Here is a 133,686-nt window from a genome sequence, read left to right on the forward strand (position 1 = left end):
ATTAGCCACTCTTGCAACAATTTATCAGAATTGCCTTCCATCAGCACGTTTGACTCCTGCCCGGAGGTAGGGGTGTCACATCCCAGTTGATGCAGAGAACATCCACCCAAGAGCATCTGCCTTCCACCATAACACAGAGTGGGTTGGCATGGCTTGAATTCCACTTGTCACCAGAGGCTAGCATGTAGCTGTCATTGAAGAGTTCGCTGCTGGGGTAACATGCCTCGCCATGGCTGTTGCAACTGGGCCACAGGCAATGGGGCTGTGTCCTCAGCAAATTTGAATGACTGAACCACCGAGTGAGCAGAATTCTATGTGAGCTAGATGATGGACACCTGTACCACCTGAGACAAAGGAAATAACTGCCAAACTACCCAATCCAATACATGACACTAGGTCTCGCTATTAAAACTTGATTTGATTCCAGACTAATGTCGCTAAATTCAGTGTGCACTAGTTTTGTTATTTCTATGACTTTTCATTAGTAGATTCATAAATGTGCATTTATAGTTGTTACTAATGTTGTTGCAATATTTTTTTTTTGTATTTAGGGTAGTGTAATTCATTTATTTATCTTAGAGGTCCAGTTAACCCTGAAATATGGTCCTAGTTCCCACTGTCAATTGCTACATACCTGCAGAGCAGCAAGTTATGTATTTAGATTTTTCTATATTTTATTAGTAGCTTTATGTCTCAAAATCCATGCATGATTTTGTGTTTAAGAGGTGTAATCTCGCATGTTGTAACTTTAAAGTGTAAATTCAGACAGTGTGTAGCACCTTTGTTATTAATTTGTTTGTTTTGAAGAGCCAGCAACTGTTAATTTCACTCAGTCAGGTTCCATCTGTCACCTGCTACACTCCTGTAGAGCATTAAGTTAAGTACATAGCTTTTTCTGTGTTTTCTTGGTATTCCTGCTATGGATATGATGTGTACATGCTGTGTGCAGCTGCAGGAGGAACTAGCCACAGTATGTGAACATCTGAAGCCACATTTGGCTACAGTCAATCATTTTCAATCTGCTTCCTTAGGGTGTAGCAGTAGCCAAGAATCTTCCACATCACATGGGACACCTCAGGTATCATTTGTTTCATCCATGGACTCTGATTCCAAGGAACCTTGCAGTTGGCCTGGCACAGGGTGTCTGTCCTGACTGCACAGAGAATGGTGGGTAATAACACATTCACGCTGGTCCTACAGCAGGGTTCAAGCAGGTACATGGAGGGAGGGCTTTTCTAGCTATCAGGAGCTCCACTGTAAGGCATGTTTGGAGCCTCATAGAGAAATAGCATTTAGGGCCTGAAAGAAAGACAATGTGCACTCAGTACGTCTGCCAGAAGGCTTCATCTGAAAAGGTGAAGATGGCCTCACCTGCAGCTATTGAACTTGCAGGATGCAGTCATCTGCAATTTGTGGCTCACATTGGCACTAGTGATGCCAATTGATTTAGTCTGAGGCTATCCTCAGTTCATATGGGTGGTTGGTGGAAGTGGTGAAGGCTGCTGGCCTCACACGTGGGATGCAAACAGAGCTCACAAGTTGCAGCATTGTTTCCAGGGGTGATTAGGTTCCTTTGGTTTGGTTCTGAGTAGAGTGTCCCAAACAAAGGCTTCATCGACTCTGTGATGGTCTTGATGGCAGATTTATGGAACTGTGTTATTGATGGAGGAGTGCACTGCACGGAGTTGTGAGTACTTGTAGGGTGCGCATAGGGTGTTTTTTTTTAGAATGCTACACAGCAGTTTGTTGCAGATAACGAAATCAGACCATGTTCAAAGTAAAGATACTTCAACTGTCAAAATTTTAACAGTCAATTGTTAAAGTATTTAAAAGTATTTATAACAAAGTTCATGAATTTTGTTGCCCTCCATATAATTTATCATGCTCAAATTATTCTTGGGACAGAGATCTGACTGAAACCCAAATCAGAAAGCTCTGAAATATTCAGTAAGTCATGGAACATATATCAGAAATACTGATTAGATGCCATAGGAGGGGCAGTGTTCAATGCAGTTAACAAAAATGTTGTCTCTAACGAGGTCAATTTTGAGTGTGACTGTGAAGTTATATAGACATGTATAACAGGTATGGCTGAAATCAGGTTAACTGTGGACTGTTTTTACAGGCCCCTTGATTCAGCGGTAACAGTTTTAGAGTTATTCAATGGAAATCTATGCTCACTAGTGCAGTAATACCTAGATCATGCAATCTTCATTGGAGGCAACTTTAATCTACCGACTATAGACTGGGACATGTATGGATTCACATGGGATATGGACAAGCTGTCTTGCAAAGTACTTTTGAATCCTTTTTTCAAAGACTGTCTTTGGAAGCTAGTTCAACAGCCCACACACGATGAAAATATTTTAGACCTTGTGGCTACAAACAGGCCTGACCTTATTGATGTTGTCAGTACAGAGACAGGGATTATTGATCATGATGTCATGGTAGAGATGATGGTTATTAAAGTCACAAATCAATCAAGAAGGCTAGAAGAGTATTTTTGCTAGAAAGTGCAGATAAGCAGTTGCTAGCATCTAACATAGACAATGAATGTACACCATTTAGCTTCAGGATGATGGAAGTAGAGGAATTATGGACAAATTTAAATGGATTGTAAATCACACTCTGGAGAAGTATGTGCCAATTAAGTGGGTTAAGGGCAGAAAAGACCCTCCACAGTTTAATAAATAAATTTGGAAACAGCTGTGGAAGCAGAGACTGTTGCACTCTTGCTTCAAAAGAGAATGCGCAAATGATGACAGGCAACCGCAACAGTTGGTTGAGATTCATGCATCTGTAAAAAGACTGAAGCATGCAACAGCTACCAATGTGCTACCTTAGCAAAGGATCTAGCTGAGAATCCAAGAAAATTCTGTTCCTACATAAATTTGCTAAGTGGGTCAAAGACTTCTACCCAGTCTCCTATCGACCAATCTGGTGTGACAGTAGAAGATAGCAAAAGGAAAGCTGAAGTTTTAAATTTTGCATTTGAGAAATCATTCATGCTGGAGGATCATTATTTGACCATTGTACAGATTCCTGTATGGAGGGCATAGTAATAGGCATCCCTGATGTAGAGAATCAACTAAAGGAGTTAAAAAGAAACAAGTCACCATATGCAGATGGACTCCCAATTTGGTTTTACAGAGAGTACTCTACAGCATTTCCTCCTTACTTAACTTGCATTTATTGTGAATTTCTTGCCTAGTACACTACAGCATTTCCTCCTTACTTAGCTTGCATTTGTTGTGAATTTCTTGCCTTATGCAAAGTCCTGGGCAACTGAAAAAAAACCACAGATGGGTCATGTATGTAAGAAGGGTAAAAGAACTGACCCACAAACCTATAGACCAATATCCTTAACATTGGTTTGCTGCAGAATTCTGGAACATATTATCAGTCTGAATATAAAAAGTACCATAAGACAGAAAAGCTTCTGTCCACGAATCAGCATGGTTTTAGAAATTATGGCTCATGCAAAACTCATCATGCTATTTCCTCACATAAAACCCTGCAAACTATGAATGAAGAGCAACAGACAGACTCCAAATTCCTAGATTTCTGAAAAGTGTTTGACATAGTGTCCCACTGCAGACTGTTAATGAAGGTACAATCATACAGATAGAGTCCCAGATATGTGAGTAGCTCAAAGACTTCTTAAGTAATAATAGGACACAGTATGTTGTCCTCAACAGTGAGTGTTCATTAGAAATAAGGGTATCATGAGGAGTGCCCCAGGAAAGTGTGATAGGACTGCTACTGTTCAATATATACACAAATGACCTGTTGGGCAGGGTGAGCAGCAATCAGCAGCTCTTTGCTGATGATGTTGTGATGTATGGGAAGGTGTCACCGATAGTGACTGTAGGAGGTTACAAAATTTCTAGTCGGTGTGGTGAATGGCAGCTTGCTCTAAATGTAGAAAAATGTAAGTTAACCACATTATGAAAGGATAGTTGCTACTCACCATATAGCGGAGATGCTGAGTCAGAGATAGACACAACAAAAAGACTGCCAGAAAGTGCGCTTTTGGCCAACAGGCCTTCACTGGAAATAGATAACATACTCTCACTCTCTCTCTCTCTCTCTCTCCCTCTCTCTCTCTCTCTCTCTCTCATTTAATGCATATGAGTAGGAAAAACAATCCCACAATGCTCAAACGCAGCATTAGCAGTGTGCTCCTTCTCACTGTCAGGTTGATTAAATTTATAGGCATAACACTGCAAAGCATTACAAAATGGAATGAGCATATAAGCGTTGTAGTGGGGAAGGTGAATGGTTGGCCTCAGTTTACTGGGAGAGTCTTAAGAAAATGTGGTTCATCTGTAAAGGAGACAGCATATAGAACACTAGCAACCAATTTTTGAGCACTGTTTAAGTGTTTGGGATCTCCACCAGGTTGGATTAAATGAAGACATCAAAGCAATTCAGAGGCATGCTACGTCTACATCTACTACACTTATATGAACACTAAATAAGCCACTTTCTGCTACTTGCGCACTGCTGCTAGATTTTTTTACTGGTAGGTTTGCTCAACATGCATGTATTACGGACATGTTGCAGGAACTCAAATGGAAATCCCTGAAGGGAAGGCAACATTATTTTCAAGGAACATTATTGAGAAAACTTGGTGTTTGAAGCTGACTGCAGAACGATTCTACTGCCCCCAGTGCACACTTCGTGTAAGTACCACTAACATAAGGTAAGGGAAATTAGGGCTCACATGGAGGCATACACACACTCATTTTTCCCTCACTCTATTTCCAAGTGGAACAGGAAGGGAAATGGCTAGTAGTGGTACAATGCACCCTCCTGCATACACCATATGGTGACTTGGGGACTATGTATGGAGATGTAAATATGGATATAATTAACACAGCCACTGGGGTCAAATGGTCCAAAAGTAGTGTCAAAGTTCTTTTCAAGTGCTGTAAAATATGTTTGAGATATTCCAAAATTGAAAACATATGATTGAAAATGTCTTCCATCCCTTATAAATAAATTTATTAATAATTATGTAAAATATTGGTATATACTTATAACCCATATTTCATTAGTAATAAAGAGTAACTTTCTTTATTTCAGTTTTAGATATGAATGTTATTGTGTTACTAATGTAAGGTATTTTTTTCATGTAGGTGGGGCATTCAGTAAATAGTGCAACACATTTTTTCTCAGGTAATTATGGTTGAAAAAGAATGCAGAATTTGTTGTGAGGCATTTTGGAACATTCTTGCGTCAGCCCCTGTAGTTTCATGAAGTAGTAATTGGTGGTGGCACTATACATAGCATTCAAAATGGCATCTGTAATAGATGTGCATTCCAAGCAGAGAGCTGTCACTGAATTTCTTTTGGTGGAAAACCAGAAGATTGCAGATATTCATATGCACTTACAGAATGTCTATGGAGACCTGGTAATGACCAAAAGCACAGTGAATCATTAGGTGAGGCATCTGTCATTTTCGCAACAAGGTTGCGCAATGCTGTCTAATTTGCTGCGCTTCAGCCTGCCACACACAGCTGTGACTCCTGTGATGTTGGAACATGTATACAATCTCATTTGAGATGATTAATGGATCACAATCAAACATCTCACTGCTCAACTGGACATTGGAGTTTGATGTCCTCCCTCGCGGTGCAACAATCAACCCTGAAGTGTATTATGCTACCCCCAGTAAACTGAAGAAACTACTTCATCTTGTTCACCACCACAAAAATGTAAACAAACATCTCCTTCTCCATGACAATGCAATGCTTCACACAAGTCTTCACACCCAAGAGGAGCTCACAAAACTTCATTGAACTGTTCTTCCTCATCCACTCTACAGTGCAGATCTCTCACCATCCAACTTCCATCTGTTGGGCCCAATGATGGATGTATTCTGTGGGAAGCAGTACATGGAAGATGGGGACATTATTGATGTAGCAAGATGTTGGCTCTGATGTCAACCAGTAGCATGGTACCATGCTACCATAGGTGCAGCGAAGCACAGATTAGATGTGCATTGAAGAAAAGAAATGATATAGCACATACAGGCCCTCCCAGTATGGTGGTGTAAGTCTTTCATACTGAATGCATATTAAATTGATAAATAGGGTTTGTAGCTAAAAGAGTGGAGAATAATACAGTGTGTTGGGATCCTGAATAAAACCAACCTGCTTTCAGAAAAAAATATTACATTACTTATTGAGCACCCCTCACATATGAAAGCTGAGTATTGGTATAAGCATTGACACTGACAAGAGTGCCTGGACAATAGGATCACAGTTTGGACAATTGGAGAGTGTGGCATGGACTTCAAAGGAAGTTTGTGGTACCTAAATCCAGCAAGGCAGTGAGTTAAATATTATGAGAAAACTTTTCTTTTGTGAAATAAAGTTTACTAAAAGGGGCATGTCTGCTCAAGTGATTTTTTGTACGTGCATAAATATGTATGTTTATAAATTTGTACAAAATTTGCATCTGTTTTGTGAAGATGATGACCAGTGACAGTTCCAGTTGTATATTAATTTGTAATTTCAAATATTTTGATTTCTCTGAAACTTTTTAATGTTATACTATTTATAAAAATGATATTTATGGCTATTACTCTAGCACTGAATTATCCAGTCATCTATTTCACAGTACCTGATTGTATAATTCAGTGTGGTGTGATATAATACAGCAGGGTGGAAACATCCCATATCATATGATTACACTCCTGTGAACAATTAATTTCTTCTCTTTCTCATATTTCAACTTTCATCTAGTTATCTACTTATATAGTATGTGCCTGAATCTTTCAAAACAGTAATAGGGTTGTGCTTAGTGTAGATTTATTACTCAGATTATAGTTTTCAATATGCATATCACAGTACTGCATTTAGTTTTGCTGGAAACCATGCTAGTTAAAAAGAACTGAGAATTGAAATTATTACTATATTGGGTAATGCTAATTAGGACTGAGCTAATAGGCAGTCTCAGAAATATTCACACTACTCATTAGAAAGACCAGCACACAAACTTCGTAGCAATGTGTTTCAATTTTCCTGAAGCTCATTAACTTAACAGATAATTAATATTGAAGTCCTTACATATCCAAAATTTAAAATTTCTATTGGAGATTTGCTCATTGTACTTGTTAAATTCCAGCTTCTACTCTATACTTTTGTTCCTCTAATTTTTCTGGAACAAATGACAACCTTTGCTAATTAATTAAGCCATTAATTAAGAACTTGCATACTTTATATAATTTTCAGTATTGCAACTGTTCTTGTAAATGGATTATTCCCAACATAGGTATACAAAATGGTCCCATAATCTTTTGATTTTTACTAACCCACCATATATTTTGTAAATCAAATTACTGTTGTGACGTATAACTCAACTAAATTAGGAAAATGTGACCTAGCATGTAGACTTCCCTGGAATATACTGCTGATGAAACCTTCTTGAGGTTCCCCTGGGTGGCTGCATTGAAATTCTGAGATGTTTCAATGAGTGTCATTTTTATCATCTTCTGGTGAAGCGTTGAGATATACCTGAGTGGCAGCCATTCCCCCTCTCCCCTACCCACAGGTGCAGGATTTTGCAACCTGTGGTGGGATGGCAAGGAAAATTTGAGAGGCTGATAGGAGCTAACAGGAAGACCCTGCATTTCAGTGATACCAGAACAATTGTCAACATGACAAAGAAAGAACTGGATGCCACAACAACTTGTGCCCTCTCCAAGGGGCTGAACTTCACTCCTGTTCCAAACACAATACATTATTAGTGGTTTTGAAGAAGCAATCTGTGGTCTGATCAATGAAAAGGTAGAGGACATTAGGCAGGAAACATGCAGGATCAATAATAAATCCTGACTTCTGAAACAAAATATAACAGAGCAGAATGGAGAGCACTGAGATTGCTAAAAGAAGATGAAAACACGGTACCAGTTGACAAAGGAAGTGTGACAGGAAGCTGAAGAAGGACTCAACACAGACTTGAATCAGCTCTATCCAAAGGCTTCAGCAGCTCCACATTTGTATGATCTGCCTAAAATTCATAAAGGAGCTGTACTACTGCATCCTATAGGGAACACCACTAACGCACCCACATATGGAGTGGTCAAGTATCTAGCCTCACCTATGAAACAAAAAGTGGAGTACTGTCATCATCATGTAAAGAACTCAGCTGAATTAATGGCCTTCCTTAAAGAGGTGTGGCTGCAGGAAGACAATCTGTCTGTGAGCTTCAATGTAACACCTCTTTTCACATAAGTATGATTTCAAAATCCTTGGTACTCCTGGCAGATGATTTTAAGCCTCAAATGATGAAGCTGTTTGAACATGTACTCACCACAATCCACTTCAGATGTAGTGGGGAGTTCTATGAACAAGTTGATGGAGTAGCCATGGGATGATCACTTGCACCTGGGATTGCCAGTATCTATATGGGGCACTTTGAGGAGATGGCACAAAAAACTGCACAGCTCAAATGTAAACACTTCTTCCATTGTGTGAATGACACCTTTGTTGTGTGGGATCATGGCAGAGAAGGCCTGACTGAGGCCTTTGACTACCTGAAAAGTATCCATCAAAATATATACTTCACCCATCATGACTAGGGCCTCCTGTTGGGTAGACCATTCGCCGTGTGCAAATACAGTACCCTAGGACATAGCATCTACAGATAGAACAGTCATGCAAATCTTTATCTTCATGCAATGAGCTGTCATCATCCAGCACAGTGGTACACTGTTTTAAAGCCTCTAGTAGAGAGGGCACATGTCATTTGTGACAAAGGCAGCCTTGCAGCCGTGCTGCAAGACCTTCAAAATGTGTTTCATCAAAATAGGTGCAGCAAAGCACAGATTAGATGTGCATTGAAGAAAAGAAATGATATAGCTATCTGCAAAGAAAAGGCAGAAAAAGAGGAAGACAAACTCACCTTTATGCCCTCTATTCAGTCTCCTTCAGCCAAAATTGTGAGAATCCTAAAATAATAATAAATAAATAATCAAGGCCATCTTTCGACCACTACATAAAATAAAAGATATTCTTGGCTCAGTAAAGGACAAACTACAATGGCAAATACCCAGTATGTATAACATCCCTTGCTAGTGTGTTTGCCAGTACACTGGACAAATGCATCACTGCTTCTCGCAATGTTGCATGAAACATGTTAGATGTGTGCATCTGTGCCATGAAGATAAATCAGCAGTGGCAGAACACAGCCTCAGTGAGGGACATATGTTCAAATCAGAGAAAACAAAAATATTGTGCTTAGCTAGTGGCTTTTGGGAGAACATAATTAATGAATCAATTGAGATAAGACTCCATGACAGCCTGGTTAACAGGGACGAGGGCAACCAGCTGAGTTCAGTGCGGAACCCTGCACTAGCAGCTATACACTAAAAACACTCCCAGCAGTTGACACTTCATGAGTGGGGCCAGAATGAATGCACCAAGAGTCAAACGGGGGTCTGCAGGCCCCACTATAGGTTACTGAACCCTGCACCTGGGGGATGAGGTGGGAAGATATGGCTGCCACTCAGGTATATATGTGGGGCATCCACACAATCTTGACACTTCAGCAGAAGATGATGAGAGTGACACCCATTGAAACATTGAAGAATTTCAACGCAGCCACCAGAATGGAAGTCCATCTGAACTAACAGTTTTTCAATAGAATACGTAATTTCCAGCTTACTAAAATGTTCATAATCAGTCATCATATGTACAATCCCACCCCAGAATCTTCAGTGTGGGCTCGGAAATCTTAGCGGAAACATCATGAAGAAAGTTTCTGTAGTAAATGCTGCACTTTGCCAACATTATGATAACATCTACGTAACAAGTCTGTTTAAGATTCCAGTAAAAAGTACATATCTGTCACCAGCATTCACATGCTCAATGTGTCCATGTGGCTTACTTAATATATCAGATCCAGCTAATGAATGGTATTAAAATTTATGAAATTTTCCTTGGAGCAAATGTATGAATAATTTGGATCTGGCAATGTATTATGTCAACATGGCCACTCATTTATGTGTGTAACTGATAAAATGAAATAGTGTGTCTATCACCTACATAAATGTAAACTACAATTTTAAGGTGTTTTTTCTGCTAGAATTCAGTTGCAACTGTGTACTGTGAATATTATGTCACTGCCATAGTGAAAAGTAATAAGGTGACAGTGCTTGCCTGTGTAAACCATTTTTATGTGAGTGCTGGAATTGGTCATCTTATTGCCTATAGTGATAATAAATTTAGGAAAAGCCATATTAATTGAAATTTGTGTGGTGTGCATTACTGGAATATTTCCCATGATACCAGTTCTACAGTGGATTGTCACCAATGAAGAGTGAAATGAGATATCAGGATGACAGTAGATTTGTTTAATTAACTTCTTTATTTAAGCCCTCAGTCGTACTACATCAACAACAGCTTGATGGAGGTGTCCAGTCGCCTCTCATGTGAAACAATAGACACCCAACATTGCTGACAGCGCAAAGAGCAGGGCCGAGTGTGGCATCACTCAAATGCCACTGTCAGAAACACCTCCATCTATGAACGTGATGACAGCACAGTCGACAATACTGCAGGAGTGGCCATGGCCTCCTTCCAGTGAGCAGGTAGCTCTCTGCTCTAGCAGCATGACTCAGGGCAGGCTGCCCTGTTGCATGGTAGAACAGAGGAGCCTGTACTGCATTCCTGTATGTTTCTCTGGGTGTCACAGGCTTGTGGTGTAGGCAGTGATAGTGAGATGAGAATTTTTATTTTTTTTATTTATTTACACGTCAAGTTTCATAGGACCAAATTGAGGAGCAAATCTCCAAAGTCATGGAATGTGTCAGTAAATGAAATTACAACATAAAAGTAATAACAAATAAAAATAAAATGTTTATGAATCTGAAAAAAGTCAATCCATAAGTTTAAGTAAACACAATCAACAATACAATAAGAATCAGCTTATTTTTTCAAGGAACTCCTTGAAAATTTTTTAGTACACAAATGACTCAGTACTTATACACTCCAAACTATGTTCATTTAGGACTTAAGGGATCTACTCTAAACACTTCCGTGGTGGCAAGTGAGGAAGAGTTCTGTCCTTCTGTTAGGATATTGCAGCATTGGCTGTTGCTATACCACGCCTAGCTGGCTCTGCTTTGCCACGCTTGTCTCCTGTGTTTTCCTTCGCAACGTATAACACACTTGCCTGCCTATGGCTGGCTCTATTGCAACTCCCTCCCACTCTGGCATAATTTTTGACTAAGTATGGTTGATATGCTACAACAGCAATTCACTGACCTTCTTTCAATGAGATACCAAATGCAGAATAACAGTTTATAGTTCAGTATAACCTCGCACACTCACACATGAGGTAAAATGTGACGGATATTAAACAACCCAGTACTTGCACTTCTTACTATGATTTTGTCTTTGTCTTCCAATAATACTGGATATGTTGGCAGATGCCACTATGAAATGGACATCTTGACAAATGGTTGACAAATGGAATACTGTACATACTTATATCTAGGTGTGAATACACACATAAGAGGGTGTACAAAAAGTCTGTGCAAAGTCCGAGAGATGGCACCACCAACACGTATCGAGGTCATGTTTAGTTAGTAACATCTCTGGAAAGAACGCACACCAAGTTTCAGCTATATTGGTGTATTTTTTTGTGTTTGGCATTCGTGTGAATCAAGCAAGTTGAGTGATTGTCAAAAAATGGGTGAAAAAGAATTTCATGTGGCGATTAAACATTACTTTATGAAAGGCAAAACACCTCATGAGACTAAAGAGAAGCTTGATAAACATTACAGTGACTCTGCACCTTCAATTAGAACAGTTTATAAGTGGTTTCAAAATTTTTGGAGTGGCCATATGGGCACAAGTGATGCTGAATGTTCCGGATGCCCTGTGGAGGTTACGACTCCAGAAATTATCAATAAAATCCATGATATGGTGATGGATGACAGAAGAGTTAAGGTGCGTGAGATTGCTAGCACTGTGGGCATCTCGAATGAATGGGTACATAATATTTTGCGTAAACATTTGGACATGAGAAAGCTTTCCGCAAGATGGGTTCCACGATTTCTCATGCTTGACCAAAAACAGAATCGTGTGAAGTGTTGCAAGGATGGTTTGCAGCTGTTCAGGAAGAATCTGCAGGACTTTAAGCATCATTTCGTCATTGTGGATGAAACATGGATACATTACTATGCTCCAGAGACCAAATAACAATCTAAACAATGGGTTACCAAGGGAGAGTCTGCACCAAAAAAGGCGAAGACCATTCCTTCTGTCTTTTGGGATTCACAAGGGATAATAAAAAAAAATGGTTCAAATGGCTCTGAGCACTATGGGACTCAACTGCTGAGGTCATAAGTCCCCTAGAACTTAGAACTACTTAAACCTAACTAACCTAAGGACAACACACACATTCATGCCCGAGGCAGGATTCAAACCTGCGACCGTAGCGGTCGCGCGGTTCCAGACTGTAGCGCCAGAACCGCTCGGCCACCAGCGCCCGGCAAGGGATAATCCTCATCGACTGTCTGGAAAATGGTAAAACTATTACAGGTGCATATTATTCATCGTTATTGGACCATCTGAAAACTGAGCTGCAAGAAAAACGCCAGCGATTGGACCACAAAAAAGTCCTTTTCCATCACGCCAATGCACCAGCACACACTTCAGCAGTTGTGGTCGCTAAATTAATGGAAATAGGATTCCAACTCGTTTCAATCCTCCCTATTCTCCAGACTTGGCTCCCTCAGACTACTATTTGTTCCCCAGTTTGAAGAAATGGGTGGCAGGACAAAGATTTTATTCAAACGAGGAGGTGGTTGCAGCAACTAATAGCTATTTTGCAGAGTTGGACAGTTCCTATTATTCGGAAGGGATCAACAAATTAAAACAGTGTTGGATGATGTGTATAAGTCTAAAATGAGACTATGTTGAAAAATAAAAAAGGTTTACCCCAAACATGTAAGTAGTTTTTACTTTTGCACGGACTTTTCAAACGCCCCTCATATGTGTGTGAAGCAAGTGCAGGTACACAGGTGTAGATACAGATGTTCATGTGACTCCCTGCAGCAAGTTTGTATGGACTGCTGACTACTGTTATTACTCACTTAATCCTGACACAATTGTTATCACGATATTGAAATATTGCTGGAGATTTCCTGTCTTATTTTGATATCTTTTGTTCTTCCATTTATATTACACAATTTTTACCTCACACATGATAATTACCTGTGAAGCTTACTTACTTTCTTGCAGGTCAATAAAAATATCATTTTTATGGACATATTACCTACATTTTTACAAGCTGCTATTCATTTATATGTTTTTTGGCTATACATATGACGCTTATAGTAATAGTATGGTTTTGGTACATAAGTGTTACTTTCAGGTATCTAACTTCAAACTCGATGCATTCAGACTGTATCTGTGATTTATCACATTAAAGTAAAGGTGCAGGTTTCTGTAGCTTATCACTGACTGTGTTCATTATGTTCCTTTTGCATTTAATTTTATCCATGTTCATAATGTTGACATCTTTACAAGGACAAGAACAATTCTCTTATCTTGGGTCAGAACTGGAGTTGGTATTAATGAACTGTTTTTATATTATGTATGTTCATGTTATGCAATAACACAAGGTCAATGTCAACTGATTTGGAGAACACTTGTCTTTATATAGCTTTTAAAATTAGTCATGTTGTGCATATTCTTTAAAGGGATAAACTGAAACACGGTGCAGTTACACTTTTTGGACAGTGGATCATAGGAAAGAAATATGGTCAGAGCTGGTGAAGATCTGTAAATGGTGGGAGACTGGATTTGAACTGCTCTTCAGGATGATCCATGTGAAGGACATCTGACACCTACGACCACATATGAGGACTTCATGAAAGACCCCAATATGATACTGCGCAATTAGCAACTAAAAGCGTGTGAAGCAGCTGCTATAACAGGCATATTAGAGAAAAGAGTGGCTACATTTTCTAAAATACTGAGAAAACCTAATACAAAAATTAATTTCTGAGAAATGTCTGGTCCATTTTAAAATGAATTTTGATTGTGTGTGCCAGTTTTTGTGGTCAAAGTGTTGCAAATCCATTACTTTTTACCACAAATGATACATTTCACAGAATAATGTAATAAGTGAAAAATATCACACAAGCCTTCTGGACCAACCAAAAAGAGAGAGAGAACACCCACAGAAGAGGCAGCCCCAGTTGTAAAAGGGAAAAACTGTGGTGTCACCGCCAGACACCACACTTGCTAGGTGGTAGCCTTTAAATCGGCCGTGGTCCATTAGTATACATCGGACCCATGTGTCGCCACTATCAGTGATTGCAGACCGAGCGCTGCCACAGGGCAGGTCTAGAGAGACTTCCTAGCACTCGCCCCAGTTGTACAACCGACTTTGCTAGCGATGGTTCACTGACAAAATACGCTCTCATTTGCCGATACGATAGTTAGCATAGCCTTCAGCTACATCATTTGCTACAACCTAGCAAGGCACCATTACCAGTTACTATTGATACTGTGAATCATGTACTGCCAAGAGCGACATTCACCATTAATGGATTAAAGTTAAGTATTCCATCAACTACATCCGTTTTTTCTAAATTCTAATTTCCTTGTCCTGTTCCAGACCTCACGCCAGCCTGCGTGAGCTAAAACGCGTGCCTTTCGGCTTCCTCTAGTAACACGGTGTTGGCTCTCCTGCCAATCCACAACATTGGCGATGAGGCAATACCGCGTTCTTAACTATACTGCCTGATTTACTTGTGTAATGGCTTCGCCACCATCTCCAGATGTACTGTCCGAATTTTATTGCTTACAGAATCAGCAGACGCAGGCATTACTGGATGCCCTTGGACAGCTCATCCAGGGTCAACGTGCAATGCAAAACGACATGGCAGCCGCCGCTCCACCGCTAACGCGGCCACAACAAGCAGTTGCACCAACTTTTCGTCATTTTGATGCTGCACTGGAAAGCTGGACGGAGTGGTCACGCCAATTTGGATTCCATCTCGCCGCCTACAGAATTCAAGGTAACGAGTGGCAGCCATTTTTGTTGTCTTCGGTCGGCGTACAAACGTACCGTGTGATAGTCAAATTATTTCCCCGACCCGACATAGCAACTCTGTCCTACGAAGAAATTTTGTCTGCATTAGATGCATATTTCAAAGAATCAGTCAATGTAGTTGCGAAAAGGTATACCTTCTTTCGTACAAAACATATGGCAGGTCAGACTAATCAGACTAATCGGGAGTGGGTTGCAACCTTGCAAGGCCTTACTAGGGATTGTGCTTTTGAGTGTCAATGTGGACTCCCTTATTCTGATACTATGGTACGTGATGCAATTGCACAGAACGTTTCTGATGTTCGTATAAGGGAACAGATTTTGAAACTAGTCAATCCCTCCCTTCAACAAGTGATGGACATATTGGATCGGCAGGACACACTTGACTTTGCTCAGGACTCATTTGAAACTTCGCCACCCGTGTGTCAGGTTAACCGGCCCGCCGGGCGAGCTGCACGGAACAGTAAACAGTCCCCGTGCCCGGCTGTGCTGCTGCCGCCAGGCTCTCAGCCACATGTACCGCGCCGGCAAGCAAATGCAGTGCTAAAATCACGCCCGCGGTGTGCTACTAGACATTCGTGTGACAATTGCCCGCCACGCCAAGCTATTTGCTTTTACTGTAATAAAAAAGGACATGTTCAAAGTGTTTGCCAGAACAAGCTCAGATCAGAAACTCAAAATCATTCCAGGCCCTTTGCTTCGCGCCAGAATTGGAATCGAACCAAGGATACTCAGGCTCGCGAAACTTCGCCCATGGAAATTCATATAGTCCATTCCACTCCGCCAAGTGCCACTCTCTCTAACAGTGACTGTGTTCGTCCCACACATAGTGTGCGTCGACATCGCAAGTGATTTTGTACCAGTGTCAGTTCACGTTGCACGAGACAGTCGCTCTTGTCATCAGCAGGGCAAAAAACTTTTTGTGGACTTGGACATTAACGGCAAAGTGATACCATTCCAGCTCGATACTGGGGCTGCAGTTTCACTGATCAATCAAGACACTTACAAACTGCTGGGCACACCTCCATTGCGTGCCGCAACTGTTAAGTTAATTAGCTATTCAGGTCAAGAGATCCCTGTGTTAGGACAGTGCAGCCTTCTTGCAACATACAAGGGACAAACAAAATTTGTGTCATTTTACGTCCTTCATTCTTCTTCTGCAGTGAACTTGTTTGGTTTCGATTTATTTCAGTTGTTTAACTTGTCTATAGTAAATCAGGTCCTATCAGTGAACCAGACTGTGCCTTCAGACAGTGTTTCTCATCTATGTGAAGAATTTGCAGACATTTTTGCACCGGGCCTCGGTTGTGCTAAGAACTATAAAGCACATTTGGAACTGAAAGTAAACGCGCAACCGAAATTTTTCAGAGCGTGCAATGTTCCTCATGCATTGCGTTATGAGGTCGCAAATACATTACACAATTTGGAATCACAAGGTGTAATTGAATGTGTGCAGGCTTCTCTCTGGGCATCACCCTTAGTAATTTTGCCAAAACCTTCGGGAAAATTGTGACTTTGTGTGGACTTCAAGGCAACAGTGAATCCACAACTAGTGATTGCAACTTTTCCTTAACCCCACCCGGAAGATCTTTTTGACAAACTGTGCTCGGGTAAATATTTTTCGAAGTTGGACCTAGCAGGTGCGTACTTGCAAATACCGGTGGACGAAGAATCCCAGCGCGTTTTGGTGGTTAACATGCATCTTGGTTTGTATCGATTCAAACGACTGCCATTCGGGTGTGCATCCACCCCTGCATTGTTTCAGCAATATCTACAAACTGTTTGTGTGTCAGTCCTTACTGCAGCAAACTATCTGAACGATATTGTGATCTCCGGAAAGACGGAAGAAGAACATTTAGCCAATCTCAGAACATTATTTCAGGTCTTGCAACAAAATGGTCTTCGCTTGCGGAAGGACAAATGTGTGTTTTTTGCTCGTGACTTGCCCTACCTGGGATATGTACTTAATGCCCAAGGCATACATCCCAGTCCCAAGCACCTCCGTCCCATACAAGACTTGCCTTCGCCACAGAATTTGAAGCAGCTACAGAGTGTGCTGGGAAAAATTAACTATTACCACAGATATGTGCTGCATGCCTCTTCCATTTCAGCTCCACTTCATCGCTTACACCGTAAAGGTGTTCCGTTTGTCTGGATGACGGCATGCGAACGCGCCTTTCGCCAGTTGAAATCGGCGTTGCTTTCCAATACTTGCCTTACGCCATTCAATCCCCAGAAGCCCCTTTTGTTGATGGTGGATGCATTGGATTTCGGGATTGGTGCTGTGCTTGCGCACAAAGATGGATCGCACGATCACCCTATTGCCTTTGTGTCCAAATTGCTTTCGTCTGCGCAAAAAAATTATTCACAGATTGAGAAAGAAGCACTGGCTCTCGTATTTGGTGTTACGAAGTTTCATGATTTCTTGTATGGTCGTCACTTTACCATCATCACGGACCACAAACCTCTGACATTGCTTTTTCATCCAACCAAGCCTGTACCTCCATGTACAGTGCAGAAATTCATTCGCTGGTCTATTTTCCTCTCGCAGTACCACTACGATATCTTGTATCGGTCCACTGCTAAGCACGGAAACGCCGATGTGTTGTCCCATTTGCCTGTTGCTGAGGATAGAGCATTCGATTCCTCCAAACTTGCTTGCATGTTCATTGATTCGGAAACCGATGACGTGGTCGAATCGTTTCTGATTGATTTTCGTCGTGTAGCTACAGCCACAGCTTGGTTCACTGACAAAATACGCTCTCATTTGCCGAGACGATAGTTAGTATAGCCTTCAGCTACGTCATTTGCTACGACCTAGCAAGGCACCATTACCAGTTACTATTGATACTGTGAATCGTGTACCGTCAAGAGCGACGTTCACCATTAATGGATTAAAGTTAAGTACTCCACAACTACGTCGGTTTTTTCTAAATTCTAATTTCCTTGTCCTGTTCCAGACCTCACGCCAGCCTGCGTGAGCTAAAACGCGTGCCTTTCGGCTTCCTCTAGTAACACGGTGTTGGCTCTCCTGCCAATCCACAACAAAAACTTTCACCAGATAATGCATCTACAGAAAAATGTGCTTGTATCAAAGCAGAAAAAAAAAACATTTTAAATATAAGTTGTTAAGACGTCCACTCCCCATACACCCTCTACCTTCAGGCTAGAAAATGTTTTGAATTCTAAGAGAGGGTCATGACAGTTGTAGACCGGTAATTTGCAAATCATCTAGCATTGAGTGGCTGTGTGAAAGAGGCACCCATCCCAACTGACAGTTTCAAATCTGTTGCACACTCACATATCCTGCCTCCATCTGTGATTAGTTTACAGAAAATAATGCTTACATGTTTCTCCACTAGGACGAAAGAGAAATTGGTTTTGTAGCATACAGTCCAAATGTTCCTGCATAAGAGTGGATGAAGGGCTCAACCCAATCTAATTGAGAGCACATATCTATACTGTTGCAACAGAAAAATCTAATTTCTGCTATTTTGGTAGAAGCAGCAAATTGAAGGAAAAAAGGTAAGGGTTTAAGGTCCCATCATTGATGAAGTCATTAGAAAAGAAATAAAAGCTGAGGTTAGAGAAAGAAATCAGTTGTGCACTTGCAAATGATGCACCCAGACTTTCACCTTTTGTGATTTAAGGAAATGATGGAAAATCTAAATCTGGATGGCCAGATGTTTAATTTGTTGGGTTGACTCATGGTATCATAGACATTGGCAATGCACTGTCACTTTAAAGCCCATACATTAAATACAAAATTGATCCTCAATGCCTTGTGAGTAAGAAATCAAGTTAGTGAACAGTATATAAACAACACTATCGAGTAAAGTGTGCAGGGACCAAATGGAGGCATGACAAGACTGCCAGGCCCCAGTGCTGGGAGGTGCTGGGGCAGGAAGGTGAGAGGAGGGGGTGGGAAGGAGAGCAGAAAAGGAGAAGAGCAGGGAAGGGGGAAGGCAGGTGGGTGTGTTGGAAGAGGGCGACAAACAATGTGGGTGAGGCAGTATGAACAGGGATGAGATGACAGGGCAGAGGGGCAGAAACTGTCGGGTGGAGGGTGTGTGGACAGTAGGTTAAAGTAGGTTGATGCCAGGATGATTTTGGGAGTGGAGAATGTGGAATGTGTTGTAAGGATAACTCCCATCTGCACAGTTCAAAAAAGCTAGTGGTGGAGGGGAGAATAAAGATGGCCTGGGTTGTGAAGCAGCCATTGAACTCTAGCATGGTATGCTCAGCAGCACGTTGTGTGGCCGAGTGCTCTAATTTGCTCGTTGTTACAGCTTGGCAGTGGCCATTCATCGTGGTGGACAGCTGTTTGGTAGACATAACAATATAAAAAGCTGTTCAGTGATTGCAACAGAGGTGGTATATGACATGACTGCTTTCACCTGTGACAGGACTGAAATAGCAAGTGCTGGGTGGGTGGAGTGGGCAGGTCTTGCACCTGGGTCTTCAACAGGAATGTCATCCTGACTCAAGAGGGTTGGCATTGGGAGTGGCATGAGGATGAACTAGGATGTTGTGAAGCTTGCGTAGGCAACAGAACACCACTTTAAGAAGGGTGGGAAGGATTATTGGAAGAATTCCCTCACTTCAGGACATGATGATAGATAATCAAAGCCCTGACAAAGGATGTGGTTAAATCATTCCAGTTTGGGGTGGTATTGGGTGACAGATGGGGCAGTCTTTTGTAGATGGCCCTTGGGGATGGTGGGAAGATTAGAGATGTGTGGGAAAATGGCATGGAAGAACTGTTTGCAGAATATGTCTGGGGGTAGTACCTGTCTGTGAAGGCCTTGGTGGGGCCTCCAGCATACTGGGAAAGGGAGTTCTTGTCACTGCAGATACATAGTCCCTGGATGATCAGGATGTATAGGAGGGATTATTTTGTGTGGAAGGGATGAAAGCTGTCAAAGATGCAGGTACTGTTGGAGTTTGTTGGATTTAATGTGGACGGAGGTGAGCATGGAGCCATCAGAGAGGAGGAGGCCAGTGCCCAGGAGGGTGGCATGCTGGGTTCAGGGGACAAGGTGAAGTGGCTAGGAAAGGTGTTGAGCTTGTGAAGGCATGAGGATAGGCTCTCTTGACCATGAGGCCAGATAATGAAGATGATATCAATGAACCTGAACAAGAGTAGGCGTTTGGCATCTTTGGAGGCTACGAAGGTCTCCTTTATGCGGCCTGTAGAGGGTTGGTATGGAATGGTGCCCTGGAGGTGCCCATAGCTGTGCTGCAGACTTGTTTGTATACCTTCCATTCAAAGGCGAAGTAGTTGTGTGTTAGTATAATGTTAGTACAGTGCACGAAGAATGGAGTATTGGGTTTGGGGTCTAAAGGAGGTTCGGAAAGGTAGTGTTCAATAGCAGTAAGATCATGGACATGATGGATGTTGGTGTATAGGAAATGGTGTCAACAGCGACAAGTAAGTACCCAGGAAGTAGAGCAGTAGCAATGGCAGAGAATCATTGAAGGATGTAGTTGGTATCTTTGACATGGGATGCTAGATTTCGGGCATTTGGTTGGAGGTGTTTGTCAATAAGGGCCAAAATTCTTTCAGTGGGGCCACAATAACCAGTTACAATTGGGCATACAGGATTTTTGGGTTTGTGGATATTGCTGAGCGTACAGAATATGAGTGTGTGGGGTGTCATGAGAGTGAGGAGGAAAATGAATTCAGAGGAGAGTTTCTGGGAAGTATCTAAGGCTGTGTTCGGCTATCCTTTCTTCTTCTGAAAGGTTGGTGTTTTTAGGAATGGGCCTTGGGGAGGATGGTGAGACCAAGTTGAAGGTAAAAAATTCCTGGAAGATGATCAGGGGATGGTTAGGTAGGAGGGACAGGATCACAGTTGGACGGTGGCATGAACTAGGAGAGGCAGTGTTCAGTGTTGGTATTAGGCTGGCTTTGGACAGAGTGGTTGGTGGCAAAGAAGTGTTTCCATTCCATTGCAGTGATTGGGAGAAGGAAACTAGGTTTTTGCCAAAAAAAACTGGTTAAATTAGAGTGTCACTGTTGACACCTCTTCCCCATACAAGAACATCCATCATGCAGATGGCCTTGTCACCATTCAATAATACCTTTCCCAACATCCTTCAAACTCCAATCCCACTACATCATTCCTCATACACTTTACAAGCTTTATCCTATTACATAGCTACTTCTCCTTTCAATGGGAGGTACACAGAAAAATCTCGAGCATAGCCATGGGAACACACATGGCCCCTTGCTATACCAACCTGTTTATGGACAATTTAGATGAGACCTTCCTAGCCTCCCAAAACATCAAATCCCTAGTCTTGTTCAGGTTCAGTGATGATACTTCATTATCTGGGCTCAGGACAAGACACTCCATCCTTATTCTTTCACAACCTCAGCACCTTCATTCCCATCTGCTTCACCTTGTCCTCCTCAACCCAGTGTACGGCCTTCCTGAACATTGACCTGCTGCTCTCTCATGGCTCCTGCACACCTCTGTCCACAATAAACCCACCAACCACCACATACAGCCTGCCAACCCGGAGGCAGTGTATCTGCATTTACAATAATTCCTTTGCCCAGTATGCTCAAAGTCTTACCAAGGCCTTCACAGACAGGCACTATCCTCCACACATAGTCTGCAAACAGATCTCCTGTGCCATTTGATGACATACCCCCCAATCCTCCCATTACCCCAAAAACCAGTTACAAAGGAATGCCTTCTTTACCATCTAGTATGACCTTGGACTGGAACAACTGGACCACAGTCTTCATCATGGCTTTGATAACCTATCATCATGTCCTGAAATAGTGGACATCCTACTCAAGATCTTTCCAACCCTCTGAAAATGGTGTACTGTAACCCACCCAAACTCCACAACATCCTACTCCATCCCTATGCCATTCCCAATGCTAACCCCTTGCCACAGGGATCATATCCCTGTGGAAGACCCACGTGCAAGACCTGTCCAATCCACCTACCCAGCACTTCCTATTCCAATCCTGTAAAAGGCTTATCCTAACCCATCAGAGGCTGGGATATCTGAGAAAGCAGCTATGCTGTCTACCAGCTTGAATTGCAAACATTGCACAGCTTTGTATGTTGGTATGGCTACCAACCAGCTGTCCACCAGCCTAACAGTCATTGCCAAAGTGTGGCTGAGAGCAAAGTGGACCACCCTACCACACAACATGATGCTGAGCATACCATGCTAGAATTCAGTGGGTTCTTCACAACCCAGGCCATCTGGGTCTTCCCCTCCACCACCAGATTTTCTGAACTGCGCTCCCAAAATTATCCCTCCCTCAACCTACAGTAACCTACTGTTCCCACATCCTCCACCCAAAAGTTTCTGTCCTCTGCCTACACAGCCGCCCATCTTTCCCCTTCCTTGCTCTTCTTCTTTTACACTCCTCATCCTCCCGACCTCCCTGCCCACCTCCCTGCTTCATAGCCTCACAATATTCCACCTAGCAATCTTGTCATGCCTGCATCTAGTCCCTGCATGCTTCATCCAATAGCATTGTTCTCTCACCCACCTGCACCCTGCTATCCTTTCCTCTTCCCCCGGCCCCTGCTTTCTTTCAACATGACAGTTTCATTCCAGTCTGAGCTGCCAGAGATGGCAGTCATGTGTGAATGAGGTGTACTTACTTGTGTGAATGAATATGTGTGTGTGTGTGTGTGTGTGTGTGTGTGTGTGTGTGTGTTCCATTCTAAAGAAGGCTGGCTGAAAGCTAAATGTGTTACAGTCTCTTTGTTGTGCCTGTCCGAAATTCAATGTGTCATCATTACGGTGAGTACCAATCAATCATTTCCTTGTATTGTTGATATTCCAATGTAGAGTTTCCATTGTTTGATTTTGCCTTATGGCTTTGCTTCCACCCCACAACCATGTGATGTTTTCCTTTGTTACTATCCTCTTAAGCATTACTTTTGTCAGTGTCTGTTCTTTCTCTTCTTTCTTGTCTTTTTTCTTATCTTTCAAGGCCACACATGCTCTGCCTTCTGGGCCTCACTGTGCCAACTACCTCGTTTGTGCACAACTCGCTGCTACATGACTGTTCAAATTGTGGGTGCAGCATCTCATGCCCAAATTCTTCCAACCCATAATTATAATTATTCCTGAGTTTTATAATCCTAGTGAGTCAGTCACAGTGGATGAAGAACTTGTGACCTTCCATGGGCGATTTCCATTCAGGCTACATATTCCAACAAAACCAGGAAAATATGGAATAGAGGTGAACCTGTTATGTGATTCAGATATGAAATACTGCTTCGCTGCAGATCCCTACGCTGGAAAGCATGCTAATGAGAAGGACCATAACAGTGGCCCTGAAATAGTTAGAAGATTGAATGAAATGTCTGACTTGAAACAATCTGGAAGAAATGTTAACATTGACAGAAAGTTCACTACCGTTCCGCTCGCATCTGATCTTTTGGAAGAGAAAATAACTACAGTTGGTACTAATCGAAGTGACAAATGCCATGTTCCTACAGAACTCCGTCCTGTTCTCTAAAAAAAGCTACACCAGGAACAATCCAATTTGCCTTTAGTGATGATGTCACTTTAGTCAGTTACGTACATAAGAAAGGAAAGGTCATCATAGTATTGTCATCCCAACACCATGATATGAATGTGACGGAACAGAAGCCAGACATCATCCTATTCTACAATTGTACAAAGTCAGAAGTGGATACATTCGATAAGTGTGTAAGAATGTACAGCTGCCGTCGAGCAATGCGTCGATGGCCAACGGTGGTGTTTTTCAACTTGATTGACATTGCAGCATACAATTCATATGTTGTATTTCAGGATACACACAAGGAATGGACAAAAAATTACCTGACAAAGAGTTCTGGAAGAAAGAAGTACCTGAAAGATCTTGCTCGTGAACTTTGTGACCTCAACATGAAAAGACGCACTCAAAATGCTGTGGGCCTACACTCAAAATACACTACAGCATTATCAACTTTTGGGTATGAGTGTAATCAAAATCTAGGTGCTGTGAGCAGAGGAAACAACGTTACGGAGCCGCGACGGAAAGTAACACGTGCAGCTGTGCATAACTGCCAAAGAAATGACGCAGTTGCTTATGCACCAGAAGCAAAGACCGTAAGATGAAATCTTGCACTTCTTGCAGGAAGTATATCTACTCTGCACGCACCAAGAAAGAAGAAGTAGTTCGTATTGTTAAGTGTTCTGAATGTGAATCTAAGTAATCCTTGTAACTGTGAAATTAATAGAAATAAATGTAAAAAAACTATTTACTTTTTACTAAAAATGTCCCAGAAACCCTTTCCCAGTAATAATAATCAACATTTTAATCTTCTAATCTGCCAAAATTATGGAAATACATAAGTAATATGATTTATCCTAGATAGAGAATGTGTGGGGTCCCATTGGCGTTCGCCAGTGCAACATACAGCACTGGTATGCAACTGTTAAGTAAAGGTGATTTTAGTTCTCACTGCAGTGCTGAGAGTTCTACCTCACCTGCTCCTCCTAGCTTTCTACCTTCAGCCTACCTTTCAGTTTTCAGGAGCAGACCCATGCACTGCCTTCCAGGCAGGAAACAAAAAGTGGCGACGAGGATTCCCCTTTCCTTTCCTATCATTTCCTTTTTTGCTCGGTACTGCTTTAGCTTTTTTATGATATACCCGTGTGACTGTGTGAGTGTATGACTACTTCCCCCAGTCGCTATAAGACTTTAATTTGTGTAAACCATGGCTTCGCCACAGGAACAGGCTTCGCTGTCCGATCTTGTTCGTTTTCAGGCTCAGTAAATGACTCAGCTGCTTGCTGCCATAAATGGACTGATCACACTACAAACTGCAGCTACTTCGACGCCTCCGATGCCACCGCCTGTACCGACAGGGCTGCCATTTTGTGCCTTCAATCCTGACGTTGAACTCTGGCCAGAATACATCGCCCAGCTCGAGGCACACTTCGCAGCATACAACATACCAGGTACAGAGCACCTTGCTTTTTTCATTGCCAACGTGGGTGTGATGTCATACCGTGAGCTAGTAAAACTGTTTTCCCACCACCCGCCCAGAAACTAAAACTTACGACGAAGTGATTGACGCTTTGAACTCCCACTTCAATGTAAATGTTGTAGCTGCACGCTAAAAATTCTTTCGCCTCCGGCATGCCCCTACTCAGTCGAATAAATCTTGGTTAGCGGACCTTCAGGGACTAACTTCTGATTGTGACTTTAATTGCTCATGTGGACGCTCATATGTGGATATAGTGATTAGACACGCTATTGCACAGAATGTGGCGGATCACCGCATCCGTGAGCAAATCCTCAAATTTAAAAACCCGTCTTTGCAGGAAGTTGTGGACTTGCTGGACAGACAAGATACATTAGACATGGCTACTTCCGCATTCGACGTGACCCTGGGTGTGTGTAGTGTTAGCGTGTCACAACACATACCCTCCTGTCCGGTCCCAGCACGGCCAGCCACACTGCACTGCTCGCACGCATGTAAACACGTTTCATGCCTGGCTCCTACTCAGGAACTGAAATCATGTTTTCGTGCCCACCCACGGGACAGTTGCCCATCCTGTCAAGCACAGTGTTATTTTTGTAATAAGGAAGGACACGTGCAAGCTGTGTGCAGTAACAGAAACTCTAATGCACAACTTGTCTCCCATTCACGTGACTCACTTGGGCGTCACCACAATGGCAACCGCCATGATCATGATTCACATCATCCTATGGACGTTAATGCCATTTATTAAAAGCCTTCTGCTTCACGTACTTCGACAGCTCGTCATGTGAATCATGTTTTGCCACACACTTCCTCTTGCATTCAGCGCAAAGCAAGGAAACTTTTTGTGACTTTGAACATTTGTGGACGTTCTGTTCGCCTGCAGCTGGACACTGGCGCATCAGTTTCTTTACTGAACAAATAAACGTATGACTTGCTTGGTTCGCCCCCGCTTCGTCATTCGCATTCCATGCTGACTGCTTTTACTGGACAGGAAATCTCAGTGCTCAGCGTGTTTAGTTTGCAAGCCACGTATGGTGCAATGACCCATACAGTGTCTTTCCATGTGCTCCACTCTAGTGATGCTTCGAACACTTTTGGCATGGACGCATTTGAACTTTTTGGCGTCGCAGTTCAGGACAATGTACCTTGCATCAACGCTAGTGACCATGCAGACAGTGTTGCCACACTATGCGATGATTTTGCTGAACTCTTTTCTGATGGCCTTGGTTGCGCCACAGACTTTGCAGCACATGTTGTAGTAGTTAAAGACAATGCCATGCCTATTTTCCGGCGCACACACCCGGTATCACACGCACTGCGTGACGCCGTAGCTACTGAACTTACGCATTTGCTAGACAGTGGTGTCATTGAACCTGTTTCTGCTTCGCCATGGGTTTCACCTATAGTGTGTGTGAAGAAACCAAACGGTCGTCTACTTATTTGTGCTGACTTTAAGTCTACAGTAAATCCCCAGACAGTGGTAGCTACGTTTCCCTTACCACGTCCTGAAGACATTTTTTATAAGCTAGGTGTGGGCAAATTCTTTTCCAGGATTGAATTGCGGAACGCATACTTGCGGATTTCACTCGACGAACATCCACAGCGCTATTTTGTGATCAACACCCACCTTGGCTTGTTCAAATTTCGCCGCCTTCCGTCCAGTTGTACTTCGGCTCCTGCTATTTTTCAGTCTTACTTGCAGCTGTTGTGTGCCACTGTACCTGGTTGTTCCAATTATCTGGACGATATAGTTGTATCAGGTCGCACCCCTGATGAAGATTTGCAGAATTTTCATGCCTTATTTACTGTACTTTTGCAGGCAGAACTAAAGTGTAACAGAGACAAGTGCAAATTTTTTCAAACTGAAATTCATTATTTAGGACGTATGAATAATGGACAGGGTATCCACCCCTCGTCGTCTCATCTCAGTGCAATCAGAGACTTGCCAGCGCCCAGGAAATTGAAAGAACTTCAGTCTGTGTTGGGAACCAAATGCAGCGCAGATTGCAGCGCCTTTGCATCGCCTTCGGCGTAAGAACGTTCCTTTTGTTTGGTCTTCGGAATGTGACGCTGCTTTCCACAAGCTCAAATTTGCTTTGTTGAGTGATCGCTGTTTGATTCCTTTCAGTCCACCAAACCAGTTGTTTTGGCTGTTGATGCATCTTCTCATGGCATCAGAGCAGTTCTCTCGCACCACATTAATTCTGTCGATCGCCCAATCGCTTTTGTATCTATGTTGCTCAATTCTACCCAGCAAAACTATTCTCAAATCGAGAAAGAAGCTTTAGCTATTGTCTATGGAGTGACTAAGTTTCATGATTTTTTGTATGGTCGTAAGTTCTATTTGGTCACTGACCATAAGCCTTTGACATCGTTGTTCCACCCGTCAAAGCCAGTTCTGGCCCGTACTGCACAAAATTTGCAATCTTGTTTTGGTCTACGGCCCAGTATGGCAATGCTGATGCTTTGTCTCGCCTGCTTATCGGTCCTGACGAAGTGTTTGATTCTTCCGAACTGTCCTGCATGTTTATTGATTCATAAGATAAGGAATTAGCTGATGGTTTTCCAGTGGATTTTCGTCGCATTGCTTCCGCGACAGCCGCCGATGCTTCTTTGCAGATTCTTTTGCAGTACATTCGTACTCAATGGCCTCCATCTGCTATGCAGATTCGAGATCCACCTGTTCAAAGTTACTCTGCACAACGTCACATCTTGTCTGTACACCACGGTGTTATTGTTGCGCACTGACAATGAGCAGTCTCGTGTGGTTGTACCTCGTTCATTGGAGTCAGAGATGCTTGATTTACCGCATGCTGGTCATTGGGGTATAGTGCGGACAAAGCAATTAGCACGTCGTCACTGCACTTGAGTAGGCATTGATAAACAAACTGAGAATTTGTTGCTAATTGTCGCTCTGGCACGGAGCATCAATCTGCTCCCTGCCAGTGCTTCTTTGTGTGGCCAACTCCTACTGCGCCTTGGCAGCGCGTTCAGATTGATTTTGCGGGTCCATTCTGGGACACCTGCTGGTAGATAGTTATTGATGCGTACAGCAACTTTCCTTTTGTTGTACCTATGTCTTCTACTACATCTGCCACTATTATTTCGGCTTTGACGTCTATTTTTTGCATTGAGGGCCTTCCTGAAGTTATTGTCTTCGACAATGGCCCCCAATTCGTGTCCTCAGAGTTTGAAGCATTCTGTGCTGCTAATGGCAATTGCCATCTGACCTCTGCCGTGTTCCACCCCCAGTCGAATAGCGAGGCTGAACGCTTTGTGTGTATGTTTAAGTCACAGATGAGCAAGTTGCGCGCTACGGCTCTCATGAGCACGCGCTCTGGACTTTCCTTGCTTCCTATCTCTCTCAGCTGTGCGGCACCCATTCCCCAGCGGAACTGCTTCATGGCTGCACCCTTCGGTCACTCCTGCAGCTGTTGCACCCGCCACCGCGCACTCCCACTGTTTCACCACGTTCTGACTTGGCGCCGCATGATTTGGTGTTCTGTTGCGTTTTCTCTCACAGGCAGTGCTGGGAGGAGGGGTGCATTCTTCGCCAGCTTGGCCGCACTTCATTTGTCATTTCTGGTCCCTCCGGCACTGTCAAGTGACACTGGAACCAGATCCGTTTGTGCCGTCCTCGGTTTTCTGCCGCTGGTTGTTTTGCGGCAGAATTGGAGGCTTCGTGGCTTCCGCCGCCTCAGCCCACAACTCCAGCGATGCCGCCTCCGCTGCTCGCGCCTCCACCAAGGGAGCGCCTGCCGTCGTCGTTGCCGCAGCCGGTCCGGTCACCTGCACCAGACGGGCGCCTCTCGCTGCCTCCATTGCCCCACCTCCGGCCGCCACTGCCGCCACCATGTTCCTCCACAGTGCCAGAACCGATGGATGCTGAGGCTGCCATCATGCCGCCACCACCACCACCATGTTCCTCCGTGGTGCCAGAACTGATGGATGCTGAGGCTGCTGCCATACCGCTGCCACCCATGGAGGTCGTTGCTCCGCCTCATCCGAGCATACCCAGTGGCGGTGCGCAGCCCGGGCAGGTTTTCCATGGGGCGTTTCCTTCGCCCCCTCGCAAGCAATTAAGGGTCGCAGATGGATAGCATGCCCCAGCAGTTCTGCTGTCCATCCATTCAGCTGCATTGCCCCTGGGTCCCTCCACCTGCCATCGGAAGCCATACTCAATGATGGTGCATCGTTTCAGGGGGAGGGATATGGTATTGATAGCTATGATGCCACAGCATAGGTGAAAGTTCTTAAGTTGGCAGTACGACAGACATCAACGACAGTGCCCTCCAGCTCCGCTACAGTTTCAGCCCATTTGATTCTGAGGAGACGACCTAGCAACATTGTTTCTAGTTCACAGTGAGCAAACCACTACTTGTACGCAAAGTTAAGTAAAGGTGATTTTAGTTCTCACTGCAGTGCCGAGAGTTCTACCTCACCTGCTTCTCCTAGCTTCCTACCTTCAGTGTACCTTTCAGTTTTCAGAAGGAGACCCACGCGCCACCTTCCAGGTGGGATACAAAACTCATCCTCCCATATTTTCACATTTTATTTTCCACAGCTACCCATGCTCCATGAACTTGTGAACCTCAACCTAACCAATCCCCCTTCCCCCAACATAGTGTATTTTTGCATATTTTACATATTTGTTCTTATTTTTACGTATTTGTGCGTGTTTTTGCATGTCTTTATGCACCTTTACGGGTCTTTTCTGCTGCACAGCTCCCTCTCACCTCCCCCCACCTCCTAACATCTTCATTTTCCCATTTTATTTCCCCAATGTCATCCCTGCCACAATGGATCCTGCACCATCTTTCCACATCAGTTCAGAAAAATATCCCTTTGCCTGGCTAAAACCGAGTCCCACATCCTATACCTTATATGCTGCCTAAACCATGGAATTTCCCTCCTCCCCCCCCCCCCCAACTGCCTAATCGTAGAAATTCCTTTCTCTGGATCCCACCCCTCCTTTCACAATGACCTTCACCTCTTCAGATTCTCCCAGTACCTGGCCATCACAAACGTGATATTGCAGAAATGCCTCTCCATAGCACAAGTACCCTAGAACTACCTCTGCTCCCTCCCCAAGATACTACCACTGTTCAGTCCCTACTGTATACTAGAACTGAGTCCCTTGCTTTCCAGCATATGGAGGAGCATTCCAGACACTACCTCCATAAGTTATCCAAGTGCTTACATCCAACTGCTGCATCAGGCACCACTGCCCAACCCCTATCCTACCCAGTCTTCCTCCTCGTCAAGCCCTCGTTCTCAGAGCATGGCCACCTGACTTTTCAACTTGATGCATCCCCAAAAACTCCCTACCAACACTCCGCTACATTCAGAGCCACAACATTGTCGTAAACTTTTCCACTAAAGCCCTCAGTCCCACAAAGTTCTAGTGATATGAAAATTCCTCACATTCAGCTGTACACTCAAATTTAACCATGTTGGTTTTGTCAAAGACCTACTCTCCTTCTCCCAATCCCTACAATTGCAACACTTCTTTGCCATCAATTCCTCCAACAAAAGCCAACCTAATCCCAAATCTGAACACTGCCTCTCCCTGTTCATACCACCATTCAACCATGATCCTCCTTCCCCCAAACCCTTATGACCTAATGAGTCCCTGGTCACCTTCATAGAATTCCTTACCTCCAACTTGGTTTCACCATCCTTCCCCAGGTCCCTTCCTAAGATCACCAACCTTTCAGCAGAAGAAAGGACAGCCCTATGCAACCTAAAAACAAATCCTGTCATAATCATGCTATCTGCAGACAAAGGTTCCATCACTATCATTATGAATCACAGTGACTACCTGGCGGAAAGCCTCTGTCAGTTTTCTGACTCCTCTACCTGTAAATTCCGCCAGAGTGATCCCATTCCAGAAATCCAACATATCCTCCAATCCCTGCTTAAAGCCTTAGTCACTTCAAGGAACCACTGTCCAGAATGCATTTCCATCCTAGCCCCTATGACAACCCACAGAGCCACCTTCTGCTTGCTCCCCAATTTCCCAAAACCCAACCCCATTCTGGCTGGTTATTGTGCCCCCACTGAGAGAATTTCAGGCCTCTTTGACTAACACCTAACACATATTGTCCAAAACTTAGCCACCCATCTCAAAGATACCAACCACTTCCTACACTCTCTCTCCACCATCCCCACCTCTTTACCTCCTGGACACATACTCATCACTGTTGACACCACATCCCTATACAGCAACATCCCTCATGCCCATGGTCTTGCCACTATCGAACACCACCTACCCCAACAACCTTTATATTCAAAACACACTACATCATTCCTCATACACCATACTAACTATACACTAACACAAAACTACTTCTCCTTTGAATGAAAGGTATACAAACAAATCCACAGCACAGCCATGGGCACCCATGCTGCAGCGTTCTACGCCAACCTGTTTATGGGTTTTGTAGAGGAGACCTACCTAACCTCCTAAAATGCCGAGCACCTGCTCTGATTCAGGTTCATTGATGAAATCTTCATTATCTGGACTCAGGGCCAAGACACTGCAGCTTCATGCCTTCACAACCTCAACACCTTCTCCCCCAACACTTCACTTGATCCTCATCAATCCAGTGTGCCACATTTATGGACATTTACCTCCTACTCTCTGATGGCTGATCCACACCTCTGTCCACATTAAGCCCACCAACCACCAACAGTATCTGCATTTTCACATCTCTCATCCCTTCCACACCAAAAAATCCATTCCATAGAGCCTGGCCACCTAGGGATAGTCATCTGCAGTGACAGGAACGTCATTGCCCAGTATGCCAAAGGCCTCACAAAGGCCTTCACAGGCAGGCACTATCCCCCACACATAGTCTGCAAACAGATCACGTCTCGCTCGAACAGTCCACGGGTATACTGCTGGTTCATAGTGTCCAACGGGCACAATATTTCGGCGATCAGACATGTCGCCATCGTCAGGTGCGCTGACGAACTGAGCTCCTGAGGACGGGCAGCTGATTTAAATCCCCACCCCCCACAGGCAGCTCCTTCACCATCCGCACCCGTGCGCCAGTGGTCACGAAGACATGGGCTTCGGGATCTGTCATAGCGTCGATGTGCTTGCTACATCTGCCCTGGTCACCAGTTCGTACTTCTTGCTGAGAGTCTTCTTAATTATATTCAGTGCCAGGTCCCAAGCGTTGCTTAGATTGTAGCCACAATCTCGATTGATAAGATCTTCCCTGGTGCGAATTTCGATAACCTCCCTTATAACGCTGTCCCAATATTTAGAGGTCTGATCCAGGATCTTGGTACGCTCATAATCCATCTCGTGTTTCTCGGACAAACAGTGCTCTGCTACCGCCGACTTATTTGGATATTTCAGTCGAGTGTGCCTTTGATGTTCTCAGCAACGATCTTCGATGGTGCGTACTGTTTGTCCGATATAAGTCTTCCCACACTCACAGGGAATCTGATATATGCCAGCCTTCCTCAAACTGAGGTCATCTTTCACACTTCCCAGTAAAGCTCGTGTTTTATTGGGCAGGCAAAAGATGGTTTTGACTCGGTGTTTCTTTAATATACGGCTGAGTTTCCCCGATAGTGCGCCATTGTACTGAATAAAGGCAGTGGCTACCTCTTCTTTTGTGACTTCATCCATCTCCACAGGTTGTGCTATGGTGGTGGGATGGAGAGTGCATCTAATCTGCCATTCCGAGTACCCATTTCTTTGGAACATGGTCTTGAGGTGTTCCAATTCCTGGGGCAGATTGTCTGTGCCTGAGATGCTGCGCACTCTGTGTACTAATGTTTTTAGTACTCCATTCCTCTGAGAAGGGTGGTGGCAGCTGTCTGCATGCAGGTACAGGTCAGTGTGAGTTTTCTTCCTGTACACACCATGGCTCAGGGTACCATCAGCTCTTCTCTTGACCATGACATCCAAAATTGTAATCTTCCTTCTTCTTCAGTCTCCATAGTGAATTTGATGTTTGGATGTACGGAGATTAGGTGTGTAAGGAAATCCAGGAGCTTGTCCCTACCATGGGGCCAGATGACAAACGTGTCATCGACATAACGGAAGAAACAAGTAGGTTTCCAATTGGATGACGCGAAGGCTTACTCCTCAAAGTACTCCATGTACAAATTCGCGACCACCGGTGAGAGTGGGCTGCCCATTGCGGCTCCATCCGTTTGCTCATAGTATTCCCCATTAAATAGAAAATACGTTGAGGTCAAGACATGCCTAAAGAGTTTGGTGGTCTTCTCGTCAAATTTCTGCCCAATAAGCTCGACTGACTCTCATAGAGGCACCCTGGTGAATAGTGAAACCATGTCGAAGCTCACTGGGATATCAGTGTCTTTCAGTCTGAAGTTGTCGAGACGTCCTCCCAGTTCTGGGGGGCATATGTGCAAGTTAACTTATCCAACACTTATACCAGACAACACACTGTGGATTATGTGGTCAAGTAAATTGCCTGCATACATCCAAGTTTTTCTTGTGAGGGCAATATGGGAGAGAAGAGGTTGCACACAACTGATCAGATTTTTGCAGTCTCACAATAGCACCATTACCATGACGGTGGCAGCAACATCTTACAGAAACAGTGGACATTAAGCTCCCTGATGTGGCATTGAGTGGCTGAAGAGAGTCAAATGTGTACAGATGGACACGGCAGTATCACTGCAGATTAACGACATGTCAGTCACTGGGTCCCAGTCATTAGCTGTTCTCGGACAGACCAGCTCACAGCCAATGGGCATTAGAGATCTAAGTACAGCCAAGAGTGGGCACAATGGTGCTGGTTCCATGCACATTTTGGGAGTTGCACTCACAAATGCTCTGCACCTTCCTTCCACCAAAACTCCATATCCAACACATTCACAGAGTGCCTACATCCAAAATGAGTGAGCCAAACTAGCTTTGCTCATATCTCCCAGAACAATCACAGGTCATACAGCATGTTCTTGATGAAATTGGAATCAGTATTTCCTCATTGACACAAGCTTGGAGGTAAACCATTCCTGAAGACAGCAACATCACCACAAATTTCAGAATCTCTCCTACAGCTACGAGATGCCAATGATACACCAATCTAACTGTACAGCACAACCATTACCACAGTGGATCTGGGTTTATGTACACCCTTTACTTGGAAATTCCCAACTGCTGAGGTCAATGAGCCATTGTTCCATGCAGCTTTTTAGTGGCATTTTCACCTTTTCCCAAACCTGGCAGATGGCAAACATTGCCAAGACAACAGCAGTGCCATGCATTGTAGGCAAGCCAGCCATGCATTCACACCCAGATGCAGAAGTTTCTGGTGCTACAGTGGAAAAATATTTACAGGATGTTTACCATACTTGAAAGCAAACCTGGCGTATACGAACAATAACTATGAAGACAGTAAGGCAAAATGTACAACCTTCCTTGAAGAAAACCGAGTTTTACACACTACATTGACTGAGACAGAAAACAAATTGGAAGATGCTAAGCAACAATGTTACAAATGAAGACAAACATGATGTGCCCCACAAAACTACAACCAGTTCCAATCCACCACATCCAGGCAATTTTTCTGAATGTGGAAAGCTACAGCATTTGATGAATGACTTTAGCGGCTTCTTGACGGGGAATGCGAAACAAGAGTGCAAGGATGCTATTTGACACATTCAGGGATGTATAAATCAGCTGAAGTTACCAGCAGATGGCATGGGAGAGGACAAACATTGCAGTTTCTCACAACATTCCCCGCATGAACTCTGATGGATAGCCTCCGAGCCAATGCACAACAGTGACAATGATGTCAATATAACAATCCCTTCTACCGGTGTTCCTAGTGATCTGTCTTTCATGACCCATTCTCCAGAAATGAAAGCTATCAGAGGCAAAACCATGCATAAAAGCAATACTTCACTGGAATCTCTGGTCTTTCATAAGGCTTGAAACTGGTACAAATGAACTAAATGCAGCATTGCCAAAGTTTAGCTTTGGCAAGCAGACATGCACCGCCTTCCCACCCCCACCAGATAAGTTTCAACATAAATCCACTTCACAGAGAATGTCGACATTACAGTGCCTCTCTCACAACAGAATAATGCCAATCAGGCCCCTTCCTGTCAGTAAAGCTGGTTCCTTAGGGTCCTTCCCTATCTGAGTGAGTACCTGTGGGAGCACAGGTATCACCACATGTGCAAACACTCTGGCCATGTGGGCATGTATTAACCTTACAGTGGCTAGTCTTCTTTGGTGTGATGTTTCGCCTTTGCTATTTAAGAATGACATAGACGGTTCTTTGTATCTGACTTGGTACATGTCTGCCTGACTGTCCAGGCTATTTGTAACAAAGCACCACTGTTTTATTCTCTCATCCGTGAGTGTTATTCTGGATACTCAAGTGCGCGCTGTGTCCATAAATTCTTTACTCTCATCAACATTAGTTATTTTTTCTATTAACTTAATGCTAATATCAAAATTGTGACCCTTTGTCTCATCACTACTATTTCCAGAGTTTCTACTTTCACTGAATATTTATCAAGTTTACCTAACCTTCTCTTAAAACAATGACAGAGTATACACTGACACTTTCTCCATTGCTTTGGATATAGTTGTTTAAATATCACAATGTTCCCCAAAAGAAATTATTACAAGACACTTTTCCCAAACTCTTCCAAATCTTATAAGAAAACCTTTCATTTTTCGTCATTGTAACATCAGTTGGAACATGCAAGGCAATACTGACCCTATGACTTATCTTGGAAGACAACTATGTGATCTAAAGTATCTGGACACACCCAAAAACATATGTTTTTCATATTAGGTGCATTTTGCTGCCACCTACTGCCAGGTTCTCCATATCAGCGACCTCAGTAGTCATTAGACACTGTGAGAGAGCAGAATGGGGTGCTCCGCAGAACTCATGGACTTTGAATGTGGTCAGGTGATTGGGTGTCACTTGCGTCATACATCTTTACGCAAGATTTCCACACTCCTAAACATCCCTAGGTCCACTATTTCCAATGTTATAGTGAAAAGGAAATGGGAAGGGACACATACAGCACAAAAGCATACAGGCTGACCTCATCTGTTGACTGACAGAGACCGCCAACTGTTGAAGAGGGTCATAATGTGTAATAGGCAGACATCTATCTAAACCATGACACACAAATTCCAAACTGCATCAGGATCTACTGCAAGTACTATGACAGTTAGGCAGGAGGTGAGAAAACTTGGATTTCATGGTCGAGCAGCTGCTCATAAGCCACACATCACGTAGGTAAATGCCAAATGACACCTCGCTTGGTGTAAGGTGCATAAACATAGGATGATTGAGCAGTGAAAAAACGTTGTGTGGAGTGACGAATCATGGTACACAATGTGGTGATCTGATGGTAGGGTGTGAGTATGGTGAATGCCCTGTGAACATCATCTGCCAGCGTGTGTAGTGCCAACAGTAAAATTCGGAGGTGGTGGTGTTACGGTGTAATTGTGTTTTTCATGGAGGAGGCTTGTACCCTTTATTGTTTTGCAAGGCACTATCACAGCATGGGCCTACATTGATATTTTAAGCACCTTCTTGCTTCCTACTGTTGAAGAGCAATTTGGGGATGGCGACTGCATCCTTCAACACGACCGAGCACCTGTTCATAATGCACAGCCTGTGATGGAGTGGTTACATGACAATAACATCCCAGTAGTGGACTGGTCTGCACAGAGTTCTGACCCGAATCGTATAGAACACCTTTGGGATGTTTTGGAATGCCGACTTCATGCTAGGCCTCACTGACCGACATCAATACCTCTCCTTGGTGCAGCACTCTGTGAAGAATGGGCTGCCATTCCCCAAGAAACCTTCCAGCACCTGATTAAACATATGCCTGTGAGAATGGAAGCTGTCATCAAGGCTAAGGGCGGGCCAACACCATATGGAATTCCAGCATTACTGATAGCGGGTGCCATGAACTTGTAAGTCATGTTCAGCCAGGTGTCCAGAAACTTCTGATCACACAGTGTAGATTAAAGAAAGTCAAACCCATGTTTCTAGCATTTGTAGACTTAGAGAAAGCTTTTGACAACACTGCCTGGACTACTCTCTTTCAAATTCTGAAAGTGGCAGGGGTCAAATACAAGGAGTGAAAGGTTATTTACAATTTGTACAGATATCAGACAGCAATTATAAGAGTCAAGGGGCATGAAAAGTGTGGTGTCACCGCCAGACACCACACTTGCTAGGTGGTAGCTTTAAATCGGCCGCGGTCCATTAGTACATGTCGGATCCGCGTGTCGCCACTGTCAGTGATCGCAGACGGAGCGCCACCACACGGCAGGTCTCGAGAGACGGACTAGCACTCGCCCCAGTTGTACGGACGACTTTGCTAGCGACTACACTGATGAAGCCTCGCTCCTTTGCCGAGCAGATAGAATAGCCTTCAGCTAAGTCCATGGCTACGACCTAGCAAGGCGCCATTAGCCTTACATAGCAATTGATACTTATCGTATAAAGCATGTCTCATCAAGAACGATGTATACAACAAGGATGGATTAAGGTTAAGTATTCCAAAAGCTACGTACTTTTCTTTATAGCATTCATTACGTATCCTGTTTCAGACCTCACGCCATCCTTCGTGTGTTTATAGCGTGCATTGCGGTCCCCTCAAATCACACTGTGTCGGCACTTCTGTCGACACATCAAAAAGGAAGCAATGGTTGTGAAGGGAGTGAGACAGGTTTGCAGCCTATCGCCAGTTTTATTCAGTCTGTATATTGTTGACCAAGTAGTAAAGGAAACAGAAGAAAAATTTGGAGTAGGAATTAATATCCATGGAGAAGAAATAAAAACTTTGAGGTTTGCTGATGACATTGCAATTCTGGCAGAGACAGCAACGGGCCTGGAAGAGCAGTTGAACGGAATGAACAGTATCTTGAAAGGAGGATATAAGATGAACATCAACAAAAGCAAAACAAGGATAATGGAATGTAGTCGAATTTGATGCTGAGGGAATTAAATTAGGAAATGAGACACTTAAAGTAGCAGATGAGTTTTGCTATTTGGGGAGCAAATTCACTGATGACAATTGAAGTAGAAAGGATATAAAATGTAGACTGGCAATGGCAAGGAAAGTTTCTCTGAAGAAGAGAAAACTGTTAACATCAAGTATAGATTTAAGTGTCAGGAAGTCTTTTCTGAAAGTACGAGGGCAGTTCAATAAGTAATGCAACACATTTTTTTTCTGAAACAGGGGTTGTTTTATTCAGCATTGAAATACACCAGGTTATTCCCCAATCTTTTAGCTACACAACACTATTTTTCAACGTAATCTCCATTCAATGCTACGGCCTTACGCCACCTTGAAATGAGGGCCTGTATGCCTGCACGGTGCCATTCCACTGGTCGATGTCGGAGCCAACATCGTACTGCATCAATAACTTCTTCATCATCCGCGTAGTGCCTCCCACGGATTGCGTCCTTCATTGGGCCAAACATATGGAAATCCGACGGTGCGAGATCGGGGCTGTAGGGTGCATGAGGAAGAACAGTCCACTGAAGTTTTGTGAGCTCCTCTCGGGTGCGAAGACTTGTGTGAGGTCTTGCGTTGTCATGAAGAAGGAGAAGTTCGTTCAGATTTTTGTGCCTACGGACACGCTGAAGTCGTTTCTTCAATTTCTGAAGAGTAGCACAATACACTTCAGAGTTGATCGTTTGACCATGGGGAAGGACATCGAACAGAATAACCCCTTCAGCGTCCCAGAAGACTGTAACCATGACTTTACCGGCTGAGGGTATGGCTTTAAACTTTTTCTTGGTAGGGGAGTGGGTGTGGCGCCACTCCATTGATTGCCGTTTTGTTTCAGGTTCGAAGTGATGAACCCATGTTTCATCGCGTGTAACAATCTTTGACAAGAAATTGTCACCCTCAGCCACATGACGAGCAAGCAATTCCGCACAGATGGTTCTCCTTTGCTCTTTATGGTGTTCGGTTAGACAACGAGGGACCCAGCGGGAACAAACCTTTGAATATCCCAACTGGTGAATAATTGTGACAGCACTACCAACAGAGATGTCAAGTTGAGCACTGAGTTGTTTGATGGTGATCCGTCGATCATCTCGAACGAGTGTGTTCGCACGCTCCGCCATTGCAGGAGTCACAGCTGTGCACGGCCGGCCCACACGCGGGAGATCAGACAGTCTTGCTTGACCTTGCGGCAATGATGACACACGCTTTGCCTAACGTCTCACCGTGCTTTTGTCCACTGCCAGATCACCGTAGACATTCTGCAAGCGCCTATGAATATCTGAGATGCCCTGGTTTTCCGCCAAAAGAAACTCGATCACTGCCCGTTGTTTGCAACGCACATCCGTTACAGACGCCATTTTAACAGCTCCGTACAGCGCTGCCACCTGTCGGAAGTCAATGAAACTGTACGAGACGAAGCAGGAATGTTTGAAAATATTCCACAAGAAATTTCCGGTTTTTTCAACCAAAATTGGCCGAGAAAAAAAAATGTGTTGCATTACTTATTGAACTGCCCTCGTACTTGTATGGAGTGTAGCCATGGATGGAAGTGAAACATGAACGATAAATAGTTTAGACAAGAAGAGAATAGAAGCTTTTGAAATGTGGTGCTACAGAAGGATGCTGAAGATTAGACGGGTAGACCACATAACTAATAAGGAGGTACTGAATAAGATTAGGGAGAAAAGGAATTTGTGGCACAACTTGACTAGAGGGAGGGGTTGGTTTGTAGGACATGGAGTGAGGCATCAAGAGATCACTAATTTAGTACTGGAGGAAAGTGTGGAGGGTAAAAATCATTGAGCAGATTCAGAAGGATATAGGTTGCAGTAGTTACTCAGAGATGAAGAAGCTTGCACAGGATAGAGTAGCATGGAGAGCTGCATCAGACTAGTCTCTGGACTGAAGACCACAACAAAAATATCATCATTTCCCAGATATTGTGAATTTTGCTCAGTAGCTACAGAATCTTCTGATCTATGAGCAGACTTTGGCATTTGTAACATGATAAGACTTCAGATAAACGACAGCTTCTTCATAACACCCATAGCATCTAACAACTTTACTATATCTGTGACTTCACTCTTTTCCATTCCCTAACAAAACTTCAACATTTAAACCAACATAATAACCTACTTTTCATCATCTCCATTTCAGTTCATCAGCTTCTCCACATCTTTATTTAAATTGTTATCCTTCAGAAAAACATCACATAGTCTGTTGGCTATCATGCACTCATCCTTCTGCTCATGCACTTCTGTTTCTCCAACTCCTTCAAATATGTTATTCGTTCCCAATTTCTCATACATTTTTTTCCTCTGGTTCATCCCTTATTCCTGACTGATCAGCATTTGTAATCCCCTTTCTCCAAACAAAATTCCTCAACTTTAGTTTCTTTACTTTTTTGACTTTAGAAATTATTCTTCCAAACCCATCATCAAAGACAATTTTATTTATCTGAGGCACTTCATTCCAGTCCGAACAGTAATTTAAGCATTTATCGCGACAAGTGATTCCTACATTAAATCCATCATATACTGTCACACTGTGGACTGCCAATGGAGTGGTCCTTAGTTTAATAGTTATGGTCATTGGATCTTTAAACCCAAATAATTCCTTCCGTTCTCCTTTTCTTTTTTTCTCTTTTTAAAAAAAAATATTAGTTACCATTCCCCAAATTTTGTCTCACAAAGTCAAGATTTTGTCTACCTGTGCTATCAAGTGGCCTATCCTATTTGTCGATATATTGAAAAAATCTCTCAGTGGAATCATCTGGTCCGTATACTAAAATCCACAATATTCTTTCAGCTAATTTCCTCTTCAGCACACCAGTCTATGTTAACTCATGTACAATATAATGGAAGGAAACATTCCACGTGGGAAAAATTATATATAAAAACAAAGATGAGGTGACTTACCGAACAAAAGCGCTGGCAGGTCGATAGACACACAAACAAACACAAACATACACACAAAATTCAAGCTTTCGCAACAAACTGTTGCCTCATCAGGAAAGAGGGAAGGAGAGGGGAAGACGAAAGGAAGTGGGTTTTAAGGGAGAGAGTAAGGAGTCATTCCAATCCCGGGAGCGGAAAGACTTACCTTAGGGGGAAAAAAGGACAGGTATACACTCGCACACACGCACATATCCATCCACACATACAGACCATGTGTGGATGGATATGTGCGTGGACAACCATCTTGTCCTTAGGCATCTGACACTTTGCTGTCCAGTGGGCTTGTAGTTCATGGTGATTCTAGGCAGATGATCTTGATGTATTCTTTCTAAATCCTTACACCTGCTGACTTTATATTTTTTAATTTTGCATCGAAAATCTGTAGCTCTTGTCATATTTCTGTGTTTTGTATTTTGTCCATCAGTATGCAGCCTCTGACTGCCTTGAGAAATTATATCATTATTATTATTATTATTATTATTATCATCATCATCATCACTACTGCTACTACTACTACTACTACTACTACTACTACTTCTGTTGTTGCTTCTGTTGTTATTTCCACTATGCTCTGGCAATTTTGGCCTATAACATAGAGCCTTATTGTAAAAGAGCGTGGAAATACGTACTTTTCTTGTATCATTCCTGATGGTGTTTTTTTTAATTCTTGGTTTAATTAATCATGTTTTGTAGAAAAAAACATACAACACAATTGTAGAAAATAATTAACTTCATATCCAGGGCTCATTTCATCAAAATAAATTACACACAATATAGTTTCTCAATCATTAATATTAATATTGTGATTAATTTACACGGAAATAAAACTCCAACTGTGGAGTTGGAATCCTTAACAAACAAATAGGTGTTTCTTGCTAAATTTATATCCGTAGAAATTCCTCATTTTCTCTTCTTCAAAAACATCTTACTTTTTCCAGGAATGACTTATTTCAGAAATTATTCATAATCAAAGTTTCTGTGTTCCAAAACATTTGATTCTTAAGTACTGGTAATGGCTATTTCTGAAATTCAATACCATAATTTTATAGCCCAAATTTTTCTGATTCTGGAAATGCCAACATTAACCAGGAGAACTTATAAGTTTGCCAGTTATTCAATTTAGAACATTTCACTTTTGGCCAATTTTGGCTGGCCATGAGAATCCCCGTGGAAGTCGAAAGTGTTTTCTCAACTTAGTTCTAATGATTTTTGTAATTTTCCTGTTATCCAAACCATAGTTAACAGATTTACTCCTTTGCTCATTATGATTTCATGTCCACTAATTGTGCTCTCTTTTACATTAATATTAAAAACATAACAACAATAGAGTTGGATTTTTATTTCAGGTGAGGAGGATAATGCTACGAGGAGTCCATATTTCGTATCCATTCCTGTGTCACTATTAAACTCAGTCTTTAGTTAGTCTCCAGGAAGTTAACAACTTGTAGCCATTGTAATGTTGCTAATCAGTGAGTCTGCATTAAGTAGCCCACTTAACAACATTTCTCTGCCGTTATCAGCCAAAATGCTCAATTATGTTGTGATTCAGTCTTCAGTTGGTCATCAATTTTCACGTGTCATATGACTTATGAATAGGAAGGTAGGGCAGAGGGTGTGTTACTGTGAACAGTTCAGTGACCAGGTTGTTCTAATCAGAATCGACAGCAGACCAACACTGACAACGATAGTTCAGGTATACATGCCGACGTCACAAGCTGAAGATGAACAGATAGAGAAAGTGTATGAGGATATTGAAAGGGTAATGAAGTATGTAAAGGGGGACGAAAATCTAATAGTCATGGGCGACTGAAATGCAGTTGTAGGGGAAGGAGTAGAAGAAAAGGTTACAGGAGAATATGGGCTTGGGACAAGGAATGAAAGAGGAGAAAGACTAATTGAGTTCTGTAACAAGTTTCAGCTAGTAATAGCGAATACCCTGTTCAAGGATCACAAGAGGAGGAGGTATACTTGGAAAAGGCCGGGAGATACGGGAAGATTTCAATCAGATTACATCATGGTCAGACAGAGATTCCAAAATCAGATACTGGATTGTAAGGCGTACCCAGGAGCAGATATAGACTCAGATCACAATATAGTAGTGATGAAGAGTAGGCTGAAGTTCAAGACATTAGTCAGGAAGAATCAATACGAAAAGAAGTGGGATACGGAAGTACTAAGGAATGACGACATACGTTTGAAGTTCTCTAACGCTATAGATACAGCAATAAGGAATAGCGCAGTAGGCAGTACAGTTGATGAGGAATGGACATCTCTAAAAAGGGCCATCACAGAAGATGGGAAGGAAAACATAGGTACAAAAAAGGTAGCTCCAAAGAAACCATGGGTAACAGAAGAAATACTTCAGTTGATTGATGAAAGGAGGAAGTACAAACATGTTCTGGGAAAATCAGGAATATAGAAATACAAGTCGCTGAGGAATGAAACAAATAGGAAGTGCAGGGTAGCTAAGATGAAATGGCTGCAGGAAAAATGTGAAGACATCGAAAAAGATATGATTGTCAGAAGGACAGACTCAGCATACAGGAAAGTCAAAACAACCTTTGGTGACATTAAAAGCAACGGTGGTAACATTAAGAGTGCAACGGGAATTCCACTGTTAAATGCAGAGGAGAGAGCAGATAGGTGGAAAGAATACATTGAAAGCCTCTATGAGGGTGAAGATTTGTCTGATGTGATAGAAGAAGAAACAGGAGTCGATTTAGAAGAGATAGGGGATGCAGTATTAGAATCGGAATTTAAAAGAGCTTTGGAGGACTTACGGTCAAATAAGGCAGAAGGGATAGATAACATTCCATCAGAATTTCTAAAATCATTGGGGGAAGTGGCAACAAAACGACTATTCACGTTGGTGTGTAGAATATATGAGTCTGGCGATATACCATCTGACTTTCAGAAAAGCATCATCCACACAGTTCCGAAGATGGCAAGAGCTGACAAGTGCGAGAATTATTGCACAATCAGCTTAACAGCTCATGCATCGAAGCTGCTTTCAAGAATAATATACAGAAGACTAGAAAAGAAAATTGAGAATGCGCTAGGTGACGATCAGTTTGGCTTTAGGAAAAGTAAAGGGACAAGAGAGGCAATTCTGACGTTACGGCTAATAATGGAAGCAAGGCTAAAGAAAAATCAAGACACTTTCATAGGATTTGTTGACCTGGAAAAAGCGTTCGACAATATAAAATGGTGCAAGCTGTTCGAGATTCTGAAAAAAGTAGGGGTAAGCTATAGGGAGAGACGGGTCATATACAATATGTACAACAACCAAGAGGGAATAATAAGAGTGGACGATCAAGAACGAAGTGCTCGTATTAAGAAGGGTGTAAGACAAGGCTGTAGCCTTTCGCCCCTACTCTTCAATCTGTACATTGAGGAAGCAATGATGGAAATAAAAGAAAGGTTCAGGAGTGGAATTAAAATACAAGGTGAAAGGATATCAATGATAGTCCTTAATTTGAGGAAGAAATTTCTGAGGATGTATGTCTGGAGTACAGCATTGTATGGTAGTGAAACATGGACTGTGGGAAAACCAGAACAGAAGAGAATCAAAGCATTTGAGATGTGGTGCTATAAACTAATGTTGAAAATTAGGTGGACTGATAAGGTAAGGAATGAGGAGGTTCTACGCAGAATCGGAGAGGAAAGGAATATGTGGAAAACACTGATAAGGAGAAGGGACAAGATGATAGGACATCTGCTAAGAGATGAGGGAACGACTTCCATGGTACTAGAGGGAGCTGTAGAGGGCAAAAACTGTAGAGGAAGACAGAGATTAGAATACGTCAAGCAAATAATTGAGGACGTAGGTTGCAAGTGCTACTCTGAGATGAAGAGGTTAGCACAGGAAAGGAATTCGTGGCGGGCCGCATCAAACCAGTCAGTAGACTAAAGACAAAAAAAAAAAAAAAAGACTTATTTTGCGAACATTTATTATGTGTATTTTACCAAAATTTGTGAAGAAAATGTTCAATAAATATTTTGCCACTGTCGAGATGTGAAGTGTAGATACTGACCTGTGATATGTGAAATATATAAATCCAGAGAGAAAAGCTGATCATCGTATTATTTCTCCTATTAATATATGTGAAAAGAGTTGAAGTTAACCACTACAGTATTGTGTCCATCATTTCATAACGTAGTCACTCAACCAAATTGTTACAGGAAGAGTTATCAAGAAAAGCAGCTACCAACAGCAGAACATCCGTATCAGTAATTTCACTCTATTCATCTTTTCAACAAAATTCTGGAACTCCTCCACATATTCAGAAGGAATGTGAATAATTTCACACTGCAATGACTCTTAAAGTCGTCTTTTTAAGATAGACATTGATGAAAGCATCCCCAGTGGTCTGTCTGAATAGTTCAGTTTATTTCATTCCCTGACATAAAATTCACTTGTATAACCCATCCTGTTTAAGAAGTCATTTTACGGTCTGAATTGCTACACTTGCCCCAGCAGTTACTTAAAAATGTAGATTCAGAGGTCTTTTATCAGTTAATTACTCAGCATGCATATTAGCCCACGATTGAGCTCCCCCTTATTGCTGTCTCTTCACAAATTTTACGTTACCGACATCACTCATGCCAGTTATAAAATTACACAGGCCAACTAAGACTTTTTATTTAACTTTTTTTACTTTGCTAGCTAAGTTGAATCCAAATCTAGCCTTAGTTTTTTTTGTATCACCCATAGTTTTCGAGCAATATGCTTTTTATTATAGAGTATAAAAATCCTATACGGTGAACGGGGAAATTAATGAAATGTTTTGTTACAACATAAGCATGGTTTGTATTTACAGTAAGGTACTTAAAACAATAATATGCGTTAATATAGGTTTCACTTGTCAGCTGGAATTGGTTTGTATTTTCTTTCTCTTTTTTCTTTGAAGCTTCTTGTGTAGCGTGTGGCGGTTCCACCTGCTTTTATTTCATTTTTTCATTTGTCGACGTACTGCTTTGCTACACTGGCTGAAAAATTGGTTGTGGATTCCAACACACACTACTGTAAATCATGTAGCAAACAGGTGCAAAGTTGCATTTCACAGTACATTAATTTTCACTTTGCACAACCCCCAATATTACACAGTTATATGGCCAGTGCACTATTATGTAACCTTTGATAAGCCTCATTAATAGTTAACAGGCGAAACTCCACATACTGCTACAATAGTTTACTGTTGAACATCTATGAGCAGTAAAAACATAATCACGAAGTTCACAGTTCTTGAAGAATAATCAGGTACGTATGGAGCAGACACTGTCACTGTTTTAACACATGACCTAATTGAAACTTCCTGGCAGATTAAAACTGTGTGCCAGACTGAGACTCGAACTCGGGACCTTTGCCTTTTTCGGGCAGGTGCTCTACCAACTGAGCTACCCAAGCACGACTCATGCTCCGTCCTCACAGGTTTACTTCTGCCAGTACCTCATCTCCTACCTTCCAAACTTTACAGAAGCTCTCCTGCGAACCTTGCAGAACTAGCACTCCTGAAAGAAAGGATATTGCAGAGACATGGCTTAGCCACAGCCTGGGGGATATTTCTACAATGAAATTTTCACTCTACAGCGGAGAGTGCGCTGATATGAAACTTCCTGGCAGATTAAAACTGTGTGCTGGACCGAGACTCGAACTCGGGACCTTTGCCTTTCGCAGGCAAGTGCTCTACCAACTGAGCTACCCAAGCATCAAACATCAATTTTCTAATGTGAGGTCCAACAAAGACGCCTTCTTTTAGTTTAGCTGCTGAAAGGTGTGGAAACGTTTGGCAGAGATACTAAGAACATGGTCCATCTTTAGGCAAAGCCTTTACAAACTGTTTCATTGGGCCTAACTTTATATGTAGAGTTGGTAGGAGTACATTTTTTGAATCTACAGGGTTTTTGTGTAGTATGTTCTTCTTGCCATGTTTTAAAGACTCCCTCACAGGCCAGTTATTTCTGCACCAGTGTTGATCCTTAGCCCTACTGTCCCATTCACACAAGAAACATGGAAATTACTCTGTCCACAGGAGCGACAGATCAAACAGACCTGGTGGAGGGACAGCCATTCTGGTCAAAAATAAGTTAGTGCATCGAGGAATCACCTCATCTCACAGCCATGGAAGCAACAGCCATAGAAACTCAACTTTATAACAGAACCATCACACTGGTAGCAGCAAACAACCCAACATCTGGGAGGAGTATGCGCATACAAGACCTCCAGCAACTACGGCAACTAAGCGAATACGTTCTGACCTGTGCAAGTGAAATGTCAAACATAGGTCCTGGAACTGCAATGCCACTAACACCAATGGCAGAACTCTGAGGAAATTCCTTGACAACAACCAAAACATGGCAACCATAGTGCCAGATGGACCCATCCACTACCACTATGACTCGAAATGATGCCCAGACATCATGGACATATTCTCGGCTAAAAATCTTGCCTTGTTCATAACAACCAAAGTGGTTAATGGTTTGGACTCTGACTACAGCCCAGTAATCCTAGAAATTAATGGAAACCTGGCAAACTTCCATAACAATAGAACAATCAAGGACATCCAGACTAACTGGATCAAATATAATAATCTGGTTGCAAGTAACACGCCAGAAACACTACCATTGTGCACCAGGAAACAAATAAATTAGGCCATAGAGGAGTTCACAAAAATCATCACAGAGAGCAAAATTCATCACAATCATCACACACACCACCAGTCGAGACACACTACCACCGCATATTTGCAATCTAATAAATGAGAAAAGAAGAATCCGAAAGAGGTGGCAAACTACCGAGAGCCTGCAGACCACAGAAAAGCTGAAATACTGGCCAGAAAATTAAAAAGAGCACTCCAACAACACAGCAGTTAACTGTGGGAAGAAACTCTGGAAGCTGCGGTAAATGATGATGAAAAGTTCTGGAGGCTAATTAAATCCAGGAAGATGGACAAAACATCCATACAGCCACCCCACGGGGAAAGAGGAATTGTATATGACCCCAAGGACTGAGCAGAAGCACTAGCAGACTCACTAGAGCAACAGTTTTGTGCTCCTGAATCAGTACAGCAAGACATTGATGACCACGAAGAAATGGTGCTAAGACAAGTCAACAAGATGGAATTCAGCACAGTACATGCAGACAGAATATGCCGCCACATCCAAAACATACACTCCAAAAAGGCTGCCAGACCAGACAACATCAAACCGCAGGTGTGGTTAAATTTAGTGGAGCTAAACTTCTTACTGTTGTTATTTATAGATCCCCAGACTCCGATTTCACAACATTTTTGCTAAAGCTAGAGGAGGTTCTTGGTTCACTTTATAGGAAATACAAAAAGTTAGTTATATGTGGTGACTTCAATATTAATTGTATAAGTGATTGTGCAAGGAAAAGGATGCTGGTAGACCTCCTTAATTCATATAATCTTATGCAAACCGTATTCTTTCCAGCGAGAGTGCAAGGGAACAGTAGAACAACCATAGACAATATTTTTGTTCATTCGTCATTATTAGAAGGGCATTCTGTTAGCAAAAAGGTGAATGGCCTTTCAGATCATAATGCACAAATTTTAAGTCTAAAAGATTTTTGTGCTGCAACACATGTTAAATATAGTTACCAACTTTTTAGGAAAGCTGATCCAGTTGCTATACAGACTTTTGTAAACCTTATCAAGGAACAAGAGTGGCAAGATGTTTATAGTGCTGATACAGTAGACGATAAATATAACGCTTTCCTCAAGACTTTTCTCGTGCTCTTTGAAAGTTGCTTTCCGTTAGAACGTTCAAAACAGGGTACTAGCACAAACAGGCAGCCTGGGTGGCTGACTAAAGGGATAAGAATATCTTGTAGAACAAAGTGGCAATTATATCAAAACGTTAGAAACAGTCAAAATCTAAATGCAGCAGCCCATTACAAACAGTATTGTAAGGTGCTTAAAAAAGTTATTAGGAAGGCAAAAAGTATGTGGTATGCAGATAGAATAGCTAAGTCTCAGGATAAAATTAAAACCATATGGTCAGTCGTAAAGGAAGTGGCTGGTCTGCAGAGACAGGTCGAGAATATAGAATCAGTGCGTAGTGGGGATGTCCGTGTTACTGATAAGTCGCATATATGTACAGTACTTAATAATCACTTTCTGAATATAGCAGGTGAACTAAATAGAAACCTAGTCCCAACAGGGAATCACATAGCGCTCTTAGAAAAAAGTGTTCCGAGACTGTTACCTGAAATGCTCCTCCATGATACTGACAAGAGGGAGATTGAGTTAATAATTAAATCACTAAAGACCAAGAACTTTCATGGATATGACGGGGTATCTAGCAGAATACTGAAGTATTGTTCCACGTATGTTAGCTCAGTACTTAGCCATATCTGTAACTTTTCCTTTAGGAGTGGTCGGTTTCCTGACCGATTAAAGTACTCGGTAGTGAAGCCACTTTATAAAAAGGGAGACAGGGATAATGTTGACAATTATAGACCTATTTCTATGCCATCGGTGTTTGCTAAAGTTATCGAGAGGGTTGTATATACAAGGTTACTGCAGCATTTAAATTCACATAATTTGCTGTCAAATGTACAGTTTGGTTTTAGAAATGGCTTAACAACTGAAAATGCTATAGTCTCCTTTCTCTGTGAGGTTTTGGACGGATTAAATAAAAGGTTGCGAACGTTAGGTGTTTTCGTTGATTTAACGAAGGCTTTTGACTGTGTTGACCACAAAATATTACTGCAGAAGTTGGAACATTATGGAGTAAGGGGAGTAGCTTACAATTGGTTCGCCTCCTACTTTAAGAACAGAAAGCAGAAGGTAATCCTCCGCAATATTGAGAGTGGTAATGATGTTCAGTCCCAATGGGGCACTGTTAAATGGGGCGTTCCCCAAGGGTCGGTGCTGGGGCCACTGCTGTTTCTTATTTATGTAAATGATATGCCTTCTAGTATTACAGGTGATTCAAAAATATTTCTGTTTGCTGATGACACCACCTTGGTAGTGAAGGATCTTGTGTGTAATATTGAAACATTATCAAATAATGTAGTTCATGATATAAGTTCGTGGCTTGTGGAAAATAATTTGATGCTAAATCACAGTAAGACTCAGTTTTTACAGTTTCTAACCCATAATTCAACAAGAACTGACATTTTAATCAGACAGAATGGGCATGTTATAAGCGAGACGGAACAGTTCAAGTTCCTAGGCGTACATATAGATAGTAAGCTGTTGTGGAAAGCCCATGTTCAGGATCTTGTTCAGAAACTAAATGCCGCTTTATTTACCATTAGAACAGTATCTGAAATAAGTGACATTTCAACACGAAAAGTAGTATACTTCGCATATTTTCATACGCTTATGTCATATGGTATTATTTTTTGGGGTAATTCTTCTGATTCAAAAAAGGTATTTTTGGCTCAAAAACGGGCTGTTCGAGCTATGTATGGTGTAAGTTCGAAAACCTCTTGTCGACCCCTATTCAATAGTCTGGGAATTTTGACATTGCCCTCACAGTATGTATTTTCTTTAATGTCGTTTGTTGTTAGCAATATTAGCTTATTCCCAAGAGTTAGCAGCTTTCACTCAGTTAATACTAGGCAGAAATCAAATCTGCATGTGGAATGCACTTCCTTGACTCTTGTGCAGAAAGGAGTGCAGTATTCTGCTGCATCCATTTTCAATAAGCTACCACAAGAACTCAAAAATCTTAGCAGTAGCCCAAACACTTTTAAGTCTAAACTGAAGAGATTCCTCATGGCTCACTCCTTCTATTCTGTCGAGGAGCTCCTGGAAGAGCTAAAAAATTAAGCAAATTCCAGTGTTACATTCTTGATTTTCTTTATTTAAACTAACGACTTGTCGCCTGAATATGTTTCTAATATTTCATTTTATGACTCGTTCCATGACCATGGAGACTTCTCCTAAATGTGGTCCCACGGAACAATAAATAAATAAATAAAAAAATTACTACACCATCTCCCACCAACAGCAATCAACCATCTGATGAACATTTACAATGCCTGTTTGAAACTTAATTATTTTCCCACATCTTGGAAACAACCCAAGATCATAATGCTGCTAAAGCCAAACAAGGACTTGCTCTTCCCACAAAACAACAGGCCTATATTGTTGCTCAGTTTCCCGGGAAAAATCTTAGAAAAACTCATCCAGTCAGAATTGAAACAGTTCTTAAAGGACAATAACATCACAATACCAGAACAATTTGGATTCAGGGAAGAGCAGATCACAAGATTAACAGAACAAATATGCCAAGCCAGTACTATATGCCACAGCACAGGAGCAGTCCTACTTGACATCAAAAAAGCTTTCAACAGAGTATGGCACCAGGGCCTCATACTAAAACTTCACAACTATAACTGCCCAGGCCACATCCTCCAATTGATTGCTTCATTCTTCAGAAACAGAACATTCTACATCTACATTCCGGGTGCTGACAGCAATGTTAGATCAATAGAGTCTGGAGTACACAAGGCTTGGTGCTGGGACCCCTTCTCTATTCCACATACACTAACAACATCCCCCAATAGGTTGGAGGACATTACCACTGTTCGCAGATGATACTGCAGTATAACACAGCAGTTCAAATCTACAACACATCGCTCGGAAACTACAGCAACACTTAGAGGAAATAGAACATTGGGCAAACCTCTGGAAAATTACAAACAACAAAGAGAAGACACAGGCTATACTCTTCACCAACAAAAGAATTCCACCCGAACTAAGCATCACATTTGGAGAAAATACCCTTCCATTGACACACTCTGTGAAATATCTAGGAATCAGGCTAGATAAAAAGCTCACCTTCAAAGGCCATATCGCTGACATATGCAATAAAGCCTCAGGAATGATATTCAGACTTTATCCCCTCTTCAAAGAGAACAGGATAAATATCAGATCTAAGTAGAAAATATTCAAAACCATCAACCAACCTGCAATCACATATGGCTCGGAAATTTGGTCCATGGTTGCGGACACCAACATCAAACATGTCCAAAGAGTGCAAAACAGATTCTTCAGAATCGCTACTGGTGCTAGTCGGTACCAACCCCACAGAGACATTTTCACAACAAACAACATCCTCAAAATCCCTGACATTATCAAAACAAAATCCATAAAGTTTTCCTTCAAACATCCAATTCCAAACACTACCTCACCAAAATTTAGGCCAAAATCCACCTAACCCCAGAAGCAAATTTCCCATAATGACAACAACTAGAACCTACCACATTCCTTAAAGCCAACACCAAACCTACACATACATCACAACTCTAAAACAACATCATCAACTAAACACTTATAATTAAGATCCATCAATCCCATCATTTTGCTACCATCATCATGAGCCAGAAGGCGGGGACCAAAACTGATCCAATCCTTTGCATACAGGGGTAACCAAGCCATCAGACCACCTCCTGGTCTTTTGTGCTCGAAATTCTTCTGAGTGGCTGGTCCTCAATGTGTTGAATGAGAGTCAAACATTCTGTGATTTAAGAAATTCATTGCACATTCTCACATGTAACAGAATTCATCTTGCTCAAAAGGAAATTTACTTTGAAAGTAATGCTTTTCAAAGCATCATTCACAATATTTTCCCGCGACCTGTTAGAAATAGGTTCGTTTCAGCAGTCACCAGAGAGCGCCAGAAAACGGGCATTACTGTGTGTGGACAGCTACAATGACGTAGCCTGTACGTTTTTAATGAGATCTTACATGACGTCATAAAAGAAATAGAACGTCAGAGGATGCTGGAGCAACAGAATTTCGTAAACCATGCTAAAATGAATAATTCAGCTTAAAGTGCACATTCATATGTCCAGATTGACAGTGAAGTAGGCCCAACCTGATGTTAAGCTTTTCATTGTGGTTTTTCTTCGAGTATCAGTACTGTATTATCTCGTATTTGGTTCTTTACTATGGCATAATGCAATAAGAGCTAGAAGGTGAAAATGTGCACTTGAAATTCAGTGAACGGTTAAAACTAGCCAATAGTGTGGAATGAAACATTTCATTTCTAAGAAATTGATTGCCTCTGCGGAAAAGATTAAGAAAAGCCATCTTTATTTAGCAAACCAACAAAAATAACTTCATTGTTCTACGGTGCTATTAATGCTTGACTGCCAAGAAAGTGGAAAGAAAATAAAATCAGAAAAACTGACACTAATAACATATTTTAGCCTTCCATAATTATGTGAATGTATTTTAATCCATTTGACAGCTCCCAGCCACAGCATCCTGTTTTCTTTTTGTTTGACGTGAGAACTGTAAACAAGGAGGAAACAGCAAATTCGCTAATGTAAACACGGCTCACGTGGAGACTAACCCCCTCCCTACTACAACCCAGACTGCTCTGTGAATGCACAAATATGGCTGCTTTGGCGCACCAGAAAACGTTTTCTGGGTAGCATCTGGCTACTTGTTACTACTGCTGATACAACTGACAGCCACACTTCAAGTAGCCGGAAGCAGAAAAAGGTACTGCCCATATGTAACTCAACTGTGCATGCATGTGAGCCCATTGGCAACTGCTCAAACGAATTTAATGTAAACAGTTATGACACCACACTCATCGGCAGCAGTTTATTTTTATGAAGTATTCCATAGTCTTCGGTCTAAAGCCTTTGACACACTTTGCTGTTTATCAGTTCTTACCAGCCAAAATTATAAAAATGTAACTGAAGACTAAATCAATGAAAAATTCCCAGAATTCTAAAAAATTCCCGAGTTTTTCCTGAATTTCCCAGTTGTCCCTGAGTGTATACACCCTGAATGATCACCAGTCAGCAAAAGATCAAAGATCATGTGTGTCATAGAGCTTGCCCTTAAATACTTTCTCTGATGTCACACACTACTCAATCCACGCAAGGTACTTAATGACCACCATTCATATACCTATAAAGTTAATTGCACATACATGTGAGATACTAACTAGACTACTGTTGAAATTATCATTGAAAAAAATAACAGAATATTAAACAAGTTATAAACACAATTCAAGGGCATACCTAAATCCGGTTTTATAATACAACTAGAAATAACATAAAATTATAAATACATATGCCCAGTTGGGAGAACGAGTGTCGTCCTGCTCTTTAGTTGGACTGTCTTTTACTTTCATGTGTTACTCATTACAATCTGCACTCATCGACTAGGAAAATATGATAAGGAACTAAGAAACACACGCTGCCTTTATAGTACTGGGGAGGATTTATAGTGTTGGCAACTTCGCAAGTAAACTTTTAATAAACAAGTCTGTAATTCTTTATATACATGCATGATGTGCGATGTAGCTTCTTGTGGTGTTTACTGATGTTATTAGCTTTCATTCCACTCTTCATGATCAGTTTGCTCCAGTGGTTCAGTTGTTATTAATTTTATAAGCTATTGTAACTAAATCAGTTATAATTTTCTTAATACTTATCGTAGAATCATGCTTGAAATTGCAATGAGCTACTCACATAGCCACAATTTTTCTGGTGTACTTAGTTTTGCTGTACCATGTATGTAGGGTTTCAACATAGTTTCATTGAAAATATAATATTCATTTTTTCATTTTGTCCACATTTGCTACCACTGAGTCATCTCCATCTTTCAGCCAAGTACACATGCTCGAGCCTTGGGAAAAAAAACCAACAACTGGTGCCTAGCCATGAGCCCACCTGCACTCCACACAGTTGGTTAGCCACCAAGAGCTGTCAAAGCACTCACCACTGCCTCTCACTGCTTGAGCCAGCTTCTCATAATGTCACAGTGTCTCAAACTGTGTGATCTCATTCTGTGGTAGAAGCAACAGTATAGCTGATTTACCAAGTGTTAAAGCCTATGTAAATTGGGATATTGATAGTGGAAACAAATCTCAGAAAACAAAAAGGACATCAATGAATGGAACATTTTGAAATATTAAATTTTGCACAATACCAGAAAGGACTACAGTGGAACTTCATTTTCCTGTCCTTCTGTAACCCAGATCTCTGGTTCATCAAGATGAACTATGGTCCCATGGGACACTAGGGTGACACATGCCAACTCTTACAAAGCCTTGATTATATGGACAAGGAAAGTCGATTAGGGTGGAGATGACACTTCAAAGTTGTCCTCTAATGACTATTTTGTAACAGCCATTGATCGCAGCAATATTTATTTTGTTCCATTAGATCATTATCTCCATCTTTTCGCATCTTTTGCAATCCAGAAAAGAAGTGCCTTTGTCTACCTATCATTTATCACACCCAGCTTGATTTCATTTTCGTGTGTGTTATAACTGTGTGTTCCACCAGTCTGTTCTTTGACACTTTTTTTTCCCTCCTAATAATTCCCAAAACGCATATCTCCAATGCTCACCAATTAACCTTCAAGTTGAGAATTATTTTCTCATTTGAAAGCCCTCAGTGTTGCAAGTCACTATTAAGACACAGTAAACTGTAAGCTAGCTACTGATCGGTAGACCCAGGAGGCGGCTACTGTAACCATGGCCCAAATGTTGGTTTCTCCAGTACAGTTTTTTTTACATTATAACATAGTGTGATACTCATGGAACTCTTCTGTCAGCTGACTCTGGCCATGGAAGCCTACACACAATTAAATTATTTAGTTTATTTAATGCTCTTCAGGCCATTTTTAATCTGCTTATTTGTTCTACTACCAATCCAGTTACTAAGATATCAACTGGTTCTATAACTTCAGTGTCAATTTGTAATATTTCCCCTTTGATACATCGTTGGTATAGGAGTTTAAAGTTATAATTGGTTTAAAGGTGTATTTTCAAGCTTGCTCTGTTAAGCATTTTCATTTGTTGTTGAAGCTTATCCACACACACACACACACACACACACACACACACACACACACACACACACACACAAGTCCAAATGGTGATTCGGATATGTTGCATTAACACCAGTTCTGTCTTTGTATTTTTATTCCCACTTTAATAATCTGAAACCTATTTCTAAGATGGTTGAGAAGAGTATTGGTGATACGTGATCTCCTTTCATGACTACTCTTAATTTTTAATTTCTCACTATCGTGATGAAGTCTAATGGGAACTGCACCACTGAGGTATATTTTCTTTAATACACAAACATAATTTGAATCAAAGCCTTGTTTTTGAAGAGTCATCTGTACAGATTTTGTTGAAGCTGAGTCAAAGTTTTTTTTCAAAATTTATGAATCCCAGACAAAATAGTAATCCATACTCACTATTCTGTTCTTCAATTTTGTTAAATCTCAATTGGCCCACTGTGTTGTAGCCTCTTCTAAGGTCAGTTTGCTCATTTGCTTCATGACAGTTTTAGTGAATACAGTAATAGTTTTAGTGAATATCATGTACATGTTGGATAAAAAGTCAATAGGTTTAGAGACTTTTGTTATATCTACTGTAATAATTTTCCTTCACAAAAAAGGCAAGGTCACATTTTCGAAGAATAGTCTTCTTTCACAAAAACTCTGTAAGTAATTTTTCAAATTTTCTTTGTATCACTTTACCTCCAGCTGTAATCATCTCCATCAGATCACTATCACGTCCAAGTTTCCTTCCATTCTTTATACCTCAAATGGCCTTTTACACCTCATCTAGCATTACTTCCAATGCCTTTGTCTTACATTATCAACTATCTGTATGGCTTATTCATGTTTGGCACTAACAAACAGTTATTTAAATCTTGCCAAGTTTTTACAGTTTTCTGTCAGTTGCACGTTACTATGCCATATTGAGTAGTTTAAGGTGGTCTCTGCTCTACACAGCTTTTTGTTTTGTTTTCTCTACAGTCTTACTGGTTTCTTGTCTTTCTCTTATAAAATTCTCATTGCCTCCTCTTAACAGTTGGTCTTGAGCTAATAACATGGATAGAAGTGTTGTAAAATATTTATGTAGAAACGAGTATAAATAATAGTGGCTTTTAAAAAGTTCTTATGTAGTTATCTGTGAATAAAAAAAGGTTCTGACAGTTCTCAGACTGCAGTGTTGCCAGTCTAATGTGCTCTTTCACTGCCATTCTTTTTAGATATGTCATTCATTTAAAGAATGTACAGGGCGGAACCTAACACCAAACTTTTCGTTACTCCTGCCTCAGTTTTACTTGGCTGGAGCAAATATTATTTACTACAGAAAAGTGCCACTTTGAAAGGAAGGAATCAATAACCCAGATTGTTTGCTCAGGACACCCAAACTGATCTAATCTGAGGATGAAGCCACCATACTAGACATGATCAAAAGCTATTTCAATGTCTCTAAACATTGCTGCTGTAGTTTCTTTCCTTGCCCTTGTCTTACAAGGTATACTCAACCAAGCTTAAGAATTGTTAGATTGTCAAGTGCTCGTTGCAGAGCACAAACTGCTTGGACATCAGGAAGTTGTTGTCTGTGAGAAATTTTCAGAGGGTGGTAAGGACTACTACCTGTTGAATATTGTTGAGGTCTATTAGAAGGGAGACAATTTTCCAGGAGGGGTACGTTTTTGTTAAGAGTTGGGATGCCACAAAATAATAAAAATCACATTTCCATTTTTAAGTCTATAAAATAAGTTTGAATTTTCTACTCAAAATGGCATAAAATTTGTTAAATTCTAATTGTAAATATTTTTACTTCATTTTTCAAAATTTTGTGTGTGCTCAGTAAAGTTACCCCACTTGTGATGCGTTTGTATTCATTTCTGAAAATGTTAGATATAGAAAGGTGGAGATTTCTCTCTTCAGTTGTAGAAACTTTGATCTTTCAGTAGGTATCATTATCATACCAACCAGCAGTGTTTACAGTTGCTTTTGATCTGCAAGTTTGCATTTCAAGTCTAGTGTTTCGTTTGCACCTTAATCACTGTACCTGGAAATGAAAAGTGTCATTCAACAACAGCATATGAACTCTAGTGCCTAATAATGTATTTGTTGGGATAAAAACTGAAAAGGGGAGTCAGTGATCACATTATTTCACTTCATAATGGTCATCTGAGTAGATTAAAGGTCATAGAAAGGCTTGACATTGTTCGTGTTGTAAAAACTGTCAAAGGGCTTCAGCTTCTGGATAAATTGTGTGTACACAAGGCTCAGTGTGCAGCTGAATTTACTGCAAAGAAAGCAAGGACAGCAAGAAGAAGAAATCTTCTAGGTGAAGAAGAACCATAAGATGACTCTGATTACTCTGTTGGACACTTTTGACAAAATAAGAGATACTAGTGAATTTTTATAATAAATTACTTTAATCGCATTCTCTAGCATTTGATATTTTCAGTGTTATATGTACCTTTATCTCAGAAATCATTAAACCAATGACATTGAAATTTTAAGAAATGCTATAAAATTGTTAAAAGGTGCCACTGAATATACTCATGAGAATAACTGAATTATTTTCTGAATCAAGAACACACATGTGAAATTTTTCTCAATTAAAAATGGCTTAAGGGTAAAAATTTCATAAATATCATATCACCAAGAAAGAAATATTGATTCTACTTCAGTGAGCTAATAATACATGCTGAAATCAGCAGTCAAATTCCAATGTTCTAGGTATAACAGTTATAGAGAAAAAAGTACAGAAAGATAGCAAATTTAACATCACGAGATAAGGTATTCCAACTCCCCTTGGGAAGCGTGATATCTTTGGCAATTTTCCACACCAAGAGGGAGTAGGGTTTTCTTTCCCAGACCTGGTGGGTGGGGGGATTGGGGGTGGGGGTGGGGGGTGGGGGGTGGGGGGTGGGGGGAGGAGGAGCATTAACAGCTGAAGATGTGGCCTTTGAATATGACAAACATTTATAGGATGAAGGTTTGCAGTAGATAAGTTGACAACACAGTTTTGTGTTTTGGTTGTGGTTTGCATGGGATGTTAGGAGCGAGTTTTGAGGGTTGTGGCAAATGGAAAAGGTCAGCAACATAATGTCTGCGAGCTATGAGGGATTGAAGGATGTTCACTGCGGATGTAATAAATGCTTGTTGGCTGAATGAGGGGTGTGAATGTGGTCAGGGTTCGGGAATTTGTGATGACCTTGGCACTCAATTATTACATGCGATTCAGAGAAGAGAAGAGTATCGCCCGAACCTCCTCTGATTGTTTCCGATGCAATGAGGCAGGGTGATAGTGGGAGGAGCTCAAAATCTCCGCAGAATGGCAGCCCAAGGTGTTGGAGATAGCAATAGATTCCACTATGACATTGTCTGCTATTCTCAGGCCACAAATTGGGGAATGGATCTTGGTCCCACAGAATCATCAGAGGTTGGCTCACACAACGGAAGATGAAGTGGAACTGTTAAAAGAACTAGCGAATGAAATCCAACTAGCTTTTTTGCTATCCCAAAGAACATGATGAAGCACCTGGTAATCACAACTGTGGAAATGTTGTTCATCGAAGGTTGCCAGGGAAGAGAGTAAAGCCTCCAGTTCGCCTTACTAAGCTGCCATTTGGGTGTGCATGGAGGTGGGGTAGGAGTCAGCAAATGGATAGCACACAGGAAATAGTCACTCGAATGTGTGTCAGAGAGAGTGGACCACTTGAGATGATGGGCAAGTTGGGCAGTGCAGAAGGAGAGGTCCAAATGGGAATAGGTGTGTGGAGTCTGAAAAGAATGTGTCTGCTCCTGTGTTAAGGCAGAAGAAGAAGTGAAGTTGATTAAGAAGGTCAGCCAAGAGTGTGCTTCTCTGACAGGTTCTGGGAGATCCCTGAAGGGGATGGTGTTCATTAAAGTCTCCAAGCAGCAGAAAGGAGTGAGGTAGCTGCCCAGTAAGCTGGAGGAAGTCTGCGGGAAAAGGTCAAGTAAGGAACAAAGAGGCGAACTGCAACTGCTTGAATGTGCATAGTCAGGGAGATGGGTTGACTATGAACGTCATCCCGTATGAGCAATGCGACTTCCCCCATGAGACGGAATGTCGACCTCGGGGGGAATGTCAAAAAGAACCGGGAACAAATGCAAGAGTTAAAAGCAGTTGTGAGGATGCAATTTTGTTTCCTGAAGCAGAGAACAATTGGTCGCTGTAATTCTAAGAGCAGGCATAAATCCTCTTGTTGGATCGAAGGAAGTGAATGTGCCATTGGCGGAGAGCCATGATGATGAAAAAATGAAGGAGTGTCACCTCAGTGGCTGCCAAGTGCCAGCCTTCAAGGACTCGTTGCGACGTGGCACATAGGAAAGAGGATCCTGCTCCATGAGGTCTACAGAAGCATCGGCATTCTTCTGCTGTCAGCCTGCGAAGTCCAGGGCAGAGAAACGGTTAGCGGTGCGCACCAGCAACATGGAGGTCAGCCTGGCAAGGGTATCACGTAGCGACACCATCAAAGAGGATCTTTGAGTCAGTGAAGGAGAAGACCATTTGCCTTTATTTGACGTCTTCAAGCCTTTTTGATTAGAAGAGGAAGACTCAGGTGGTGGTTGGCTGGAGGGACACACGAAGTCTTCATCAGAGTAGTCCTCCTGTCCTTTCTGGTCTGCCAGTTGTGTTGATGGTGACTACGACCCATGAGGCGAGAGTTTGGTAGCATGTTACACAGCTGGAGGAGGAGACTGGGATGCTACCATGATGCTGGTCGATTTCGCAACTGCGGTACTAAATTTGAGGTCTCATGTTTGTGTGGCCATGTCCTTCATGAAGCGAGGTGTAGCTAGAACAGTACTGTAGGTGCCAGATGGTAGACTGCAGAGTTTCTGACTAGCGAACAGCTTGCGAGCGACCAGGTGAGGCACTTTTTCCTTCACCTGGATCTCCTGGACAGCCTGCTCATCGAGATACATGGGACAATCGAGAGAGGAGCCGGTGGGTGGCATGGTCGCCATTGCAGTTGATGCAGCAGGGAGGAGGAGGTGGCAGACAGTTGCCCTCATGAGCATCCCTACCACAGGTTTCACATTAGGTGGGTGTCAACAGGACTCTCGAGAGTGTGGTTGTAATGATGACACAGGTAGCAGCACATCAGCTTTGGAATATATGGTCTGACTGTGATAACTTCATAACCTGCTTTGATTTTTGACAGAACAACCATTCTATCAAAAAAGAGAGTGTGTGTGCATGTGGGCACTAACAATGCATCTACTTTTTTCATCACCCGGTGGACGGCAATGACACCTTAATGAGAGAGGTATGTTTGGATTTCTGCCTCACACACGCCATTGAGCAGCTTAGTGTAAATATCACCATGGGAAGCATTCGGCATTCGATGGGCCTCAACACAAACAGCGTAGCCATGGAAGAGCAAAGCTGCAAGCAATTGTTGTGCTTGAGAATCAGAAGTAGTCTCCAAAAGCAAAGTGCCATTGCGTAAATGGGAGCAGGATTTCACAGGGCCAGCAACTGCATCAACACCTTTCTGAATAATAAACAAATTTACCGTAGTGAAGAACTGACCATCTTCAGTACGTGAAACCACAAGTAACCATGGTGCAGCTGGAAGGGTCTTCGAATCATTAGCCTCATTCTGTTTACGTTTTGTAACCGTTGACTGTGAAGATGATTGGCTCATTGCAAGAAAATCCCCCATGATTGCCATCATCTCCAATGGCGTGCTCCTTCCAACTGGGGCCCTCTTCAGAAGAGGGCACACCAGGCTTAGGTGATAGTTCACACCTCAGGTCACACCTCCCAAACACCTGACAGAGGGACCTACAGGCAATTGGGGAAGGTAGCAGCTCAGACAATCACCCCTCCCTGGGCCCGGCTTGTATCAGGGGGTACGTGCGAACCCTACCTGTTGACCCAGGGCTGGGAATTACGCATTACCCAGTCATAATTACACATCAGACGCATGAGTCGGCCTTCAGGAGCGCACAGGGAGGAAGAGAAAGAGGAACCCCAAATGCTGAAGCAGAGCAAGGATAGGAGAAGGTGAACGAATAAGAAAGGAACAGTGGAGAGTATTCTGACAGTGACTACCAAAAATGCAGGATACATTGTAAAAATTTACACTATTCATGCAATCTTCACCATAAACTTTAGACATTCTAGAGTTTCTCACCTTCAGCAAGTGTAAAAAAAAAAAGGATAACAGAATGTTGTTCAACTAATGTGGACGTTTCAAGCAGACTTACCATCTTGAAATGTACGTTTGAGGTTATATACAAAACAATGTTGATACATCAGCTGATCAGGGCTCATTTCAATGATACCAATTTAGTCATAAAAGTACCAAACTTGCTCTACTAACAATTTTTTCCCCAATTTGTCTCTTTAATTACTGAATGATCCTCGTGTTATCTAATGTTAACTGGCACTTGCAATTTCACATTCATTACCACTTGCTATGTCACATACAAACTGAAATGTCGATACCTGTATTTTATTCAATTCCATTACGTCATGCATTTGCGCTCAAACACCAAAAACACACAAACAATTGCAAACTATATGAAACACACATACTTGCACTATCCATCATAAAACGGATGTGCTAATTCAGAAACCTTAGTGGGCACGCACAACAAGTCAAAGTTTCACCACAACTGGATGAATGTAACAACAATGCATATGAGACAAAAAGTGTATACCGTCAAACGGGGGGAATTCAGACAGTTTTGTTGTTATTTTGATTGTAACTTTCGTATATATTGTTAGATTAAATGGATTGTTATGAAAGTGGTAGGGTATATGTGTAACGAATAAAATATCCTAGAACCAGAACATGTATGTGTAGGCATATTTGTCCGAGTCAGTTAAATAAAGTGTCCAAAGTCACCCCATGGATTGGGGTGATTTCCGACACGTGTGTTTTTTAAGTCTCTGTCCGAAGTTACGGTATATAGAGGGCGAATTCGAACAGTTACTGCCTTTTTTTTAAATTCTACGTGCTTTTTATTTGATTTTTTTCTCTTTTCTCCTTTCGACCAGATTTATCAAGGTAGCCTTTAACTAAATATCTAATATCCAATTTAGTGAAGGGAAATCCCCAATGTGCAGCCCTCAAGATACCTTGCTTCAACATTTCTTCTTCTTCTTCTTCTTTTTCTTCTTCTTCTTCTTCTTCTTCTAGCACTGGCTGTCCTCCCATTTTTTTCGGATGTGCTTTCTGCACTTTATTTTGTAGGGTTGATTTAGGTATACCATACAAATCTCAGGCTTTTCTGTACAATAATGTACCACTCTGAATATCATGGACAGCTTTATCTAAAAGTTACGGGTCATAATTACACTGTACTGTAGCATCTCTCATGCTCTTATACGTTCTTGGCATTGTCCAAAACCACCCCACACAGTACACAGTTTTACAAAAACCGTCGTTATTTTATAACCTTGCACAAGAAACTTGACATACTTGTACAGAAATTGTCCCAATGCTGTTAGCTACTGAGCGCATCAACAATTATGGTTACAATAACTTCCCGCTCGGTGCAACAATAGAAAGTTTCAACTTTATGATAATGCTTGGATTTTTAACACTGAAACTGTTTGTTAATTATTCACCTAGGAAACAATTGATGTAAAATAAAAGTTGTGGAAAGTGATAAATGCAATCTTGCACTTAAAATAACTGGCGCACGGACGTTAAAATAGGTAACTCTTTGTTTCTATGCAGTGGCGAAGAGCAAAATAAGCCATACTGTCCGAATTCGCCCCGGTGTCCAAAATCATCTCGTTTGACGGTACATAGTTTTTTTGAGTATGTGACTTAATTAGCCCCATTAAACTAGGAATATCCTGGTTCACTCCAGTATTTAGGGAGGAAGCCTACTCCAACCGTAAGACAGAACACTTGTGCCTCCTACAACTTAGTCGATCAACAGTCGCTCTGCTCAAATAAAAACAGGACCTCGTCGCATTTGAGTGTTGTGCTTGTAAGTGGTACATACAGTGATAGGCAACATATGGGTATACAACTATATGTTCAAAGTACAGATATTTGCAGCCATGTTACACCATGAGGAGTTGCCACAGGCTGTATAACAGGAGGCTCCCCCATCTCAGTCAGGGGCTGAGTGTGGCATTTTTTCTGTAAGCCCCAGCAGCCAATGTAATGCCCTTATGTTGGACTCCGTCTAATATCTTCAGATACAATCAAGCTGATGTATATACAGGGAATTGACAAATTTTGGAAACACCAAAAACACATCATCATGCCTAATACAGTGTAGGAAATATGCTGGCACTCAAAACAGCTTCCAGTCATCGCAGAACAGATAAACACAGGTCCTGCATGTTTTAAAGAGATTCTTAAAACATTTCCTGCAAAATAGTGGCATATTCATGAAATAACAATGAAAGTGTATAGCAATCATGCAACCTTTTCTTCAAAGTAGACTACAAAGGCTCAATAATACAGGGTTATTACAAATGATTGAAGCGATTTCACAGCTCTACAATAACTTTATTATTTGAGATATTTTCACAATGCTTTGCACACACATACAAAAACTCAAAAAGTTTTTTTAGGCATTCACAAATGTTCGATATGTGCCCCTTTAGTGATTCGGCAGACATCAAGCTGATAATCAAGTTCCTCCCACACTCGGCGCAGCGTGTCCCCATCAATGAGTTCGAAAGCACCGTTTATGCGAGCTCGCAGTTCTGGCACGTTTCTTGGTAGAGGAGGTTTAAACACTGAATCTTTCACATAACCCCACAGAAAGAAATCGCATGGGGTTAAGTCGGGAGAGCGTGGAGGCCATGACATGAATTGCTGATCATGATCTCCACCACGACCGATCCATCGGTTTTCCAATCTCCTGTTTAAGAAATGCCGAACATCATGATGGAAGTGCGGTGGAGCACCATCCTGTTGAAAGATGAAGTCGGCGCTGTCGGTCTCCAGTTGTGGCATGAGCCAATTTTCCAGCATGTCCAGATACACGTGTCCTGTAACGTTTTTTCGCAGAAGAAAAAGGGGCCGTAAACTTTAAACCGTGAGATTGCACAAAACTCGTTAACTTTTGGTGAATTGCGAATTTGCTGCACGAATGCGTGAGGATTCTCTACCGCCCAGATTCGCACATTGTGTCTGTTCACTTCACCATTAAGAAAAAATGTTGCTTCATCACTGAAAACAAGTTTCGCACTGAATGCATCCTCTTCCATGAGCTGTTGCAACCGCGCCGAAAATTCAAAGCATTTGACTTTGCCATCAGGTGTCAGGGCTTGTAGCAACTGTAAACGGTAAGGCTTCTGCTTTAGCCTTTTCCGTAAGATTTTCCAAACCATCGGCTGTGGTACATTTAGTTCGCTGCTTGCTTTATTCGTCGACTTCTGCGGGCTACGCGTGAAACTTGCCCGCACGCATTCAACCGTTTCTTCGCTCACTGCAGGCCGACCCATTGATTTCCCCTTACAGAGGCATCCAGAAGCTTTAAACTGCGCATACCATCACCGAATGGAATTAGCAGTTGGTGGATCTTTGTTGAACTTCGTCCTGAAGTGTCGTTGCACTGTTATGACTGACTGATGTGAGTGCATTTCAAGCACGACATACGCTTTCTCGGCTCTTGTCGCCATTTTGTCTCACTGCACTCTCGAACGCTCTGGCGGCAGAAACCTGAAGTGCGGCTTCAGCCGAACAAAACTTTATGAGTTTTTCTATGTATCTGTAGTGTGTCGTGACCATATGTCAATGAATGGAGCTACAGTGAATTTATGAAATCGCTTCAATTATTTGTAATAGCCCTGTACTTGAGTCATGTGACTGTTGTCCAGGGGAGAAGCAACACTTCATCCTCTTGCTCACAAAACCAGTACTGGATGATGCGAGCAGTGTGAACAGGGGTCCTGTCGTCTTGCAACACACCATCACTATTGAGGAATAAACACTGTACCATGGAGTGCACCCGATCAGCCAAAATGGTCGCATATTCCTTGACAGTAATGTGTCGTTGCAGAGTACCCGTGGAAAACCATGATACAGCTGCCAAATAGCCAAACACCTGCCATGTTTCACTCTTGAGATGTAAACTCAGCCAAAAGTTGAAAACTATGTGCAGCATGACTCATCTCACCAAATTACTTTCTTCCACCGCTCCACAGTCCAGGTTTTATGGAGCTCCCTTCATGTTGTTTCGGTGCTGACAGGGGTTTCAAGAGTTTCACTCAATTCTGCAGTGACTTCTGCAGTTGTCATCCCCTTATTTTTCATCAGAATCTTCTTCAACGACTATCCATCACCATCAGTCAACACACGGTCTCATCTGTGTTGTTACTTAGCGGATATGTTTGCCTGCTTTCCCTGTATGCAGTATAAATCTTCTATATGGTGCCTCTTGAAACACCAGAAACTTTGGCTACCTTGGTTAAAGAAGCATCCACCACACGAGTGTCAAATATTTTTCCCCCATTCACTTAAGCTCAATGCACTCACAACCACAAAGAATACTGTTCTGACTATGACTGACACTTGCATTGTATTGAGGATTTTACACAGGTGCCGTTCCTGGTCAAATGCAACAGCACATATTCAAGCATGCATTTCCCGTGGTGTTTCCATATTTTTGTCCAACTATAATCAATGTTAGAAAGACTGAAGCTTCAATTGAATTGCAGTATGCTAGTTCTGTCTGCCTCTAAGGCATTTTAATATGTCAAGGCTTTCATTTAATCAGCTTTAAGATCTTTCAAATGTGGAGTCAAGTAAGAATCTCAGGACCATTTCACAGAATACTTTGTGGTGGATAACTTACTGTAAATGAAAGAATGAAAAGGGTGATAATTTAAATACTTCCCTAAAAGGCATCTTTTTTTCTGTATAAAATGATTTGAGAAGGTAAATCTCACCCTGCACCTAAAATGTTAATCACTTATAACTCAATTATAATAACTTTGTGATAGCAATAAAACAAAGAATCCAAGTCGTGGAGTTGACTTAATAGTAGCACCATATGCCTTTTCCAAGTCAAAAAGTATGCCTATGAGGTTTCGCTTATACACACATGGTGTACCATATCCCAATAGTTAAATGTATTTCAGCTTACACCTATTTGGGTGTTCTCAATAACATACAAATTTGGGAAACAATGTAGCAATGAAATAATCACAATAGCACTACTTTTGGACTGCAACTGAAACTTGCAAACCTTAAATTTACTGCAAACTTCCAACACAGAGTTATTATGCGCAATGGTGGGCAGAACTAACCTAGATTTTACAGTCAGTATTAAAAAAAGACAATCACAAACATTTCTTCCACTACTTATTTTATTCTGATACAAAATACATTTTCATTTTAACATCACAGATATTCTCAGTCTTGATAAATAAGAAACATTTCTAAGTCTCCCACATGCCCTGTCTTCTGCTACTTGAGAACAAAAATATTAATCATTAAAAGTATTATTTGAATTCTTTATTCATTGCAACAAGACAAATGTAATCACAGAAGACTTTTTGATTTAATTCTTTTCAAAACAAACTTCCAGTTAACTTCAGGATCCTGCAAAACAGACACATACATTAACAATTTCAATATCAAAATAAGTGGCAAAACATGGTCATCACAATTACAGTTACAAAATATTACCACTACCTAAATGGCACACAGTCTACTTTGTGAAGCCGTGATAAGCTACAACGGGAATCATGATAATTATTCAAACAGCGATACCACATTTATTTTAGAATAATGTTCTCTGTTGAACATCAGTGCTGAAACTATTGTCAAGTAACAATGGCCCACACATATTTGGTTAGTGATACACTCTGCAAACAGTCAAGCCACGTGTGAAGCTGTCTGCATTACATGAAAGATTTATCGGAGGGTCTCTGATAAGGTTGTTGTCTATAAGAAAGTAGCAGTATTGAAAAATGGAGAAGTACTTATACACACACACACACACACACACACACACACACACACACACACACACACACACAGAGGTGTCGGGGGAGGGGGGGGGGGGGGGAGGGGGCACATGCTCCTCTTCTATGTGGTAACATCTATCCACTGTTGTTATTCCACCTAGGATTTGTTTCATTTCCTTATCGTATATGTTTCAAATGAATCACTGTCATACACACAGTGAAAAGAGGAAGTATAGAAATTTTTGGATCACGTGAACTGTAAATACTATATTGACACTGTGCGCACCGTAAGTTCATAAAAAAATTATTTCACATCACCCCAGTTCGTAAGTGTATCATCATATTCATAGAGTCTATAGTTTCTGCACTGACAAGTAAGCCTTCTCTACTTTGATAACAGCTTGCTGGAATCCCATATATTTTCTGGAAGCTTATGTCATAAGCAGAAGAATTAAAATCTTAGGGGCAGAGGAACAGGCATTTGGAAGCTATAGGACCCACAAAGTATCAGTAAACCATTTGTAGGTGGACATATTACTGTCATGACGTCTACTTCCCGTATGTTCCCATATGTTGTTAAGTACTAATGTATTGGACATTATCTTCTTACATTGCAGATGGATCCGAAAGTCACAGTGGCTACCTTGGTCTCTCGATTTGGAGCAAGCAATCGGTCTCCGTACATCCCGAAATCAGATATCATAAAACACGTAACTACTCTCCTGGAAAATGATATGGAGATTGTGGAACATATCTGGACATTAGGATTTGCTGGAGGCGATGGGGAAGAATGGGACGAAGAAACAGACTTCAGAGATGGTGTCGATAAGGAACAGCAATGCTCATGACAACAGTCACCTACCTCTACTTTGAGTTCAACGGCATCTGAGTATGTGCTTTCGCGCAAAAGGCGGAAGCACTCATGGTCCAGCAGATATGACAGAAGAGGACTGAACTGCTTAAAAGCAGCACGTTTCTGTGTACTGGACCACAAATCCTACAACAGGTGAACCTCTGGCGATACGTCTGTTGCATGCGTCAATAACAAAGTAGTTCAAGATAACTGAGAACAAGAACATTCTGTAAAACTTGGAGAAAAACATGAATACTCCATCGACTCAAAAAATCAATCGGACTGTCCTGCAGAAATTGAAAGAGAAGGGAACAGACGGAGCAATTATTCACGACCTGACATTGTGAGTGTGGGCCATGCAACTTAGGATAGCAATGGAGCTACAAAATACAATTCAGTTTAAAGCTTCTGATTTCTGGGTATATCACTTCAAGAAGCAGAATTACGTTGTTGACAGCCTACACAGTGTGCAGGAATTGTCAGGATAAGGAGGCAAATTTCTCACAGGTGTGTGATGATTTTGTTGCAAAATTACGCAACCTCACTGTTACAGAAAAGTTTTCGACTATACATCTTCCATGCTGATCACAGCAGATCTGAGAAAGAGTTACATGGCCATCGAACACTGTGAACCAGAGAAACAACAGTTGTTTGCACTATTGCTGGATCAGTCTTTGAAACACAGCACAGTTTAATGATTATGCTTGTGATTTCAATGGAAGGCGAAATATTGTGGCTAACGTATGTGCTTGTATCCGAGCCTTGTGGAAAATTTCCACAGTCAAAAGCCAGTAAATCCTCTGAATATAAGATCATGTGTCGGAAAAACAGCAAATGTGTCGAAAGCAGACCTAAAATGGTTCTATTGTGACGTATTTTGGCCGAGTATGCCTGATGACAGGAAGAAAATTCTGCTCTTAGTGGATTCATGGTGTTCTATCAAAGACCATGCATTGTCTGCTTCTGAAGTACCTGATGTAGGTCCTACACAAAGAACTGGTACCTGAAGGATGTACAGGAAAGAACCTGGCTCTGGATATTCATTTTTCAGACACGACAAATATTTTGTTCGTTACATAATGGACACAATTATTATCAAACACTGGAAAATCCAGGATGTAATGTAACAATATAATGGAAAGGATAGTTGCTACTAATCTTACAGCAGAGATTCTGAGTCGCAGAAAGATACAACGAAAATACTGCCGGAATGTTAGCTTTCAGCCAACACGGCCTTTCTCTCTCTCTCCCTCCCTCCCACACACACACACACACACACACACACACACACACACACACAGTCTCCAGCAGATGGAGCCACACAGAGACTAGCAGCACATTATGAGAGAGGCAACCGAGTGCAGGTGAGGAGGAGGTTGGGCATGTTGTGCGAGGGATAGCAGGGTAGGGGTGGGGAATGGTAACGTGCTGCTGGGAGCATACACGGATGAGGTGCAGAGCAGGGCAGCTAGGTGCAGTCGAAGGTTAGTCAGAGAGCATGGGAGAGACGGGGACTGGCAGAAAAGGAGAGAAGTATAAAGATTTGAGTACACTGGTGGAATAGAGGGATGTGCAGTGCTGTAATGGTAACAGGGAAGGGGTTAGATGGGTAAGGACAATGATTGACGAAAGTTGTGGCCAGGAGGATTATGGGAACACAGGATATATAGAAGGGAGAGTTGGTGGGAAGGGTCCACATGGCACAGTCTGTGAAGCAGTTACTGAAATGAAGAACACTGTGTTAGGTGGTGTGCTCAGCAAGAGGGTGGTCCAGTTGTTTCTTGGCCACAGTCTATCGGTAACCATTCATATGGGTAGACAGCCTGTGGTTGTCCTGCCCACATAGAATGTGGCACAGTGGTTGCAGTTCAATTTCTAGATCACATGACTGGTTTCACAGGTAGCCCTGCCTGTGCTGGGATAGGTGATGTTTGTGACCAGACTGGAGTAGGTGGTGGTGGTGGTGGTGGTGGTGGGATGATGTATGGGATAGATCTTGCCTCTAGGTCTATTACAGGGATATGAGACATGAGGCAAGGGGATGGGAGCAGTGGTTGTGTGGTGATGGACAAGGGATATTGCATAGATTCAGTGGGCGGCAAAATACCACTGTGGAAGGGGTGGGGAGGATAGTGGGTAGGAAATTTCTCATTTCAGGGCACAATGAAAGGTAGTCAAAACCCTGGCAGAGAATGTAATTCAATTGCTCCAGTCCTGGGTGGTACTGAGTCATGAGGGGAATGCTCCTCTGCAGCCAGACGGTGGGGTGTTGGGAGACTGGAAAGATAAGGCACCAGAGATATGTTTTTGTACAAGGTTGGGAGGGTAATTACGATCTGTAAAGGCCTCAGTGAGACCCTTGGTATATTTTGAGAGGGACCGCTAGTCAATACAGATATGACTGCCACGGATGGCTAGGCTGTATGTAAGGGACTTCTTGGTATGGAATAAGTGGCAGTTGTCGAAGTGGAGGTATTGCCAGTGGTTGGTATGTTTGATGTGGACAGAGGTACTGATATAACCATATTTGAGGTGGAGGTCAACATCGCGGAAGGTGGCTTGATTTGTTGAGTAGGACCAGGCAAAGCAAATGGGGAGAAGGTGTTAAGGTTCTGGAAGAATGTGGATAGGCTGTCCTCACCCTCAATCCAGATCACGAAGATGTCAATGAATCTGAACCAGGTGAGGGGTTTGGGATTCTATGTGTTTAGGAAGGGTTCCTCTAGATGGCCCATGAAGAAGTTGGCATAGGATGGTAGCAAGAGGGTGCCCATAGCCATACCACAGATTTGTTCGTAGGTAATGCCTTCAAAGGAGAAGTATTTGTGGGTGAGGATGTAGTTGGTGATGGTGACTAGCAAGGGGGTGGTTGGTTTGGAATCTGTAAGGCACTGGGAAAGGTAGTGTTCAATAGTGGTATGGCTGTGGGCATTAGGGGTGTTAGTGTGAAGGAAGGTGGCATGTACTCGCTTCGGCGGTACATATACTAAAATTGGAACGATACAGAGAAGATTAGCATGGCCCCTGCCTAAGGATGGCACGCAAAATCGTGAAGTGTTCCACATTTTATTGGGTTTCAAAAAGACGGTCGTGTGAAACCCAGCTCGCACTATTCGTCCACGAGACTCAGAGGGCCATACACACGGGTTCACAGGTGGATGCCGTGTTTCTTGACTTCCGCAAGGCGTTCGATACAGTTCCCCACAGTCGTTTAATGAACAAAGTAAGAGCATATGGACTATCAGACCAATTGCGTGACTGGATTGAAGAGTTCCTAGATAACAGAACGCAGCATGTCATTCTCAATGGAGAGAAGTCTTCCGAAGTAAGAGTGATTTCAGGTGTGCCGCAGGGGAGTGTCATAGGACCGTTGCTATTCACAATATACATAAATGACCTTGTGGATGACATCGGAAGTTCACTGAGGCTTTTTGCAGATGATGCTGTGGTGTATTGAGAGGTTGTAACAATGGAAAATTGTACTGAAATGCAGGAGGATCTGCAGCGAATTGACACATAGTGCAGGGAATGGCAATTGAATCTCAATGTAGACAAGTGTAATGCGCTGCGAATACATAGAAAGATAGATCCCTTATCATTTAGCTACAAAATAGCAGGTCAGCAACTGGAACCAGTTAATTCCATAAATTATCTGGGAGTACGCATTAGGAGTGATTTAAAATGGAATGATCATATAAAGTTGATCGTTGGTAAAGCAGATGCCAGACTGAGATTCATTGGAAGAATCCTAAGGAAATGCAATCCGAAAACAAAGGAAGTAGGTTACAGTACGCTTGTTCGCCCACTGCTTGAATACTGCTCAGCAGTGTGAGATCCGTACCAGATAGGGTTGATAGAAGAGATAGAGAAGATCCAACGGAGAGCAGCGCGCTTCGTTACAGGATCATTTAGTAATCGCGAAAACGTTATCGAGATGATAGATAAACTCCAGTGGATGATTCTGCAGGAGAGACGCTCAGTAGCTCGGTACGGGCTTTTGTTAAAGTTTTGAGAACATACCTTCACCGAAGAGTCAAGCAGTATATTGCTCCCTCCTACGTATATCTCGCGAAGAGACCATGAGGATAAAATCAGAGATTAGAGCCCACACAGAAGCATACCGACAATCCTTCTTTCCATGAATAATACGAGACTGGAATAGAAGGGAGAACCGATAGAGGTACTCAGGGTACCCTCCGCCAAACACCGTCAGGTGGCTTGCGGAGTATGAACGTAGATGTAGATGTAGAATAGTGATCAGCAACGCATCATGTGGTACACAAACAGGAACAGTGGAGGGCTGGTGGAGGAAATTGTTGGTATCTTTTATATAGTAGGGTAGGTTGTGGGTAATATGTTGAAGGTGTTGGTCTATGACAGTAAAGATTCTGTCAGGGGGGCACACTAACCAGCCACAATGGAGCATCCTGGGTGGTTGGATTTATGGGCTTCACAAAGGATGTAGAAGGTAGGAGTGCAGGGAGTGGTAGGGGTGAGGAGAGAAATAGACTAGAGGGTTGTTGGCCGAAAGCTAACATTCCAACAGTATTTTTGTTGTGCCTTTCTGCGACTCAGCATCTTTGCTACATTTTGAGTAGCAACTATCCTTTTCATAATATTGACACAATCATCCAGAAACAGGGCCATACTTGGCATTATTATAGTTTTCTAGCCCTGCAGTCCTTTTCCCTAATCAATTCAGCGCTCCTCATTTCAAGAACTTTATTAAGTATGCTTTCCAGAAGGGCAGATACTTTGACGAACCTGGAATGTGGATTGCGTCAATGGATTTCTGCTTCAATTCATTGACAAAAGATGCATGTGCAAACTGTGAGGCTACCACTTTTGTAAAATGTGTATTGTGAACTGTCTTTCTGCTCGTCTCACTGTTTACTTTAAGAATTGCACATTGATAGTCTCTTTTAATAGATTTTGTATGAAGTCAATAACAAGTCACATTTTCAAAATACCAAAGAGTTGTTTCGTCCTTTATGTTGAGATCTCCAACTTCTTACCCTATTATTAGTTCACATAAATATGTGTAACGAGCATTTTAACGACTTTTTGTGTCATGTTTCCAACACTTTATTGAGACTTCGTGGGTCCTATAACTCCTAAATGTTTGCTCCTCTGCCAGTAAGATTTCACAATTGTTCTACTTGTGACATAAGCCTTCTGAAAATATATGGGTTTCCGGCAAACTGTTATCAAAGGAGAGAGGATTTACTTGTGAGACCAGCACACGTTCCATCAGATATTACGTATTTGACACATTTGTACACATAGCTGAGGAAGACACTAAAACTGAATTCTTTTTCAAATGAAATTTGTATCAACGATTACTCTTTTTCTGAACTGAGCACTAACACTATGGAATGAAATTTGAAGACAGTAACATGCTTTCCCTTGATAGCACTGGAATATAGCAGCCAGTAATATAAAAGACATAACAGGAAATCCATATACAGGAATGTACACTCCACTATGGACTGTGGACAACAACATAAAAGACTATCACAACTGATAGCTATAAATTGTTTTGTAAATTACTTGACATAAATTGGAGGCAAGTGAAAGGAAGAAACTAACTGTTAATGAAAAAGTATGAACACAACTGAATAATTAAAAGGAAAATTACTTACCCACCGAAAATTAATTCTCTTCTAGCTGCTTGTCCCTGGCAATGACAGACTCTTCAAACTGAATCATGTACGTTGTGCCATTGTGCCAGTGCGTAGTCACCTTTGCTGGCTGCAAAGGAATTTTTTTTTTATACTCCAGTACAAATGTTTTCAGTTATCTCCTGTTATATTCGAAGACAACAGAAATGCTCAATTTAAATAAAAATGTTCCTATAAAAATACCCACATTTCTGAGTGGTTTATAGAACTGCATAAATTTCACTTTCACTCATAGCCTGTAGTTTCAATCTTTCCCACCAATCCTCTTTGCTCCTAACATCTGTGCTCTGAATAGCCTTGCTGCAATGAATCCAGGGAAAAGGTACAGGAGACACCCAGGGAAGTGTGATAGGACTGCTGTTATTTTCTATATATAAATGATCTGGTGGACAGGGTAAGCAGCAATCTGCAACTGTTTGCTGATGATGCTGTGGCATATGAGAAGTTGTCATTACTGAATCACTGTAGGATGAGACAAAATGACTTGGACAAAATTTCTAGTTGGTGTGACAAATAGCAGCTATCTCTAAATGTAGAAAAATTTAAGTTACTGAAGATTGGTAAGAAAAACAAACACATAAATTTCGAACACATTATTAGAAGTGTGCTTCTTGACACAGTGATGTTTCAATAAATATCTACACTTAACATTGCAACGCAATATGAAATTGAATGAGCACATAAAGACTACACTAGGAAAAGCAAATGGTCGATGTCAGTTTATTGGGAGTATTTTAGAAACAGTGGTTCATCTGTAAAGGAGACCGCATACAGGACATTAGTGCTATTCACTGTTGAGTGCTGTTTGATTGTCTGTGATCCGCACCAGGTTGAATTAAAGCAAGAGAAGCAATTCAGAGGCGAGCTGCTAGACTTCTTACCAGTATGTTCAAATTGAGATAAGTACTAAGAGATGTTTCGGGAACTCAAAGGGATATCACTGGAAGAAGGGCAACATTCTTTTCAAGAAGTATCTTGGAGAAAATTTAGAGAACCAACATTACAGGTGCCTGCACAATGATTCTACTGCCACCAATGTACATCTAGTGGAAGGAACAAGAAGATAGGATTACAGAGATTAGGGCTTGTATGGAGGCATATAGACAGTAATTTTTACTCCCTCTATTTGCAAGTGGAACAGAAAAGGAAATGACTAATAGTGGTACAGGGTAACCCCTGCTATGTACTACATGGTGGTTTGTGGAGTATGAATGTACATGTAGATATATTTCTGGAAAAGATGTGGAGGATAGTTTATCTACGAAGGTCTCACAAAACATTCAGCATACGGGGAGATTTAACCTCACTGCATGTGTGGCATAAACTGGTGCCCTGGCTACCAAACCTTTTGGTTTGGAATGTTTGGTATTGATCATAGAGGAGATATTGTTGGTGATTGGTGAATTTAATGTGCACAGAAGCTATTTTGACACGATCAGTGAAAGAGAGATCAATTTTCACACAGACTACTACGACCCAGGGAGGGCCAAATGAGAGACAATTGGCAGCAGAGGAATCTGGAGTCTGGTGAAAATAAAGCAGATTTCCCTGCCCTGCGCTCAGATTATGAACTTGTTATCAAGGAACTTAGGCAATGTGGAAAGTTAAAATTCTGAATGGCTAGTACGCATCCCTCCGGATAGCTTACGAACAAGTTTGAGTAACACATTGCCGTGGTAGTGTCTACAGCAGTGCCATATATATTTAGGTACTACATTCAAAGAGGAAGTACTTAAGCATGATAAAGGAACAATTTTAGTTCCCTTCCATTCTCCTAAGGTGCATACATGCCTACAGCGATCCGGTTATTAAGGAACATAACAATCAATAATGGGGTGTGCTAGAAGAGCCACGCGATCTGGTTCAGAGGTATAATTCCTAAAAGCTAACAACCACAGTAAAATTTTAAGAGTTACTATCTCTTAATCCTGGGGGACTCTGCTCGTGATGGAGTCTCTGGACAGGGCGGATCACGAAAGGCTTACAACCTGTGTTCAGTAGCAGACAATGTTATAGTGGACCCTATTGCCATCTCAAACACCTTGGGCCACTATTTTGTAGATATTTTGAACTCCACTACCACCCTGTCTTCCTCTATTGGAAACGAATGGAGGAGGTTCGGGCAATAGCATCCTTTTCTCAGAATAATGAGTGCTACAATGCCGCCTTTAATATGAGGGAGCTAGATCATGCTCTCACTTCAGCCCAATCCTCCACCCCAGTACCGGACAGTGTCAACATTCAGAGGTTGCAGAACCTTTCTCTTGCAGGCAAGCACTTTCTCCTTCGTACGTACAATCGCATCTGGCAGAGGGCACATTTCCCAGATGCTGGTGTGAAGTCACTGTCATACCCATACGTAAGCCCGATAAGGACAAACACTTTTGTTCTAATTATTGCCCCATTTCTTTCACCAGCTGTGTTTGCAAGGTGATGGAACATATGATTCATGCACAACTGGTATGGTGACTCGAGTCTTGCAATTTACTAACCACTGCACAGTGTGGATTTCTGCAGTGTAGCTGCAAAAGATGCACATTAATGTAACCAAGCAGCAGAATGGACTGAGGGAGTTGCCCAATAAGCTGAAAGAAGTCTGCCCCGGTGACACTGAGATCTCAAAGCAGCTGTGAGGATGCAATTTTGTTTCCTGGAGGCAGAGAACAAGCCGACGCTGCAATACCAAGAGCAGCCGTCAATTTTGTTTCCTGGAGGCAGAGAACAAGCAGACGCTGAAATACCAAGAGCAGCCGTTAAGTCCTATTTGTTGGATCGAAGGCCGTGAACATTCCATCGGAGGAGAGTCATGGCAAGGAAAGAGGAGGAGGGGAAAAATGAAGGAGTGTCACCATGGCGGCTGCCGAGTGCCAGCCTTCGATGACTCACTGCTACAGAGCACAGAGGCTGGAGGATCCTGCTCCATGAGACCTACAGAGGCACTGGTATTCTCCTTCTGTCAGTCTAGGGAGTCCAGGATAGAAAACTGGTTAGCAGTGTGCACTGACGCCAGTTGGCAGTGTGCACTGATGACACAGAGGTCAGCCAGACGAGAGGAGTCAAAGAGGATGTCCAACTGTTTACCTGTGTTTCATTTCTGGGAGCCTTCCTGGTTGGCAGAGGAAGACTCAGATGTTTGGTGGCCGGAGGGACGTAAGAAGTCTTTGCGAGGGTATTCCTACAGTCCTTTCCAGCCTGCTTGTTGTGTAGCAGGTGACTTCGTCCCGTGAAGCAAAAGTTTGGTGGCTTGTTGCACAACGGAGGAGAAGATAGGGATGCTACCATGACAGTGGGTGATTTTACAACCACAGTGCTGAATCTGAGGTTGCATGTCTGCGTGGCCATGTACTGCGTGGAGTGAGATGTATCAAGAACAGCGCTGTAAGTGCCAGATGGTAGAACAGATGGTTTCCAACTAGTCAGCAACTTGCAAACGAGCGGGTGAGGCACTTTTTCCTTCACCTGGATCTCCTGAACCGTCCACTCAGCAAGATACACAGAACAATCTCGGTAGGAGGTGGCATGGTCACCATTGCAATCGATACAGTGGGGAGGAGGAGGCAATCACCCTACCACAGGTTACAAGTTTGGGCAGGTGTCGACAGGACATTCTAGTGTAGTTGCAATGATGATACTGGTAGCAGCTCATCAGACTTGGAATGTACAGTTGGCCTGTGATAACTTCATAGCCTGCTTTCAACTTGGATGGAAGCACCACTCTATCAAAAGTGAGAAAAAGAGTGTATGTGGGTACTAAGGATGATTCTATCGTTTTCATCACCCGATGGACAGCAAAGACATCCTGATCAGAGAGGTACATATGAATTTCTGCCCTGGGCAGACCATCGAGCAGCCTCATGTAAATAGCACCATGGAAAGAATCAGCATTCAATGGGCCTCAACAGGAACAGGACACCTGCAGCACAGCAAATCTGCAAGCAGTTGTTGTGCTTGAGGATCAGTAGTAGTCTCCAAAAGCAAAGTGCTGTTGCGTGAACGAGAGCAGGATTTAACAAGGCCAGTAATTGCATCAACACCTCTCTGAATAGTGCATGGATTTACCCTAGCAAAGGACTGAGCATCTTCAGTACATGAAACCACTAGGAACAATGGTGCAGTTGCAAGGATCTGAATTGTGCCTCATTCCATTTACATTAGTGGATGTTGCAGTGAAGAAGATAGATGATCGGCTTATTGCGAGAAAATCCCCCATGATTGCCAGTGTTTCTGTTGGCATGCTTCTTCCAACTGGTGACACCCCCCCCCCCCCCCAGAAGGGGGCGCACCAACCTTAAGTGATTGTCCACACCTCAGGTCACACCTCCCAAACACCTGACAGAGGGACCTATCAGCAATTTAGGAAGGTAGTAGCTCAGGCAATCAGCCCTACTTGGGCCTGGCCTGTACCAGACATTATGTGTGAATTCTACCTATTGACCCGAGGCTGGGAATTACATGTTACCCAAGCACCTGTTAGGTGTCAGGCGCATGGGCTGGCCTTCAGGAGTGACCAGGGAGGAAGGAGAAAAAGAGGAACCTCAAACGCAGAAGCAGAAGCAGAGGAAGGAGAGGAGAAGGCGAAAGAAGAAAGAAAAAAGAAACAAAAAACAGTGGACAGACTGTTCTGATATCGTCTACTGAAAATGCAGAACACATTCTCAAAAACATCCCAGACATGTTCCCAAAAGGAGGGGAGAAAGAATAACAAGAGAATAGGCATGCATCATGGAAAGAAAAAGATGCTGCAAAGGCTGGGGGTCCTTGGTAGCCAAGCACGAACCTGCCAAAGAGTGGCAAGCCCTCTGGGAGAGGGTGGGGGGGGTGGGGGGGGGCTGACTGGATGCCTGCATGTATGGGTTGTCGCTGCTGTGTTCATGCTTATGCTGAGGTTTTTGGGCACGGCCATCTGGAGGCACCGTAAACTGTACTGCGATGGCGGCACCAGGGTCCCAGGCACTTGGGGTTGTATCAGCCATGCTGGAATGTGGGGGCAGGGGTAGCATCTGGCCAGTGAGTGAATCTGTCAATAATTGTCAGCAAATATTGATACCCACTGGAGGAGGGTAGAAGGTCGACAATGTTGAGGTGAACATAAGTGAACCGGTGTTGTGTGGGGAGAAACTTGGCCACAGGGGAATGAACGTGTCATCCGACTGGGCTGGGCTGTTTTGAGGGAAGAGACCAAACTGCGAGGTCATCGGTCTCATCGGTTTAGGGAAGGATGGGGAAGGAAGTCGGCCGTGCCCTTTCAAAGGAACCATCTCGGCATTTGCCTGGAGCGTGTCATCCGACCTTGGCACACTGGAACAGAACACTCGACCAGGTCCAGTAGCCACAGTCGCATTGGATGCCTGACCAGATGAAGCTTTTTTTTCATGAGGGCGGCAGAAGTGCGGATGCCTTGATGTGTGAGGTTGTGGATGCGGTCAAATGTCAGTTTTTGGGAGGTGGGGATGATCATCTGAATTGTCAGGTTGTGAAGGATCCACACGGACATCACACCTGATCTTACGGTCAAAGCTGGTTAGAGATTTTAGCTAGAGGCTGAGGGCAGAGTCAGCATTCTGAAGGGCGTTGGCTAGATCTGGGTACCCCTCTTGAGCAGCTGTCAGGGCATTGTAGTCTGAGGGTTGAGTGGTGGTGCAAGAGCGGCTAAGGCAATCTGCTACAATGTTATCGATGCTGACAACATGCCAGACATCGGTAGTGAACTGTGCGATATACTCCTGTAGCCTAAACTGTCCAGGTGAGATCTAGTATGTGTCCTTCCTGCAAAAACCAGAGGTGAAGAGGCAGTGGTCTGTGAAGATTGTAGGATGCACCCCTCGAATGAAAATTGAAAATAGCGAACAGCTTCCTAGACTGCTAGCAGCTTGCAAAAAATGGTTCAAATGGTTCTGAGCACTATGGGACTCAACATCTGTGGTCATAAGTCCCCTAGAACTTAGAACTACTTAAACCTAACTAACCTAAGGACATCACACACATCCATGCCCGAGGCAGGATTCGAACCTGCGACCGTAGCGGTCACGCGGTTCCAGACTGAAGCGCCTTTAACCGCACGGCCACACCGGCCGGCAGCAGCTTGCAGTCGAATGTGCACCAGCAGCAGCATGCATCAGAGAGCTTGGATGAAAAGAAGACAAGCAGTTGTCGGACAATGTCTGCGTATTGTTGTAGGAAAAGCCTGACAGCTGTCTCGCTTGTGTCCACCACTATTGCAAGGGGTGCACTAGGGTGGGGGTGGGCCAAAAGGGCCGGACTGGCAAGGTCCCCCCCGTCCCCCCCCGAAGCTCTCAATCATGACCTGATAACAAAGGACCAGTTTGTTACCTTTTTTATCACCACAGAGTGCAGTAGTAATGGGTCTTGGGTGGCAGCAGCGTCCTTAAGATGCTGATGGAGAAAGTTGACCATGTTGATGAAATGCCACAGGCCTTTGAAGGTGGTAGGGCGTGAAATGTCTGCTATCACATGTACTGTCTTGGGGAGGAGGGGGTGGGAGCCGGTGGTAGAGAGTAAGTGTCTGAGGAATTCTATCTCACTTGCTCCAAAAACGCATTTTGTCATGTTGAGGATCACTCTAGCTTTCTGTAGGAAGAAAAAACATTTCATGCAGGTGTTGGTGGTGTTCAGTAGGGTCCCTGGAGTAAATGAGTATATCATCTAGGTACGCAAAACAGCCAAGTGCATCCTCGAGGACGTTCTCCAAAAATCACTGCCAGATTTGTGTGGCACTGCAGAGGCTGAATGTCATGAATGCACTCTTGAACAGGCCAAAAGTTGTGATAATGGCTGTTTTCTCAAAGTCCTCCGGGGCATCTGGGATCTGTGTGTAGACTTTGGCGCAATCTATCTTACTGAAGCCAGTAACTCCCGAGATGACATTGTCGTAGGTGAGGAGGAGTGGGACAGGAAATCTATGAAATCTACGAAAACTGCATCAATGGAAGAAAACCACAGGCGTGGGTCTTGCAGATTGAAGGGAGGCAAGTGAGCAGCCACACGACTGAGGATAGGGTCTGCAGAGTTGCCCTGCGCTGGGCGCACTGCCCCACTGGTCAGCTGAGTCAGGCAGTTCTGTAGTGCTGACAGCTGCGTGTGAAGTTCCAACACCTCCGAAGTGCTCGTTGGGGCTGGGGCAGGAGGGGTAATGGGGGGACTGCTCGCTAGAGAGCCGATCAGTTGTGACCACCATACAAGTGGGAATGTGTGGCAGTGATATTATGACTTAACAGTGTCGGAAGCATGTTGCGGTATGCAGGGTGGTGCTGGCAAGAAATATTGCTGAGAAGAAGGTAGGCAAGACACGTACGGTGTGTTCCAAGCAATACAGTCCCCACCATGTGTTGTTGCAGAAAGAAGTGTTCAGTACACCACACAGTTAAACTGAGGCTTGTCTGGGCACATAGCTGTCAGCTGTGAATGGTGCACGGAGAGGTGTGGTTGTGCACGCAGGGGGATGGTGTACATGACTGAGCACAGGGAGGGGAGTGGTGGTGTGTAGAGGGAGGGTATGTGTAGAGGGGTGCAGGAAAGGAGTGATGATGCGTGCGGAAGGATGGCGTGCATCTACATATATACTCGGCTAGCCACCAAGCGGTATGTGGCGGAGGGCACAATTCATGCCAATGTCATATTTCACCCCTCTGTTCCACTCGCAGATCACGTGAGGGAAAAACGACTCTCTGAATGCCTCAGTATGAGCTCTTATTTCCCTTATCTTCAAATGGTGATCATTGCGTGATTTGAAAGTTGGTGGTAATAATATATGCTCTACATCCTCGGTGAAGATCGGATTTCAGAATTTAGTGAGCAGCCCCTTCTGTTCAGTGTGCCGTCTATCTGCAAGAGTGTCCCACTTCAAACTTTCTATGAGATTTGAAACGCTCTCGCAATGGCTAAATGTACCCGTCACGAATCTTGCCGCTCTTCTTTGGACCTTCTCAATCTCTTGAATCAGACCCAACTGATAAGGTCAAATACAGACGAACAATACTTCAAGACTGGACAAACTAACATATTGTAAGCTATTTCCTTTGTTGAAGGACTACATCGCTTCAGGATTCTACCAATGAACTGCAATCTAGAGTTCGCATTACCAGTTACTTGTGTAATCTGATCATTCCATTTGAGATCATTTCGAATAGTCACACCCAGATACTTGATGGACGTTACCGCTTCCAAAGACTGGACATTTATTTTGTACTCTTACATTAATGGGGATTTTCACCTTGTTATACGCAGTAGGTTACACTTACTAATATTGAGAGATAACTGCCAGTCATTACACCATGCATTTATTTTCTGCAAATCCTCATTGATTTGTTCACAACTTTTGTGTGTTAATACAATCAACCAGATCGTTTATGTAAATTGTAAAAAGCAGAGGACCTATTATGCCGCCCTGGGGCACACCTGAAGTTACGCTTGTTTCTGCTGAAGTCACCCCATTCAGGACGACATACTGCTTCCTGTCTGTTAGAAAACTTTCTATCCAACCGCATATGTCATCGGATAGACCATAAGTGCACACTTTTTGCAGCAAGTGACAGTGCAGAACTGAGTTAAATGCCTTTTGAAAGTCGAGAAATATGGCATCAACCTGGGGGCCGGTATCTAGAGCCTGTTGTATATCATGCACAAAGAGGGCCAGCTGTGTCTCTCATGACAGCTGTTTCCTAAAACCATCCTGGTTTCCACAGATGAGCTTCTCAGAGTCTAGAAATGTCATTATGTCTGAACACAAAATATGTTCCATGATTCTACAACAAATCGATGTCAGTGAAATTGGCCAGTAATTATGTGCATCCGATTTTCCGCTGTTCCAATGATCTCCAATAGATGATGGATAAGAATTGTGCTATATTTGTAGCATAGTCAACATAAAATCTTACGGGGATACCATCTGGGCCTGATACCTTCCTGGCGCCTAAGGATCTTAACTGTTTTACAATCCCAGATACACTCAACACTATGTCAGCCATCCTTTCATTTGTTCGATAATTGAAAGAGGGAATAGTGCTGCAGTCCTCTACTGTAAACAAGTTTTTGAAGGCTAGGTTTAGAATTTCGGCCTTCTGTTTATCATCATCAGTTACATTACCCGTACCGTCAGCAAGAGAAGGTATTGAATAATTTGTAGCGTTCATAGATTTTACGTACGACCAAAATTTTTTGGGGTTATTTTTAGACTCTGCAGAAAAAATATTGCTTTCAAATTCGTTAAAAGAATATCTCACTGTCCTTCTGACGGCTGCTTTCATTTCGCATAATTTCTGTTTGTCAGCGGGGCAGTGACTACGTTTAAAACGACTGTGCAAAATTCTCTGCCTTCTCAGCAACTTCCTAATATGACTCCAGAATGAGATTTTCACTCTACGGCAGAGTGTGCACTGATATGAAACTTCCTGGCAGATTAAAACTGTGTGCCGGACCGAGACTCGAACTTGGGACCTTTGCCTTTCGCAGGCAAGTGCTCTACCAACTGAGCTACCCAAGCACGACTCACGCCCCGCCCTCACAGCTTTACTTCTGCCAGTACCTCGTCTCCTACTTTCCAAACTTTACAGAAGCTCTCCTGCGACCCTTGCAGAACTAGCACTCCTACAGCGGAGTGAAATTCTCATTCTGGAAACATTCCCCATGCTGTGGCTAAGCCATGTCTCCGCCAGTAATTATGTGCATCCGATTTTCTGCTGTTCCAATGATCTCCGATAGATGATGGATAAGAATTGTGCTATATTTGTAGCATAGTCAACATAAAATCTTACGGGGATACCATCTGGGCAGATTTAATCTGCCAGGAAGTTTAAACTTCCTAATATGTTTGTTGTACCAAGGTCCCCTATACTTTTTCCAGGCACATACTTCTCTAGCACATGGTGGACAATACCTTTAAATTCCGATAAAAGATGCTCATTATCTTTGTGTCCCACAGTGTATGCTTGAAGCTGACTATGAAGATATTCGTTAATGACACTTTTATTTGCTTTCCCAAACAAGAAAATTCTACGCTGTTTCTTTTGTTTTTTTACAACTTACACTGACACAGAAGCCACAACGACATTATGGTCGCTAATACCTTCTCCTACATTAACTTCCTCAAAAAGATCAGGTCTGTTTGTTGCCAAGATATCTAATATGTTCCCATCTCGAGTTGGTTTTCTAACCAATTGCTCAAGGTTGTATGTTGAGAGCGCTCCTAGAATAACTTCAAACAAACCTTTGCTTCTGCCCCCTGTGATAAATGTGTAATTTTCCCAGTCAATGGATGCTAGATTAAAGTCTCCACCTATAATTAATGGATAATTTGGATATTTACTTCCTATGTACCCAAGACTTTCCCTGAAACATTCTGCAACATTTGTTGCGGATGCTGGTTGTCTATAAAAACATCCTAATACAGTGGTCAATCCTTGTCTGATTGACAGCTTTATCCTGACATTTCACAGTCCGACCCAGTATCGATCTCAACTGCATTTAAACAGCTTTTAACTGCATGGTGGGGTGTAAGAGGGATGGAGAAGGCAAGGGGCAGGTTGAGGTGTGAGCGGGATGTGCCCGGTCGATCTACCAGGAACTGATTTCGTGCAACCATGTGGGGTGTGGTAATCTTAATAATAATAATAATAATAATAATAATAATAATAAAGAAAAACCAGTGTTTCAGTAATGAGACTCAGTGCTTTGGTTTAGAGGGAGTCACCAGTGAAGAACAATTCATGTTCCCTTCTATGCTCCTAAGGGGCATACATGCCTTTAGTGGTGCGGCAATTAAGAAAGATAACAATAATGTTGCTGATTAAGAAAGATAACAATAAATAACAAGGCATGCTAGAAGAGCCGTGTGAGCTGGTTCAGAGAAATAATTTCTGCAAGCTAACAACTACAGTAAAATATGACAAGTTACTACCTCTTAATCAAGGGGGGAGCCCTCACTCTTAGTGGAGTCTCTGGACAGGATGGACCATGAATGGCTTACAACCTTTGTTCAGCATCATCTTCCGGTGCAGGAAAACTTAAAACCTGCTTCAGTGGCACACTTGGTAGCAAGGGGTGCCAAAACAGTCAGAGATGGAATGGTAGTAAAATTGCCTGGTACTCTTGTCACACACTACGCTTCACTGCACTACTTACACCACACTTTGTACACCGGCAGTCAGTAGATGCACCTGGAGGGAATGCAGCTCAGGAAAGCAGTGCGGAAAACACAGTGGCACTCCTCTTGTTAAACAAGCCGTGACAAAACACTGACACCGGACGCATGGTAAGAACCCTGCTGTTCGTGCATACCTCGGTGCGGTAGACGACAATGCGAGCCACACGGTGTTGTACAGACAAATCGCCAGGAGCAAGGCAGGGAGGTGTTGCCTCATTGAAGCAGAAGGAGAGACAGGCCGAGCGACGGTTCAGCATGTGTGGCATCCGGAAAGCATGACCGTCTAAACTCTACCTCTGAGGAAGTGATCAGTGACAGTGTTGGGGGTGGGGGGTGGGGGATATGGTGGTATGTTGGTTGGCATGTTCTTCACTGATCGCTGGTTTTCGGTCTGCAAAGCCCCTGTCCTGCTGCTACAAGTGGAGGTGATGGAAGGAGATGCCACAATGATAATCAGAAATGTGGTGGTAGGAATCAGGTGGGCATAGGGAGACGTAGTTTTCTGTGATGGGAATCAAGGATGATTGTGTCGAGGGAGCTGGCATTAACTATGACAAGCAGGGTGTTAAGTAACAATGTATAAGAACAGCAAACAGTAAATGGGGAAGTAGTTCATTTGTTTGGTATAGGAGGGCAGACTGCGAGCAATGAACCAAAGTTGTTGGTAAACAGGGACACAGATTGTATCACAGAGGGTACATCCCTCAGTTAATCACCACAACATGTAACAAGACTGTTGGAACCTCCAACTGCACAGAGCATGATAACATCCACCTCTGGTTTTACATAGAAAATTATTGTTCTTTCTGATATCGTAAAGTTTTCTCATTACAGAGAGTCAATTTGTTGGGGAGAAACGGAGGATGTTCAAATTGAGTAAGATATAGTTCAGTATTAGCTTTGGGCTGATTCTGATCCGTTGGATGGGTGAAAAAAGAAGTAGATTCCACAATAGGGACAGGCGAAGACAACTATAGCATGACAATATGGGCATGGCATTAAATATGAGGCAAGTGGAGATAACAACTCTGTGCAGATGACTTTTTTTTATTTTAGTTCACGTTGAAAACTTATGGGGCTGTGTTATGATCATGGTGGTGAATGGTATACCAATGTCAGCAATATTGCAAATCTAGTTTGGACAATTTTTATAAGTGCTGCAAGTGTTAGTTTAGTAGGTGGAAGGCAAAACTTCTTATCTAGTATATGTGTTGTAGGAATAAGAGTTCAGAGAAAGATTATATACAATAGAGAAAGAATAATTCATGGATGTCTGTGCATGGGTAGTTTAGTCTTAATAGGACTAGACTGGTGAAGGTTATGACTTGATCAGACATGAAACGATGAGTGTCTTTGTGAATGGAAGGAAATTATGATCCCGATCAGTAGAATATGATGTGAGACTGGGTTTTAGCAAAGAGCAAAGGAACTGTTTTGTATTACACAGACAAGCCATGTTGCCTAGCGGAAACACAACAACAGCGTGGAAAATGTTTTATTACATATTCAGCCTCAGGTCACTCAAATAGTACCATTAACAGTTACGACTGTTTAAAAAGACAAAACAATCGGACAGTAAAATACTAGGATACTAAATTACAAATCAAACTAACTTCTTTCCACAACTGAATGACCTGAGGCAGATACACACATTAAAACACTGTGTATTATTGCAAATGGAAAGAGCAAGGATAGCGGGTTGACTGGCAAGGTAGCACTGGATGAGGCTAAAGGTAGAAGGTTGGGTAGGGCACATAGGGATATTATTGTGACGTAAAATGTTGTAGCAGACCCAGAACAACAAAGATAACACACAAATGGAGGAATAGATTATTGAAATGAAAATGAAAAAGATAAGAATGTGGGCTAATATAAAGAACACAAAACAAATACTAACCATCATCGTACAGAGGCATATAGGCAATCATTTTTCCCTCGCTCTGTTTGGGAGTGGAACAGGGAGAGAAGATGCTAGTTGTGGTACGAGGTACCCTCCACCACGCACCATATGGTGGATTGCGGAGTATGTATGTAGATGTAAATGATTATAAAGGAAATAAAAATGAGAAAGAGGAAGCAAGGTTCTAACGGGTTATCATCAGCTAGCCATAACATTCTCATGACTGGTGAACACGCCAAGGCAACAACTTAGTTTTTTCAAAAGTATCCGACGTAGCCCCAACAGTGTAATTAAATGGTTGATTAATTTGGGGAAGGGGATCAAACAGTGAGGTCATCAGTCCCATCAGATTAGGAAAGGATGGCGAAGGAAGTCGGCTGTGCCCTTTCAAAGGAATCATTCCAGCATTTGCCTGAAGCTATTCAGGGAAATCACAGAAAACCTAAATCAGAATGGCCAGATGTTGGTTTAAACTGTCATCCTCCCGAATGCAAGTCCAGTGTGCTAACCACTACACCACCTCACTCGCAACAGTGTAATGTAGTATAGTATAGCACAGCACAGCACGTTTGCTTAAGAACGAGTAACTTCACTCGACACCAATGAGCTACATGTTTATCAGGAGCTACATGTTTATCACTGGTAAAGCTGGAGAATGTTACTGATGAATTAAGAATGTGTCAGATGGATACTACTTTACATGAATAGGGTTCTTATGTGATCATATATTTTCTTCAAAGGCAAGTCGTCAGATAGTACCACAGAAAGTTGACAAAACTAGACAGTGAATATGCCTTACAGAGTTGAACAACCACTAAGGTGAAAAACAATGGTCTGCATTCTACACGAGTACCAAGTGACTGACTTACACTGATCGGTAAGTGAAAAGAGTCAGAGATGGACAGTTTCAATTTCTGGCTGTCACTATCAAAGTAAATGAACCCCATGGCAACTATAAAAAAGACAATTTCAGTTCAAATGATTTGGGAAGTAATAACAGTTGTAGATGGGTAGAAGTTACATCCAGCACAGAATGGGAGATTTCAGGAGCCCAACACTATCAGGTAGCCCTGCAATAAATAGCTATCTGATGATAGAGTTGCTACACACTGCCCCCGTCATTTCACCGTGAATCATGGGTTGTTCAAATGTTCTGTTGCTGTGAACAACTACGACATCAGCTAAGCAAACTCTTTTACAACACTATGCAATCAAAAGTACTTCTCCATAACATGAAGATTTACCAGCTAAAGTACAAACAATAACACATAATAGGGATTAGTCAAGATATATCAATACATTCTGTGAAGAGTGTGTGTGTGTGTGTGTGTGTGTGTGAGAGAGAGAGAGAGAGAGAGAGAGAGAGAGAGAGAGAGAGAGAGAGAGAATGAAAATGGAGCACAAGCTCGGATTGTGTCAGAGATGGGGAGGGAAATCGGCCGTGCCCCTTCAAAGGAACCATCCCGGCATTTGCCTGGAGTGATTTAAGGAAATTGCAGAGAATCTAAATCTGGATGACTGGATGCAGGTTTCAACATTATCCTCCAGAATGCGAGTCCAGTGCGCTAACCACTGTGCCATCTAGCTCAATGATTTAACATAAGAGGCAGCTGGGTTAATGCAGTTCCAAGTACACTATGTATGTGACACCAATGTTCACTTCTGTAATAATAGATGTGTAATATCTCGAGGACATTGTTGCCAGGAATTTACCACATGTAAAGTGATCTGCAGAATAAAAGCTGTCCATTCACAGCATATATCATCTCATGCCAATGGAGTGACCTGAAGTGTAATATCACCACTTTCGACTCACTTTCAAATAGTAGAGGTATCAAGAGGTTAGTGCAGCTCTGTCCAAAATCCCAGATGCATTTACAGTCAGAGAAAGTCATTTCTTCCTGTTCACGCAGTCTTTCAATACATGTGACACATGCAACAACTGCCAGAAACCTAAGAGAATGTAGCTCTAGGGCACATGGACGAGATCCTCTGACCCTTTACTGAGTCATGCTGGTGCCACTGCCAAATCTTTTATTTCTTAGGATGATAGCTTTCTATCGCAGTAGGTGGACAAACTGTCACAAGATGAGGGTATCACAGAAGATCAGAGTTTAAAAGCTGATCAACAGTGAATTCATTAGAGATAGAGCACAAGCTAGGATTGGAGAAGAGGGAAGGAAATGAGCCATGTCCTTTTCAAAACAACAATCCCAGAATTCGCCTTAAGTGATGTAGAAAACCTACATCTGGATTAGTCTGACGAGACTTAACTGTCAACAAAGGTCTCACTCTAATACTATAACCGATGCGCTCAAAGGCCTTTAACCTTAAACAATATGTATAGTATTTCCTTGCAATACGCACTGTAGTTCGGCCAACACCTTCTAGGACTACTGAGCAGCTGAAGACTGTTCTTCTCGACTAGCAGCAAATTGTTCCCGAGAAGTTCATCAATAATGTCACAGTTAGTGACATGATGGTGCAAAGCAGAGTTGGTGATTTGTGATAATCACACACTGTATTACAGTGCTGTAACTATTTTGTCTTTGGGTGTCAGGGAGTAATTACTGCGCCTAGATCATATAGACAAGATTTTCAGAGCAACTATAGTGTAGCAAGTTATACATAATGTGATACCTTCACATAATGTATGATATTATGTCTGATCCAATAATTGTTTTAAATATGTCAACAGAGAACCTTAATATTTTGACCACCGGCGCTTTCTCCATGTTAAGGTGTTAAGTTTTTAAATGTCTGTAATATTAATGTGTCATATGAGAGAACAGCAGGTAAATTACTTACAAATCCACATCCAGTAAGAAAACCTTCAATGATGCCAGCAATAAAAACTGCACAATTCAAACTTCCTTTGTCTTTTGGAATGGATATAAACTTATTTACAAGTGGTTCTTTCTCAGTTATGAAGTACACTGTATCATCATCGGTAGCACGCTCCACTTTATCTGCTTCCCTTCCAAACAGAGACTAGAAAAAAAAGAAAAGAAAAGAGGGAGAGCATGAGATTCAGTACAACAGCAAAATACTGTAAATATTAACATAATCACAATTCTTTCAGTAGTCACTGAAACAGTTCTACAACAAACAGGTTTTCAGAATACTTTCTTACGCACCAGAGGACCTATCACTTTCCTAAAAATGTGTATAGGTATATAAGATTATCCGAAGATAAATATGTGGCATACATTATGCAATTAAAAGTTTTTTTTCCATGTGGTCAAGTATACTATGCAATGACGATTTGTGACAAGTCAAGTCTGACAGAATTTGAATGTAGATACAGGCCTTTGGTGGGAAGTTCACTTTTGACTGAACAACCTAAATTTTATGGCCAGGTGTGCTCATGTGACAACTAGGAGAGCATCACCTGCAAAAGGCAGTACCTGTTTATTAGCCTCAAACTACAGTGCTGCACAAGTACGGCTTCCGTCATGGACGATTAAAAAAATCTTAGTCTTGAACTACACACAAATATAAAATATACAAATGTTGTGTATGGGACCCCCCCCCCCCCCTTCCTCTACACACACACACACACACACACACACACACACACACACACACACACACACACACCTCTCATACATTTGACAATGTGTTTAATATAAAATATCTAAGTATTTGGTTTCCTGGCAAAAATGTCAATTTCTGACTAAAAAGACATATTTTGTTGAATGCTCATGCTGTGACAGAATGGCTTAATGTAGCTAGCCAGGAACCAGAACAGCAGACTGTACCAACTGAAATTTAATCAGTTCTTGCTGAAAACAGAAATCAAGAGGATAGTTTCCAGACACCAATTTGTGGCATTACCTCTGTAACAGTTATCTAACATAACACAGAGCCAGAACTACTATGAGATATTCCCTTCATAAAATCGTCAAATTGCAGTACAGTGTATAACAAGTCATAGCAAGTGATGTATGACACGACACCATGTAAACTGCAGCACAATGGACATGTAACCAACTGTAAGCTAGCAGTCATTGTCAAATATGTGCAAAAGCTGTCCCTGAGAAAGGTTAAGTAGCAGTAACATACGTACAAGGAAACAATCTGTTCTGTACAAACAAACAGATGGTTGCATGGTGAGCATGGGATATCACAGACAATGGTAACCATGAGTATAGTAATAGTGTCCTTTCATGAATGCTGAGAATCCTGGACAACTGATAATATTCATAATTTACCAGTACTAGTTGAGGTACAATAGAAATCAAGTACCCTATTAGAAAGCAAATTTCAAGCATCAATTTCTGGTCTAAAGGGCCAAAAATGAAGGAACTGTCCACCACTATCAAGACATTGTACAAATCTAAATAAATTTGGTCACTAATGTCCAAGCAAATAAAAACAGAGATGTTAGCACACAAGACACACTTTCTATGACTAACACAAAGTATTATTATTATTATTATTATTATTATTATTATTATTATTATTATTTTATTACATGTACAAAAAACGGGGAGTCTGCAAAAAATCTATATTATTTATGACAAAAATTGTAAATCAGGCACTATAATAAAACAGTTGTCAAGCCTGAAGTCTTATTCTAGTGGAACATTTACACTCCTCAGAAAATGTTATATGGAAGATATCCCAAAATAAGAATGCATAATTCTAAGAAAGATACTTGGCCCCATAAGAACAGACGATGGGTACAGACTGCAATCAGAAAAAACCAACTATAAAACTGATAAACTCACGGCAGACATCAGAAAAAAGAAGACTGAAATTTTATAGGCATCTCCACACACTCCCAACATGACTCTCCCAAAGAACTGTGACATACATAGAACAATTCGAAACCATAACCCAGATCCACATCACATAAGATTTAGAAAAGGCATTTCCACCAGAAACCTATAAAGACAAAAAATTAGCAAATGGAAACCCAGATCCACATCACATAAGATTTAGAAAAGGCATTTCCACCAGAAACCTATAAAGACAAAAAATTAGCAAATGGAAAGTACTGCAAGAGAATGAAGCCACCACCAGACCAGGGATTAAGTGGACTGAAGAAAGAAAAAGACTCCACAGAGAAAAACCATGAGCTGCTTCAAAACTCACAGGATTGAAACACAATAGCTTTGTGTGACCTGATAGGGCCCAATCACATCTAATAATAATAATAATAATAATAATAATAATAATAATAATAATAATAATAATAATATGCTGCATGGGTGGGCAGGGACAACACAGTAAGGTCATCAGTCCCTGATTCATGGGATAGTCCAACAGCCAGAGGTACTGTAATAAAATCTAGGAGTGGTAAAATCGAGGCATTGAAAGGAATATTGATGCCAGAGATGAGAAATAACTGTATGAGAGAAGAAAGTATATGGGTCCGGCTGGTCTGCAGACCAGAAAGCTGATCCCCTCCCCATAGCCCATATACTGCAAGGCTGGTTGGTTGTTGACATTAAAGGGACCAAACTGTGAGGTCATCAGTTCCTCCCTCCTCTATATGTATCGAACCACAAATAACCCTCAGAAGAAGGATACAAAAGGCAAATCCTGGGTAGTCTGATTGTCAGCATGACACAATAAGACAGAGATAAAATCAAGGAGAAGTACGAGGGGAGTGAGATGGCGTAAGGTGGGTGAGCCACTTTGCCCAGAATGCAGCATGGTATGCTGTGGGAGATGCACCCCCTGCATCCCACCAGCACCACCTTACCATACGATACCCCAATGAAAAGAGAAACATAAACAGGATGATAAAAGTATAGGAAAGATAAACCATTAAAAACAGCAAACATAAAAGAACTAGGAGAATGGAAAGGTGGGAATGGTAGGGGATAGGCAGACCACTGAGCAAGGGTCACCATGGGACCCCTGCACCAGAGCAGGCAAGGGGTGCTCCTCCAATTCCCCGTGCAGTCGATGAAGCCAAAGAGCCCCACCTAACAAAGACGAGTGCTCCCTGCCGTCGTTGGATAAGCAGCTGCAGCAGCAAGTCATATACTCCTAGCTCACTCATTTGCTACATAGTTTAAGTCTTAATTTCTTTGCGTGTTTTTGGTACTTGCATTGTCTAATTCATAAATTTCTGGCGTATTATAGTATTTGAGAGTTGTAGCATCGCGTTTTAGTACCTGAATAGTGTAAATTCGCGTAGTCGTTTGTCTTTTGTTTTTGTTTTGAACGGCCAGTGTCGGTTGGTCACAGTCAGTGTGCTCCCTGCCGTCGTTGGATAAGCAGCTGCAGCAGCAAGTCATATACTCCTAGCTCACTCATTTGTTACATAGTTTAATTCTTAATTTCTTTGCGTGTTTTTGGTACTTGCATTGTTTAATTAAAAAATTTCGGGCATATTATAGTATTTGAGAGTTGTAGCATCGCGTTTTAGTACCTGAATAGTGTAAAATCGCGTAGTCTCCTTCCGCCGCCAAGCAGTGTATCAGCAGTGCGCAAGTAGCAGCATTACTGCATTTACTAGGCAATCTTGTATTTTAATAACCGTTTAAATTTTGTGTCAATTTGTTTGCGCTCTCTGTAGATTAGTTCAGACGTTCTTTGCACAACAGTTTTTAGCATGGATAGGGACTGCAACTGCTGTGTTCGGATGCAGGCCGAGTTGGCATCCCTTCGCTCCCAGCTTCAGGCAGTGTTGGCTTCGGTCACACAGCTTGAGGCTGTTGCCAATGGGCATCACTGTGGGGTTCCGGATGGGGGTTTGTCGGGGATGGCCAGCTCGTCCCACGCATCCCCCGATCGGACTACGACTGTGGTTGCCCGGGATACTGCCCGCATTGAGGCTGATCCCTCACGTGTGGTAGAGTGGGAGGTCGTCTCAAGGTGTGGCAGGGGGAGAAAGACATTCCGGAGGGCTGAACGGAAGGCCTCTCCAGTTTGTCTGACGAACCGGTTTCAGGCTCTGTCTCAGGCTGATACTGATCTTCGGCCCGACATGGCTGCTTGTCCTGTTCCAGAGGGTGCCCCTCAGTCTGCGAGATCCGGGCGGTCGCAGAGGGTGGGCTTACTGGTAGTTGGGAGCTCCAACGTCAGGCGCGTAAGGGTGCCCCTTAGGGATATGGCAGCAATAGAGGGGAAGAAAACCAATGTGCACTCCGTGTGCATACCGGGGGGAGTCATTCCAGATGTGGAAAGGGTCCTTCCGGATGCCATGAAGGGTACAGGGTGCACCCATCTGCAGGTGGTCGCTCATGTCGGCACCAATGATGTGTGTCGCTATGGATCCGAGGAAATCCTCTCTGGCTTCTGGCGGCTATCTGATTTGGTGAAGACTGCCAGTCTCGCTAGCGGGATGAAAGCAGAGCTCACCATCTGCACCATCGTCGACAGGACTGACTGCGGACCTTTGGTACAGAGCCGAGTGGAGGGTCTGAATCAGAGGCTGAGACGGTTCTGCTACCGTGTGGGCTGCAGATTCCTCGACTTGCGCCATAGGGTGGTGGGGTTTCGCGTTCCGCTGGATAGGTCAGGAGTCCACTACACGCAACAAGCGGCTACACGGGTAGCAGGGGTTGTGTGGCATGGGCTGGGTGGTTTTTTAGGTTAGATGGCCTTGGGCAAGTACAGAAAGGGCAACAGCCTCAACGGGTGCAGGGCAAAGTCAGGACATGTGGGGACCAAGCAGCAATCGGTATTGTAATTGTAAACTGTCGAAGCTGCGTTGGTAAAGTACCGGAACTTCAAGCGCTGATAGAAAGCACCGAAGCCGAAGTCGTTATAGGTACAGAAAGCTGGTTGAAGCCAGAGATAAATTCTGCCGAAATTTTTACAAAGGTACAGACGGTGTTTAGAAAGGATAGATTGCATACAACCGGTGGTGGAGTGTTTGTCGCTGTTGGTAGTAGTTTATCCTGTAGTGAAATAGAAGTGGATAGTTCCTGTGAATTATTATGGGTGGAGGTTACACTCAACAACCGAGCTAGGTTTATAATTGGCTCCTTTTACCGACCTCCCGACTCGGCAGCATTAGTGGCAGAACAACTGAGAGAAAATTTGGAATACATTTCACATACATTTTCTCGGCATGTTATAGTCTTAAGTGGAGATTTCAATTTACCAGATATAGACTGGGACACTCAGATGTTTAGGACGGGTGGTAGGGACAGAGCATCAAGTGACATTATACTGAGTGCACTATCCGAAAATTACCTCAAGCAATTAAACAGAGAACCGACTCAAGGAGATAACATCTTGGACCTACTGATAACAAACAGACCCGAACTTTTCGACTCTGTATGTACAGAACAGGGAATCAGTGATCATAAGGCCGTTGCAGCATCCCTGAATATGGAAGTTAGTAGGAATATAAAAAAAGGAAGGAAGGTTTATCTGTTTAGCAAGAGTAATAGAAGGCAGATTTCAGACTACCTAACAGATCAAAACGAAAATTTCTGTTCCGACACTGACAATGTTGAGTGTTTATGGAAAAAGTTCAAGGCAATCGTAAAATGCGTTTTAGACAGGTATGTGCCGAGTAAAACTGTGAGGGACGGGAAAACCCACCATGGTGCAACAACAAAGTTAGGTAACTACTGCGAAAGCAAAGAGAGCTTCACTCCAAGTTTAAACGCAGCCAGAACCTCTCAGACAAACAGAAGCTAAACGATGTCAAAGTTAGCGTAAGGAGGGCTATGCGTGAAGCGTTCAGTGAATTCGAAAGTAATATTCTATGTACCATCTTGACAGAAAATCCTAGGAAGTTCTGGTCTTACGTTAAATCAGTAAGTGGCTCGAAACAGCATATCCAGACACTCCGGGATGATGATGGCATTGAAACAGAGGATGACAAGCGTAAAGCTGAAATACTAAACACCTTTTTCCAAAGCTGTTTCACAGAGGAAGACCGCACTGCAGTTCCTTCTCTAAATCCTCGCACAAACGAAAAAATGGCTGACATCGAAATAAGTGTCCAAGGAATAGAAAAGCAACTGGAATCACTCAGCAGAGGAAAGTCCACTGGACCTGACGGGATACCAATTCGGTTCTACACAGAGTACGCGAAAGAACTTGCCCCCCTTCTAACAGCCGTGTACCGCAAGTCTCTAGAGGAACGGAAGGTTCCAAATGATTGGAAAAGAGCACAGGTAGTCCCAGTCTTCAAGAATGGTCGTCGAGCAGATGTGCAAAACTATAGACCTATATCTCTGACGTCGATCTGTTGTAGAATTTTAGAACATGTTTTTTGCTCGAGTATCATGTCATTTTTGGAAACCCAGAATCTACTCTGTAGGAATCAACATGGATTCCGGAAACAGCGATCGTGTGAGACCCAACTCGCTTTATTTGTTCATGAGACCCAAAAAATATTAGATACAGGCTCCCAGGTAGATGCTATTTTTCTTGACTTCCGGAAGGCGTTTGATACAGTTCCGCACTGTCGCCTGATAAAGTAAGAGCCTACGGAAAATCAGACCAGCTGTGTGGCTGGATTGAAGAGTTTTTAGCAAACAGAACACTGCATGTTGTTATCAATGGAGAGACACCAACAGACGTTAAAGTAACCTCTGGCATGCCACAGGGGAGTGTTATGGGACCATTGCTTTTCACAATATATATAAATGACTTAGTAGATAGTGTCGGAAGTCCCATGCGGCTTTTCGCGGATGATGTTTTAGTATAGAGAGAAGTTGCAGCATTAGAAAATTGCAGCAAAATGTAGGAAGATCTGCAGCGGATAGGCACTTGGTGCAGGGAGTGGCAACTGTCCCTTAACACAGACAAATGTAATGTATTGCGAATACATAGAAAGAAGGATCCTTTATTGTATGATTACATGATAGCGGAACAAACACTGGTAGCAGTTACTTCTGTAAAATATCTGGGAGTATGCGTGCGGAACGATTTGAAGTGGAATGATCATATAAAATTAATTGTTGGTAAGGCGGGTACCAGGTTGAGATTCATTGGGAGAGTGCTTAGAAAATGTAGTCCATCAACAAAGGAGGTGGCTTACAAAACACTCGTTCGACCTATACTTGAGTATTGCTCATCAGTGTGGGATCCATACCAGATCGGGTTGACGGAGGAGATAGAGAAGATCCGAAGAAGAGCGGCGCGTTTCGTCACAGGGTTATTTCGTAACCGTGATAGCGTTACGGAGATGTTTAACGAACTCAAGTCGCAGACTCTGCAAGAGAGGCGCTCTGCATCGCGGTGTAGCTTGCTTGCCAGGTTTCGAGAGGGTGCGTTTCTGGATGAGGTATCGAATATATTGCTTCCCCCTACTTATACCTCCCGAGGAGATCACGAATGTAAAATTAGAGAGATTAGAGCGCGCACGGAGGCTTTCAGACAGTCGTTCTTCCCGCGAACCATACGCAACTGGAACAGGAAAGGGAGGTAATGACAGTGGCACGTAAAGTGCCCTCCGCCACACACTGTTGGGTGGCTTGCGGAGTATAAATGTAGATGTAGAGTAGAAAGCACCTTTGCGGGAGGAACATAAAACCACATGAGCCACTTTGGAACCAAAGGTAGCATGCCAGGACTATCACCACAAAGCAGCCAATTTTGGACAGTCTAGCAGGATGTGGGCCACCATCGGGTGAGCACCACACCAGCAGTAAGGTGAGTCCTCACCTCTGAGAATTGGGCCATGTCCCTCTGTTTATTTGGGGAGTCCAGGGTGAAACATTCCAAGTTCCAGACATCCAACAATCAGTGGCATAGAATCGACGAAAGGTCCAGTTCTGGAAACCCCATTTCCAAAATCAGCATCCTAGTAGCCAACTTTGCCAAAATGTCAGCATGTTCATCATGGACATTCCCTGAGATCTCAACATGTTGGTTAGTTGGCTGGTTGGCTGATTTGGGGGAGGGGACCAGACATAGAGGTCATCAGTCCCATTGGATTAGGGAACGATGGGGAGGGAAGTCGGCCATGCCCTTTCAAAAGATCCATCCCAGCATTTGCCTGAAACGATTTAGGGAAATTGCAGAAACCTAAATCGGGATGGCAGATGCGGGTTTGAACCGTCGTCCTCCCGAATGCGAGTCCAGGGTGCTAACCACTGCACTACCTCGCTCAGTATCTCAACATGTCCAGAGGTCCAAACAAAGATGACTGTCCATCCGTCTAGCTTGATGGAGGTCAGAAAGAAGATCCTGGACAATTGTGACTAATGAGTGATGAAGGTAGCACTGGTCTATAGGGTTAAGGCTGCTCAGGGAGTTGCTGCAGATTATAAGCATCTTGTTAGTGCAAGAACGAGCATGGCCAAGAGCTCGTTTGATGTCAACCAGTTCAGCAGTGAAGACACTGCATCCATTCAGCAAAGAGCATAGTTCACTGCACCATGCATGTGTGTGTGCAAAATGTTCATCCATTTGAACCTGGAAATGCGTCGAGGGCAGCAAAAAACAGGTGATAAAACACCATGGGATTAACTGAATCATTTGGTCCACAGAATAAATCAAGAAAGATCTGAAGTCAGGGTACATGCCATGGGGGTGTACACAATTGCTTCCTGACAAGAGACAGCAGAAGTCTTAGGTCAGAGCAGAGACACTGTAGTCAAACTGCAATAGTAATTCCAGTTCTGGGTATCTGTTGTGGGAGGTGGACCTCTCTACTGAGAAAAAGGACATGATATTTTGGATACTTAGGGGAGCTGTGGACATGTATAGCACAACTGAGTAGCTGTTGTTAGTGCCCGATCCACAGTGGAGGGATCAACGCCTCCACAAGTAGGCTATTCAGAGGGCTAGTTCAAAAGGTTCCTGTTGCAAGCCAGACTCCACAGTGGTGTATTAGTTCCACTGGCCACAATGCTGAGGGCGGTGCTGAACCATATGCCAGACTCCCATAATCAAGGTCGGACAGGATCAGGGCTTTGGAAAGCTGCAGAAGGATAGTGCGGTTTGCACCCAAGCTGGTGTCACTGAAGCAGCAAAGTCAACTGCTGTCAAACATTTTGAAAAAAGCGTATTTGTGCAATCAGCTGTATAATGACATATTTATTATCAGCCAGTTTCATAGTAGATAACTGCATGGTACAAAAGAGATTATTATAAAATGAAGTATTTGCAGGCAATGTAGAGAATAGGGGGAAAATAATAAAGGTTTTTAAAAACTACAGTACTTACACAGTATACATTAATGGATCACAAATAACTGTCATAAGTCAGCCTGAACATAATTCATATAAATATGCTGTATATTAGCACAATTAATCTAAATCAAATGTACAAAAAATGCACCTATCAAGTCACATGACTGGAAATCATCACACAGTGATTAAGTGAGCAAGTGTTGGTATCATCAAAACTGAAGCAGTAAGATCCCAACTATCTATAGGACGAGCCCACAACACACCCATGGCAAGTAGGTGCAGCTGAGCTGTAAACCTGGCAATCACAGTCTCCTTGGGAAGCAACAAGGGCCTGATAATACACCCGACAAGGTACAGGCAAGGAAGTAGACAGCATTAAGATTTCACATGCAGCTAGTCTTTAGTTCTCATACTTGTCAGCTTTTTACCAAAGTGGAGACCCCAAAACTCAGTACTGCACAACAATGCCCAAGTGTCTGGTACCCAAGTAGGGTTCTAGGTTAGGATGAACCACAGTATGACTACAGAAACACATGACTCATCTTTTTGTGGGAGAAAACTGGAAGCCATGTAACAGGGAGCTGTAATAAATGCAAAAGTCAACATACAGTGTAAAAAAAAACATAAACAAACCTGGTCTGACAGATCTCAAGGGCTTGCTCTATGGCAATAAGGCACTGAGTGCTGAGGTATGCCACTTTCTTGGACCCATGGAGAGCTGAACAACTTACTAACTCCAGCCCAAAACAATTGGAGGGATGCAAACTGACTAATATAAAGTGGTATGGAAACTAGAAAGATCTGGTCATGGAGGCTGCGTAACATGGCATAGCTTCAAGCAGTGTCATATGCCTTTTGTAGGTAAGAAAAAAACTGCAATATAAGTTACTGTTTAGAAAAATTCCAACCTAACCAAAGGACAGGTTGGAAATCACCCCTCCAGGAAACCATGCTGAAATGGGGACAAAAGGCACCATGATTCAAGAATGCAGCACAATCATTGTCCTACCACCCTTTCTCAGAATTTGCAGAGCACACTGGTGAGGCCGATCAGTTGGTAGCCACAAATGGACATCGAGATTTTGGCTGGGTTCAATATTGGGAAGATGATAGGATATTTCCAATGCCAAGGGAAAATCAGGTCTACCCAAATACATTTAAAGACCATGAGTAGATAGAGTCTGAATTTCATTTAGATGTTTGATTGTCTCATTATAAATCAAAATATGGCCTGGTATCTTTTCATGAGAGTCAAAAACTTGAAGTAGCTCCCAGTTGATGAAAGGTTGACTATCTAGATCTGGACCTCCAGGCTGACAAGAAGAGTAAAGAACAGGAAAGGTGGGTGGGGGTGCACAGGGGTGAGAGCAGCAGGTGCCCCCGAGTCAATACACACAATGGGGCTTTGGCACCACTACCAACCCATCTCGACTCCACACCATACCATGATCACAACTACGGGGACAACGCTTGAAAGAAGAAGGCACAATAATAAGGGGAAGTGTGGAGGGGGGGACCTGGCCAGCTTGGATGCAAGGCTAAAGGCCTCCTAAACCAGTGACAATGCTTACCAAGGGACTTCAATTCCAAAAGGAAATTCAGGAACTTAGATCTGGGAGAACAAAGCACTTTTGCAAAGAAAAACGAGGCAAGGGAGCTACGAGGGTGCATTTAGGGTCAAACTGCAGGGGCAGTCCAGCAAAATATGGATCACCTTGAGGGGATTGAGGGGGGAGGGGGGCAGCACAACTACAAAGTAGAGTAAAAGACCATAAGACCATGGGTCAACTTGGTATGGCAGATACCAAGATGGCACAGGATGACTGATTCCCACTAACAGAGGCAGGAGGAAGAATGCCACATGGCTGGAGTCCCTTTAATCACACAAAGTTCATTAGGCAGAAGGATTGTCCCACCCAGAGTCATTCCTCTGCTGAGCGAAAAGGAATTTGACATGAGACCGGAAATATGTCCCTGGACTGGGCATGGAGAATGGGTGGTACTGCAAAACACTTAGCTAGCTAGACAGTCTACAGCGACATCCGCACAGGCAAATAATAAAAAATGACTATTCAAATTTTGCAAAGCTAATATTACAAATACTATCTTTAAACTTAATCTTTAAAAGAATGGTTGATTCAACTCTCACTTTGCAGAATCACATGAAAAACATCCAAACTCTTCAGGAACAAGAACTTACCAAACTTTGAGATGAATAAACTTTATTTGTGAAACCAGATGATTTATATTCTGGATGTTTTATAGCTTCTTTTTACAAGAAGTTATGGTATTTTGGTATGGTTAGTGATGTAAATGCCAAAGAGGAAGATATATCAATAAAATTTCTACATCCTCATGGACCATCAAAGTCATATTTCTGGTCCGAGAGAGAAGATCCATGTGCGATACCCATCTCTCTTGACATTGCAACTGTGGATCCTCTGAACACAATGACTGGGAGAACTTACAGATTCATTCAAGACATACGTTAATATTCAGGTTTCAAAAATACTCACGAATGTCAAGAGCTAGTGACCTAGAATTTAGAATTATTTCAATAGAGATTTTTGTAAAAATACATCAAATATAATCCTAAATGTGTGTTATCAAGATTAGATTTTTGTTTAAAATCATGTTCCCTCAAGCAAAGTATTTAATCTCTTATGAATTACTCAATAACAATTACTTTAAAAGTTTTTTATGCAAAATTAATGTTGTTAAACAAGTGTAAACTCAACACTCTGTAAGCAAGAATGAAATTTTTTTAATTATTTTCATCTATGAAGTAATAAACAATGAAGGAGTGAAAACTCATTAAGAGGGGTAGGACGTCAGATGGGCCGACTTGGAGCAGGAGAGGCTCCACAGGACATTTTAATTTCCACTGTCTATACTTTTACAAGTAAATTCATAAAACTTTGTCAGCATGACCAGGAAGGATTCAGGATTCACACTCGTAGCAGCAGAAGTTCAAAAACATAAAAAAATAGTTTTTTTACATGTCAAATTTCATCATTTTTTCACTTACTATTGGCTGCATTTGTTGCTATAGGTACACTTTTCTTCATAAGTAAGCGAGACTGTTCGATGAATTTTGCACAGCATACAAACTGTACTTACAGGTGTCTTAAACTCTAGAATCTATTTAATTTATGAAAAAATGAATGAGCTGTTACGTTTTAAACTTTATGTTTAAAAAAAATCTAATTTTGTAGTTAATTATCTCAATTTTTACCACAGTTTTTAATAGATTTGGAAAATTCTAGAGTTTCATAGACCTGTAAGTATGGTTTGTATGCTGTGCAAAATTCATCAAAGAATCTCTCTTACTTGTGAAGAAAAATGTTCCTATAGCAACAAATGCAGCCAACAGTAAGTGAAAAAATGATGAAATTTCATATCTAAAAAAAATTTATTTTGTTATTTTTTGGCGCTTCCACTGCTATGAGTGTGAATCCTGAATCCTTCCTGGTCATGCTGACAAAGTTTTATGAATTGATTTGTAAAAGTATAGACAGTAGAAAATAAAATGTCCTGTGGTGCCTCTCCTGCTCCAAGTCGGCCCATTTGACATCCTACCCCCTTAATATTATTTTCTCATTTGGTGGAGTAATTTTTTTTATTATTCAATTATCCTATTCCATTTTGATGTTATTGCTCTTAATGTCGTTCCCTGTATACGGTTTTAAAAACTGAAAACTGCAATTAAGGTTTTTTTCCTCGATGTGTGAAATTTCATGTTGTTTTAATTCAAATACCTCTGAATTCTTTGCATATTGAGGCATACACAAAAATTTATCAGTATTTGTTAGCAGATAAGGAAGATATAAATTATTTCATATGTTTGAACACATTGTGTTTCCTCCACCTGACAACTACAAGCTGCAAAATTCCATAAACTTTACCTGGCTGTAAAATCCAAACCATCTGGGATATAGCAAAAATGTTTTGGATTCTTACTTAAATCTATCAATAAAACAAATATGCTATGTTATGCCAAAATCTGATACCATGGGTATCATGAGGCAATGAACAGACAAGGAATGACCCTTACTGAAGTGTGACAGAAGAGAATAGCTCTCCCATGAGAAATACTTGTAAACTACGTGTAAAAATCAATACGGTCTGAAATGCTGAAGTTGGCATTCGTGTGTTTGTGAGGCGTGCTTGCCCGTATGTGTGAATTGTGTGTGGCTCTCTTTTTACTGATGAAGGCTGTGGCCGAAAGCTTTATGTAAGTGTCTTAATTGTGCCTGTCTGCAACTTGACATGTCTTCTTTATGGTAAGTAGCAATCCGTCTTTTCCTACATTGTTGTAAACTATGTGTAGTAGTTTTCAATATGCCTCTAGACAGTTTATCAACAGACAATGATTTTGATAAAGAAACCAGGTGGCCAGGGTGGCCACTCCACTAGTATACATATTAGGACATTTGCAATATCTCAACACTCTGTCAGATGTTGAGCACAATACACATCGAACTGTTGCAGTATCCCAACATTACCACTTAGCTGGAAACCTGAGAGCTTTTCATCAATGAAAGTACCTCTTGCCTAACTTTATTGCTCATGTTTCGTTACTCTGGTCTTAATGAACTTGTCCTAACAATTCTCAAATTACTTCACACTGAGTTTGGCACTGTTCTTGATAATATAATCTTTCTCTGAACTTTATGAATTATACACAAAAAAAAATCTGCACACTATGGCTACAACTTAAACCAAAGGCAGTTAAATGTTGCGACACATTTGGATGATGGTAGTGACAGTAATTTCAGTCATATAAATCAAAAAGTTTTATTCTGTTGCAAATATTCTGAGATGTATCAAAGGGTTACTTCAGGATCCACAAGTTAAATAAGGCACCTGTGAAAATTAATTCTGTTACAAAGCAGTTTGACTTTATGTTGTTGGATTTAAATGAAAAATGTATAAATGATACCATTTATAATTCATTACATTTATAATTCATAACCGACACATACTGCTAACTGAACACAATATAAAAAATCAATTTTTAATGCCATCAAATTTTCACTACTTTTAAATCTTAAATTCTGCACTACTACACATTTTTAATTTATCATTATACTCACCAACCAAAATGTTGACTTCATCAATAAAATAATAGTTAATACTTTGACTTCACGTCTGCAGTCTCTTTCACGGACAAAGAAAAGGTCTACGAGTCTAATACCAACATGCTTTCCCATTTCAGTAAGTCTGAAATACACAAACAAATACATAAAATACGACTAGTAAAAGATAAATGTTATTGCTGCAAATGGATCAACTTGTGATTTTTGTAAAATATATTGGGGGGAAGGGAGATAGGCTGACAATTTGAGACAAAGTACTTTTGGTGAGATGCATAGGTGAACTGCTGCTAGTGGATTGTACTCGACTAGACATCACACACTTGTCATTATCCTGAAGACACACTGACTCAAATTTTCAACAGGAACACATTGTAAAGACCATGACACTTCTTTATGACAGACATGTAAATATGAATTTTTTTAAAAAAAAAAAAAAAAAAAAAAAAAAAAAAAAAAAAAAAAAAAAAAAAGCAAATAATTTTACAGGAGAGCAGAAAATACTGCCTGTGTTTCAGTGGGGGGAGAGGGAAAAGGAGGCAGGAGGTTTAATTCACCAACAATTAGGCCATTGTAAATGAAGCATCCTAGTGGATGTTAACAATTTAAGTAATAATTTATCGCTGATAATTGTTACAGTGACCACTTTAAACAGTTACCAGGAAAGCACAGAATTTAATGGGCAACATCATACATAAATCATACTCAAATCTACAAACTCAAAGTTCTTATTTAAAACACTAACAAATAGTTACAACATGAAGATTTTGCAATATTTTTTATAACTACTTCCTTTTGGAAACCTATTGTGTTCACTGTTCTTAACTACTGGAAAGCCTCATAATTCTAACACTTCCTCACAACTTTCTAAAATGGTTTACAAATACTTTACATAGGACCTGTCTCCCACTGTAGGAGGGCATAATGGGAGATTGCCGACTCAGTTATAGACTATTCTGCCATAACTAGCTTGGTAGAGAAAACTCAATGTAACAAAGTACATGGTGACCCAGAAAATGTAGCCAAGGAAGTGTAGAGTAGCCACATTGGTGTCTCCCATCTCCTTATTTTACTTTTATCACTATCTTCTGAAGGGCTTCAGGTGCACAAAATCAATGTATGCTGTGGTTTTTTGATGTTAACTGGGTTCACAACACTCAGTGTAGTGGTTATCAGTTTTCATGCAAAACTCCTTTTGGAAGAGTGAGTCTAAAACTTTCAAAACCCTTTACTTTCTGCATGTCAGAAGGACAGTAATAATACTGAAATAAAATGCTTCAATACACAATCAAGTAAAATAAAGAAGTATATGACACTAATCCTCTGAGATGTATAGCTGACTCACTACTAACATAAAAAAACAGAATGAATGCATGCACCTGTAATATTATTATTGGTTTGTGGAACACTCAACTGCACAGTTATCAGCATCTGTACAAAGTCCCAATCTTTACACAGTCCAATCTCGCCATGTTCACGAATGATGAAGAAGACAACACAAACACCCAGCCCCAGGGCAGAGAAAATCCCCAACCCGGCCGGGAATCAAACTCAGGACCCCGTGATTCAGAGACAGAAACACTAGCCACTAGACCGTGAGTTGTGAACTAGTTGTGGTGATTGATTGATATTTCATATCAAAATGCACGCGCGCGCACACACACACACACACACACACACACACACACACACACACACACACCTGTATAAAACCTAAAACCTGTATGAATAGCCCACTCTTACAACCTCCTAAACATAAGTTGCTGTTGTAGAGCTGTAACAGGAACAAAAAACTGCAAAGTTGCCAACAAATAAGAATCATTGCACTGGACTCCCTGCCATGGCTATTATACTATTTAAGGCGATGGTAAATAAATTTAAATTTAAAAACTGCCTTGAGGTACACCATTCTCTTGCTCAAATCTGTCAGACAGAACCTCACTATGTATAAAAAACAGTGTGATAGCTGGCTGGCTCTGAGCACCATGGGACTTAACATCTGCGGTCATCAGTCCCCTAGAACTTAGAACTACTTAAACCTAACTAACCTAATGACATCCCTGCGACCTTGGCGGTCGCACGGTTCCAGACTGAAGCGCCTAGAACTGCTCGGCCACACTGGCTGGCAGTGTGATAGCACAAACCATATGAATATAGGCAGGCTTCCTCAAAAGCTCTATTGATGTTGGACATCTGGGAATATTGTCGTACCCTCAACAGTATCAAACATCTCTTCTACATTTAAAAATATGCCCATTTGACATTGTTCCATAGATAACCTGTTTCATAGCCCCCTCACACACAGGGTCTAGTTGTCAGTGGTGGATCGATACCTCCAGAACTAACACACAGTGTGAGTTTTGCAGTTTCCATGATCCAACCATGCAACTGTTTATGGTTAACTCATAGCTCTTTCCTACACATCTACATAAAGTGATGTTTTTGGAGCTCCTGTGGCATGTTCTGTACTTCACTGGTTTGAGGAGTGGGACCAAAAATGGCTCTATCCACTAGTTGAGAAATTGCCCTGTCTGCCATGTATTATTAACAGTTCTACAAGGATTTCTTTTCAAGTTGCCACAGCATGCTGTACTTTATTCAGCCAAGACTGCACACAGTATCACAAACCACAGACTGTGGTAAATTCAGCTTCCATATGGACAAGGAGCAGTTACAGGACTCAGCATAATTGTACCTGGTTGTGATGGGATACTGAATCCAATCAGACGATAGCAGTAGTCTTGACAAAATGCTGTGGCACTAACACTGGTTGTTATTTGGAGACACCCCTCCTTCAGTTCATTTGCTATAAAAGACCTACAGTGTTTTCTGGATACCCTCCGAATACAATCTCTTCTTAATCACTTAATAATATAGTGGAAAGCCATGAAGTTCTCTGTAACTGGTTGGCATCTGAATCTCTCTAGAGCCACCCACTTGTCCCTGACATCAGAAAGGTACTCCTCCCGCCAGCAGAGTAGAGTAGGCAAAGAAATCAGCCATGTCCTTTTTTTTAATAAACTTCCCAACATTTGTATTCAGCAGTTTAGAGACACCATAGAAAAACCTAAATCTGGATAGTCATATGAGGATTTGATTGCCATATTCTTAAAAAAGTTCAGTGTCTTACCATTCTGCAACCTCACTTGGTGGGGATGAGTACATCAGCAGCTGGGTGGTTCACCATAATAATGTCATCCGCCCATTCCTGGCTACTGTCTTCATGTTAAAACATGATTAGTTTACTGTACAGTATCCATTTTGGCATCTTACTCTCTGCCACTACTTGTTCTGTTGTATCCAGAGGAGCAAGTGCTCACTGGAATATTAATTGTCAATCGCCTTCCACTGAGCAGTGCCAGTGAGTATAGGAGAACACATTGAGACAACAACTCAACATTAGGGATACGTTGTGTGACAGGGAGACGGGCAGGAGGAGGAGATTGACAGTGAGGCGTGGGAAGAGGAGCTGGACAGAAAGGGGCAGGAGGAGACTGACAGAGAGGGGATGAAAGAATGAGAGGGACTAACAGATGATTCGAATAAATACATACCCGGGCAACACTGGGTTCTCAGCTATCTTTACATATATGCAGAGAAAAAGTCTCAGAACATTATTTACAGAGATATATTGCAGTAGATTTCTGGCTCTCTATACACACCAAGACAACTATGATCGTTCCCATGCTAAGCATGTCAAACAGTCACGAAATTATTTACTTCCTTCTCTGTCACATTTAGCAGAGATGCCATGTTTGGAAAGAAGCTTTCAGTAATGTGGACAGGAGAATTGAGGAGGGGGTTCTGGGGACCTTCCCCCAGGATTTTATAATATATTTTTTAAACTGAAAATAAAAATCTCAATTTGAATCCTAATTGTAACACCTGAAAAGTAAAAATTTAGGCTGTTAACCCCTAGTAAGAAAGATGAGACAGAGTGTTGGAACTTTAAAAGTTAGATCTAAAAGTTAAGTTTTCAAAATATAAAATGCAGATTTTTTTTAAAAGTAAAATGTTAGTGGAGTGTGTAATAAGATCAACTTTCAAAGGACAAAAGTTGAAAACATAGATTGATAAACACAGTGTAAGGGAATTTTCAAAGAAGTGAAAACTGAACTTGAATCTTGACTCTTGCATTAATAAAATATGTATTCAGAACTCCTAATGACACAAAGAATTTCCAGGCTACAAAAAAAGACTCGACAGGGTAAAACACAAACTAAATGAAAGTATACAATGACATTTCAAATACTTCAGAGAAACTGTGAACTTAATTTACAAGCTATTCAATTGCTCTACACTTGGAATCAATATGTCAAATCACAACATAACTATAAGTTTACGCACCCACAGTAGTGACCTTAGTGAGGCACCAGTGTGTAGAGAATAGTATAGTTTGTGTATAGTCTGTGCTAAACAGATGGGATCCTGCACTTTTGAAACAATGCTGGTTCACAAATGATGCAACGAAATACATTTTGTTGTCAAACAGCTGAAGTAAATAAAATTACAAATTCCATAATTTTAGTATGTGCTCTGATAAGACTGTAATTTTGGCCTTGAAATTGGGACAATTATGGACAATCATAATACTTGGGACGTTTGCATTTTGTAATTAAGCTTCTCCCATCTTATCAAAATTTGGAGATTTTGCAAGTACGTTCAGAAGTTTATGTGAATACTGTCTACAAAATGTGTTGCAAGTAGAGTTAGTAGTGAATTAGTAATAAAAAGTCATGCCTAATGCAGCAGTAATATTGCATGAACAGCAAAAATTCAGTATGTGATGAACTATTTTCCTTTCATCACTATGTGGGTGTGTTGACGAGAAAAGTCTCTTAAAAGTTTGAAATTATGTGCAATTCTGGATGAATGTAGTATCGCTATTTAGGCATCGTGAGCTATACTATTTCTTTACTCCCATCCTCCCCTTTTGAGACGTAGGCAGTTCTTACCCACTTCTGACAATAAGTAGTTTGTATATAAAGTTTGACTGATATCAACACAGTACTTTTGGAGGAAAAGTTGAACATACACACATATATACACAGTCATGACACCTGCCTTCTCACTGATAAGGATCTATGACTGTAGCTATGGATCACACAGCACTGATTTAATCTGAGTACAGCTATGGTCACTTCTTTCCATTTTTGTGTTTGGATAACAAGCATCAACCTAGCGTAGCAAAAATGTTATTCACCCGTAGAGCAGACACACTTCCATTGATTGACGGTCTCATCCCAACAATCCCATGCCCACTGCAATTTTAAGTAACGATATCATTGAGTCAACGTGTGAACACTTAGTGGTCTGCTGCAAAACTTCATATTCAACAATGTACGATGAACGATGTGCTCCGAAACACTTGTGTATGCACCAACATTGAGCTCTTTTTGCAGAGATGCCACAGATCATCATCTATCCAACTTTATAGAGCAGACAATCCCCTGAACCCAACGTGCTGCGAAGAGTTGTGGACATCCAACCATTTAGCACTTCACGGTAGTTTCACTGTCCTACCACTTTCCATAGATGGTCTCAACAGTAGCGTGTAAACATTTGACAAGCTTTACCATCTTCGAGATACTCGTCGTTCACAGGTTCTGCATAATAACAATCTGCTCTTTGTCATAGTCGCTTATCTCAATGGATTTCCCCATTTGCACCCCTATCTTTGCTAGGGTGATCCTCCGTTCATGTCTGCTCTGCTTACATACATAGGAACGCAACACCATCAGTGGCAGCCAATGTCGTGGTGGACAGTGGTGGTAATGTTTTGGCTTATCAGTGTATAAATGACATCTCTTCTAATATGACAACAGGTGATTCTAAAATATTTCTGTTTACTAATGACACTAGCTTGGTAGTGTGTCAAATACTGGAGTTCAAGACAAATTCATGGCTTGTAGAAAAATTAATGTTAAAGCAGACTCAATTTTTACAGTTTCTGAAAGAGAATCCCACTAAAACTGGGATTCTGATTACACAGAATGGGCATATGATTCGTAAGTCTGAACAATTCAAATTTCTAATGTTCAGATAGATATCAAACTGTCATGGAAAGCCCATGTTCGGGATCTTGTTCAAAAACTGAATACTGCTATATTTACCATTCGAACAGTATCTGCAATAAGTGTGGTTCCAATACGAAATTAGTTTACTTTGCTTATTTTCATTTGCTTATGACAGATGGCATAATATTCTAGGGTAACTCTTTCCATTCACAAAGGGTATTTTTCCAAACTTACAGTAGGCTGCAGGTGAAAAATAGGTCTGCAGCTTGTTTTATAATTTAAATATATGGCTGCATCTCCGGCGTACGTTGCATTAGGAAGGATTTCTTGATGGCGACTAGTTTTGGACACTTAGTTTCAAGCTATCCTAGAAAGAAAATGACCGTTGGCTGACAACTTTATACAAACGAGGCATTCAAATTTGCAGTAAAATATATTACACTAATATACATGTAAGGTATATGAATTTGTCATGATCGTTTAGTTTTATTAGTTGCCTTATTAGTTACATACCATATCTTATGTGTGACAACACAGGCAAAAGCCCATGTACAAAAATTGCCCCTGCAGTAATGATCAAAGCGGTGCTATGGCCTACTGATACGAAAGGCACTTCTCCATTAGAGGCCTGAATATAAACTAATGTATTACTGTTGAGATTATCTGCTTAGGGGGCTGTCTTCTTGTAAATTGGAAAGTTAATTTATTTTTAGAGTGGGGGGTTGCCATACTTTTTGGTTTTGAGTTGTAGTAAAGATGTGTAGCTTTTAGGAACTGGACTAAATTATGTTTAATGCATAGCAGTATAACTACTGATTTTAGTTCATGAAACTCTAGTGTCTTCTGCAAGTCAAGTCATGTCATGATGTAACGCATAGCACTTTGGTATAATTCAACCCACTAGAGGCCAAATGACTGGCCTTTGGAAATTTTTTTTAGTATTGTAGGGTTTTCAAGTTTACATTCAGTTAATGAAAGAAAAAAGAATGTTTTGTTCAGTCAGCAAATATTTTATCTTTGATGTGTGCTGCTGTCAGCAGTCGCTATGGGCTTATGCTTTTACTGTAACACTTACGATATGGTATGTAGCGAGTAAGTCAATTCATAAAACTAAATGTTTATGACAGATTTGTACACCTTACCTGTACATTAGTGTAATATAATTGTACTGCAAATATGTATGCCCCATATGTATATAATTGTCGTGTCAATTGTAATTTTTTCTTTGAAGAATGGTTTGAAAATGAACATAGGTATCCAAAACTAGTCACCAAGGAATAATAATAATAATAATAATAATAATAATAATAATAATAATAATAATAATAATAACTTCTTAATGGAACGTATGACAGAACTACAACTGCTGTGGTCTTCTCCACCAGACATCACGGCACCTAGAGTATCAGCAACCAAACTGACAGCCTGCAGCCGCGGGTTGCCCGCTTCGCAGGCACACCGAAGCACTACACAACCGACAGGCAATATTGATTAATGACCACAACAGCAGTAACAACAACACAGCAAAGACACCAGCGGCCACCAGGGGCCACTACCAGCCCACATAAACATAAGGAAGAGGTCGGTGCAGAACCCCGGAACTATTTTCACACGTCAAACCATGTGATGGAAAATAGTTCCGAGGCACTCATCCGCTGAAGCGCTATAAAGGCCGGCGCTCGGCTGCACATCATCAGTTCATCGACCGCCTGCAGACGTGGATAGCTGCCGTCGCGGCAGCCCGGCTTGGATCTTCTCGCTGATCTCTGGATTAGGCTTGGTATATTGGAGAAGTCTCTGGCAGAGACTAGTAGGAAATTATTTCAGTTGTTTTCTATATTATTCTTGTATGTAGTAGTGATTCGAAGATGGATCACTGTTTTGTGTTGGTGTTATACTTGGAGAATTTGTTTTGGTTAATTGAACAGTCCAACAAATTGTTTTTGGACTTTGATTGTTAGTTTCTTCTGCTTACGCAGACATATCAGCAACCATTTATTTCAAAGGGTGTTTTCGGCTCAGAAATCAGCAGTTTGAGCAAAACATGGCTTATGTTCATGAACTACTTGTCGATCCCTGTTCACAAGTATGGGAATTCTGACATTGACCTCTCAATATATTTTCTCTTTAATGTCATTTGTTGTTAACAATATGAGCTTATTCTGAAGAATCAACAGCTTTCATTCAGTTAATACTACACAGAATGGCAATCTGCATTTGGAATGCACTTCCTTCACTCTTCTACAGAAAGGTGTGCAGTATTCTGCTGCATCCATTTTCAATAAGCTACCCTACAAATTAAAACATCTTAGCAGTAAGCTTCATCAGGGTGTATACGTGGACAAGGAAAAAAAATTCCCGGGTTTCCTGGTTAAAAATACACTTTCTCCCGAGTGAAAATACACTTTCTCCGTGCTAAGTGAAAGTATACTCTTCCTCGGCACAGTAAAACTCATCAATCCTTTGAATGTTTATGGTTTTATATACCGGAGTAGAAATTCCCGGCGCTTTAGATGTCCCAAAAGAGGGCTGGGAGGCACTTTCCAACTGGTAACCCCACATGAGGGCAGGTGTCAGGGGTCAGTGCCCCTTGTATGCAAACAGAATAGGATACATTGATTGAGCAGAAAATTAGCAAATGGAAATTGCATAGATGAGCAAGAGTTGGTACCATGGGAACTGAAGAGGGAAGATCCCCACTTCTTGAAGGAGACTGTCTATGGAACTAGTCCAGCAGGCACTAGTTGTACGGCGAGCTCCATGATAATGGATTAGGTCTAATAATTCTAAAGCCAAATGTGCTTCTGAGTCATTAACATTGTGAGCCCAAGCAGGACTGGACCAGAGCCTGGTAAATACAAGGAGAGTAGCACAATCTGCACCCCAAGGAGATGCCGAAAGTTTCTTAGATTTTTTTTCCAAATGTACTAACCATCTTGAGGTTGTTTTATAGTAAAAAAGGTTGGCTTCAGTTTGTAATTATCACAGTCTCTTGTCAATTACTTATAATCAGCTCTTGACAAAAAAATTTCATTTTGATCACATTGTCAAAATATTTAACAGGAGTGTATTCTCACGTCCAGGTACCAATGTAAACTACTGCTGTGCTATTTGGTAATAGTTCAACGTAACAATTCACAGAACTTTATGAACTTGTTGGGCATTAAGCCCTCCTTGTCTATTTCACAACCCAACAGCCTGTGATGTTGTTGGTTTGTGGGGCATTCAACATCGAGGTCATCAGCAATCATACAAGTTCCCAATCTTTACAGTTCCAATCTCGGCACTTGCTGAATGATGAGGACAACACAAACACCCAGTCCCCAGGTGGATAAAATCCCCAACCCGGCCGAGAATCAACCCTGGGACTCCATGATCCAGAGATAGTAACACTAGCCAGTAGACCCCGAGCTGCAGACAACCCAACAACCTGGTGTGTGTTCATAGGAGAAAGCTCTACATTTCATCAAAACTATTAAACACATTCATTTCTCCTAAGACAACTCAAATTGGCCATGGTATCAACATTTTTGAATATAACATCCCTCAATACAATTTCAACTAATTTAACATGTTCAATCAGTAAAACAACAATGCTGTGCACATGGCAAGACTGCACAACTATGTTACTTTTATCTCTTTTAGAAGAAACAGCTTCTCAAGAGGTTGGAGGAACAAAAGGATTTTAGAACAGGGTTAAAAACATTTCTTCTTGAGAACTGTTACTGCAATTTATATGAATATGTGGACACAAAAGAATTCTAATTGCTCATAAGCATTCTCTCTCTCTCTCTCTCTCTCTCTCTCTCTCTCTCTCTCTCGAAAAACATGTAATTGCAAAAATAACTCAAAATTAGCCAAACAAATACTAACACAGAAATCAAACAAATGCTAATATGGAAATTAAACAACGAAAGTCTTCAGCAACTGATGAAACCACAATAAAAAACGACCTGAACAAAAACTGGGGAAGGAAATTTCACATGATGTGTATAGCTCAAAACCCACAATACCACGAACCCCACAAAACTGCAAAATCCTGTACCAGGAATTTTACTTGATCTATGTAGCTTGAACGAAGTCCACAGTAACACTAAATTGAGCTCACCCATACTGAAACGCTAATTTGATCAATGTAGGAAAAACAAACACCGTGATATGTACATATTACAATCAAACCATTACCAACGAACAATACAACCAAAAAATTCATAAGAAATTGCTTTAACACCAATTTCAATATACAATAAACATGCAATTAAGTGCGCACACACACACACACACACACACACACACACACACACACACACACACACACACAATACAATACATAGGGCCTACTATAGTAAAAACAGAAAAACAGTGATCAGTTTCATCTAGATGGGGTCTAAGGCCTCAATAAATTTGAAGGAGGATATTTTTTACCAGGCTGTTAGGTGAATAAGTGTATATAGTGAATTTTGTAGCAAACATTACAAGGTTTGTTATCTTCATGCTTCTGACCGGATGCAGCATTCTAGTAACATAGTAATTCTATTATTCTCATAAGTACCATCCTGTCATACACCTTAAATTTTAGATTTGACCACTGATGACCACATTGTGCACAGATATGCATGGACCATGATTTTTGACTAAACGAGTATTATGTATCCACATCTGTTACAATAGCTTTTGCAAGATGCACTTGAGGCTGGGCAGCACCTACAACCAGTAGTGAAAGTAAGATAATTTAAAACACATTCTGGTGGAACAACGTCCTCCATGAAAACCTGCTTACCAACCAAAGATATCGGAAATATAGCTATAACAAAAATTGCGTGTCATCAACACAATCTTCTGAATGGCCAGCTTAGATTTCTCAAACCAGGAACACCTACAGATAGAACTTCAGAGGTTGTCCTGATGACAATGATACATATTGGTCCCTGGCCCAAATTCCACAACTACGGTCAATGTCACACCTTCTCCACAAACTTAATACTTCACATAGTCAGCTATTAAATTGAATAACTGTAGGCATTTAATTGTGGTCAGCATTATGTCCACTATTGCAGCTTGCACTGACCTACTCGTGAATTGATTGTCACATCCACAACCAGCAATAAATGAAACACAAAATCAAATCTCCAACCATAAACAACATATCACACTAATAATTCCAAAACACAAAACAAATTTATTGCCCATAACGGCCAACACCAAAATAACTCACTAACAAACCACCAAAACTCTTCCAAAATTATTCTAACAGCCTTCAAATAGTCCAATGAATCACTAACAGTAGACACAAACAATTCACTAACAGCCCACACTAGAGCACACCACCACATACTCAAACAGTCCCTCTGCGAACACAATCCATTTCAAATATGACGTGCCATTATGATGTTACGCAACAGGTCAACCAAAAGTTTGTATTCAACCTGTCTGTTTTGACCCGACCCACGACGTAACTGTGTTGTGCAACGTCATGGTGAGTGTTTTTGAGTGGGTTGTGTATGTAGATAATGTGTTTTAGTATTTGGTGGCTTTCTTGTGTTGGATGTTTATGTTTCGGAGTTGTTTGTTGGGTACGTTTGTTAGCTATTTGACGATGTGAGTTGAGTGTCAGGTTGCTACTGGAAGGGCTTGTGCTGGTTTGCTAGTAAGTTACTTTGATTTTGGATATTGTAGCTGATGGGCTTATGTTTGAAATTCTGTTTCTTATGGTTGGAAATTTAATCTGATTTTTCTGTTTATTTGTGAGACATGGATTTGACAAGAAATTTTTCGAGTAGGACATTGCTTGTTACAATGGCCGGAGATATGTTGTTTTTGATGAAGTTCCTGCAGTTATTTGGACTGAATGCGAATGATTTGAGCGGGGTTCTTGGTATCAAGTATTTGTATAAGCTATATAGGTCAAGTGACCTTTGCAGTACCAGGTTTTCGTGTTGTGTGTGCTATTGAGGAATTCATTTGAGCTACACAGGTCAAGCAAAATTTACAATACCAGCAGTTTTCATTTTTGCACTTTGTTTGTGGTGAATGTTGAGAATTTTGTAAGCTTTGATTTGAGTTCATATTTTTTTTTAATGATGGTGTTATTGTTGTTTATTTTGTTTGTTCCTGTTCAAAACCCCTTATTACCTATGGTTAATTTCATTCTATCACTGGAGTTAAATATTTAATGCATTGTTTAAGTTTGTTTTCGGGTGTAATGAGTGAGATCATGTTCATCATATTCTATACAATTGTAACAGAGGTGTCTGATATACTGATGACATCATAGGTCAAAGACAATGGGTGGTAACGCGATCTTCAGTTTTGCCCAAACAACACAACACAGTTCTATCACAACTCACAGCAAATGGGTCGTAGCAAACTTCAGTTGATTCATAGATGTTTCTGCTGATGGTTTCTTGTTACCTCTGATTGAGATGCATTTGCAAATGCATCAACTGGATGACAAGAATCACATGCAAGGAGATTTGTGCTATGTTATGAATGAAGTACTGTTATAATTACCCGACAATGTTAGTGCTGTAGGAGGTGCTCTTTAAATACAATGTTTTAGTCTTCTTTAACAAAACTTTTTATTTGCCAAGACAGGAAGGATGAATCAAATACTATTTTCGACCAGTTAAATGGTCATCTTCAGATCACATAATAGAAAGCAGAATTTACACCGACAGGCTGTCAAATGGATAGCTTCATCCGATACAGTCAGCAGACAAGAAGGCTCCCTATACTGTCTCATTGTATCACTATGGTGTATGTTATACTGCGCAATGAAATGGTGCCTAATGTATCTAAAGTCTATATATCATTATCACGATTTTTGAATTTGGTATTGCAAACACGATCACGACAAACCGCCTGCTTCAGCAATCGTCGTAGATACTGCTTTCTATTATGTCATCTGAAGATGTAAAATGTGAACTTTCATGGACAGAAATCTCACAATAAATAAAGTGCTCTGGGCTATTGTGTCATAGTCAAAAGATTCCACATTTAAACCCAATGTTTTGACCCCATCAGCTGAGGACATTTTCAAGGGGCATCATAGCTTCTTTGACTGTCCAATTCACACCCTGGCTTGCTACTGACTGCAGCAAAATTCCAATTACACACGCTTCTGCACAATGGCGCAACATTACACGTTTTGAATACCTGAGCGTTAACTTGCCAGCGTCGACTGCCATCACCTACTGTTGCTATCATCCCATGCTGGAAGACTGGTGCATTTCTTCTTCAGCACCAGAATCCAGATGTCATTCTATTGCACACCCTCCTCCTTCCTACTAAAATTCCTAGGGTGTTTTACACTCTCTACAGCCTCCCTGTACAGCCTTTCATGCTATCTGTTTGTGGCTGCCAGTACTTGAGTCCTGCCAAACTGAATGTGGCAATCTCCTGACAGCAAAATATGTTCTGTTGACAACAGAAATGCAACAGTTGTTTTGAATGTGACCAACTACCACCGTAAGATTAACAAATTATTAGATTGACAAACACGTAGTATGAAACTGAGTAAAGACACCAGTGACAAAGTTCTTTGAACATTTGATACAGTTCTCTACCAAACAGAGCATTCATGAAAGTATGTTCAATTCAGCTGCACTGCAACCAAGACACTAGGGGTTAACAAAGGCTCACAATGGACATGTTCCTCTAAGACCTATTGTGAGTGCTACTGTATCACGAATCTGAGTGCCATATTCTTGACAATATTATTATGATTGTATGTGGGCAAATAGGATACATATATCAAGAATTTGGCACATTTTATCAAATTAAATGGCATAGTGGTCCAGTCAGAGAACATATTAGTTTTGATGTGGTATTGCTATTTACTATGGTTGCGCTCAATGAGGTGTTGCAACAGCTGAATCAGATTTTTGCTCCCAATATTGACTATTTTTTTAAATATTGCCTCACAGCCACATATTTCAAAAGTAACAATGATTCTATGAAAATGTGGATCGTGTCACTCTGGAGAGCTCCTTAAGCACAGTCACAGAGAATTTCTTTATGGATAAATATGAGGATCAGTCATTGGAAACATCCAACAAGAAACTGAATATCCAGTACATGGACGATAAGTTTGTTTTGTGGAGACATTGCAGTATGAAACTAGCTCAGCTTCATAAGCACCTCAACAGGATTAATCTGAAGATTCAGTTTACCATGGAGCAGGAGGCAGGTGGAAGTTTAAATTTTCTTGTTGTTCGGGTTTTCAAGAAAGAAGATGGTAGCTTAATCCATACAGTTTACTAAGAACCTATCCACACAGACCATCACACACACCAGGATTCAAACCACACGCACAACAAAATCGAGGCATCATAAAAACGTTGGCAGATGGAGCAAGGTACATCTGCAAACCACAGCTGCTTGATGCAGAATTAAAACATCTCACCAATGCATTGCTCAAGAATGGTTATTTGTCCACTGAGGAAAAATGAGCATTAAGACAACTGCAAATAAATCATAATGATGCACAAGTGACTGAAACTGACATTTTTCCTGCCTTTAATTAAAGACATTACTGAGTGCATAGGAAAAATCTTGGAAAAATAGATCGTGGTAATCTATAAACTCACCGGAAAGATACAAGATCACCTGAAATTGACCAAGGATGCTTGCCAATCAGTGGCAAAAGCAAGAATTTATAGGGTTCCGCACAGTTGTGGGGAGGTGCACATGGATACTTTCAAAATGAGCCCAAGCACAATTGATTGACGGATCATGCTTTGCAGCTAAGAGATCAAGACATTCATTTCCACAGAACTGAAATAATGGCAGCCACAGACAGACACCATGAAAGGCTATAAGGGAGGCCACAGAGATTGTAAAATACCCCAGGAATTTCAATTGGAAGGAGGACGATATGAAATTGAATGACACCTGGATTCCCGTGTTGAAGTTGTGTACCAATCTCCCACATGTTGTGACAGCAATAGTGGATGACTGCAGTCGTCAACAATAGCCAACTATGCTCGGGTATTCAAACCATGTGATGTCACGCAATGTGTGGAAGCACACAAATGGAAGTTTGCTGCAGTCTGTGGCGAGCCAGGGTTTGACACGGACACAAAAAGAAGTTTCAATCCCCTTTGCAAATTGGCCTCCACAGATGGGGACAAAACTTTGGCTTTAAATGTGAAAGCCATTCAGTCAAGGCACAATAGCCCGGAAATATATTAATTGTGATGTGAAGGTGGCCATTTAACTGGCCAAAACTAATAATCTATATATCCATTCTTGCAATCTTGGCAAAAAAAGGTTTTCTAATGAAGATCATAACACTAGATGTATGGCCTACCATTGGTTGCAGTTTTAACATCTTTTTCTAAAACGTACAGAACAAAGTTTTAGTGTTCCAGTGCTGCTACTGTTTGTAGTTTGTGTGTAGGGATTGAGCTGATTGTAGGTTCTCGAGATGTTACGGCATTAGAAGACTGGGGATTAGCAGTAGTCCTGCCACCCTGACTTGGGTCTTCTGTGCTTTTCCAGATTGCTAAGGTGAATGCTGGGATGATTCCATTGAATAAACCATAGCAGACTTCCTGCCCCAACCTTGCCTTGTCTGGTCCTGTTTCAGATATGTTGCATATATGTGTACAGTACATATATTTGAAATGTATTTAACATGTGCCAGACCACTGCATGACATAATAATTGAGCAAATAAACTTACGCTATGTACCCCAGACAAAATTTCTTAAATGCACACTTAACTCCAGCTATCATAGCATTGTCTAAATCATGTTACATAATAAAATAGCTAGTGCCACCAGCACAAAAACCTGGATAACAGAAATTCTGTCACAGTTTTTAATGAGCATCATATCCAAATAGAAAACTGTAGTCAAGGGAATAGGTGACAGAGCAGCAGCTGTGTGTCACTGATAACTTATTTTATCACACTCTTAGGAGCATCACTATCACATTTTACTATAATCAGGGTAAATGTAGCAGGAATGGATGTCTGGCTGTATTATATATATCCAAATCAAGTTATATTTTAGAGAAAGTAGTAGCAAAAGAGAAAACTAGATCTATTGCAGTATACTCACCTGCCCTGTAGTTCTGGAATGGTGTGCACTCTGTTATGGCAGTACTGGACAATTTCTGAGAATAGGAAAGCATAACAGCTAAGACTAACTTCACCCTTCCCTCGACTAAGTGGCTTGTCCAGTATATTTGATCTCGTGCGAATTTTTGAGAGGTTCATAATCGATTCTGGGCGACTTCTAAAAATCAGAACGTAACTTATAAGGTGACAGCATATACAAGTACAATATGAATGTTACATTGAAGCTCTCCAACAACAACAAAGAACAGCTCCTTGTTCCTAAACAAAAAACTATAACTGCAAATTTCAGTGCTTAATTTTCTAAAAACCAAGAAACCAATACACAAAAACACAGCCATTAGTGCTCTTACTGTGGTAAGACATAACTCCACCCATGTAGTGTTCCAATACAAATGAAACAGAGCAAAATTCCGCTCTCGTGAGACGTAATATCATAAGGTGTAATGTGCTGTCCATATTCGGTAATACATGCCGAATTCAGATACCTTAACGTCTATGTATTAGCGGTAAAATGTTAAAACGTAAAATAAGAAAAATTAAACTGACCGAAACTCAACTGTTCAGCCGGTACCACCAACGCATAATTTCCTGCTTCGAACACTCACGGAAATCTTACGTGCCGTTCTACATTTCTGAACACTTCCTTGCTACCTAATTAAAGTCATACCATGAGAATAACAAATCCACTCGGTTTACGATCATCACTAACTCCATAGTCACACCACTACCTCCTCCATTTGTAAACATTAAGCAAGCTGCTGTCACGGATGGCTACTAATAGTCCAAGACGCACTACCAACTGCAGTTTCATAAAGACAAAGTAACACGTTCAATTTATCGTAAGCATATTATCTCCCCATGAAATTTTTCTCCGAAAATAATTCGTCGTATAAATTTAAAAAACGAGCTAAACTGCAAACGAAAGGTTTTTTAATGTACGCTGCACTACTTCGTGAAAATTGTGCGGATTTCGTCTCAAGCTTTCATTGGAGATGTCGCATACCATTTCTGCTCTTGCTAGCATTAAACCTTTTCTGCACTTTCTGGTATAAAAAACGCGTCTGAAGAAACTTTCTGGGGTGTAATGCTTCATGTATCAGTAACAAACGTTTATGACCCAACTGAAGTATTACACTTACAGTGGAAAGTAGCATCCGCTTGCATAAACTTTGCTGTTTACTAAGTAACATATGCGTTACTCTCTGTTGTTCGTAAGAAATTTTACTCAAATAAAACAAGGTAAGTAGAGAATAATCCAACCAACATGTATGTTGCTTTTTTTTTTTTTTTTTTTTTTTTTTGGAAAAACAAACACTTAAATCCGCTACATACTGTAAGCGAACTAATACACGGTGACAGAATCACGAGAGTTTCAGAACAAAAATCGCATTGAGTGTTACAAATAAACACATGCCTCATATTGTTTTAAAGACCGGAACAATTTTGACGGAGGAAATAATGCTAAACAAGTAATGCGTTGTAAGGAAATATTACGAAAATAGAGGTTAACCTGGAGTGAAAGAAGCAAGTATGACAAGAAGAGTACTTCAGAAATAGTGTTTCATACGTATGTAACTACAACATACAAACTCAGTTTTATGAAAGATTCTGTCTTACTAAATCATAAAAAGAAATTACAACGTGAGAGGAACATGGCGCGCGTTTGACAGCGGAATCGAAACAGTTCCCTCGTATGTATAACAAGAATACTGTCTGTCTTACGCACATAACGCACAGTATGCCATTACACATAAATATTTTTACATTCGCTGTCACCAACGCACCCCTCCCTCCACCCTACCATCGACAAGTTTGTCAAACACACAGCATACCAATATGCATCACAAAACAAATATGGCAGTAATAGTTAAAGTATTTCAGTTCCTAACAAACTGTCAAGCCATAGCTATAAGTCTGGCTTTACTCACAGCTTATTTCCCATGTTTGTTGCAAAATATGTCAGGACAAACACAAAAACACACACTTCCACCAACAATCGTCACAGGAAACTGTTTCGGGTTGTCAACTACGAAGAGACTTCTAAAATCTTTGGTTAACACCTCACCGTTTTGCAGAGTATGGTCATGCAGTCAAGAGTAAGGAAAATTAATCGTTTCTAAATAAAGATTATCGGAAATACAAATTAATAAACTTATGTAATTAATCATAAATTCCGCAGAAGTTTAATTGAACTGTGAGGTAAATATTAGGCTGGTTACCCAATTCTGTCACAGATATACTTAACATCGATTAAAACACGTGAAAACACAGCACAGACTTCACGCGATATTTACAGAACTTGCACAGATTCTTTTTCAGTGGTCAGTGTGATATAATAAGGCACTGAAACAAAAGAGAGTTATTTATTATCTAATATAAATTTACAGAGAGAATATTCTGATTATTCCTTTATCTCTTGGGCACGCATCTGGGACAGCAACATTTCACGTTCCCACAGTTTCTTCAAAGCGGGTGTCCAAGAGTGCCTGTATATACGCTGAAATGTTTAAAACACTTGACACAGTTATATGCTGTGCAGTATATTATTTTAATTCTTTGCCTGGAAATAAAATGCACTAACAGACACATTATATAAGAATAATCAAAAAAACTTATCCTGTAATGCCACAGCACATTTAACCAATCCCATATATAACTTCCCTACGTTTCTTAAGTCCAGATTTAGGGAGAGCAACACCAAGAAATGATACACATGTATAAATTTGCACCAGGACAAAATTTCTACCGCAACCATTATGTGTTTCGATGCTCAAACTGCCTTATCAGTTAGAAGGCTGTTTCTAGTGGCAAGTAGCTATTATTTCTTGGAGCATAACACATGACACTGTCATTGAAGACAACGAAAGTTATTGAAGCAAACTATACTATTATTTTATACAGTTTATTGCTAGACTCATGACATGTCGCCTATCTGCAATGAAATCATATCTTCATAAAATGATGTAACTGTTTAAGCTTGCCATATAAGTAGTTCCCTTGAACTAGTTATTTAAAGCATATAATGTATCAGTAGCCAGACCATACAGAACTACACTGAGTGAAGTGGAACAGTGATAAGACAATCGACTCTGCTGAATTCCTGCCCCATCTTTCCCCAGTCTGAGCGTGTGCTCTGTCTCTAATGACATTGTCACTGATGAGACATTAAACCCTAATTACCCTGGCTTGTTATGAGTGGCGGCTAGTAACTAAAATTAATGGGGTTGATGCTACAGAAAATTTAGTCTTTGAATTAAAATTGTGCAAAAGGAACCAATATGTATAAAAATAAAATTTATTTAGAAACTTAATAAAATCCTAAAATAACATAATCAAACATTTTTTACATACTTTAACCTAAATTGTTAAAGTTCAAGCTTGATCTTTTCATTGAAAAATGAAATCAATTCTTCTTGTTTTAATTTATGTGAAAAGATCAATAACTTTCTAATCAATATGAGGATGGTAACTAAGGAAATTTTTCTCCAAATAATACAAGTGCATTTAGTCTATTCGAATTCGTAGTGTCTTTTAGAACATTTTTTATTCCTTTCAGTGATTGGAAGAAGCATTCTACTCCTGATGTTGTCATGAGAACTGTCAAGAAGATTTTTATCAGTTTCATAATTCCACTAAGAACATTATCTAGATTATTCTCAGGGAAAAATGTCAGGTAATTAATTAATTTGTAATATTCATGAATATCAGATATGTAATAGGAGCCGGCCGGTGTGGCCGTGCAGTTCTAGGCGCTTCAGCCTGGAACTGTGAGACCGCTACGGTCGCAGGTTAGAATCCTGCCTTGGGCATGGATGTGTGTGATGTCCTTAAGTTAGTTAGGTTTAAGTAGTTCTAAGTTCTAGGGGACTGATGCCCTCAGATGTTAAGTCCCATAGTGCTCAGAGCCATTTTTTAGCCATTTTTTTGTAATAGGATTCTTTTAGCTCAGTTTCAAGCCTCTCTTTCTAAATCAGTAATACTTCTTCTGTAGGATGTTCATTCAATAAAGCATTTATTGTTGAAAAATTTAGCAGCTAGCAAGTGTTTAGTGGGAGAATATGGCCCTTATATCAACATAAGTGCAAGAACACACTTTCTTAGCTTCTGTCATGAGTCGTTTTGAAGGATTCTCACAATATTTTGCGTTCCTTTATTTTAAGATCACAGTTTTGAAATTTGTTATATACTCATTAACTTTAAAGACATTAATTTCTCACAGTGGGCTTTGGTTGTAAATTATTTCAACATTTGACATAACCCAGTGACAAAACTCCATGTAAAACTGTAAATTTTTGTCATTTAAGTATTATAAAATTTGTGCTGCTTTTACAACGAGTTGATCTGCGTTTGATGCTAAGTGAATTTCAGTAAGTCAGTTTCTTTATAGCTTGCAAATTTTTCTGAACTTTGTTTATGGTTTGTATGTTGAAGTTCCATCTTGTAGAGGTGTTTCTTGAGAAAGGACACAAGTTATGTTGATCTTGAGAAGAATTTTGGAATAGCCACAATGTTACAGAAAAAATTCTTTCATTTTGTATAATACTTTCTGCATTTCTCAATACTGAATTAAGTTAATATACATAACAGCGAATTAAAAGCGTGTTACTACAAACTGCTTTTATTTTTGCTTGAACTTCCGCCTTTTGTAACATTTGCACCATCAAACTTCTGAGCTATCAGTTTTTGTCCAATTCCTCGAAGGACTATTTCCAATTGTTCTAAAATACATTTTTACATACCAACTGCAGTTTGATTTTCTAGAATAAAGAACCCCCCCAAAACATTCAAATGCTTCTGCATTCAATATGTACCATAGAACAAGGACTATCTGAGAGTGTTCTGAAACATATATTGTGTCATCAGCCATGACAGCTACAAAGGAAGCTTTTCTTATTTTTGTCCTTATCTCATCTTGGTATTTTGGTGGTAGGTAGTCGTACAGGTACCTCATTCTGAATGGTGTTAGAAACACCCTTGAAGTCTGCATTTGTATCTAAATGATTTTTCACTTTTGAACTAAATTTAGATGCAAAACTTACTGATCCTGCAAATAAACCTGGATTTACTGAGTTGACTTTATCATCATGTACATATATGGCAGTTTCAAATTTTCCACAAAAAATGCAGTCTATTTTGGCCAAAATTTCATGGTTATTTTTAACCTTTATATTATGTTCATTGATTAAAAGTGGGTTTCTCACTATTACTTACAGTTCCGAAAATGACAATGAAACCACTTTATCAACATGCTTCTTTGACTTCATATCCATTTCCAGTGTTTTCTTCAATAACCATGTTTTGTCACACTAAATCACTTCCAAACGGCAAACACGGCAAACAAAGCAGTGTATTTTTTGCTTCAGAGGCACAAAGCCGATTTTTGGCGTTGGTACCAATCACAATTAAAGCTACAAACATATGCTTGTTGTTGCTTATGCCTGGCTGAGATACACTGATGTGACAAAAATCACAGTATACCTCCTAATATCGTGTTGGACCTCCTTTTGCCTGGTGTAGTGCAGCAACTCGACTTTGCATGGAGTCAACAAACCGTTGGCAGTTCATGTTGGGCGATCTGGGTGACCAAATCACTCGAATTGTCTAGAATGTTCTTCAGACCAGTTGTGAACAATTGTGGCCTGGTGACATGGCACATTGTCATCCATAAAAATTCTATCGTTGTTTGGTGTCATGAGGTCCATATCCCTGTAAATTGTCTCCAAACAGCCGAACATAACCATTTCCAGTCAATGATCGGTTCCGTTGGACCAGAGGTCCCAGTCCACTCTGTGTAACACAGCTCACACCATTATACAGTCACCACCAGTTTGCACAGTACCTTGTTGACATCCTGGGTCCATGGCTTCATGGGGTCTGCGCCACACTCGAACCCTACCACCAGCTCTTACCAACTGAAATCGGGACTCATCTGAACAGGCTACTGTATTCCAGTCCTCTAAAGTTCAACGGATATGGTCATGAGCCCAGGAGAGATGCTGCATGCGATGTTGTGCTACAAGCAAAGGTATTCGTTGCGTTCGTCTACTGCCATAGCGCATTAACGACAGATTTCGCTGCACTGTCCTAATGGATACGTTAGTCGTACATCCCACATGAGTTCTGCAATTATTTCATGCAATGCTGCTTGTCTGCTACCACTGACAACTCTATGCAAACGTCGTTGCTCTTAGTCGTTAAGTGAAGACCGTCGGCCACTGCATTGCCCATGGTGAGAAGTAATGCCTGGAATTTGTTATTATCGGCACACTTATGGCACTGTGGATCTCGGAATATTGAATTCCCCAACGATTTCCGAAATGGAATGTCCTATGTGTCTAGCTCGAACTATCATTCCACATTCGAAGTCTGTTAATTCCTATCAAGCAGCCATAATCATGTCGGAAACCTTTTCACATGAGTCATCAGAGTACAAATGACAGTTCCACCAATGCACTGCCCTTTTGTACCTTGTGTACTCTATACTACCGCCATCTGTATATGAGCATATACCTTTCCCGTGATTTTTGTCATTTCACTGGTTAGCATATCAATTGTTGAACGACATTTTTACTTAACTTTAACTTTCCGACAGAGAAAAAGCTGTGAAAACTTTAGCTATTGAAATTGACTGACAGTCACAGAACTTATTTCTTGCAGATGCAATGCCATGACTTCGCGTAAAATAAAAAAAAATGAAAATGAATCAAAGAGATCAGTTGGAAGCAGGATAATATTATAATTCTACGCTTTATCACATTCAGTTGTTAAGTATAACAGACACAGAGTATAAAAAAGTATCTTACAACAAGCACTCATTGGTAGGCTCCACATTAGCAACAGTACTTCCTCTCAGTCACTGCCTCTCGCAGAGCTTCTGTGTCTACATGTGCACAACAGCCAAACACTACATGGCTGGAGCTGTAAAGCTCACAATTCCATACAGAAATTTTCTTATCTTTTTCAGAAACTGAGAACTGACTACTAACATTAACTTCACAAATTGTATATTGTTCAAATATAAAGAAAGAGTTAAAGAAAAAATGACTCGTTATACTAGAGGGTACAATAATGTGAAATGGAAGGAGGCAGTTCTGCAGTACTACACTGTCTGTACATGGACTGTCACTGCTTATTAGACAGAGCTACAACTGAACATCCAACAATGAACAGCAGTAAGCGACCATGAGAGACAAGTTGAATGACATCATTCAAACACTCTTATTTGATAGGAGTCATATGGTTAGAACACATGAACCAGATGGTTGGTTCTCTGTGTAGATTACTGTATTATCAGCACATGAGTATATAAGAATAGGAAACACAGTATAAAGGAATCAATGTCGCCATTATAGTGGCAGAATTACTATTTCCCCTGTAAAATTCAATACTGTGAGGTGGCTATCCACAGCATCAGTCAGACCCTATGTGCTCATCCATATCATTCTCATACTCGATAAGAGAAAAAACACAAATTGTCTGAAACTCATATACTTAAGAAAACTGTGATCCTAAAAGATCTAATTTGTATGTAACATTAGAAGACCTTCCACTAACAGAATTTTTACAGTAAAGAGAAGAGGCTGATGTGAATGTCCTCATGAAAAAGGTCTCATAAGACATTCACACCATTAGCTGAATATCTATGTTTTATAATGAGGAAGCAGAATAAGTCACCAACGAGATAAGTGTGATTTGTGTTTCTAGCTAACAGCTTAGGATTCTGTGAGCATTTATTCCCTCCATTTTGGAAGACTGGTCTGAAAAAACACTTCTATATGTGTGAAGAAAGTGTGCAGTGATAACGAGAACTGCAACTTGTTATCAAATTTAGGGGCTAGTGTACAGAATGTTTCCAAATGTCGTACAGCCAATGATGTTGTGGAAATACAGATTTTCACCAGAAATTTGTTGTCTAAAATGAAACTATACATTAAGACACACAGATGAACATTAGTAAAACATACATTATTATTATACTTCATGACATGTCTTTTTGTATTTATAGATTCTATTCACCCGTGAACTATGGACATTGCTATGGTGTAGTGGCTTGGGGCAGCAGCCTCCTCAGTAGTTGCAGGGACAACAGTCTGGATGACTGATCTGGCCATATAGCATTAGCCAACGTGCCTTTGCTGTTATGTTAGTGCAAATAGTTGAAAGCAAGGGGAAACTAAAACCATTATTTTCCCTGAGGACATACGCCCTACTGTATGGCTTAATAATGATTGCATGTTCTTCAGTAAAATATTCCAGAGGTAAAATAGTTCCCCATTTAGATCTCTAGGTGGGGACTACTCAGGAGCATTAGGAAAAAAAAGACTGATATACTATGGATCAAAGTGTTAAATGTTAGATCCCTTAACCAGGATCAGAGGTTAGAGTATTTAGAAAGAGAAGTATGTAAGTTGAAATTAGATATAGCAGAAATTAGTGAATTGAGATGGCACAAAGAATTGGACTTCTCGTCAGGTCAGTATAGGGTTATAAACACAAAATCAAATAGAGGTAATGCAGCAGTAGACTTAAAAAGGAATAAAAAGAAGGAATGTGTGTCTCCTAATATGAACAACATAGCGAATGCATTATTGTAGCTAAGACAGACATGAAGCCAGTACTTGCCACAACAGTACAAGTTCACATGCCAATTAACTCCACAGATGATGAAGAGATTGAAAGAATGTACGATGAGTAGCAGAAATTATTGAGATAGTTAATGGAGACGCTAATTTAATTGTGATGTGGGAGTGGAATTCCATAATAGAGAAGGTAAGACATGGAAAAATAATGGGGAAACTTTCAGGGTATCTCTGCATGATTGATTATAGTGCTCTTCCAGGTGTTCAGCCGAGTTATTGTTTCCATTTTATGCACAATATTTCAAGGACCAATCCAGCTGTCTTCTTTAGGTGCTGCGAGTTTTGCAGTCATGTCAACTCGCTGCACGGACTCCAGCCAGACTGTGAACTGTTGTTGATCTTGCACCGCTGTTTATAGTCGATTTCGACTCCCGACATCCGCTTGATGCTCTTATATTTTTCAGAGCTCTCATTGATATTCCATGAAACGCACATTCTCTCAACACGGATGTGATGGCTGGAGAGATCTTAATAAATTGAGCGTTGGACCCCAAGCCTTGTTTCAATTGAAACTTCTTTTCCTGTTTAATACATTTTATGGGAACTTTATTTCGAGAGACTCCATAATTATGCTGTACTAGAAACTTGGCGTGTGCATAATGATACTGATTTCATCACAACGAAACTCAGTGCTAAAGACAGGTCTACTGAGTTCATACACTTAGTGATGAACTATAACACATTTGTACAGTGTTCCAAAGGAATGAGTACTCCTATCACCAAACTGAATGGGAGACATGGTCAAAGTCAAGAACGTCTCATAAAGAGATTGAATTTGAGACCGAGGATGGGAAGCCAAAACCCGCTTATCTAGCTGGCTGGAGTGGCCGAGTGGTTAAAGGCGCTACAGTCTGGAACCGCACGACCGCTACGGTCGCAGGTTCGAATCCTGCCTCGGGCATGGATGTGTGTGATGTCCTTAGGTTAGTTAGGTTTAAGTAGTTCTAAGTTCTAGGGGACTTATGACCACAGCAGTTGAGTCCCATAGTGCTCAGAGCCATTTGAACCATTTTTGAACCCGCTTATCTAGTTTATGCTGGCCCAAAATCCGGAAAGGTCAGTGGACTCCTACGGAAACATGGCATCTAGTGTATTTCACTCCAGTGTGTGTGTGTGTGTGTGTGTGTGTGTGTGTGTGTGTGGCTGGAGTCTACAGACGCTCAATGGGGATGTTATCAGCGCCGTTATATACGAGGGTTATTCCAAAAGTAAGGTCCGATTCGCCGTAACTATTGAAATTTGGCGCCAATGACAAAACACGCATGCGCGCCGACTCCCGGCAAGCCTTGCGCGTCAAACGCCGCCATTCGCTTTGTTACTGTTGCTGAGTGTAGTTCACAGTGTCACTTTACAATGTTTAAGACAATTGATCAGCCCGCCGATTGTGAAGTAAGGGCAGTGATACGGTTTTTGTCTGCAAGAAACAATTCAGCGGCGGAAATCCATCGGCAGATTACTGAAGTGTACGGTCCTAACATAATGAGCGACAGTAAAGTGCGCAAGTGGGTGCGAGCTTTTAATGAAGGACGGGATAATGTGCACGATGAACCACGGTGTGGCCGACCATCAGTGATTTCAGACGATTTGGTCAATGCGGTTGACAAAAAAATTCGTGAAGATTGCCGATTCACTATTACAGACGTAGACATGCATTTTCCGAATGTGAGTAGAACAACTTTGTACAGAATTGTGTCTGAACATTTGAAGTTTCACAAATTGTGTGCCCGTTGGGTTCCCAGGCTGCTTACTGAGCCCCAACGAATGAAAAGAATGGCTTTTGCTCTTGATTTTTTGGAGCGATATCATAAGGAAGGTGACAGTCTTTTAGACAATGTTGTCACAGTGGATGAGACATGGGTTTCTCACATCACTCCAGAGTCTAAACGTCAGTCAATGCAATGGCGTCACACGTCATCGCCAGTCAAGGTCAAGGCAAAGCAGACAATTTCAACACGTAAGGTTATGGCGACTGTGTTCTGGGATAGACGTGGAGTATTGTTAGTCGACTTTATGGAGAGAGGAACAACGATTAATAAAGCCGCCTACTGCGCTACCCTGACTAAACTTCGACGTGCAATCCAGAATAAGCGACGTGGTCTTTTGTCGTCTGGAATCTTGTTGTTGCATGACAATGCCAGACCCCACACTGCAAATGAAACGCAAGCTCTGATCAAGAAATTTGGATGGGAACAGATGGACCATCCTCCTTACAGTCCGGACCTGGCGCCAAGTGATTTCCACCTGTTCCGTTACTTAAAGGAGTTTCTCGGCGGCAAGCGCTTCGACACAGATGATGAAGTGAAAGAAGCAGTTAAGGACTGGTTATCGTCACAGGCGGCCGATTTCTATAACATGGGCATTCAAAAGCTTGTTGAACGATGTGACAAATGTTTAAATAAGTATGGAAGTTATGTAGAAAAATAGATAAAGATGTAAGGAATGTAAATAAAACAATTGTTTTGAAAAAACATTTTAGTTTTGATTTTTTTTTTATAACCGGACCTTACTTTTGGAATAACCCTCGTATATTAAAAGAAACGGATGTGGATAAAATGGCTAAAATTGTTGTCACATAGTGAGGAGGAAATACCTAAGATGATAATCATTTACTCACTCCCACCTCATTCGCACTGACCCACAGAATCACTCTGTCTCACACTCCTATGCCGCTCCCTTCAACTCAGATAAAAAGTATTCTGTGTAAAGAAGATCTAGGTCTCTCAAAGACGGATGTGTATAGCATCCCATGCGAATGTGGTGTGTCTTACGTGGGGCAGACTATCAGAAAAGTCGAGGAAAACTGCAAGAAACATCAGCGAGAAGCCTGACTAAACCAACCAAGCAAATCAGCTGTCGCTGAGCATTACGTCGAATGTAATAAAATACGATGAGAGCAGTATCATGTACAAAGGCCAAGTTTCTCGGACAGCATCATAAAGGCGTCTATTGAGATAAAGATATCATAAAACCTGATAAACAGGGACACAGGTTTCAATTTAAACAAAGCCTTGGATCTGTCACTCAGTTTATTAATATCCCGCCTTCCATGACATCCACCAGAGATAGATAATGCAGAGAGAATGTGCGTTTCACGGAATATCAGTGCGAGCTCTGTGGTGTAAGGGGTGGATGTTATTCGTAATAGTGTGTTCCACTTCATGCAAGATCTGCCATCATGCTGGTGCGTATGACAACTTGTACCTTACAAGTATCTTCCAGTTACAGATCTTGAAGCTATTTGCTGTAGTGGACCTGCTATGCAGTGCCACTAGCCTTTGACACGTGACATTATCACCTTTTGTAGTAGGCAGATGCTGAAAGAGAGCCCTCATCTATTCAAGCTGCTAAAATGATTTAATCAGTTTTGAGATAACGTTTCTGTATTACAGTTGCAAAGTTTCCACTGACAATTTCTTTTACAACTGTGGGCGATACAGATTTCTCATAACTTGTAGCCTGCAACAGATCACAACATGTACTGCATGTACTCAATTGACATTAAAGGATGACTGTTCTTATGTATGATCTTCATTGTTCTGGCGTTGATGTTATCTTCTGTGCCCTCCTATGCTTCATGGCTTCAAAGGCACCGCCGAGCCGTGGCGCCAAAGTATAAGTGGGCTTCCACAGCAGGTGGAGATACACACTCGCTGTCACGCCTTGCCGATGCTCTGAGCTGGCGTCTTTTATAGCAAATCCGAACATATGGAGAACCATAGTGAGCACAGTAGGGTTTTCCACACTTAAAACCCACCCAACAACATTTCTGGTTTCCACAGCCTGATTGGAGTCCAGGCAGTGAGTGTGAACAAAAACAAAAGTCTCAGCACCTGGCTTAGAATCCAAATGGCTGACCTTGGGGCATGAACGCAGTACAAAATAGTTGTCCTAATTCCCATAATGCTGCGGTCATCTACACCCACCACTCATCCTCAATACAGGCCTACTAGCCATCAAGCAAACCCACTCCTTGTGCTGTGCACTCCATAACGAAAGGCGGATCATCATATCACGAAGTGTCATCAGAGATCTACCACCTCCAGGCAGATGAAACAAATCGCACACTCGATTGTAAGTATTAAACTACTCCTCTCTCTCAGTGTTTATAATTCATCATGTTTGTGTTTGTGTGTGTGTGTTTATCATGGTCTTCTTTTACTTCTCCCTCAGTCCAACAGATCGCTGATATAGACGATGCAGTGCCTGATTCATTTCGTGAATGGGAGCAGCAGCAATAGATACCAAGCCAGCACATAGACATCCTCCCTGATGCAGCTTGCAGCACGTTTGAGTGGAAATCAAGTACATCCAAGCAGCAGCAGAAGCAGAAATCAAGTCAGCATGCAGACAAACTCCCTGATTCAGCACCTGATATATTGGAGCAGGATACGGAACTGTTTTCAAGAGTCCGATTTTCCACTGTATCCAATGCCTGCACCACTCATTAAGTGTCATCTAAGTCGTTACAGAATGCTGTTCTTCACG

The 133,686-nt window shown here is 41.4% G+C and overlaps 1 protein-coding gene and 1 non-coding gene across 4 annotated transcripts; one reads left to right on the forward strand and one right to left on the reverse strand.

The window, feature by feature from the left end:
• Nucleotides 1-67,100: 67,100 nt before the first annotated feature.
• On the reverse strand, nt 67,101-121,346 carry LOC126470404 (trafficking protein particle complex subunit 5-like). 3 transcript variants are annotated; one of them, XM_050098252.1, is made up of 6 exons: nt 121,109-121,346; nt 120,543-120,719; nt 104,463-104,589; nt 90,113-90,295; nt 74,212-74,316; nt 67,101-67,344 (listed from the first exon to the last, which is right to left on the reverse strand). In XM_050098252.1, the coding sequence occupies exons 2-5, from the start codon at nt 120,698-120,700 to the stop codon at nt 74,218-74,220; spliced, it is 567 nt and encodes a 188-aa protein (XP_049954209.1). In that variant the 5' UTR covers nt 120,701-120,719; nt 121,109-121,346; the 3' UTR covers nt 67,101-67,344; nt 74,212-74,217. The 3 variants fall into 3 exon arrangements, with proteins under 3 accessions (XP_049954209.1, XP_049954208.1, XP_049954210.1); XM_050098251.1 differs by having other exon boundaries at nt 74,208-74,316; XM_050098253.1 differs by lacking the exon at nt 121,109-121,346 and adding an exon at nt 120,913-121,058 and having other exon boundaries at nt 74,208-74,316.
• On the forward strand, nt 71,528-71,634 carry LOC126472252 (U6 spliceosomal RNA). The gene has a single exon (XR_007586380.1). It is a non-coding gene; the product is annotated as a U6 spliceosomal RNA (small nuclear RNA).
• Nucleotides 121,347-133,686: the final 12,340 nt, after the last annotated feature.

The sequence above is a fragment of the Schistocerca serialis genome, chromosome 3, assembly GCF_023864345.2.
Source record: "Schistocerca serialis cubense isolate TAMUIC-IGC-003099 chromosome 3, iqSchSeri2.2, whole genome shotgun sequence".
Lineage (NCBI taxonomy): Eukaryota > Metazoa > Arthropoda > Insecta > Orthoptera > Acrididae > Schistocerca > Schistocerca serialis.

Bases quoted from the DNA above. Each gene is read 5' to 3' on its own strand.
- LOC126470404 (XM_050098252.1), bottom strand. From the start codon at position 120,700: ATGAACCTCTCAAAAATTCGCACGAGATCAAATATACTGGACAAGCCA. The intron at 90,296-104,462 runs GTGAGTATAATG...TTTTTTTTCTAG, and splicing joins TGAAGTCAACATTTTGGTTG to TCTCTGTTTGGAAGGGAAGC. The intron at 74,317-90,112 runs GTAAGTAATTTA...ATTCCTTTGCAG, and splicing joins TTCTTACTGGATGTGGATTT to CCAGCAAAGGTGACTACGCA.